Source organism: Lithobates pipiens, unplaced genomic scaffold (assembly GCF_037356315.1).
Source record: "Lithobates pipiens isolate NorthernLeopardFrog02 unplaced genomic scaffold, aLitPip1_a1.2 Scaffold_25, whole genome shotgun sequence".
Classification (NCBI taxonomy): domain Eukaryota; kingdom Metazoa; phylum Chordata; class Amphibia; order Anura; family Ranidae; genus Lithobates; species Lithobates pipiens.
The window spans coordinates 86,165,524-86,309,702 of NW_027507787.1; the positions used below are offsets into that span (position 1 = coordinate 86,165,524).

The 144,179-nt window shown below is 46.0% G+C and overlaps 1 protein-coding gene and 1 long non-coding RNA gene across 5 annotated transcripts; one reads left to right on the forward strand and one right to left on the reverse strand.

Annotated features, from left to right (window-relative positions):
• The first annotated feature begins 47,654 nt into the window (after positions 1–47,654).
• On the forward strand, positions 47,655–108,344 carry LOC143930358 (membrane-spanning 4-domains subfamily A member 8-like). 4 transcript variants are annotated; one of them, XM_077454621.1, is made up of 7 exons: positions 47,662–47,885; positions 64,596–64,870; positions 67,884–67,994; positions 70,488–70,544; positions 76,622–76,786; positions 100,412–100,540; positions 107,709–108,344. In XM_077454621.1, exons 2-7 carry the CDS (start codon positions 64,601–64,603, stop codon positions 107,832–107,834), a joined length of 858 nt encoding a protein of 285 aa, XP_077310747.1. In that variant the 5' UTR covers positions 47,662–47,885; positions 64,596–64,600; the 3' UTR covers positions 107,835–108,344. The 4 variants fall into 4 exon arrangements, with proteins under 4 accessions (XP_077310750.1, XP_077310747.1, XP_077310748.1 ...); XM_077454622.1 differs by lacking the exon at positions 47,662–47,885 and adding an exon at positions 47,888–47,912; XM_077454623.1 differs by lacking the exon at positions 47,662–47,885 and adding an exon at positions 61,593–61,718.
• Positions 77,729–78,852, reverse strand: LOC143930360 (uncharacterized). The gene is made up of 3 exons (XR_013262765.1): positions 78,720–78,852; positions 77,977–78,154; positions 77,729–77,865 (listed from the first exon to the last, which is right to left on the reverse strand). It is a non-coding gene; the product is annotated as an uncharacterized LOC143930360 (long non-coding RNA).
• Positions 108,345–144,179: the final 35,835 nt, after the last annotated feature.

Consider the following 144,179-nt stretch of genomic DNA (forward strand, 5'->3'; position numbering starts at 1 on the left):
TCGAGGCGCGACACCCCCCTCAGGCATGAATCTCCTCTCCAGTTTGGGACAAATTTGTCAATAACTTGGAAGCGTGTACCCGTGGGATCTCTATTATGTTTTTCGAGGTAGTGTCTCGGAACCGTGTGTTTATCGCACCCTTTTTTGATTTTACTAAGGTGTTCGTTGACTCTAATAGAAAAGTTGCGAATAGTGCGGCCAACATATTGTTGGTTGCAGGGACAGGTGATCAAATAGACAATGTACCTAGTGGTGCAAGTAGTAAAGTGTTTCATGGGGTACCTCCGTGAAGTGGCTGAAGATGTGAAGGAATCGCTTTTCCCCTTACCCAACGTATTGTGTAAGCAAACGTTGCATTTTCTGCAGGGAAAGTATCCCTTACTCTGTGGGAAAAATTGTATCGGTTTGGGGATATCTATTACATTGGGAGAGATGTCATTTTGTATTGATCGGGCTCCCCTATAGATAGTTCCAGCTTTCTCTGGAATAATTCCACCTAGAACTTTGTCACTACATAGTACCTTCCAGTGCCTGTTAATGATTCTCTTTATGTCATTGTGTTGTGTGGAAAAAGTTGTAAAAAAGGACCATTTGAATTTGTCATTTGTTCCTGTTTTGACTTTCTTTTGTATGAGAGAGGCCCTATCAGTGTGTAGAGCTGCTTGAATGTCAGCATCAAGGGTGCGTGGATCATAGCCCTTGTCCAGGAACCTCTTACGAATGGTATAGGATTGGGAAATGTAGTCACTAACATTCGTGCAGTTGCGCCTGAGCCTGAGAAATTGGCCACGTGGGATGGAACTGAGCCATTGACGATGATGGCAGCTATCAACAGGAATATATCCATTCCGATCTGTTGGTTTAAAAAAGGTTCTCAGGACCAGACGTTTCTGCACTACTATAACCTCTAGGTCAAGAAAGTGAATGCTAGTTGTACTGGCCTCAAAGGTCAGCTGAATACCACGATCATTACTGTTGAGGGTTGCCATGAAGGTATCCAGAGATGACCGACTGCCCCTCCACAGAAGGAGGATGTCGTCTATATACCTAGCCCACAGCACCAATTCTGGCCTGTCAAGGGCATAGACGACATCCTCCTCCCACTGGGCCATAAACAGATTGGCCAGGCTGGGTGCGTATTTAGCCCCCATGGCAACCCCTCTGGTCTGGGTATAAAAGGTACCCTGGAACCAGAAGTAGTTGTGAGACATAGCAAACTCTAGTATTTGCATAAGGAAATTCCTATGTATCACAGGAAGTGTAGGGTCCCTGGAGAGAAATAGTTCGACAGCTCCTAGGCCTAAGTCCTGTGGGATGCAAGTGTACAACGCAGAAACATCTGCTGTAACTAAAATGAGATCGTCATGGTACTGTATATTTTCAAGCAGTCGGATTGTGTCACCTGTATCCTGTAAATAAGATGGTATATTCCTTACTAGGGGCTGGAGGTAGGAATCTATATATTTCCCTATTCGCGAGGTGATGGAATCTATACCACTAACAATTGGGCGGCCTGGTGGATTCACTAAATCCTTGTGTATCTTGGGAAGTTGGTATATTGTCGGAATACGTGGAGCCAGTGGGATCATAAATTCTCTCTCTTTCTTATTTAAGATATTCAGAGAAAAACCTTCATCTATGATCTGTGTAAGTTCTTTTTTGTATTTGAGGGTAGGGTCCCCTGGTAAGGGGCTATAAGTAGTGACATCACTCAATAGTCTGTTCATTTCCTCAATATAGCGTGTTTTATCTAATACCACTAAGCCACCCCCCTTGTCTGCAGGGCGGATGATGAGATTTTTCCTTTCACATAAAGATTTGAGGCCCTGTGCTAAAGAGGGGTCTTGATGTGCCCTTTTTATGGGTAACTTATCCAAATCATTTAAAACAAGGTTTTTAAAAACATTGATAGATGGGGGTAGAATGCCTGGGTTGAACAAAGAAGGATTGCTCAATCCAGAATGTCTAACTGATGTGGAATCGGAAATCTTATTGGTTATACTTGGAGAAGACAAAAAATGTCTCTGAATATGTAACTTACGAATGAACTTCTGCACGTCAATAAATGTGTTGAATTTATTAAGTTTTCTAGGTGGGACAAATTTAAGGCCCTTATCTAAAATGCGTTTTTCACTCGCTGACAATGTTGCTGTGCTTAGATTAAAAATGCCCGCGCCTACTGTGTCCGTTTTCTTTTTGTGCTGGATGCGCCTCCCCCCTCTGGTGCCTCGTTTAGTTTTTGGTTTCCTCCACGTATGGGGGTATCCCTGTGAAAATCCTGAAGGTAAGGAGGCCCTGATGGATAATTGCGATTATAAGGAGGTCTAGATGGAGGCTCATCATTATATGTCATATAGGGAGGAGGATCACGTTGAAAATCATAATGGTCCTCATCCCTAAGGGGTAGGTAACGATTATAGGTACGAATTGGAGTACTGTGTGGATAGTCATCCCTCCTATGACTATATTTATCATCCCTCCGGGTTCTACTATGTTCACGGGAAGTATGTTGATAGCCACCATTAGTGTCTCCATGGTGTCTCTCTTGGCCGTGACTCTGATTGTTTCTGCCTCTACCCTTGTTCCGGGGTTTGGAGCCTTTACCTTGGTGGTTAGGGTATTGTGCTTGGGCAGGGGATCTGTATACATAGTCATTTGTTCTGAGGGACCCGGTGGACCTAGGCTGAGGTGGAGGGGGTTCATAAATCAACCTTCTTTCCATCTCCATAGCCTCAGGCTGTATATTATCTAATGCTGGATCGTTACCTGGTTCAAGACCAATTTTTTTCTGCCAATTAAAGACAGAGTTAGATTTGTAATCGTTAACATCACGATTGTACTTTTTTTGTTTTTTAGTACGTTGGTCTTTTTCCTCTTTCTCTAGGTGGTTTCTTAGGTTAGAGGATAACGTATTATATTCCGGTGTACCCAATGCTGGTGTGAGTTTTTCTTTGATGTCTTTAATTTCTTTGTCAATGAAGGGTAACCTAGCCTGTTTCTTATCTATCAAGAAATTCAACAGTTTGATACCCATATCATTAAAAAAGGTGAACCAGACATCGAACTCCACCTCTCCTTGTTGGGGATGTATATCCCAACGTAATCCCCGAGGGACCATTTTTTCCTTAATATATTGCCTCAAGAAGGCGATGTCCCATTGGAGATGAACCTCCGAGACCATCACATTCTTGAGTCTAATAAAAAGGCGACTGACTTCGGTGTTAGTGGAATTAGGTGTGAACACACCATCGGTATTGAGGGATCTAGAGGTTCTATATTCAAAAATATCAATTTTTAAAAAATAAAACAATGTAACAAAAGATAGTGAAAAAAGAGAAGAAGCTGCAGTGAATAATAAGTCACAAGGAAAATTACAATTAGGGGGAAAACACTGCGCTATAGTTAGATATATGTAAAGTAAAGGCCTCAACAGCCAAAACAGCAGCCAACACCAAAAACATACAAAGTTCAGCAAATAAAGTAATAAAAATAGTGTAGCGCTTCAATGGTAATAGATGTAGTCAACATAAATTATAAGGATAATCATATAACAGAGATCATATACAGTGGTGTGAAAAAGTGTTTGCCCCCTTCCTCATTTCCTGTTCCTTTGCATGTTTGTCACACTTAAGTGTTTCGGAACATCAAACCAATTTAAACAATAGTCAAGGACAACACAAGTAAACACAAAATGCAATTTGTAAATGAAGGTGTTTATTATTAAAGGTGAAAAAAAATCCAAACCATCATGGCCCTGTGTGAAAAAGTGATTGCCCCCTAAACCTAATAACTGGTTGGGCCACCCTTAGCAGCAACAACTGCAACCAAGCGTTTGCGATAACGTGCAATGAGGCTTTTACAGCGTCCTGGAGGAATTTTGGCCCACTCATCTTTGCAGAATTGTCCTAATTCAGTTACATTAGAGGGTTTTCGAGCATGAACGGCCTTTTTAAGGTCATACCACAACATCTCAATAGGATTCAGGTCAGGACTTTGGCTAGGCCACTCCAAAGTCTTCATTTTGTTTTTCTTCAGCCATTCGGTGGTGGACTTGCTGGTGTGTTTAGGATCATTGTCCTGCTGCAGAACCCAAGTTCGTTTCAGCTTGAGTACACGAACAGATGGTCGGACATTCTCCTTCAGGATCTCTTGGTAGACAGCAGAATTCATAGTTCCTTTTATCATGGCAAGTCTTCCAGGTCCTGAAGCAGCAAAACAGCCCCAGACCATCACACTACCACCACCATATTTTACTGTTGGTATAATGTTCTTTTTATGAAATGCAGTGTTCCTTCTACGCCAGATATACTTGGACACACACCTTCCAAAGAGTTCCACTTTTGTCTCATCGGTCCACAGAATGTTGTCCCAAAAGTCTTGGGGATCATCAAGATGTGTTGTGGAGAAATTGAGATGAGCTTTGATGTTCTTTTTGCTCAGCAGTGGTTTTCTCCTTGGAACTCTGCCATGCAGGCCATTTTTGCCCAGTCTTTTCCTGATGGTGGAGGCATGAACGCTGACCTTAACTGAGGCAAGTGAGGCCTGCAGTTCCTTGGACGTTGTTATGGGGTCTTTTGTGACCTCTTGGATGAGTCGTCGCTGCGCTCTTGGGGTAATTTTGGGCGGCCGGCCACTCCTGGGAAGGTTCACCACTGTTCCATGTCTTCGCCATTTGTGGATAATGGCTCTCACTGTGGTTCGCTGGATTCCCAAAGCTTTGGAAATGGCTTTATAACCCTTTCCAGACTGATAGATCTCAATTACTTTCTTTCTCAATTGTTCCTGAATTTCTTTGGGTCTCGGCATGATGTGTAGCTTTTAAGGATCTTCTGGTGGACCTTACTGTGTCAAGCAGCTCCTATTTAAGTGATGCCTTGATTGTGAACAGGTGTGGCAATAATCAGGCCTGGGTGTGGCTAGAGAAATTGAACTCAGGTGTGGACAACCACAGTTATAGTATGTTTTAACATGGGGGGCAATCACTTTTTCACACAGGGCCATGATGGTTTGGATTTTTTTTCACCTTTAATAATAAACACCTTCATTTACAAATTGCATTTTGTGTTTACTTGTGTTGTCCTTGACTATTGTTTAAATTGGTTTGATGTTCCGAAACACTTAAGTGTGACAAACATGCAAAGGAACAGGAAATGAGGAAGGGGGCAAACACTTTTTCACACCACTGTAAATGATATAGATGCCTAGAGAAAAAAAGTCCAAAATTGGGCACACATTCCACAATGTAGCTGGCACGGGGGTGACCGAACCAGAAGAGGAAGGAATCACACTAGGCGAATGTATTCATGTGAATCTGCTTGACTGTAAACATCAGGGAAAGTAGATAAATACTTCTTACCAACTCTGTTGGACTCACACAGTCGTATGACAGTTGAGTCTGAAAGGCTTGAGGTCACAATCTGGGACCAAGGAGTATAAGGAGGGAGGTCTGTTGAGCTGATGAAGGAACTCCAAACGGCTGTATGCCCGATAATATATTTCTCAGGCCGCGTACACACGCGCGGACTGTTCGCCCAACCTTGTTCGTCAAACAGTTTCGGCAAACAGTCCGCTCAAAATTTGCATGAGCGGACTTGCCCACACACGAGCGGAATGTTTCAGCGAACTGTTTGCCAAACAGTCCGCTCAACTTTTGAAATGAACGGACTCGCCCACGTAAGGCGGAGGCAAATCCGCCCATTTCGAGCGCGTGTACAGGTAGGCGGGGCCCGCGAAGGAGACGTCGCGGGCTCCGCCGCCTGGAATGGGCTTAAAGGGGAACCCCAACGCCGAAAAAAATCGGCGTGGGGGTTCCCCCAAAGTCCACAACAGACCCTTGTCCGAGCACGCTACCCGGCCGGCCAGGAAAGGGGGGCGAGCGAGAGCGCCCCCCCTCCTGAGCCGTACCAGGCCGCGTGCCCTCAACATGGGGGGGTGCCTTGGGGAAGGGGGGGCCGCGCGGCCCCCCCACCCCAAAGCACCTTGTCCCCATGTTGATGAGGACAAGGGCCTCTTCCCGACAACCCTGGCCGTTGGTTGTCGGGGTCTGCGGGCGGGGGGCTTATCGGAATCCGAGAGCCCCCTTTAAGAAGGGGGCCCCCGGATACCGGCCCCCCACCCTATGTGAATGAGTATGGGGTACAATGTACCCCTACCCATTCACCTGTGAAATAAAGTACAAAAAAAACACAACACAGGGAAAAAATATTTTATTGCACAGCTCCGGGGGTCTTCCGTCTTCGGGGGTCTTCTCGCCGGACTCCTCCGCTATCTTCGTGTAGCTCTTTTGCTAGCGGAGGAGTCCGGCTTTCTTCCTCCCCGCCGCCGGCCTCTTCTCCCGACTTCGGGGGTCTTGTCCCCCTCTTCGGTTCTTCTGCCGGGCCACCGCGCCTTCTTGTAGCTCTTTTGCAGGCGGTGGCCCGGTCTTCTGTCGCCGCTGCCTTCCTTCTTCTGTCGCCGCCTTCGGTTCTTCTGCCGGGCCACCGCGCCTTCTTGTAGCTCTTTTACAGGCGGTGGCCTGGTCTTCTGTCGCCGCTGTTGCCGCCGACTTCCGTTCTTGTTCTTCTTCTTGTTCTTCTTGTTCTTCTCCAGGAGATGTTGACACGCCGCTCTCTCCGGCCGGAATGCCAGAGCCGCGCTGTGCGGTCACTTATATAGTGACAATGGGGCGGGGTCACATGGTATATGTCACATGGGTTGGTCACATGGGTTGATGTCACATGGGGACTATGACATCGTAAGGGGGCGGGGTCACCATGTGACCAACCCATGTGACCAACCCATGTGACATATACCATGTGACCCCGCCCCATTGTCACTATATAAGTGACCGCACAGCGCGGCTCTGGCATTCCGGCCGGAGAGAGCGACGTGTCAACATCTCCTGGAGAAGAACAAGAAGAACAAGAAGAAGAACAAGAACGGAAGTCGGCGGCGACAGCGGCGACAGAAGACCGGGCCACCGCCTGTAAAAGAGCTACAAGAAGGCGCGGTGGCCCGGCAGAAGAACCGAAGGCGGCGACAGAAGAACGGAAGGCAGCGGCGACAGAAGACCGGGCCACCGCCTGCAAAAGAGCTACAAGAAGGCGCGGTGGCCCGGCAGAAGAACCGAAGAGGGGGACAAGACCCCCGAAGTCGGGAGAAGAGGCCGGCGGCGGGGAGGAAGAAAGCCGGACTCCTCCGCTAGCAAAAGAGCTACACGAAGATAGCGGAGGAGTCCGGCGAGAAGACCCCCGAAGACGGAAGACCCCCGGAGCTGTGCAATAAAATATTTTTTCCCTGTGTTGTGTTTTTTTTGTACTTTATTTCACAGGTGAATGGGTAGGGGTACATTGTACCCCATACTCATTCACATAGGGTGGGGGGCCGGTATCCGGGGGCCCCCTTCTTAAAGGGGGCTCCCGGATTCCGATAAGCCCCCCGCCCGCAGACCCCGACAACCAACGGCCAGGGTTGTCGGGAAGAGGCCCTTGTCCTCATCAACATGGGGACAAGGTGCTTTGGGGTGGGGGGGCCGCGCGGCCCCCCCTTCCCCAAGGCACCCCCCCATGTTGAGGGCACGCGGCCTGGTACGGCTCAGGAGGGGGGGCGCGCTCGCTCGCCCCCCTTTCCTGGCCGGCCGGGTAGCGTGCTCGGACAAGGGTCTGTTGTGGACTTTGGGGGAACCCCCACGCCGATTTTTTTCGACGTTGGGGTTCCCCTTTAAGCCCATTCCAGGCGGCGGTGCCCGCGACGTCTCCGTCGCGGGCCCCGCCTACCTTCACACGCGCTCGAAATGAGCAGACTCCTCCGAGCGGGAACAGTTTGCTCATTTCGAAAGTAGCCTACACACGGGCGGACTGTTCGCTCAAACACAGTTTCAGCGGACAGTTTTTCGGAATTTCCGAAAGACTTTGTCCGTCCAACTGTCCGCTGAAACTGTCCGCTGAAAGCCCACACACGAGCGGACTGTCCGCCCAAACACTGTTCAGCGGACAAGGTTGGGCGAACAGTCCGCCCGTGTGTACGCGGCCTCAGATGGAACGTCAAGGTTGTTTGTAGTCCAGCTCAGACGCGGCCCGTTGCACTGATACTCCAATCTCCCCCGAATGGGGAGGAGGATATTTGGGGGTTTAGACCAAAGAAACGGAAAAAAAGGAAAAGAAAAAAGGGCTCCACATGGTGCGGGTCAAACGGTATAAAAATGGTAATTTATTAAAGTCAAAAGGTTATTAATGACTTTGTGATCACAAAATAGAGTAAAATGAAATTAAAAGCAATATAGGGTGCCAACAGCTAGCCCAACGCGTTTTCGACACATATGTCTTCGACAGGGGCATGTTGGGGCCCACCACATTGCTAACAAATATATAAGGAGTCAGAAAAAGGTTCCGCCTACCAAGGGGCGGAGAATCCTGTCTCGGACAACCTCTTACAAATACAATGAACAATTTAATCAAATCAAGATAAGCATGTTCAAACAGAATAAACAAATACAAGTAACGTCTAATATTCCTACTCATACGAGCTGTTAAATTAGATTTAGTAACAATACAGAGTGGATATAAGCCACCATGCTCATGAATGGAATTAGTTACATTAATCCAGGCCTCCTCAAACGTATGCCCCTGTCGAAGACATATGTGTCGAAACGCGTTGGGCTAGCTGTTGGCACCCTACATTGCTTTTAATTTCATTTTACTCTATTTTGTGATCACAAAGTCATTAATAACCTTTTGACTTTAATAAATTACCATTTTTATACCGTTTGACCCGCACCATGTGGAGCCCTTTTTTCTTTTCCTTTTTTTCCGTTTCTTTGGTCTAAACCCCCAAATATCCTCCTCCCCATTCGGGGGAGATTGGAGTATCAGTGCAACGGGCCGCGTCTGAGCTGGACTACAAACAACCTTGACGTTCCATCTGAGAAATATATTATCGGGCATACAGCCGTTTGGAGTTCCTTCATCAGCTCAACAGACCTCCCTCCTTATACTCCTTGGTCCCAGATTGTGACCTCAAGCCTTTCAGACTCAACTGTCATACGACTGTGTGAGTCCAACAGAGTTGGTAAGAAGTATTTATCTACTTTCCCTGATGTTTACAGTCAAGCAGATTCACATGAATACATTCGCCTAGTGTGATTCCTTCCTCTTCTGTGACGGTTCGGTCACCCCCGTGCCAGCTACATTGTGGAATGTGTGCCCAATTTTGGACTTTTTTTCTCTAGGCATCTATATCATTTATATGATCTCTGTTATATGATTATCCTTATAATTTATGTTGACTACATCTATTACCATTGAAGCGCTACACTATTTTTATTACTTTATTTGCCACAACATTGTAAGCCCTCAAAGTCACTCTTGGTGGGAGCTGGAGCGCCCTGCTGTGAACGATTATATCAAGAATTGTAATTACATGCCATTGTTGAACAGTGGTAGAAAAATTGGGCCTTTGGTGGTTGTGGTGGTGGTGCTGGTGCCACAACACTATAAGTCCTCGCACTTAAAATATAAATACAGAAAAAAACAGCGCAGTACAACCACTTTACGAAAAGCTGCTGAACACCAAGGATCAATTACCAAATCCAAAAATACAATATATCAAACAGATGGTACAGCGCTCTAACTAAAATAAAATGAGCTGACTGCTCGGACCGGCTACTGCGCCTGTGTGTGGAAATGTGAATACTGCTATATACCGATCCAGTGTGGGTATTCCACGAACGTGTCAGTTCATTTGACTCTGAATGGGAGAAAGCTGTGTTTTCGTTTGTGAACCGGTTGGATATTGTCTGAGAGGAGTACAGCGATTGGACGAGTTGATAAGCATTCGTTGATATTTAAGTGCATACGACCCTCTGTAATTTAAAGGGTCCATATGATGAGGTGAGCAGCCAATTTTACCATTGATGGTGGTCCCCCCCTTGGCACTAAGTCACTTTATGCATGAACTGACTGTATACCACTGAAGATTTCTCACGTGGACTTTTTGACACAAAAGCTATTTTGGACTTTTAATTAATTTTAATATGTTAGTAATCATTTTATTTTAGTTAGAGCACTGTACCATCTGTTTGATATAAAGTCCTCACAGTTACTCTTGGTGGGTGCAGGAACGGGCCCTGCTGTGAAATATTATATCAAGAATTGTAATTACATGCCCCAGTGCGCCTAAAATTTGGGCCTTAGGCACTGGTGCTGGTGCCACGACACTGCAACCTCTCCCAGATACTGTAGTTGGAGTGCAGGAATGAGACCTGCTGCAAAGTATTGCATCAAAAATTTTAATTATAAGGGGGCGTGGCTTGCGCGCGCACGAGGATGGCCATGCTGCATTCTCTGCCATCCCCACCGCTGCAGGATCCACAGACAGAGCTTCTGGCACAAGCTGTTGCTGCTCTCCTCTCCCCTATGATAGCTGCCTCTGTTGAGAAAGCTGTCACCCAAGGCATGCATAAATTTCAAGCCCAACTCGGGGAACATGCATCCAGACTCAATGAGGCTGAAAATCGCATCTCTACTCTAGAGGAAGAATTATACCAAACTCAGTCCCCGGAACAAGCTCAGGGCAGAACTAACAAATATATTTTGGAAAAGCTCGATGACCTCGAGAATAGGTCCAGGAGGAGCAACCTGCGTTTTGTAGGTATCCCCGAGTCGCTTCACCAATCCGCTCTGTCAGACCTGTGTGCAAGCCGCATCCTGGAGGCTCTGGGTCTGGGGGGACCCTTCGTCGTGGAACGAGCACATCGTGTGGGGGCGCCCAACTCGGACCGCAAATCCCCGCGCCCGATAATTGCCAAATACCTGAATTATTCAGACAAAGCCTCCATTCTGCAGCAGTATCGCCAGTCCAGATCACTTCAGATTGACGGGGTCAAAATCCTGATCTTTGCTGACTATTCAGTGGATGTTTCCAAGAAACGGAAGGCCTTTCAACATATCTGCACGGAACTATTCCAACGGCAGATGAAATTTACTCTGGCATTTCCGGCAATCCTACGGATCAAAGCACCCAACGGAGAACAGCTCTCTTTTCAAGACCCAGACGATGCATTGCGTTTTCTGAAATCGCTACGCTCGGGCTCTCCACTCAGCCCGGCTCCCAAAGCGGCCCCAGTCAATAGGGCTCTTGACCAGAGGAGCCCACGGAAGGATTCCCCCAAGCGCTTCAGGGCCTCAGGTCCAGCTCCTCACGCTCTGAACCCACGTTGATGAACCCCAGGACCTTGTGACCTTTTTTGTCTTTCCTCCCTTTCAGGGACGAAGCTTTGCCTACCACCCGTTTTCTCATGGTAGAAGTGGCTTCTACTTGAATTAATCTCCTCCTGGGCCACTTGCGCTATGCATGCGCTCCTCAGGTAATATTTGACCAGGGCCGTGACTGGCCCCGTGCGCTACATTGACTGAACTTATGTCTTTTACCATGCCCCATACGCCTTCGGCTTCTGGTTGTTCTAGTATTGTTCTATTATAACTGTTTTTCCTCAATGTTTATGTTTTTTTTTCTCTCAGGTTATACCCACTTGTTCCCCCTGTGGATTCTTCTGTGCAGACCATCTCACTTCGTTCTGATCCTTGCCTGGGTTGACGGCGTGCCATGCTCCTTCTTTCTAGGGCAGCCATTTCTATGTCAGTTCGGAGGCCTGGTTCTGGGAGCTGGTCTACACAGTGACCCCCATGCGGAAAAAAGTGAAGTTCACAGTGAGTTGTTTTTACTTTCTTTGTTACTATGCATGGCACATTTGCCGCTCCCTTCCCCACCTCTTCCTCCTACTTATTCCCACAGCTGCACTTTTCCCCAATTTACTCTCCCTTGCTGCTACCTTACCAGGGGCCGCCCTGGCCCTATCTGGAGCAAAGCTCCTGTTGTTACATGTCCCGGGTCCTCCCTACCACATGGTACTATTAATCCCCACTGTTACTGCACTTAACGCTCCACCATGCTACAAGTAGTCTCGTGGAACGTTAAAGGGCTTCGTTCCCCCAACAAACATCTGAAGATACTGCGACACCTCAAGAGACTCAAAACAGACGTAGCGCTGTTACAAGAAACCCATCTCTCCTCATCGGACTTTGTTCGGATGAGGAAGCTCTGGGTGGGTGAGGTGATGGGTTCTGAGGCTGTAGGCCGGAAAGCAGGGGTTCTTATTCTTATCAATAAGAATCTTCCTTGTAAGATCCTATCTACGGACACAGATCAACAGGGCAGACTCCTCACGATTAGGGCCCTCATAGGGACCAAGGAACTTGCTATTACAAACGTCTATGCCCCCAATAGCCCCACAAAACCTTTTTTCAGCGCATTGACTAGTTGGCTTCTGCGCTTCCCTCACCTCCCGCATCTGGTGGGGGGCGACTTCAATTCTGTTGCCCACCCGGTAGATGACAAATCCTCATCATTGCGCCCCGTACTTTGTTCGACTGTTACCATTCCCACGAGCCTGGCAATGACTATGGAATCCCTTCACCTGCATGACATTTGGCGACTACACCACCCGACCGACCGAGAATTTTCCTTTTACTCTTATCCCCACAATGTCTTTTCTAGGATTGACTATTTTTTTAGCTCTAATGACTTAATCCCCTTTTCCGACAGCGGAAATTCATGACATAGCCATATCAGATCATGCTCCGATCTCAGTGACTCTAGAGACCCCTGACATACACCCTAATCCCAAAATATGGCGTTTCCCCTCCTATTTGCAACACAACGCAGACTTTCAAGCTTACATGACGAAGGAATGGGCATCATATTCACAGACGAACGCAATACATGCTGATAACCCACACTTGTTCTGGGACGCAGGTAAGGCGTTCCTTAGGGGACGCATTATCTCTTATGCCTCCTCGTTCAAGAAACACGCCTTGTCTCAATACAAAGCCTCCAGTTCCAGATTACATCAGGCCCAGCGAGCACTCTATGCCTTAAACTCCCCCGAAAGTCGTGAGGCCTGGCATACAGCCAAGCAGTCATTTGACACTTGGGCCGAAACCTTGGAAACCACTAAACAAGCTCACTTTGACGCCACTCTACACAAATTTGGCAATAAGGCTGGCAAGCTTCTTGCCAGACTATGCAAGGGAACCTACCGCCCCACGGTCATATCGTTGCTACGCGACCCCGATGGCACAGTCACGACCACTCTGAAGGGCATCAATGCGGCGATGCTCCGCTTTTATTCCACCCTCTATGCGGCGGACCCTATTGACCGACCCACTGCTCGCGACTTCCTCGACGAAGTACAATTGACCCGAGTATCTCCCTCTCAACTCGATTCGTTAAACGCCCCCATTTCCCCCTCGGAGATATCTGATACGATTCGTAAGCTAGCTTCCTCCAAAGCCCCAGGCCCGGATGGCCTATCAGGCGAGTTCTATAAATCTTTTTTTTTTTTTTTTTTATTAATCTTTATTAAATTTTCACATTTATACAGACCACATTTTAAAATAACATTATCAGGGTTCAAATACCTCTTTCTTCCCTTCCGAGATCTGAGTTTTAGAGTTCTAGGAAGGGAAGGGGGACATGAAGATACATCCATACATCACATATAATTAGCAAAAAAAAAAAAACAAAAGCACATTATCTAAACAGTACCATATCCCCCCTTCTCCTACCATCACTATTTTTGCAATTCCTACGTTTTTCCTTTTTGTTATAACCCCACCCCTCCCTCCCATCCCTTCTATCAACCCCGCCCCCCCTCCCCTCCCCTCTTATATATATATTGGTGCTTTTATCCTACAGTATAGCATAAATGTGTTATAATAATTCCCGAACCTTTAATGTACCCTACCCTACTCCTTCCCATTACCCATCCCCCCTCCCCTCTTCCCTTTCCTATCATGGTTTAAACTGGGGTATACATCACTTCTATCCACTCTCGCTAGTTCCTATTAAACTCCTTTAGGTTATTTCGTTTTGCATATACTGCCCTCTCCTTACATAGATAGTCATTTACCGCCCTTGTCCAATCCTCTACTGTAGGGGGTAGCTTTGATTGCCATCTCCTAGCTATCATCCTTCTAGCTTGAAATAAACATCTTAGGATTGCCGTTGTTATTCCCTTCCTTTCTACTTCCTCCTCTCTGTAGCCTAAAATGCACACTATGGGATTTAACTCTATTACCGTCCCAAAAACCCTACTTATTATCTTTACCACTCCTTCCCAGTATCTAAATAATTTGGGACATTTCCAAAGCATGTGCATTAAATTCCCTGACCCCCCACACCTGGGGCAAAAGTCATCTGTTCTCTTACCAAATTTAAATAATTTCTGGGGAGTATAGTATGCTCTATTAATTACCATTAAATGGGAAATCCTCTGAGGAGGAGAGACCGAGACCTTTGGGCATGCCGCTAGGATATTTTTCCACTGTGCTCGTGTTATATTACCTAGGTCCTGCTCCCATTTCCCTTTCTCAACCCTCCCTTTCCTCTCACTATTAATCTGTTCACCCAGCTGGGCATAGAATTTAGATATTAATCCTTTAGTGGGTCCTGCTTGTGCTACTGGGTATAGCAAGGGCATTTCCTCCCATGTTAATAACAGGTTTCCAAACTGGGTCCTTAAAGCATGCCTCACTTGTATATAGGCATAGAATGAATTTTGTGATATCTTAAATTCTCTTTGCAGCTGGTCGAAAGATTTAATACCCTTGCCGCCATATAGATGGCTTAGCCTCACAATGCCACATTTTTCCCAATCTGCAATTTTTCCAACCCGCCATATTTCCTGTAGCTTCTTATTGTTCCATAGAGGCGTATACTTTGTTATTTCACTATATCCCATTTTTTTTTTAACTGTACCCCATAGCTTTAACATCATTTTTACTGTAGGACATCTACACTGGAATGAGTCCGCTTCCAGGGTCTCGATCAGGGTACTATGTGGGGAGCCTGTTAATACTAATCTCCCATTTGGGGTTCCTCCGTTCTTCTCATCGATCCCCCCTAGCTGTTGTAATTGGGACGCCCAAAAATAGCACTCCGGATAAGGGACCGCGAATCCTCCTTCCTCTCCCGGTAGCTGAAGCATCCGCAATTTCAATCTAGCCTGTCCTCCCCTCCATATTAGCTCCCTAAACAGCATCTCGATTTTATCAAACCAACTTTTGTTAATCCATATTGGGGCATTGTGTAATATGTATAAAAGTTGGGGCATCCATATCATTTTTATCAGATTGCATCTGCCAGCGACCGAGAGAGGCAATCGTTTCCATATAGCAATTTTTTGTTTAAACTTAGCCAGTAATGGGACTAAGTTATAACTTATATATTGCTTAGGATCCCTTGACAAGGTTACTCCCAGATATTTCAACCTATCCACCATTGGCATTTGGGGGGTTCCCAGGGCCGTTTGCTGACCAATTGGGTCCAAAGGGAGACATTCCGATTTTTCCCAATTTATCTCCAGCCCAGTGAAGCCTCCAAACCTTTGCACCAGTTCCATTGCCCTTGGTAGTGAGTATCTCATATCCCCTAAGAACAATAGGATATCGTCTGCATAAAGTGAGATTTTTTCCTCTCCAGTTTTTCTTACAAAGCCGACAATATCCCGGTTTGCTCTAATTGCACATGCCAGGGGCTCTATGGCCAATGCAAAGAGCAGGGGTGATAATGGGCACCCCTGCCTCGTCCCTCTCCCCAACTCTATTTTCCCGGATAACTCGTTATTAATTTTTAGTCTCGCACTGGGTTTGTCATATAGCATCCTAATCCATCTTATAAAGGAAGGACCCAGGCCAAATTTCTCCAAAACTTTCCATATATATCCCCATTCTACGCTATCAAATGCTTTCCTTACATCCAATGCCACCACTGCACCCGGAGTATCGTTAACCATTGGGACCTGCAAGTTCAAAAAGGCTCTTCTAATATTTATACTCGTTGACCTGTTGGCTATAAACCCTGTTTGGTCCATATGGACCAATCTTGCTATGACTCGATTAAGCCTAGTCGCTAATACCTTGGCCAATATCTTTGTATCAGTACACAGGAGAGAGATTGGCCTATACGCTGCAACATCTAAGGCGTCCTTCCCTTCTTTGTACAACAGGGTTATAACCGCCTCCATCATTGATGGGGGCAGTTTACCCTCCCCATATGCTCCTCTTAACATCTCCAGAAGTTCAGGAATCAGTATCTCGCCAAAGTTTTTATAGACTTCAATCGGTAGTCCATCCGGCCCAGGCGATTTCTGATTTGGCATACTCGCAACTGCATCCTGAAGTTCTTTCAAAGTTATTGGGGCTTCCAGTTCCTCTCTTTCTTCTTGTTTCAAACATGGTACCTCTAATTGACCTAAAAATGCTTCCATTTGCTCATCCATCCCCACTTTTTGTGTAGTATATAGATTTTTATAATATCCTTCAAATGCTTGGGAAATACTCCCCGTTTCTGTTATAACCTTTCCCTCAGATATCCTAATCGCCGAGATTGAGGAAGGACCCGAGTTATTCTTCACCAGTTGTGCCAACATTTTTCCCACGCTTTCCCCTTCCGCGAAGGAGGCTTGGCGTTGGAACATATGCTGAATCTCTGCTTTCTTTAGGGCTAATAACCTAAGTTCTTCTTGTTTATCTAACCAGATTTTTTCTTTGCCCTGCGTGGGGTCACTAATAAAGTCTCTTTCAGCCTCTGACACTTCTCTCCCTATTTGTACCTCCTGTTCCCTAGATTTCCTGTTTATTTTTGCTATTGATTGGATCATAAGGCCCCTTAAGAAAGCTTTCAGAGTGTCCCACAGGATCCCCGATGTTACTGTACCCCGGTTATTTTTTAGAAATTCTTTTAATTCCCACTGAATTCTCTCAGGGCATTCTTCTGTCTCTTTTTTTATCAGTTCTAGCCAGAGCGGGTTCACTTTCCACAACCTCTGTACCTTACGTTCTCTCATTTTTAATACTGCTGTCACTGGGGAATGATCTGAAATCCCCCTGGGCTGATATTCAACCTTTTCCACCATTTGTAAGGCCAGGTCATTCCCCAGTATCATATCAATCCTGGATAACGTAGTATGTGTGGACGAGTAGCAACTATACTGCCGAACTCCCGGGTTCCCAGTTCTCCATAAATCCCGTAGTCCTACTTCTTCCAGGTACTGTCCCAACCTCCCCTGCCAAGCTGGTTCCGCCAGTGTTTTTTCTGGGAATCTATCAATTTTAATATCCAATACCGTGTTGAAATCCCCTACTATTATTATAGGGACACCATCTATCCCCACTAAAAATTCCTGTAGTTTAAAAAGCACTTCCATTTTAAATGGTGGGGGGATGTAGATGTTTGCCAGCATACATTCTCTATTTTCAATTAGGCACTGTAAGAAAATGTATCTGCCTTTTTCATCCAGGCTAACCCGTTTGCATACAAAATTCACCCCCGTTTTTACCAAGACACTCACCCCTCTGCTATATGTCGAATAAACAGAGTGATATTGAAATTGATATTTTCTGCTCTGCAGCCGGTATATTGTATCTCTATTTAAATGGGTCTCCTGTATGCAGAGCAACTCTACTCCACATCCCTCCAACAAGGATAGCACAGCTTTTTGTTTCAGCCGCGTCCCCAGACCCCTCACATTCCAGGAGCCTATCTTAATTTTACCATCCTGCATAGCCATAAACAAATATAGAGGAGAAAAAGAAAAAAAAAGGAAAAACCTAAGGTAGTAAAGAAAGAGAGCGAAATAACCAGTCTACTGATGACACTATTGAGAACCATTTGTCTCCCAGTACCCACCAACTCCCCTCTAACTTCTTTTATTATCTTATACCACACTCCCCATATATTACTCCCTTGTATAATAATAAATTTATTAGGCGTCACCATTAACTCGTATGTTATGTGTCTTTGAATATACATTATACTGTATGATCGTTTATTACCATTTTCCCCCTTGTGATCAATAAATTTTCCTTGTTTTTTACCACCCCTAGTTTTACCACCCCACAGTTTGTGTCCTTTTTTGTTTTGAATTATTTCCTGTACTACATTTATTAGTGCATACTTATATTTTTTTTCCCCCTTCGACCTCCCCCCTATTTTCCCTACTACACCCACCCCCTCTCCCCCCTTTCTACCTCCCTCCCGCCCCTCCCCCACCTTCCTAGGTGTTACCCTAGGGGCTATTAGTGACCTTATACCACTCTCTTCACAACCTATTTACCACCCTCACCTAGTGCACTCGCCGTGTATTACCTCCCATACAGACACAGACAGCACACACCCAAAAAAGAAAAAAAAAAAAAAAAAAAAAACACACATACTTCATCCCCCCCTCTCCTTCTATCTTCCCCTCCCACTCAGTACTAGAAACCCCAGCAACTACAGCTTTTCTTTATTTTCTTCTATCCATTTTTCCACTTCTATCGGGGAACTAAAAACCTGAGTATGCCCTAGTGCATTAATCCGTAACTTTGCAGGATAAAGCAGAGCATACGGCACCCTGAGCTTCTGTAACCTGCGTTTCACCTGGAGGAACTCTACCCTTTTTCTCTGAAGTTCTGGGGAAAAATCAGAATATAATGAAATTCTAACACCCTTATACAATACATTCCCCATTTCCCTTGCCTTCCGTAATAATACCACTTTATCTTTATAGTTCAATAACTTCATTAATAATGGCCTAGGACGGCCCCCCTCCAATGGTGCTCTAAAGGGTACCCTATGCGCCCTCTCTATTGAGAACGCTGTTGAAAAAACATCCCTCCCAAACAGTTCAACCAGAAGATGCTCCATAAATTCAGCAGGGTTTACACCCTCACTTTTTTCCGGAAGTCCCACTACTCGCACATTGTCCCTCCTGAGCCTATTTTCCATTTCGTCCATTCTTGTTCTATATCCGCCGAACTGCTCCTTCAGGCTTTCTATTTCTTTAATTAGGAATGTTGTATCGTCTTCCAATCTGCTGGTCCTTAACTCAAGTTCTGTCGTCCTTTCCACCACTTTCTGTAGGTCTTGCCTTACCAGCATTAGATCTTCCTTCACTCCCTTCATTTGATTACAGAGTTCTTTCAGTGAGATGTTACATGCGTTTACGGCCAATAACACATCCTTAATTGTTGGCTCTTTTTCAACCGGAGGAGAGTCACCCGTTGTGATCTCCATATTCTGTTCCCCTGCACCCGCTTTTTTATTAACTGGGCATTTGGACACTGCTCCGGCCTGTGTATTAATGTTAATGTTCGATTGACCCATGCTTTTCCTTTCAGATATTTCTCCATGCTGCCCCTTTGTCTGCCCTTTTTTTGGAGGGGTCTGTGATGACTGTGCAGGGTTATGAGCATATTGTTCTAATTTAGCTGCTGTGGTAGACTGTTGCGAACTTTTTTCCCCTTTTTCCTTTGCAGAGCGCAAGTGCTGCATCTTAATTTCCTTTTCTCACCCCCTTCCACAGAACAGTCCTGGATATATCGTATTTTAATATATTTTTAACTTTTTAACCCAGCCGTCCCTCGCTCAGTTGATTACTTAGTGCAATATTAACCGTATCTTATAACCAGTTCCCCAGTATTCACTTCATGTATCACCAAAACTTCCTGTTTTAATGCTTCACAGCAGACATTTATTTGCACACACTTAGTTCAGATACCGTTCAACCAATTGATTTTTAGAGCAGCCACCATCCCTCAGTTAATCAATAAATGCGATACTGATCTTATCTTATAGTTAGTCAGTCCACAAGCACTCCATTCAAATATCACAGACTTCCTGGTTCGTTGCTTACAGACGTTCGTTTTTACAGCAGGTACTTCTTTGCTTATACTGCCCGGGTTATCATTCGTTCGTCTTAGAGCACAAAATCGAACCAATGAATTCCAGGGGACAAAAGCTATAGGTCCTTCTCACCCCCGGCCGGCGCCCTCTTGTTTACTTGTTACCAGTTCTCAGGCATCGCTATGTCCACAACTTGCTCTGCCAGACCTCCACCTGCTATGCCCCTCACACCTCCGCCTTCTTCCCCCCCCCCGCAATCCTGCCGCTTACCTCCTTCCTCCTATCGCGGCTTACTGGAGAGCGGGAGGGCCTCTTGGTGTCCACAGTGTGCGGCGTCTCTTCGGCAGGGTTCAAAAGCGTTCGGCTTGGTCGGGGGTACTCGTACTTCTTTGGCCGTGCTCGCTGGGGTTCAAGACCCGGAAGTAAGCGTGGATCTCCGAGGGCTCGGCACGATCGTACAGTAATGCGCTGTCACTCCTCCTCCCGTCCAGCTTCAATGTACAGCTCCAGCCCACCGCACGCTACGTCCGACCGAGGCACTAAGCGCTCCAGGCTCTCATCAAGGGGGTCTGGGAGAGAGTCACACACGGCGTCTCACATCTCTCACTCACTCCATCTTGCACATCCGGTCACGCCCCCGAGTTCTATAAATCTTTAAACGCACTTCTAACCCCGACCCTGGCCGATGTCTACCAACATATATGGTCTGGTGGCCCCTATCTCCCGTCCGGTAACCAAGCAATTATTAAGTTGTTAGAAAAAAAGGGGAAAGACCCACAAGAGCCTGGGTCATATAGACCCATCTCGCTTCTAAATCTTGACGTCAAAATTCTTTCCAAAATAATAGCTAATAGGCTGGCTGACATCATCCCCTCCCTGATCCACTCCGCCCAGTCAGGTTTTGTCAAGGGCAGAACGGCAACTATTAATATCGGGAAGGTGATGATGGCACTAGAACATGCCAGATGTAACCCTACCAGCGATCTAGCTATTATTACTCTAGATGCCGAAAAGGCTTTTGACAATGTCAATTTTGAATGGCTTTCCATGGTACTGGGGGATATGGGCTTCACCGGACCATTTCTACACCTGATCAGCTCCATGTACACCTCCCCTGCAGCCAGACTGGTGGCCGCTGGCCTCCTCTCGGATGAGTTCCGGCTACATAAGGGAACCAGACAAGGCTGCCCCCTCTCCCCACTCCTCTTTAATCTGGCCTTGGAGCCGCTTTCCAGATACCTGACATATAAAGCTCCGCTACACGGGATCGAAATCGGGTCGCACGAATTAAGAACCTCCCTCTTTGCTGACGACGTCTTGATATTCTCCGCCAACCCTTCAACAGACATGCCCACGATTAAATCCTTATTTGACCGTTTCAGACAGTGCTCGGGACTGCGTATTAACTACTCCAAGAGCGAAATACTCCCCTTGGGATCCCTTCCACCTCCGACATGGGCAAACCACTCAATTTTCAAAGTAGCTAGAACCCATATCACATACTTGGGCATTAAGATAGGGAGGCTCCCCTCGTCTCTCTACCACCTGAACTACCCCCCCCCCTTTGCTAAACTTATACAGGAATTAGACAACTGGATGGATCTGCCTCTTTCGCTCTTGGGAAGGTGTCACCTGGTAAAAATGGTCAGCTTTGCACGCCTCCTGTATCCCCTTCAGATGATACCCTTACTCCTTAGACATAAGGATACAAAACTTTTAAACTCAGCAATCTCTAAATTCCTGTGGCGAGGCAAGAGACCCCGCATAGCCTTCTCAAAACTTCACCTTCCCAGGAGCGAAGGGGGTATTAACCTTCCCAATCTTAGAATGTATAACCTAGCATGTCTTTTGAGGGTAGGTCTGGACTGGATAACCCAAAAATCCCGCTGCTCGAATTACCCACTGGAAGCTGCAATGACTCATCCTTACTCCCTAGCTGCTCTTCTCCACTGCAAATGGAAACAATTAGATCCGTCACTGCAACACAACCTTTTACTGAGAGACACGGCTATTGCCTGGAGAGAAACACGGAAGAGCCTTAAGCTGTCTCCCTTCATCTATAGACATCTCCCGATACAGGGTAACCCGAACTTCACCCCGGGGCTGGACCGCCAACCCTATGAAACATGGCGACAAAAGGGCCTCGACACCTTCTACTCCTTATGTGACCCGGACTCTGGTCGAGCACTCCCCTTCCGCCGGCTGGCTGTCAAGTTCTACTTGCCGGATTCATCCGCCTTCCACCATGGCCAATGCCTCAGCTTCTTGCAGAAAACTTGCAGAGCGGAACATGCAAGATTCCAATCCTCTTTCATCGAAGTAGTTCTCCACAAAGACTCTTATGGCATCTCTGATATTTACAAACCTCTACTACTAAATACTACACCCTCTCTGGAATCTTCCTCGGTCTCTAACTGGGCCAAAGATTTCCCAAGTACCGATATTGTGGATAAGATCCTACACGGACTACAATCAGTCTATAATTTGGTCCCAAATGAAACTTGGAGGGAAACCCAACTAAAAATTGCACATCGAGCGCACATACCTTTTCTACCTTCCTCACCTTCGTGTCAATCCGCTGCTTCTTTGTGCCCTCTATGCCAGCATCCTAGACCCTCCCTTACTCACCGCTATTGGTCTTGCCTGGTCATCTCCTCATTCTGGGATGGAATTTTGGCTTTTATCTTCAAGATAACACTCCTGAAACTCCCCAAGGACCCGCTACTCCTCATCTTTGGGTATTGGGACCCCAAACTGCTCCCTTGGTCGGCTACCCCCACACCTCTGGGCAAGGAGTGGGCCTTGCTCTGCCTGTTACTCGCTAGGAGAACCAACCTAGCCAACTGGACAACCACGACTAAACCCTCTGTCCCACAAGTAGACAGAGAACTTATGCACCTCCTCTTTCGGGACAAACTGAATACTAGCCTTCTTCACGCCAAAGCCAAACTACGCTTTCACAACAGATGGGGCTTGTATATGGCATCTAGACTCACCCCACAGGAACGAGCCCACCTTGAGGACCACTCCTTCATCCATAAGGGACACGCGCCAACGGCGATAATCGCTGCAACCTGAAATCGTACCAAGCGGGTCTCTGTGCTCCTGACTCTCTCTCCCCCCACACGGGGACTCATCACCTTTCATGGACAGCCGGGATCTGTGCAGCACCTCTCCCCCCCCAATATGCAATAAACTGCACCTGCTACTGACCACTCCCCCCTCCCCCCCCCTTCCCGCTCCCCCCCCCCCACGGTTATTTTATTTCATATTTATTTTATTTCATATTCATTATATACTTTATTTTACCCTGTAGTTCGCTTTTATAAAACATACCAGGTTACCTCCTGACCTCCAGATCCATCCAGTTGAAGCTTCCCCTTCTCCCTTCTTTGGGGAGAATGGTAAGTCTTCCCTTAAGCTATGTACACAATGCTTAGTTACTACCAAACCCTAGGCTGAATGACTGTTTTCACTCGATCTTTCTATTTCAATGAGAAAAATTTTCGTCTTTGTATTTTGTACAATTTGTTCTATGCCTTTTTCAATAAAATTTTATTTAAAAAAAAAAAAAAAAAACAAGGCCGAAGATGGCGCCGACGGCGGTACAGCGTGACAGGCCTTGAACTTCACAGATGCCCCAGGACTCAATCCACAAGAAATATGCAATGGATTTTCTCCCTCTTTCCCCCCCTGCCTCCTCATCTGAACCCCAGACCTCACAGAGCCCAGCCAAATCAAGGATGCGGATGGATTTAAATTAACAGGCTGTGGACACAGTGAGTACAGCCCTTTATAATGACAATGCTATCTCCTCACTGCAATCCTCTATAGCACAGTTCCCAACCTCAGAGCAACCAGTACTTGATACTAATATGAAGGACATGCTTCTATCCTTGCAATCCTCTCTCATGACTAACCTGTCAGCACTGATTAACAGGTTTTCATTAGAAATGAAACACACAGATAATAGAATGCAATTCATAGAAAACAAAATGGAGGACTGCACTGAGACTGTCAATGATTTGGTAGATGCATATACAGACCAAAAGGATGACAATGTCTGGATCAAAGTGAAAATTGCGGATTTCAAAGATCGCTCCAGACGCAACAATATAAAAATGCGTGGTATACCAGAATCTGTTCCTCCCAAAGAATTGCACAATTTTGCTAACACCATGTTTTCTAGCATGCTTCTGGAGCTGACTCCAATAGAGCTCACCATCGATCGCATCCACAGGCTGCCCAAACCCCGCCATCTTGAAGCGGACATACCTAGGGATGTGCTCCTAAGAGTTCATTTTTACCAAGCCAAAGAGCAAATCCTGAGAAAGGCAAGGGAACTGTCCCCACTCCCGCCGCCATACTTGGAATTCAGCTATACGCTGACTTGTCACAATACACGCTCCAACTGAGAAGGCAGCTCAAACCATCACCAAGGCGATGAACAATCACCAAAATACATACAAGTGGCGCCATCCTGACACATTCCTGGCTACGCACAATGGCATCCCACACACCATCTCCACCCTGGAAGGGGGCATGAAACTACTCCATGCCTGGGGAATCCTACCTGACCCCCCCTCCCCCACCAACTTCACCTTGACTCATGAGGAGGCCCGAACCCCTTTACCTTTGGCCCGAAGAAGGAAAAAAACAAAAATGACCACTTTTGTTGACTAAGCCCAACTCTCTACAAAAAGCATTCCATAGTCCGATCTGGAAATGCACCCTAACATCTGCTTGCTGAACTCACCCCTGGTATTGTTCAGATGCTCATCTGAGCTCCTTTTGCTGACTTGGTTGTCCACAGCGCAACTGTGCACGCTTCATTAACCAATTGTACACCCTTATTTTTCCTCCCCCCCCCCCCCCCTTATCTTGAACTCTTTTGTTGTATATATATTCTTAATTTTTGGTCATATCATACTCAAAGTTCTCACACTATTACCAATACCAACCGACCAAACCCTACAATAGGCGAGCCTATGGACAATCAGCGCATATAACCTGCTCATATATTGTCAAATTGTTTTGTTAACTTGTTTCTCTCCTCCAGCACTCCCCAGCATCCGTCTGACCATCCTGCATTAAATGGACTCTGTCCAGCTGATCCCTTGTACGGCGAAGCTGCTCCTGCTTCTCCACGGCTACAGACTCTACATGTCGCAACCTGAGACTTGATCACCCTCGGTAATCGAACGATTGGTCTCTAGACCGACAACATCGGTGATTGTGAGTACCATCCCTGTTTTTCACTCCCTCCACACTCATCATGGGGATCACTGTCCTCTCCCTCAACGCTATGGGACTAAATGTCCCAGCGAAGTGCTCATCCTTGTGGAAGTCCACGCTGGCTCACAACTGTGATGTCTTTTGCGTCCAAGAGACTCACTTCGACAGCAATGTCTCCTCCAAAAAACAATATGGGGTAATGATCGCCATTAGAGACACTGTTCTCATCACGTTGCACTAATGGGTCACAGACCCAAACGGTCACTACATTTTTTTTAACTGTTCGATAAACAACACTGCTTACACCATAATTTCTATCTACGCCCAAATCAGGGCCAAACAACCTTTCTCAGGAAAACCCTTAAAGCAGTTCAGAAGTTCCAGAAAGGTCACCTATTGCTTTGTGGAGACTTTAACTTGGTTCCTAATACCTCAATGGACTCTACAGCAGATCTTAAAAGACATTCTACCTCCCTGGATGCATTTATACTTTCTAATGACTTGTTTGACGTGTGGAGGTGTTGTCACGCGAGCGAGAGGGACTTCATGTTTCTTTTAACCACGTCACAACACCTACTCACAAATTGATTTATTTTTAGTGGATAGCTGGTTGCTACAGAGAGTATCGGATTCAACTATTCACACCACCACCTGGTCAGACCATGCTCCTATCAGTGTCACCATCGCTGATGACTCTCCCCAACCTAACTCCTACATATGGAGAGCTAACAATTATATACTTGACACTCCTTGCTATTACACACCCATTAAACAACAATTGAAAGAGTATTTCTCACTCAATCAAGCATCAGTGTCTGACCCGCTGGTGGTGTGGAATGCCCATAAGGTGGTTATAAGAGGGGTATTCTTACAAATGGGTGCCAGAGAAAAGGAAAAGGAAAACAAAAAGACTGGATGAACTCACGGCCGACATAGCCACTACTGAATCCCTAAACAAGACTAATCCCTCCCCTTCCCTACAAACTAAAATATTCAAACTCTGCCATGAACTAAGAGCCTTACTCCTCCCAAAAAATGAAAAATCATACAAGATCCTCAAAGCCACTTCTTATACTACAGGGAACAAGACAGGGAAAGCAATGTCCCTACGGATTAAAGGTCACAGGAACAAAACAAAAATACCATATCCACTTCACCCACACACCAACGAAAAACTTCTTAAACCCAACTATATAGCAAACTCATTTAGTGCCTACTATGCTGACCTCTATAATCTTAAAGATGACAACTCTACTCCCCAACCCTCACACACAAAAATCAAAGCATTCCCAGATAGTGTGAACCTCCCATCGGTCACTCCTGACCAACTTTCACAATTGAACGACCCATTTACAATCACAAAAATTTTGACAGCAATAGACAAACTCCCCTGTCACAAATCCCCTGGCCCGGACGGCTTCACTGCAGAATACTTCAAACACACACTAGCCCCCACGCTATGCCAAGCATTCAACTTATCCGCAAAATCCACCTCATTCCCTACTGAAATGCTCACGGCAATGATAGTCACTCTCCCAAAACTAGGTAAAGAACCCACATGCCCAAAAAACTTCCACCCTATCTCCTTGTTCAACCTTGACTTAAAGATCTACACCAAGCTCATAGCTACTAGACTAGAAAATATCCTCCCCATCCTTATCTCTCAGGACCAGCCAGGCTTCACCAAAGGCCGTCAGGCCTCTGATACAACCCGCCGGATGATAAATATCATTCACCACGTAGAAAATGTCAAAATGCCCTCACTTCTCCTCTCCCTTGACGCCGAAAAGGCATTTGATAGGGTCCACTGGGGTTATATATCTGCAGTTCTAAATAAATTTAGAATCATTGGTAACATGCGCACAGCAATAATGGCCCTCTACTCCCACCCTTCTGCCCGAGTGTTTTCAGCTGATACTCTCTCCACACCATTCCAAATCTCCAATGGTACAAGACAAGGCTGCCCCCTATCACCCATTATATTCAATCTTGTTATGGAACCATTAGCAGAAAGCATAAGATCCAATAAACAGATCTACGGCATTCACCTAGCAGACCTAGAGCACAAAATCATCTTATTCGCAGATGACATGATCCTTATGATCACGTACCCTGACAAATCCCTTCTGGGGGTTCAGAGGACGCTAGCCTGGTTTGGTGATGTTTCTTACTACAAAGCCAATGTGACTAAATCATACATACTCAACTTGGGACTGGACACTCCCACTTGCCTCAAACTGTGTTTCCCTTACTTATGGGCGGAACACAGCATTTCATACCTGGGAATCCAACTAACCTCATCTACGAAATCATTGTTCTCAACGAATTACCTACTGCTTCGTTCCAGATTGCAGGCGGACCTTGTCAGGCTGGCGTCCTTTGAATTCTCATGGTTAGGACGCTTAGCGGCATTTAAAATGCTGCATCTTCCAAAATACTATATATTTTTTGCACAATCCCTATTCCCCTACCTCACAAATATCTCAACTCACTCCAATCGATACTATGAAAATTTGTCTGGAAGGACAAAAAGCCAATATGCGCCCACCATCAGCTAGTTAAACATCGGTCCTCAGGGGGACTCGGTCTTGTCAACTTCCAAGACTATTATATGGCTTCCATTCTCACACAATCGAGGGAATGTTTTTTACCTTCCCCTCCTTACACAATTTGGAGGAGAATCGAAGCATCCCTAACCCACAGCCCTAAATTTTCTTCTTGGCTATTTGTTAGCACGCTAGGGGCAAAACTCCCCTCCCAATACTCCCCAACGATATATAGCAACTTTCAAAGTCTGGACCAAATTTTTGCAGGTAACCTCAAATCACTCCTCACAAGCGACGGTTTAAATCCCCATAGATGCCTTGCAATGGCTGATGTTTTCGACCTCCTATACCAGATTGAGAGATAAAGGCCTCACATACATATCCCATCTCTTTGAGGGTAACAAATCCAAATCATTTCCATCACTACAAGAAGAATACCAAATTCCGTACCCAACACTGCCTTAAATCAATCAAAACCCATGTATGTAAACCCCCCCAAAATGCTTGGATCTACTTCAAATCCCCTGCTACCCATCAAAAAGGCATAACCATGTTCTATTATATGTTCCAATCCAAAACTACCTTCTCTACCTCCAAAGCTCTCACCAGGTGGGAAAAGGATTTAAAACAAGACTTCACATTAGTCCAATGGGAAAGGGCTGCCCAATCAATCTACAAAGCCACTTGCTGCTCCACTCTCTGGGAACTTGCATACAAACTGACATATCGTTGGTACCTAACCCCTGACAGGATGTACAAATTTCACGCAAATTCAGACAGCACCTGCTGGAGGAACTGTGGATATAAAGGCAATATGCTCCACATATTCTGGAATTGCCCCAAACTTTCCCGCTTTTGGCACTCGATATTTCAATTGATTGCCAAAGTGATGGGAATTACAATGGAAGAACAACCATCATTGACGTTGCTATCTTTAAACATAGACTGAATACCCAACTCGACAAGATATATCACAACTCATATACTATTGGCGGCTTGCCTTAGCATAACCAGGAAATGGAAAAATCCAGACCCCCCTTCTCTCCAAGAGGTGATCAATACCACAAACGAACACTTTGTCCATGAAACTACTTTGACACTTCGACGCATCAGTAAAGAGCATGCGCTCCAAAAATGGCACCGATGGTCTGCTGGTTCCACTCCAACGAATTGACTAAGTCACTTTATTCCTAACTCTGACTGATGAATGTGCTTGAAAGGTTATATTGAATCAAGCCGGGGATTGTCCTCACTCAGACACAGTCTAGCACCCTTCGGGGGTGTACGGGTGCGGGCAATTCTCTCCTCCTTCTAGCTAAGCTTAGGCTCAAAGGCTCGAGTCAGTTACAATATTTGTAAGTTGCTCTTTCATGGTAATGTCTATATTTCAGGAATTAAAATGTCTACCGTACAACAACTGTTCCATGTTCTCAAAAGCTGTATCGCTTTATTTTGCTATTGATATTCTTTTTATGTTGAATACCAGATTGTGCAAGACTCCAAAGTTGTAATTTGAAAAATTTATTTTGGAAAAAAAAAAATTGTAATTACATGCCCCTGTTAAACAGGGGCTGAAAAATTGGGCCTTAGGCACTGGTGCTGGTGCTAAGATGCTGCAACCTCTCCCAGATACTCTAGCTGAAGTATAGGAATGAGCCCTGCTGCAAAGCATTGCATCAAACATTGTAATTACATGCCCCTATTGAACAGTGGCTGAAAAATTGGTCCTTAGCCACTGGTGGCGTCACCCAGAACTAAATATTTTCTTCCAAGCTATCAGCAGGATCATTGAGGAGGAAGAGGATAGTCAGTCAACATAACAGGACAGTCACTCAGCATAGGCAGTCTTGAAGGGATGTGACATTTCAAAAAAAATGATTCGGTTACATCAGCTTCAGGTGCTTGGTAGCTGGTGGTGATCCAAGACTGATTCATCTTTATGAAGGTCAGTTGATCAACCAAGTCGGTAGACAGGCGCACCCTGTGATCAGTTACAAAGCCTCCAACAGCACTGAAGGTGCGTTCCGAAAGAACTCTGGATGCAGGACAGGCCAGTAGCTCAATTGCATACTGTGCAAGCTCTGGCCAGTGATCCATCCTCAAGACCCAGTAAGCCAGAGGATTCTCAGTGGGAAAGGTGTCCAAGTCTGACCTTGCCCCTAGGTATTCCTGCACCATGTAAATCAGACGCTGGTGATGGTTGCTGGAACCGATCATCCCTTGGGGCTGCGGTCTAAAAAATTGTCTGAACGCATTGGTCAGATGGCCACCTTCTCCACCGCTCCTTCTGTAACTGACTGAAGCCTCAGCAACACGTTGTCCAGGACCAGGAGTTTGTAACCTCCCAGTCTCTGGGAACGCGTTGCACAGACCTATCTGCAAGGCCTCCCGGAGATGTCTCATCCTCTGCTCCCTCTGCGATGGCAAGATAAGGTCCTCAACTTTACCCTTGTACCGTGGATCAAGAAGAGTGGCCAGCCAGTAATGGTCCCTCTCCTTGATCCGAAGAATACGAAGATCCTTCCTGTGTGATTGGAAGGCCAGCAGGAACACTGTCTGGATAAAGGGGGCCTTAAGAGGTAAGGAAGTACTCCTCTTCCTGTCTCTTTTCTGCCTCAAGTGCCCTGTCCATTATTCCACGCAGCGTATGCTGCAACAGGTGGACAAGAGGTACAGTGTCACTGATGCCTGCACTTTCACTGCTCACCATCCTCGTGGCCTCATCAAATGGTGACAGGACAGTGCATGCATCCCTGATCATGCCCCACTGGTGTGGTGGAAAAAAACGAGCTCCCCTGACCCTGTCCTGTTGCCGTAGTCGCACAGGTACTCATTGATGGCCGTGTGCAGCCCCTGCAGCATGGCCAAGATTGAGTTCCACCTGGTGGGCATGTCACATATAAGGCAATTCTTGGGCAGGTTCAACTCCTTTTGGAGTTCAGCCAGCGGAGCACTGGCAATAAATGATCAGCGGAAATGCACACAGACTTTCCTGGCATTCCTCAGGACATCCTGTAAGCCCAGGTACCTGCTCAAGAACCGCTGCACCACCAGGTTAAGGACATGAGCCATACAGGGCACATGGGTTAGTTGTCCCTGTCAGAGGGCGGAGAGGAGGTTGGTGCCATTGTCGCAAACCACCATTCCTGGCTTAAGTTGGCATGGCATCAACCACCTCTCGGCCTGCCCCTGCAGAGCTGACAAAATATCTGTCCCAGTGTGGCTCCTGTCCAACAAACAAACCAGCGCAAGCACGGCATGGCATCTTTTTCCCTGCGTACTTGCGTAGCCCATTGAACGCCTACGGAGCACCGCTGGTTCCGAGGACAAAGCACTGGAAGAGGCCATGGAGGAAGAAGAGGAGGGGGTGGAGGAGAGAAGTGTGTCACAACCAGTAGTAGCATTTTGGAGGCGTGATGGTGGAACAACCTCCAACACTACTGCACCTTGTCCTGCATCCTTCCCAGCTGCCAGAAGAGTGACCCAATGGGCCGAGAAAGATAGGTAACGTCCCTGTCCATGCCTGCTGGACCATGAGTCAGCGGTAATATGCACCTTACCGCTGACCGCCCTGTCCAGCGAGACATGGACATTGCCTTCCACATGCCGATAGAGAGCCAGAATCGCCTTCCGTGAGAAAAAGTGTTTGGGGACCTGCCACTGAGGATTCGCACATATTGCACAAGCTCATGGAAGGGGGCCGAGTATACCAACTGAAAAGGCAGCAGCTGAAAGTGCTAGCAATTTAGCCAAGCTAGTATTCAACCACTGGGCATGTGGATGGCTGGGAGTGAACTTCTTTTGATGGTCCAGCAGCTGGGGCAGGGAAATTTTCCTGCTACAATTAGACGTCGGTGTACTGCTAGCAGCGTGCCCGCAAGTACTTGGCTGTGACACACTTATTTCTACACCTTCATTCCTCTCAGTGTAGGTTTCAGAGAGGACTAAAGGTCTAGTGTGGTTGGAAATTCCAGATGATGAGGAGCAAGGAGAGGTCCGCTTTGTTCTTTGGTGTGGGTCTTTAAGGTATGCTTGCCAAGAGCTGCATGGCAGGTCAACATATGTTTGGTCAAGCATGTGGTGCCCAAGCGGCTGATGTTTTGGCCACGCGAGATACACTTGAGACATATGTTGCAAATAGCATTGGTGCGATCTGATGCACTCGTCTCAAAAAAAGCCCACACCAAAGAACTTTTGGAATAACGCACAGAGGCAGCGCCCTCCACAGGCGGAGCTCTGCAGTGTGATTCAGTCGGTGTGTTGCCCCTAAGCTGGCCCCCGGAAGGCATCCTGCCTCATTGGAGATGTGCCTCCTCCTCCTCTCTCCTATCAGGCACCCACGTGGAGTCAGTGACCTCATCATCCCCTCCCTCTTCATCACTGGAGCAAATCTGGCAGTATGCTGCAGCTGGTGGAACATGACTGCCAGATTGCTGTCCTTCTTGAGCATCCCCTCTCTCTGCGCTCACGCTACTGCCTTCCTCTAGCTGAGTATCATCATCAGAGCCTTCAAAACGCTGGGCATCCTCCTGGAGCATGTACCCAACACTGTGCTCAATCAGTTCGGGGGACTCCTCAGGAGGACATGGTGGGTCTAGGGAAGGAGTGACTGATGACATTGAGATGAGGGAAGAGGACGCGTTGGCAGCTGCTTTTCTAGTACCCTGAGCCTGGGTGAGAGAGAAGGAGGAGGGCTTGGTCATCCACTCTACCAAGTCTTCGGCATGATGCGGCTCAAAGCGTCCAGAAGCCGAAAATAAGGACAAGCGTTCCCATGGCCACGTGCTGATGACGATGCACCGCGTCCATGACCAGCACTGTTGCCTCTAGACACAAAGGCTGCTTGCCCTCTTTTATTGGCTTGTGACTGTCCTCCTCTCCTTTTTGGCATTCCAGACATAGTAATGGCCTGCAGGGAGATGGGAAAACCAGCAATTGGGTAGCTTTAGGTGCACACTGAGCAGATAACACAGAACACCTACTGTATTACTGCAGCTGCCTGCCTGTGTTACAGAAACAGAACAACATCAGCAATAAGGGGTAGCTTCACTGTAAATGCTACAGATGCCTGTATTACAGAACACCAGTAATAAAGGGTAGCTTCAGGTGTATATAGTGCTGGAGGCACACAACACCCAATTTAACTGCTGCAGATGCCTGTATTACAGAACACCAGTAATAAAGTGGGTGTTGTGTGCCTCCAGCACAATATAAACCTGAAGCTACCCTTTATTACTGGTGTTCTTTAATACAGGCATCTGCAGCAGTTAAATTGGGTGTTGTGTGCCTCCAGCACAATATACACCTGAAGCTACCCTTTAACTGCTGCAGATGCCTGTATTACAGAACACCAGCAATAAGGGGTATCTGCAGGTGTAAACTGTGCTGGAGGCACACAACACCCACTTTAACTGCTCCAAATGCCTGTATTACTGTCAGGGCTGGCTTAACCCTTCCTTCTCTGGGCTGGCTGCTCAGCTGTCAGCTAATTTCCAGCTCCCATCTCTCTCCACAGTTACCAGCTGTTCCTTACCTAGCTCGCCTGACCTGCCTACTTAAAGCTGTCCAGCTCACTTCATATCTGCCTTTGCCTTGGTCACATCACAAGAAACCATCTCCTGCGGTTCTGTTCAAGACTGGATTGCTGACATCTCTTCTGGCTCCTTATCCTGCTTGCTGTTGCTCTACTTGGATCCCTGACTTCTGGCCTGGCTGATTACCCGATCTGGTTATTGAACTCTGGACTGGCTGACTACTCGATCCGGTTACTGGACTCTGGCTATGCTTTGACTACGCTTTCTCTATTTACCTTTTTATTTTTATTTAATAAACAAGTGTGCTTAAATTGTACTTCTCTCTCGGTCTGATTCATGGTTTCTGACAGTAGGCGAAGGCCATGAATTCAGAAGATACAGTCAATCCACTTGTTGGTAATATTTTTTCCAGATTGGATGAGCAAGATCACCACATGGATCAGTTTGCCTTGGCGTTACAAACGCTCCTGAGTCGCACGGCTCACCTGGAATTCCCCACGGTTGCTGCTCTGGTACAATCTGAGTCGCAGGCCATCCCTGCTGCTGCACCAGTCTCTGTGCAGGCACCCGCCTCGAGTACTACCTCTATAAGAGGTATGTCTGGTTCCGCTCCACTTCCCCAGCGATTTGGGGGCGATCCAGTTCAATGCAGAGGGTTTCTCAATCAGGTTAAGATATACTTTGAGATGCTGACCCAGGCGTTTCCCATGGACAGAAGCAAAGTAGGTTTTGTGATATCTTTGCTTTCTGAGAGAGCCTTGGCCTTGGCTAACCCTCTATGGGAGACACAAAAACCTGTTGTCTTGAGTTACCCTGAGTTTGTGGCCTCCTTTAAAAGGGTATTTGTAGTCAGAGTCTTCATACGGAAATACGATTACCCAAACTGCCAAGGCCTTGGCCTGGCTGGACAGTATGCCTAAAAGAGGGCATACCCTGAATGAATGAATGAAATGTAAATGAAATGATGAAAATATGGGGGAACGGGTGGGTGGGAACCCAGAAATGAGCCGACGAAGGCTCTGATGGAGGAGGAGGGATTTTAAAGCCCTCAGACTCCTCCCACAAATTCAGGCTAGCCTGCGGCCAGCCTTCCAACTTGTAGTCAGAGTCTTCATACGGAAATACGATTACCCTAACTGCCAAGGCCTGAGGTGTGCCTTGGCCTGGCTGGACAGTATGCCTAAAAGAGGGCAAAAAGACACAAAGTAGGTGTGATGTGAAAGCTACAAAGAAGGCATGCAACAATCGTTTAGTCCGGAAAATGCGAATGCCCGGCTGACTACAGGAAAGGGGGTTACGTATGTAGCTGCTAACATGGAGGATCTCCAGCGACCCATGAACCTAAAGTAAAGAAAGGACCCCCTGCGAGACCTACCAAAATTGCCCAGGAACCAGATGAATCACCAGAAAAGGGGGTTTAGGATTCCAGCCAGGTTTGGCAAGTAACCTGGCGTGAGAACAACTGTTGGTAGTGAGAGGATGGAGAAAGCGCAGACCCACGGAATGATGCAGAGAAGGCCAACTTACTTGCCCGACGCTAAGGCACCGAAATATGACCAAACCCCTAGCTTACAACATCCCCTTCATTGGTATAGATGGGTAAGTGGTAAGAGAGAAACTGCCTAGAGCACTAACTGGGAACTGCCAAGGAAGGAGACAGGAAGTCTGAAACACCACGAAGACCTGTCCGGTAACTGGTAGCCGTGCCAAAGAGAAACATCCCTGACTCTCCTCCCTTGATGGTTAGAGAGGGTGAGCCGCAAAAATGGACAGCTTGACAGGAGTTTGTAGGTCCTGAAAACTGGTCACCTGCTGGAAACTTCATGGATTTGGCAGATGAGGCCAAATTGCTGATACGATACCCAGCGAAAGCCATAAACATGAACCTTTGAGACCATCCCTCCTTGTGAGAAGCCCACTGCAAACTCTGGATAAGAACCAATGGTCAGATTGATTATGCGAGACCACACTGCCCCCAGTTCTACAAGCCACTGTGAGAAATTCCAACCACACCTGAAGGCGCACTGAGAAGAACAGGAGCCGCAGATGAGACCTCAGTGCAAGCCTAACGGGCTATGAACCCCACCATCCTGACTAACAAATAAGAGCGCATAGAGAAACTTCATGAACTGGGTTGAAGAATCCTGCACGAAACATGCGTTGCACTGGAGGATGTAAGAGGTTTGAACAGAGTGGGGAATAACCCACTGAATACTGCCCCCCCAGCTGAGGCCAGGAAAGGGGTACCCCGGCGATGACTGAGCTAAGAGAGTTTGGTCCCCCCCCTAAAAATGGAGTGCTACCAAGCACTGAACCCCCATGCCATGGTGGAAGGATGAATGCGCACCGGCCTCCTCCACAACCCACCCCAAACCCTGAACCAAGAAACACACAACAAGCGAAAAGAGAACAGACAACCAACACACGAAACAATACCCCTACGTACCTAACAAGTATGAGGATGTAAGTGCAGAAATGACAAGACCAACAGCGAGTGAATGTGGACCTAATGCTGACACAACCCTAGTGTATGTAGTGAGTGAGCCCGAGCAACCTGCAGCGCCAAGACAGGTAATTAAAAATGAACACTCAGGGCTAAGGTACCCACAGACCGTGGTGGGTAGTAGTAAAGGTATGGTGAACGTGCACGTATGACGTATGGTATACGGGCGAGAAGATTGTGGGACGACAATCAATTAAAAACGAAACCTCAGCCCGTATGGGTCCGTAGACGTGACGGACCCTGGATGTGAGCCCTAGCTAACCGACATACAACGAACATCAAGCTATGACATGAAAGTTACAAACGAAATGCTATGACAGAACAACAGAGACAGATAGCGAACAAACCCTCCGGGCTGGTGTACCCACAGACCGTGGTGGGTAGACATACAAGAGTGAAGAAATAACCGTGCAACGTATGGCGTACAGTATACGGGCGAGAAGATTGTGGGACGACAATCAATTTCTAACGAAACCTCAGCCCGTATGGGTCCGTAGACGTGACAGACCCTTGATGTGAGCCCCAGCTAACATGCACTATGAACGACAATGCTACGAATGGAAAAGCTGTGACAGAACAACAGACACAGATATCAAACAACCCTCAGGGCTAGTGTACCCACAGACCGTGGTGGGTAGACGTACAAGTGAGATGAAATAAGCATGCAACGTATAACGTATGGTATGCGGGTGAGAAGATTGCGGAACGGCAATCAATTGAAACGAAACCTCAGCCCGTATGGTCCGTAGGCGTGACAGACCAGGAAATGAGCCCTGGCTAACAGAAAAGCTACGTAAAAAACGCCATGACAGAAAGCAGACAGGTAGCAAACAACCCTCCGGCCTAGTATACCCACAAACTGTGGTGGGTAGACGTGGAAAGAAATGAGCGTGCACCATATGACGTGTGTTATATGGGAGAGAAAATAAAGGGACGACAAACAAAATGAAACAAACCACAGCCCATACGGATCTGACAGAAACGCTGGGCAGAAAACGCTACGACAGAAACGCTGGCCAGAAATCGCTACGACAGAAAACGCTGGCCAGAATACGCTGGACAGAATCGCTACGACAGAAAATGCTGGACAGAATCGCTACAACAGAAAATGATGGACAGAATCGCTACAACAGAAAATGCTGGACAGAATCGCTACAACAAAATATGCTGGACAGAATCACTACAACAAAATATGCTGGACAGAATCGCTACAACAAAATATGCTGGACAGAATCGCTACAACAAAATATGCTGGACAGAATCGCTACAACAAAAAATGCTGGACAGAATCGCTACAACAAAATGCTGGACAGAATCGCTACAACAAAATGCTGGACAGAATCGCTACGACAAAATGCTGGACAGAATCACTACGACAAAATGCTGGACAGAATCGCTACGACAAAATGCTGGACAGAATCGCTACGACAGAAATGCAGGACGGAACGATATGCCAGAAATGCAGGGCGGAACGATGTGCCAGAAATGCAGGACGGAACCATATGACAGAAATGCAGGACGGAACCATATGACAGAAATGCAGGACGGAACGATATGACAGAAATGCAGGACGGAACCATATGACAGAAATGCAGGACGGAACGTGATGACAGAAGAACTCAGAGACAGAAACCTGGGGCCGAATGCCGGGAAAAAACCCCCGTGACTGAAATGGGTGCGCGGACGCGCGGGGGGGGGGGGCTCCCCTCCATGGAGCATGGCGAGAGTACCTGGGAGGTGAACTGCCAGCAAGTGGTAGGTGTAGGGTGACGCCAAGACTGAAAGCTGGACAGAAACGAAATGACAGACCACGCTGGACAGGAACGTTATGACAGAAAATGCTGGACAGAAACGTTATGACAGAAAATGCTGGACAGAAATGTTGGACAGCAACGCTGTGACAGAACATGCTGGATAGAAAACGCTTACGACCGAAACCTGGACAGAACGCAGGCTGCGATCGACACATAGACCAAAGAAGCAAATTTAACAGGACAGCAGTAACCCTGGCAGACCTGCCGTAGTAATATAGCTGTGGGTGGTCATGACAGTGACCGTACACCCCCAGAGCCCCGTCGCCCTCCCCCCTCCTGGTGGAGCCAGAGGAGAGGAGCAGGAGGGGACAGAACACTGACCCCCCACCAGGTGTGCGGCACGGATGTGGGGTGGATGCCGATCCCCCCCTCCAGAATCGGCCAGAGTGCATGGGGAGAGAGGAGCCGTCGGGCGGCCAATCCCCCCCCCCCACACACACACTGGGAGAAAACGGCAGGTGCTCCGCACCTGTGAGGGGAGAGGGGGAGTCGGCGGCGGGCGATCCCCTCCCCCTCACCAAGAGGAAAGCCGCAGATTCCAAAACTGACTGAAATGTAGGATAGAAAGACGGACCCCCCCCATTAAAAACGGGGAGAACCAGGCGGCGGCCCCCACATGGAGCCCGCAGTACATAGGGAGAGGAGCAGCCAATAAACCCCACCCCCCTCCTGACCTGAGTACCGAGCGAAGCGGCCCCGAGAGCCAGCATTACATGGGGAGAGGAACAGGCTGGTGGCCGAACATGCACACACACCCCCCCCCTCTCCCGGCGGAACACCGGGAGAAACAGGCGGGTGGCCCCCATTTGGAGCCTGATCTACCCTGGACATGGGAGCTGACGGCAGCTGAAAGAACCCCTTCCGGCGGAAACCAGGAGAAGCGGGCGGCCCCCTCATGGAGCCAGACCCCCCCCCCCCAGACAGAGGAGCTGACGGCAGCCAAACCCCCCCCCCTTCTCCCGGCGGAACAGCGGGAGAGGCGGGCGGGCGGCCCCCACGCGGAGCCAGACCCCCCCCAGGACAGAGGAGCTGACAGCAGCCAAACCGCGCCCCCTTGTCCCGGCGGAACAGCAGGAAAAGCGGGCGGGCGGCCCCCACGTGGAGCCAGACCCCCCCAGCACAGAGGAGCTGACGGCAGCCAAACCGCCCCCCCCCCCCTTCTCCCGGCGGAACAGCGGGAGAAGCGGGCGGGCAGCCCCCACGTGGAGCCAGGACCGGGAAGTTTGATTGGCAGCCGAATCCCCCCCCCCCCTCCTCTCCCAGCGGAACAGCGGGAGAAGCGGGCGGACGGCGTGTCCCCCTCGAGCTGGTGGGCGGCCGACCTACACCGCAGTACCCAGGGGAAGCAAGGTGCACCTGGCGTGAAGTAACCCCCCCACAAAAGCGGACGTATTACCGCGATTGGACTGACCACCACCCCGCGCTGACTCAGGCCGGCACCTGAGCGGGACGGGTGGCATCCGATATGGGCCCCCGTTGATGCCACCCGCCCGCACCTACCGGAACTGCAATCACTGGGAGAGGAAACAGTGACAACTCCAGCAGGCAACCATGCTGCTGCTCAGCTAACCCGGAAGTGACGTGTCGGTACCCCAGAAATGAGCCGACGAAGGCTCTGATGGAGGAGGAGGGATTTTAAAGCCCTCAGACTCCTCCTACAAATTCAGGCTAGCCTGCGGCCAGCCTTCCAACTTGACATTCCCACACGCTCCGCTTCTGCTGCCAAGTGCCTCATGTCCATCAAACAGGGTATGAGAACTGTTGCCGACTACGCTAATTGAATTTCCATACTCTGGCAGCAGAGGTTGCTTGGAACAATGAGGTCCTCGTGGCTGTTTTTTCTCAAGGTCTCTCGGCTTCCATCAAGGATGAGATAGCAGCCCGAGATATACCCACTGAGCTGGAGAGCTTGATCTCGTTTGCCATCATCATTGACTCCAGACTTTCTCTTAAGGAGCGCTTGCAGAAGCCTCCTGTACATTTGCCTCCGAGCTTTGTAGTCCCACCCATGCCTCCCTCACCTCCCATGCCTTCTGGTACCGAGTCGGTCAGTGAAGAGGAACCCATGCACCCGGGCTTCATGCGTCTCTCTGTGGATGAGAGAGCCTTTAGGAGGAGGGAGAGATTGTGCCTTTATTGTCGCCAGGCAGGTCACTTTTTGAAGTCTTGTCCTACCCGTCCAGGGAACGCCCGAACCTTGAGGTCCTGTCATAGACAGACCTTAGGTGGCATTGTTTTGTCCCCAGTTATCCAGAAGGATTAGCCCCTGGTTTCAGTCACCCTTTCTTGGGCTAAGTCGTCCATCGAGATACAGGCTCTAATCGACTCTCTGGGCTACAGGCCTGTTCATCGATGCTGCATTTGTTTCGTAGCACTCGATTCCGCTGCAGCTGCGTGACACTCCACTTACCATTGAGGCTCTTGACGGGAGACCTTTACAGCCTGCCCATGTGACTCATGAGACGGTTCCATTGTCCATGGCCCTAGGGGCTCTTTACCATGAGATAATCCAATTTCAAGTTATTTCCTCACTCAGGTTTCCGCTGCTTATTGGTTATCTTTGGGTACAGAGGCACAACCCCTCTTTTGATTGGCTCCATGCTGAGGTTCTCTCCTGGTCACCACAATGCAGTGAGACATGCTTCCTGAAGGTATCCAAGGTCCTGTGCACCTCTTCACTTCCCTCCCTGCCAGAGGAGTACCACGATTTTAGCGATGTCTTTGATAAAGGTCAAGCCGGTAGTTTGCCTCCACACCGGTCTTATGATTGCGCAATTGGCCTTCAACCTGGTGCCATACCTCCTCGTGGCCAGGTTTACCCTTTGTCGGTCTTGGAGGATAAGGCCATGGAGGAGTATGTTTCTGACACACTTTCTCGAGTTTTCATCCGCAAATCCCCGTCTCCTGCTGGTGCTGGTTTCTTCTTTGTGAAGAAGAAGACCAGTGAACTGAGACCTTGTATAGATTATAGGGATCTCAATCGTGTCACAATTAAGAATGCCTATCCCATTCCATTGATTACAGAGTTATTTGACCGCCTCAAGGGAGCAACGGTTTTCACAAAGCTTGACTTGAGAGGGGCATACAATCTCGTGCGCATTAAGGAAGGCGACGAGTGGAAAACTGGTTTTAATACCAGAACAGGCCATTATGAATACCTGGTAATGCCTTTTGGCCTTTGTAACTCCCCGGAAGTTTTCTAGGAATTTATTAACAATGTCCTCAGTGTCATGGTTATGCAATAGAGTTTGTCTGCTTACCTGTCTGCATGTGTTCATTTCTAGAGACCAGCCGAGCTTCACCTGACTGCTTTTATATCCTTCCTCTGGCATGGCTCCACCCTAGCTCCTATCAGACAACTCTATATTAACCTGTGCACTGCTAGCCTATCCTGCTGATCAACCTTTGTGTGTTAGCTTCCTGTTTCCTGCCGTGTGCTCTGCTACTGTTCTCCGTTACCGACTTTGGCGTGTCTTGAATATCCCCGTTTGCCTGTGACCCTGACCTTTTGGCGTGTACCCGACTATTCTTGTCTGCTTGTGGCCCCAACCTTGGCTTTGTCCCTCACCATCCCTATCCTCCTTTTGCCTACTGTGGATGTGAGCTGGGGGACCCTGGGGGTCGTGACCTGGAGCCAGTTGCAGCCAAGTCCATCCTCACCACTCGAGGCTCTGGTGAACACCTGCTGGCTCTTAGACTCCGCGCCCCGGGGAATTCTACGCTCTAACCCCAGTGGGATCTGTCCCCCGTCTGCAGCAGTCAGCCGTAGGGTCCACAACCTTGCGGTGCACCCCTAAACCCTACGATGTGCATCTGTCACCTGGGCTCTAGGTGACCTGACACTCAGAGATTTGTTGCAGTTATGTGTGGTGGTTTATCTCGATGATATCCTCATATTTTCCAAGTCCCTGGAAAGCCACCACACAGATGTCTGTCGTGTGCTTCAGAAACTAAGAGAGAACAATCTCTATTGTAAACTGGAGAAGTGCGAGTTCCATCGTGAACAGGTTACATTCCTGGGCTATGTAATTTCCACTGCTGGTTTTTCAATGGACCCAGAGAAACTTTCGGCAGTCCTACAGTGGCCTCGACTTGTGGGTTTATGTCCTCTGCAGCGTTCCGGGGTTTTGCCAACTACTATCGGAAGTTTATTCGTAAGTTCTCGTCTCTGGTCAAGCCCCTGACTGATATGACCAGAAACAGCGGTAACTCACAGAGTTGGTCTCCAGAGTCCATTAAGTCCTTTGAGACTCTCAAGGCTGCCTTTGTTTCTGCTCCTGTGTTGGCACATTCTGATCCTACGTTGCCTTTTATCCTAGAAGTTGATGCTTCTGAGACTGGAGTTGGCGCCCTTCTGTCTCAACGTCCTAACTCTAAAAGTGCTATGCATCCGTGTGGCTACTTTTCCAAGAAATGTTCACCTCATCAGAGCCTACAAAACACTGGGCATCCTCCTGGAGCATGTACCCAATACTGTGCTCAAAGAGTTCAGGGGACTGCTCAGGAGGACGTGGTGGGTCTAGGGAAGGAGTCACTGATGATGACATTGAGTCGAGGGAAGAGGATGCGTTGGCAACTGCTTTGCTAGTACCCTGAGCCTGGGTGAGAGAGGATGAGGAGGATGAAGAGGGCTTGGTTATCCTCTCTACCAAGTCTTCGGTATGATGCAGCTCAACACGTCCAGCTGACGAAAATAAGGACAAGCATCTCCCGTGGCCACGTGCGGATGACGATGCACCGCATCCACGACCAGCACTGTTGTCTCTAGACACAGAGCCTGCTTGCCCTCTTTTATCGGCTCTTGCCTGTCTGCCTCTCCTTGTTGGCCTTCCAGACATGGTAATGGCCTGAAGGGAGATGGGAAAAACAGCAATTGGGTAGTGTATATTGTGCTGGAGGCACACAACACCCACTAACTCCTGCAGATGCCTTTGTTATAGAACACCAGCAATAAAGGGTAGATACAGGTGTATATCGTGCTGTGCTGGAGGCACACAACACCCACTAACTCCTGCAGATGCCTTTACCCTTTAATTCCTGTTGTTCTATAATAAAGGCATCTGCAGGAGTTAGTGGGTGTTGTGTGCCTCCAGCACAGCACAGTATACACCGGTATCTACCCTTTAATTCCTGTTGTTCTATAATAGATACCGGTGTATACTGTGCTGTGCTGGAGGCACACAACACCCACTAACTCCTGCAGATGCCTTTATTATAGAACACCAGCAATAAAGGGTAAATACAGGTGTATATTGTGCTGTGCTAGAGGCACACAACACCCACTAACTCCTGCAGATGCCTTTATTATAGAACAACAGGAAGTAAAGGGTAGATACCGGTGTATACTGTGCTGTGCTGGAGGCACACAGCACCAACTAACTCCTGCAGATGGCAGATGGCTCAATTAGAGAAGAGCAATACAGGTAGATACAGGTGTATACTGCGTTCAGGGCACACAGACAACACCCAGAAACTCCTGCAGATGGCTGATAGCTCAATTAGAGAAGAGCAATATAGCTATATGATAGGTACAGACTCCATGCTGACCGCCTGCCCCTTCCTACCAGGTTGGGGACAGGGTCTGGCTGTCCTCTCGCAACCTCTGGCTTCGTGTTCCCTCACTGAAGTTTGCACCTCGGTTTATTGGGCCTTTCCGTATCCTTCGCAGGATTAACCCAGTGGCTTACGCGTTGGACCTTCCTCCTAGTATGCACATCTCCAATGTGTTTCATGTCTCCTTATTGAAACCGTTGGTCTGCAACTGATTTATCACCTCGGTGCCACGTCCTCCCCCAGGTTGAGAACCATGAGGAGTATGAGGTACAATCCATTGTTGACTCCCGTAGGTTACGTGGGTGCATACAGTACCTAGTGCATTGGAAGGGGTATGGTCCGGAGGAACGCTCCTGGGTTTCATCCTCGGACATACATGCCACTGTCCTCCTCCACGAGTTCCATAGACATTTTCCTCTCAAGCCCGGTGGCCCTCCAAGAGAGAGGGGTCATTGAGGAGGGGGTACTGTCAGGGCTGGCTTAGCCGTTCCTTCTCTGGGCTGGCTGTTCAGCTGTCAGCTAATTGCCAGCTCCCATCTCTCTCCACAGTTACCAGCTGTTCCTTATCCAGCTCATCTGACCTGCCTACTTAAGGCTGTCCAGCTCACTTCATATCTGCCTTCGCCTTGGTCACATCACAAGAAACCATCTCCTGCGGTTCTGTTCAAGACTGGATTGCTGACATCCCTTCTGGCTCCTTATCCTGCTTGCTGTTGGTCTACTTGGATCCCTGACTTCTGGCCTGGCTGATTACCCGATATGGTTATTGAACTCTGGACTAGCTGACTACTCGATCCGGTTACTGGACTCTGGCTATGCTTTGACTATGCTTTCTCTATTTACCTTTTTATTTTTATTTAATAAACAAATGTGATTTATTTGTACTTCTGTCTCGGTCTGATTCATGGTTTCTGACAATTACAGAACACCAGTAATAAAGGCTATCTTCAGGTGTATATTGTGCTGGAGGCACACAACACCCAATTTAACTGCTGCGGATGCCTGTATTACAGAACACCAGTAATAAAGGGTAGCTTCAGGTATATATTGTGCTGGAGGCACACAACACCCACTTTAACTGCTGCAGATGCCTATATTACAGAACACCAGCAATAAGGGGTATCTTCAGGTGTATACTGTGCTGGAGGCACACAACACCCAATTTAACTGCTGCAGATGCTTGTATTACAGAACAGCAGTAATAAAGGGTAGCTTCAGGTGTATATTGTGCTGGAGGCACACGACACCCAATTTAACTGCTGCAGATGCCTGTATTACAGAACACCAGTAATAAAGGGTAGCTTCAGGTGTATATTGTGCTGGGGGCACACAGCATCCACTTTAACTGCTGCAGATGCCTGTATTAAAAAACACCAGCAATAAGGGTTATCTTCAGGTGTATACTGTGCTGGAGGCACACAGCACCCACTTTATTGCTGGTGTTCTGTAATACAGGCATCTGCAGCAGTTAAAGGGTAGCTTCAGGTGTATACTGTGCTGGAGGCACACAACACCTACTTTAACAGCGCTAGGTTCACAAGAAAAGAACACACTGTCCCTGCCTATCCTGCTCTCTCCCTGAACACCGCAACACACTACACAAGGCCGCTCCGCCGGCGGCCTTATATAGTGTGGGGCATGTACTAAACCCCCTGAGCTATAATTGCCCACAGGCATCCTGCCTGTGGCCAATTATGGCTCTCCTCACTGCCGGCGCTGTGATTGGCCAAGCATGCAGGGTCACAGTGCATGCTTGGCCAATCATGAGCCAGCAATGCACTGAGATGGAGTAGCCACATGAATATGGTGCGAACTAGGGCTGCAACTAACGATTATTTTCATAATCGATTAGTTTGCCGATTATTGTTTCGATTAATCGGTTAATAACCTTAAAAAAAAAAAAAAAAAAAAGTGTGTCAAATTGATGTTCATTTTCAACCACAGTGACAGGAAAATTTGGAAATCATAGAAAACTTCTTAGTCAAAAGGAATTCTCAGACGGTGTTTGTGGTTTTCGTTCAGAAATTACATTCATTTTAAAAACAGAATGTAAAAAACAAGTGAAAATTTCAAACAAAATTCTTTCATTCAGCGAATGTACAAAGATTTTTCGTCTGAATATTCTCATCTGAAAATTTACCTATGTGGCCAGCATAAGGCTCGGTACACACCTATGCAGTTTGCTTTTGATCTGTTTCTGCCGTGCTTTTTGCAGTACGTTTTGATTTTTGCGCATGTGATTTTACTGCAATTCGCGTTTTTGCATTTTTTTTGGGCAGATTAAAAAACACAAATAGCTGCAAAAACTCATTACATGCTTTTTCTGCAGCTTCTCGATTGAAGTATGTTGAACCAATAAAGCACCATTTTGCGTTGAAAGTCCCTGACCCTTTCAGATGTGAACGTGTCTCATAGGAAACCATGTAAATGAACTGTAGTGCATTTCTGCAAAAAGCACCAATAAACAAATAGATGTGAACCAGGTCTAAGACCTTTAGTAACATAACGGGGTTAAAAAACCCCGAAAATGAGCCCTTTATAGTAGAAAAAAGCAGATAATCACTACTGTAAGGGGTTTATTTTTTTACTGTAGAACAGTGAAAGTAATATTTTTACAGTAGCGATTATTTGCTCTTTTTGTACTATAAAGAGCTCATTTTAGTTTTTTTTTAACCCCATTATTTTACTGGCCGATTAATCGATTATGAAAATAGTAATCAATTAATTTCATAATTGATTAGTTGTCGATTAATCGATTAGTTGTTTCAGCCCTAGTGCAAACGTTCCACAAAGTTCTGATTTCGCCGAACGACCGATGTTCGAGTCGAACACCGAGCTCATCCCTAATCATTGCTAATGCACATGAGTGTTTTCTGCAGGTTCTCAGTATTTAATATTATGTATTATTTATGCAATTGAGCACATTATCACTCTTTATTTGGCATCATAACATGATATTGGTGATTGTACTGTTCATATTTTTTCACATATTTGTTTGCAGTTTTTTTTTTTGTGCTGGAACTCTGCTTTAGTATTTTATTTTTAGACTCTATAACAAAATTCATAAATGGTGAACACCTTTCCCTTTTCTCATATTATTGGGAATATAATTTGCACTAGCACTGCACCCATATTTTATTCTCAAACATTCCGGCAGCACATGTCTGCCAGAGCATACAACCAGTCAAAATTTCCGACAACAAGCTCACGTCAAACATTTGTTGTGGGAAATTCTGATTTTGTGTATGCTACATTAGAGTCTGACATTCCAGTAAAAAGTAAAGGAAAATGCTAATTTTTGGCGTGGAACCAGCCAAACTGGATTTTCATGTTTCTGAACCTTAGTCCTCACTTCTGTGTTCTATAGTTACATAGTCACAGGTCAAATTTTTCTTCTATCTATATATGTTGAATTAAGTATTTAATTCTTGGAGATAGCAGCATACATATACACATATATTATTTCACTTATGAACAATATTATATAAAATATGGTATTATATCATTGAGGTTGGGGAGTGCAGAATAACTAAACTATATACTGTAATTATGAGCAGGGGTTCCCTGAGGCCAGAAAGTTATTTTAAGGGTTTTTCCGTGTTAAAAAAGACTGTTGTGTGATTGTTGTGCTGTACCATCAGCTCAGTTCTTAATTGTTGTTAACCACTTTAGCTCCAGAAGATTTACCCCCCTTCCTGACTAGGCCAGTTTTTTGCCAAACAGCACTGCATTACTTTAACTGACAATTGGGCGCCGTGCGACACTGTACCCAAATAACAATTGTGGACTTTTTTTGTTTATAGCACAAAAAAAAAAAAAAACTCAGAGGTGATCAAATACCACCAAAAGAAAGCTTTATTTGTAGATAAATGACACTGAAAAAAACAAACAAACAAACAATATTTTTTTTACTTTCTGCTATAAAACACATTCAATAAGAAAATGTAAAAAAAAAAAAAATCTAATTTCTTCATCAATTTAGGCCAATATGTATTCTGCTACATATTTTTGGTAAAAAAAAAAAATCTGAATAAGCATATATTGATTGGTATGCGCAATTGTTATAGCGTCTACAAACTACGGGATAGGTTTATGGAATTTGTATTTATTTATTTTTTGCTAGTAATGACGGCGATCAGCGACCTATAGCAGAACCACGATATTGAGGCGGACAAATTTACTCTTTTTTGGGGACCAGTGACGGTGTCCACTGATACAGTGATCAGACTGGGAAGGGGTTAACATTAGGGGCAATCAAAGGGTTAACTGTGTGCCTAGCTGGTGTTTTACTGTAGTGTGGGAGGTGCCTTCCCTACTTTTACAGTAGGGAAGGCATAGATCTGTGTACCTGCTTTGCAGGAACACAGGATCCATGCCTTACTTACTGACAGAACGACTATCTGCCTTGCATGTGCAGGTGCCGGCGGACATCGGGAAATGTTGATCAGCTCCTGCTGTGTAGATTTACAGCTCGAGCCAGCTGCCAGTGGTGCGCACTCACGCCAGATACCCAGAAGTGCAGGTTCACGTATATATATCTCTATGGATATGTATCTCTATAGATATATACAGGTATATATATATATATATACACACACGTGATCATGCGCAGCACGGGCTGTGCTGTAGCCAGTAAAACTGCTATAGGGTGGTTGGCAAGTGGTTAATTTGTATCAGACTGCATTATGTGGATGAGCTCTCATGTTCTCTGTATTGCAGCAGTTGGCTGACACAGAACACGATGGCCAATCTCATTGCATGCAGATTAGAACAAGTGTGTGGAAGTTGTCGTAGGCATTGACAGATCCCATTGTCTGTGTGTGAATCTATCTCACAGAATAGCTTGGGACATTTCAGAGTAATGGGGAAATACTTTAAGCTACCAAACAACCATCAGTGGAATGAGGAAATTAGCCTGTCTACCACATAGCCATCAGAGTACATGAGACTGGATGCAACATTTACATTTGCCTGCTGAGTCCAGCCAGCTAGATTTTGGGTGAGTCTCCTCTTTTGGTGGCTGGTGGTAAGATATTATTGCCTTGTTTAGTTAACTTGTAACTGATAGTGAGAGAAGTGTATGTGGTCTGCAAATCCTGTGTACCAGTCTACTTGAGAGCCGAGTTCACTGATCAGAGGTGTCAGGCATAAGGTTTCCCACAAGCCTGTAATTTCTGGATGGTGGCAGATGAAATATTAGCATGTGCTTGTTGATGTTTATAGCTACTACCATTGTCCGCATTGGAGGAAGCTTGGGGTCCTTGTGATAATTGTTCATGCTGGTTGATTTTCAAAAACGATTAACGGACAGCGATACCTTATTGACCATGAGCCTCCCTTGTTCATGTATTTCCCTAGCAACCCTCTGATCCATGACATACTTTAATAGACATACAATGCCAATACGGATGGATGAGAATTTAAAATGTTAACCTACGTTCATACCACTCTAGCACCTCATATGAAGTCTGTGTAAGGTGTTTCAGTGAGCAGACCTGTGTCTGAAGCTCTACTCCAATGTTAATAGAATGGCTAGGCTGCTACTAAATTTGATGGATGGGACTTTGACTATCCCCTTTATCAGCAAAAATGTCTACCCACTATTGAAGATCCATGAGCACATAACATCTAGCCCTTCAAACAACAGTAGTTCTCACAGCTGGACATTTAAAAGACAATTTGTGCTGTGGGGAATTTCTTGAGATACTGGTATCTGTTCCTTTCACTAGTGTCACCTCGTGCAAGCTGATTCTTTATGATTTTAAATACATTGGTCAACATCAGTAACAGAGGTGTATTTATTGATTTATTCCTTAAGTAGCGGATGCTTGTCTCGTGAAACACGTTGAAGAAGTTATAGGTAATTAACACTGCTTATACTTATCATAATTAAAGATTACACCCTGGATTATATTTCTCCTTGATGGCTGCACCATGTAATGCACCATCTAATATTTGCATTATGTATAGGTGTACCTATACAGTATATGCCCTGTATGCAGGTCATTTTGATGTTTGTATGGCTATTTTCAGAGTTAACTACTTTTTAAAAAAATTGGGTGTAGTACCGTGAAAAAAATCCTAATTCGTTTTCTCTTGTTATGGTTTTCTGTTTTTCAACATTGCATTTAAAGGTACATGTTACCAGTGAATCTCGTTGGAGGGCTAGATATCAAAAGTCTATTCTTTCCAAATCCTTTATTGTGCTGATTATTAGAATGAGAAAGATATTCACATGAGTTCATTAGAGAAGGTTGTTCTAATAGGAGGAACATTTAATTCATAAGAACCATTCAGAATGTGCACTTTCTGTCTTTTAGAGTCTATAGCATGGCATTGTTTGGGAACTTGTTGAAGCTGTCGGTTTTCCACCTTGTGCATGCTGTCGGGTCCCTTTTGTGAACTTTTTAGAAAGCAGTTGTCTTTATACCATATACCAGTACCTACCTGGTAATCAGAACTGAACATAAACTGTGACCCTTCATATAGGAAATAGGTTTGTGTGAACTGGCCAACCTGCAGTTTGCCAAGACTAGTTCCACAAAACCTTGAAACTCATCCTTTTGAAGGAGTGCTTGGTATGTCCCTGACATAGACTGTGGTTTATTGACTGCAAGTCACCTGCTCCTTACCAGTGATCTTTGATCACCAGTACGGGAAGGACTCAATAGAGATTCCACTTATTAGTCTTACCCCAGAATTGCCTGTGCTGATATGTCAGTGCTCTAATTTGAAAGCTTTGTATTCCTTTAATAGGGTAGAACCTGGTATGGACGTGTAGTCCTTTGTTACATAGCACCCCCTGGCATGGCTAGAGTGCTAAGTGATATGATTTTTGTCAGGTTAGGTAAATTATCAGGCTTGGTTGGCAGCCAAGTGGCAGTGCTTTTCTGGGTCAGGGTTTGATTGACTCAGGTAGGCTGGATGACTCATCAGCAGCTTCTCTGGTGACTCTCCCTGCTAGCTGGAAACTTAGAAAAGATTCCAAAAGCAGTTGGGAGGGGTCTAGGAGGGGCTAGCTGTGGTGTTCTGAGGGCCCTGACCCATTCCCAAAAGAAGGGTTGGCAGGGGCAGCTCGCTCAAATACTTGGGGTCAGCCCAGCTGGGGCAGTGTGAGTTTGACTGGAAGATTGAGTGTTAGGCTGTCTGGGTCTTTGAGAGTAGCTCCCCAGTCTGGGGGTGGGGGTGAACTCAGGCCTCGGCTCACGTGCAGAAGGGACCCCTTCTCATGACACATGGATGGATCCTGACCAGAAGGCATGGGAACAAGGAGAGGACAGCAGGAGAACACTGCTGGGCAAATCTCCAGGAAGGAAGACAGCCAAGAGGGCTGGTGAGTGTTGCAGTCAGAAGACTAAGAGGCATGCCTGAAGGGACTGGGTGGAGTCAGTCTGAAAGGACTGTGAAGAAGTGGCCAGGCAGAGGCGGCTCTAGACTTTTTGAGGCCTTAGTCAAAACTTAGACATGAGGCCCCACTCATGTCCATAATGCGAAAAATAATTCAAGCAATAAAAAATAACTATGTCCCCCCACAGCGCTTCTGGCTTCCCTCCTCTTCTCTCCTGCTGACTGCTGTGGGAGATCTTCAGGAAAAGGGGCAGGTAAATATGCAATTTACCAGACCCTTCTATTTCTAAATGAACACAATGGGTGTTATTTACGAAAGGCAAATCCATTTTGCACTACAAGTGCATGGCAAATGCACTTGGAAGTAAAGTCGCTGTAAATCCGAGGGGAACATGCAAGGAAAATAAAAAACAGCATTTAAGCTTGAACATGATTGGATGATAAAATCAGCAGAGCTTCCCCTCATTTCAGATCTACCCCTCAGATTTACAGCGACTGCACTTCCAAGTGCACTTGTAATGCAAAGTGGATTTGCCTTTCGTAAATAACCCCCAATGAGTGTGTGACTGCGTTTACTCTGCTTCAGTTTATGAATGGAGAGGAGCCTCTATCCTCTGTTCATTCATCTGCAGTGCAGCTGAGGCGGCAGAGAAAGGGGTTTGGGAATGTCTTTCCTTAGTCCCTTTCTCTGTCTAAAAATTTAGACTTCAGGGGTCTGTTTGGACTCCTGATATCTCACCAAAGAAGCCAAATAACTCTCACTAAAAAAAGTAATTTTCTGAAAAAAAAAGAAAAGTAAAATAAGAAATAAAACCATTGTAAAAAAAAAAAGAAAAGAAAAGCCATGCGAAATATGAAGCATAATTGAGCCATGGTCACTATATGCCAGAGGTCACCATTTCCCTAGGGCCCCACTGCATTACTTTGCCCATGATGCTATTATGATGACACTGTACAATGGTGTTTAGGAGAGGGAAGTGGAAGGTATGGCAGTGGATAGTATGTACATTAGAGGGGTGTGGAATGTATGGTGGGGGAGGGGTAGTATGACATGAGAGGGGTGTGGAGTGTATGTGTTGAGTAGCATGTACATGAGAGGGGTGCAGAGTGTATATGAGAGGTAGTACCCTGTTTCCTCGAAAATAAGACAGTGTCTTATATTAATTTTTGCTCCCAAAGATGTGCTAGGTCTTATTTTCAGGGGATGTCTTATTTTTCCATGAAGAAAACACGTTACACATTTATTGTTGAACAAAAAAAAGGTAATTTATTACCTGTATACAGTACGGTAGTACCAGTAGTTGTCATCACAAACCAGCATAACCAGACCATTATTTCCATGTACAACAATCTATGGTACATTTACTGATACCGTATTTACCGGTATGAACACAAAGTAAGATTTATTCAATGACAGTCATGTCATCATCTTCTGGAACATCATCATAACAATCCAAACCCTGAATTTCCTGGTGAATGTCTTGTGACTCCATTTCTTTCAGAATCAGTGGACCATATCTCTCATGTTTAGAAATAGCACTGTCCTTAAATGAATACTTCTTGTCAAGGTAGCCTGCTCGTAGTGCATTTGCAATGCAACTGTCAGTGATTTTCTTCCATGAATTCTTCACCCAAGTCACAACCTCTTGCAGTTTAGATTTCACAAAGTTGCCACGCTGATTTCTCTCCATTCTATTTTCTTTTTTTTTTTTTTTTTTCCATAAAGTATTTATTGAATTTCAAAGAAACAAAAAGTGTAACAAGCAATACTTAATGTACTACACAAATGAAGTACAAGTCCATATTACAGACAATAACAAAGTAAGTATTCGTATAGGTGAACAGGTGTGAAGCGCTTAGTTTCAACGTGGAACTCGGAGATGAGACCTTCCCCACATCCCCTGTTCAAATTTCACACAGTGCTACAACCCCTACGTCTCAATTCCTTTTCATTTCCTCTTTAAGGGTGCAATCCCAATGAGCATCAGGGGGTAGCTAAGCATAGGCAAATTAATCGGTTCGAGGATGTTCAGTCGTCTATTGCAATAGGGCTATCGGGCCATATCCCGGAGTATGAAAGAGGGGAATGATGGGTGGGTGAGAAAACTTCGTCCAGAAGCGAGGCGTAGGGGACTGGGAAGGGGTTCACTCCGTCAATCAGAGGTTGGTAACCGTCCTTGTGTGTGGAAGTCTGTGTCAATGTCAAGGACCGAACCCCTATGCGGGGGGTGGAGAACTCAAAAAGAAATAAGGAAGAACAAGGGTAGGGGAACAGCAAAAGAGTGGATGGAGGGTAGAAGGTGGGTATATGGGTTAGGAAGGGGGTTTTCTCTCCGGGCTCCCCCAATTGTCCATGCGCAGAATGGAGGTTGGGATCCATAAAGCAACCTAGCAGCCCATCCGAAATAGGAACCTGAGGCCGAGCGGACAGTGTGAGTTGGGGCTGGGGGTTCTTCTAAATCCGACAGGTGATTACCCAGTACGTACAGGACAAGACATGTTGGCCCCAAAGATCAAGGGGTTACTGCTTTGAAAGGTCATCCATCTATCCCAAATCTGTGCGAATTTATGAGGGGCATCCTTAGCAATATAAATGAGTTCCTCCATCTCAGCTATCTTTGCTACCTTTTGTAACCATTCAGTGGTGGAAGGGACAGTGGAAGATCCCCAATGGATAGGGATGCAAAGTTTGGCGGCGTTGAGTAGATGTAAGCCTAGTGAGTGCGTATATGAGCGGTTTGGGATTGAAGTATGGTGTAGGAGCATGCGGGCCGCTGTGAATTCGATAGGGAGATCAGTAATAGAGCTAGCTATGTCATGCACCCGGGTCCAGAATTCCTGGATCCGGGGACACGACCACCATATGTGTAGTAGGGATCCATCAGCACCAAGGCACCTCCAACATTTGTTAGGGATTGCTGGATTAAATTTGGTTATCAGAGCCGGCGTTCGATACCACCGTGAAATAAGTTTAAAATTGTTCTCTTGGGTGTGTACGTTCAGGGAGCCTTTATGTGTGATGACAAAGATCTTTTCCCATTCCTCTTCCGAGATCTCCATTTGCAGATCCCTTTCCCACGCTATACATGCTTTCCAATTTTTAGGTGATTTGGACTGGGAGAGGAATGAGTGGGTCATCGAAATAAGGTGACGTTGAGGAGAGGCCTGGGAGCAGAGGGTTTCAAAAGGTGTCAGCCGCCTAGATAACTCAGCTTCTCTATGTACCTGTTTAAGAAAATGGCGTATTTGAAAGTAGGACCATTTAGGTATGGGGGGTAGATCCCCTTCTGTCGGGAGTGCAGAGTAGTCCAAGATTTCCCCATTGTTATAGAACTGGTGCGCAAACATTTCTTTATGTGGCCAGCTGTTTTGGAGAAAGGTCCCGGACATGCCCGGAGGGAACGCGGGATTCAGCCGAATAGGCATGAGGGGCCCAGGGTTGGAAGAGACATTGAATTTTTTGCAAGCTTCTCTAAAGTTTGTCAGGGTGGCGTAAACTAGGGGGTGTTCTTTTAGGGCCTTAGGGACAGAGGGAGGGGGAATCCAGGGTGTGTGGTTGATGGGTAGGTTCGAGAAAGCGTTTTCTATAGTGACCCAATCTTTATCTGACCCATGGGCTGACCAGTCAAAAATTCTGACCATTTGGCAAGCAAGGGAATATAGTTTGAGATCCGTAAGACCTATGCCCCCTACGGTTTTAGGGCTCGTGAGTTGGCTATAGCTGATTCTAGGACGCTTATGTTTCCATAAAAACTTCGTGAACGCACGCTTAAGGTGCACAAAAAAGGATGCAGGGAGTTGGATGGGAATTGTCTGAAGAAGATACAGGACTCTAGGGAGCACATTCATCTTGAGAATAGCTGCCCTGCCAAACCAAGAGAAGTGGGGTTTGTCCCATCTCCGTAGGTCTTCGGTGATAGAGCGTGACAGCGGGAGGAAGTTTTTGGAGTATAAAGTGGATAAATGCTTGGGGAGTTGGATTCCTAAGTATGTTATAGCCTCTTGTTTCCAGGAGAAGGGGAATGCGGTTTGACATTGGGAAACTAATTCGTTAGGTAAAGTAATGTTTAGCGCATCAGACTTTGAAAAATTGATTTTCAAGTTGGGGAGCTTGCCAAAGGTTTCAAAGTCTTTAAGCACATTCGGGATAGACGTTAACGGCTCACTGAGAAACAGAAGGATGTCGTCCGCGAATGCTGCTAACTTATGAGTGCGCCCCGCCACCTGGATTCCCCTAATGTCGTCGTTGGATTGTAAGCGTCGGAGGAGGGGCTCAAGCGTCAAGATAAACAGAATAGGGGACAGAGGGCATCCCTGTCTCGTTCCATTGCGGATGGGGAAGGCACTTGACAGGTGGCCATTAACTCTGATACTCGCAGTGGGGGTAGTATAAAGGGACATAATAAAGGTCATCAATCTATTGGGTAGGCCCAAGTGTTGGAGTACAGCAGCTAGGTAGTCCCAGGCCAACCTGTCAAATGCCTTCTCCGCATCCAGGGACAGAAAAAATCCCTTTTCATTGCGGGATGTGAGCCAATGATGTAGGTTAATGGCCTTGGTAGTGTTGTCCCTGGCTTCCCTGCCAGGGACAAAGCCCACCTGATATTTGCCAATAAGAGAGGGGAGGAGTGGTAGCAAGCGATTGGCCAGTATTTTGGCAAAGAGCTTGATGTCTGAATTAAGAAGGGAAATGGGTCTATAACTGCTGACTGAGGAAGCGTCCTTTCCTGGTTTGGGGATGACCGTGATGTGGGCTTCTAAAAGTCGGTGGAATGGAATTTCTGAATTGCTAAGGGAGTTAAAGGCCCGCAGAAAGGGCGTAGTGAGGATCTCTGTAAAAGCCTTGTAGTACGGGGCAGAAAGACTGTCCGGTCCTGGGCTTTTGCCTGGCTTTAGTTGCTTGATGGCCTGCCTGAGCTCCAAATCTGAAATCGGATTATCCAGTTCAGAGGCCAAGTCATCGGAAATTTTTCCGGGACTATATTTTTCCAGGAAATCAGTAAGGAGCGTATCCCTATGTCTTTGGGTCGAATGAGTAGAAGATGGGCTGTGTAAGTTGTAAAGGTTTTTGTAATATGTTTCGAATTGAGATGCTATATCTGCCGAGGATGTGTGTGCAGTGCCCCCTGGGTCCTTTATGGTGTGGACAGTAGTGGAGATGCGCTTGGTGCGGATGGCCTGGGCCAGGAGTCTACCATTTTTATTTCCCTGTTCATAGAACAGTTTCTGACTAAGAATAAATTTACGGTGGGTTTTACGATTCAGCGCTTCCTGTAAGAGCTTTCTCGTCTCAGTCAGGTCTTGAAGCGTGGTCTGCGCTAAAGAGCGTTTGTGGGCTCGTTCCAGTTGTTGAATTTTATGGACTAAATCGGAGATACGGGCTTGGTTTGCTTTTTTCCGTAATGCGGCTAATTCTATAAACTTCCCTCTAATGGTACATTTGTGCGCTTCCCAGACCGTAATAGGGGAGATCCCGGGGACCATATTTTCCTGGAAATAGTGATTTAGGCTGGATGAAATAGCATTGATGTCTGTCTCGGATGAAAGGAGGGATGCGTCTAGGCGCCAAATTTTTGTGGTATTATGTTGGATCAGGAAGGTAAGGAGCATTGAGATCGGGTGATGGTCTGCCACGAGAAGTGGTTCTATCCTAGCCGATTGGAGCAGAGGCAAATCTCTTTGGGAGAGGAACAGATAATCTAACCTAGAATATCTGTTGTGTGGTGTGGAAAAAAAAGTGTAATCCTTCGTGGAGGGATGTAAAGTGCGCCAAGCATCGTGTAATGCAAGAGCTTGCAATAAGGTTCTGACCTGCCGCAAAGAGCTGTAAGGAAGGGAGGACGTCCCCGACGAGGAGTCCAGGAGGGGTTGCAGCACAACATTAAAGTCGCCGCCCATTACTGTCAAACCCGCCTGAAAGTTCGTGAGAAGGTCCGCGATCTTTCGGAAAAAGCTCACCTGAGCCGTGTTAGGGCTGTATATGGTTGCTAGAGTAACTGGTTTGTTATATATGGTACCCTTCAAGAAGACGTATCTTCCATCTGGGTCAATAATAGATTCTTCTAGCTGCCATGGGACGTGTCTAGCAATGAGAATTGAGACCCCCTTGGTTTTTGCAGAAGGGTTTGTAGAATGGTAAGCTGTAGGATATTTTCGGCTTATAAAATTAGGGATCTGTCCCGTGCGGAAGTGTGTTTCCTGTAGGAATGCCACATCTACTTTCTGTTTGGAGATAAAGTTTAAGACTTGGCTACGTTTTTCGGGGATATTCAAGCCTTTCACATTCTGCGACCAGATTTTGAGAGTGGAGGGGCCCGGGGTAGGTGTTGAGTTGGGCATAATTGTGTGGGGAGAAGTAGGCAAGATTGCGTGCAGTAGTGCGTTCAGGCTTTGCGCTTGGCAATGCGGGCTCCCCAAATCGAAATCGAGTGGGGGGCTGTGCAAGCAAGGAAGTGTGGGTCTAGCGCCAGGAAGGAGATCCTCCCCTCGTAGGAGGATGTGCGGTTTAGGGGAGGCCGGAGAGAAACACCCGGGGACGAGGGGGCAAAGGGTGGGTAAGAGAGGGAATGGGGAGGAGGGACAAGGGGAGAAATAGAGAAAGGGAATATATACTAGAAAAGGGAGGAAAAGGGAACAAGGAAGAGAAAAGAAAAAGCCGGAGGGTGGCGTAGCACAGCTACCTTACCCTAACCTAATGCGGTGAGTCCGGAATGGGTCAACAGTCGGAGAGTCCGTCCGTTGTGGGAGTGCGTGGAAGGGTGTCCGGGTCTTAGTCCTTACGGGGTCAGTCCAGCGGGAGTCCTTGGGAGATGACTGCAAGTATAGTATGAGCCTGCTATCGTGAAAAAACGGGGGAAAGATGGTGAATTATAACAGCACAACTGTATATCCTGAGATAAACATATTAGTAAAACGGCAGCATAAAGAAAACCGAACAAAGGAAGTTCAATAATAGTACCAAGCCACGGAACAGTGCTACATATGAAAAAATGGAACCAAGAGGAATATGTAACACGTATGAGGCCAACATATGCCCAACCATCCCCCTTGTTTCTAATAACAGAATGGTCCGTCTCATGCACATCTTGACATATGCCTATCGATCCCCCCCGCCTCCCCTCCCCCCATCCCCCCCACAGAATCAGCTAAGCAGTTCAAAGAGATCCCATTGCCTATAGCAGTCACAAAACAGTGTCATATGAAAACAAATCACAGGCCGAACCATGGGAGAGGGCCTCTTCGAGGCGGCCGGATGTAGCAACCTGATCTGTGGAAGGATCCTGCTATGAGAGTGAGAGAGAAAGGGATCCCAAAACACAAAAAAAGAAAAACAATAAGACAAAAAAAAAAAAAAAGGGGGGGGGAGATGAGGGGGGAGAGGGGGGCTGCATCAGAGTGGGGGACCGCTCCCTCCCCCCAGCAGTATCAATGATAGAACCAACCAATCAGCCTGAGAACTTTTCTCTATAACCGCTGTCCGATCATGGCTGTTGATCAGGCTTAGGGATTACAAAAAAGGTAGCTGACGGCAAGAGGGACCCGTGAGTCCTAGGGAGGGGGGAGAGAGGGGCACCCCGCTAATCAAGGCAAAAATAGGGACAAAAAAAAAAAGAAAAAAAATAGAAAAATAGAAAAAATAAAAAAAATAAAGGAAAAAACAAAACAGGAACAAAAAACAAAAAAACGGGGGGTGTACGGTGTCCGTCAAAATGCATCAGGACCTAGTCAAAAACCTGAGTAAAGTAGACAAAGGTGCAGGAACTTGCAAACTGGAGAGGTGAAAAGTAGCGGTGAGTTACTGGTCGTCAGGTCGAGCTCGTCTGTGGGCTGGTGAGGCAGTGGGGCTATCGTAGGCCCTGTCGCCGCGTGCTCTTTGCTGATGCGGGCTTGGCGAAGATGATCTGCGCCGTCTGATATGAAAATCATCTCTTTCAGGGATGGTGTCCATTGAATCAGATCTGCGAAGATGGTCGGTACGGAAGGCTTTGTACCAGTCAGGTAAAGCAACCGGGGGTAATTGAAGCGCATCGCAGAATCTCCCCAGTTCTTCAGGTACTCTCAAGATGGCGGTGCGCCCCGCCACAGTCGCTGAGAGACCAAAAGGGAATCTCCACTTGTAGGGAATGCCTTTACGGCGCAAGACCTCCAGGAGGGGACGTAGGTCTCTCCTGTTTTGTAGAGTTACTGGCGATAGATCTTGGAAAATCTTTACTTCTGTGCCCTGGAACAGCAGCTGCCGTCTGTCTCTGGCTCTCCTCAGAATGTCCTCTTTAGTTTTAAAGTTCACTAGGCAGCAGACAACATCTCGAGGGGGGTCTGTGTCCCTGCCCCTGGGTTTCAAGGCTCTATGCAAACGTTCAAATTCCAGGGGGTTGTCTGGGGGTCTGCCTAGGACATCATTAAAGATCTGTGTAGTGGCCTGGGTCAAGTGAGCGGGGTCAACATTCTCGGGGATGCCTCTTACCCTCAAGTTGTGACGGCGTCCCCTGTTGTCGAGGTCTTCCATATATCTGTTAACATCCCTCAGCTGCGCGTTGTATGATGAAGAGGTATGCTGCAGCTGCCTGATGGCCGAGTCATGGCGGGCCATTCCCTCCTCCACCTCAGTGACCCTGGTATGCATAGCCTGTATGTCCCTGCGGAGCTCTCCTATAGCCGCAGAGAGGGAGTTCTTGATATCTGCGGCTACATCTCGGAGGTCTGCTACAGTGAGGGTTTGTCTGCAGTGTGGGCTCAGCGTGCCATCTGGTCGTGGGGGGGTGTCCACCGGCGGTGTGCTCCTGGGTGAGGATGCGGCCTCCGGGTAGGCCGGAGGTGAAGCCTCGGCCTCGCGTGATCGGGGACGGAACAACTCCGGGATACCTCGTCCCGTCGGGGCTTCGGAGCTCCTCGGGGAGCGCGAGCGAGACTGCGAGCGCTGTCCCCGTGATTTCCCCATCGGAATGCTGTGATGGCTCCGCTAAATAAGGCGCAAGAGGACTCCCGTGGACGGAGCTATGCTAACATGCGGCCATCTCGTCCCGGCTCCAAGCCACGGAAACCTCTATTTTCAATGTAGTCATTAATTTCCATGTCCTTGAATGGCTTGTTTATTGCAATGTCAAGAGTCTGGAGATAGGCCGTCTTTCCTGCGGGAATCATTATTTGATCTATTCTTCTTTTGTGAAGAAATTTCTTCATATCTTTAGCGTGGTGAGTGCTTGCTGCATCCCAGAGTAGCAGACCTCTTTGGCTCCCTCGCATAACAAGCGACAGCATTAAATCGACCCACTTCCTTATAACTGCTTGTGTGGCCCAGGTCTTTTCAGTTTCAAGAATAAAAATGCCCAAAACACGTTCAATCTTTCCTTCTTGCCCTTAGAAATGATTAAAGGTGGTATTTTAGTGCCATCCAGACGAATTGCCAAAATACAGGTAACACGTGCACTTTCGTAAGCAGTGGAGGGAATGTAGACTGAGGAGACACCCCGCTGTTCAATTGTTGTTTGAGATGATTGGCCCATAAACACTGCAGTTTCATCCATAGCAATCATGTTGGAAAGATTGCATTTAGAGAAGTCAGCATCATCAATAAAGGACTTGAATGCAAGTGCTCGCTTAATAACTTGAGCATCTTCCAGCCTAAACAGTGTTGTGGATCTTCTTAAAGACAGTTCACTTCGCTGAAGGAAATTATCCAGCCAGTGTTGTGATGCTATGAAGTCTTCGGGGGCTATGTCAAACTGTGGTGCTATTGCAGGGGCAAATTCTTGAATCTGAGCCCTATTCACAACCAAAGCCTTTGCTCTCCTGTCAACAACCCATTCACAGATCAGGTCTTCCAGCTCGGAAAATAATGGTTGCCGACCTGATCCACACTTGCGCTTTTTAGCATTTCCCTTGTCCACTTGTTCAATGAGGTTACCATACTCTGCTTGCCATTTTCGGACCAATCGGATATTCAACATCTTCTCTTTGCAGAAAGTATTAAGATTTTGGCCCCGAGAGTCTTCCACAATTCCTTTCTTGTACTCCATGGAGTAGCTCTTTCTTTTTGCGCTCATGTCTATGGGTAAAAATATACCAGCACTGTTTACCAGTTACCAGATTACCATTTTAGTACCCCTTCTAATCCACCTGTGCCATTTTGATTCCCCCCTTCTGATCCTCCTGTGCCATTTTGATCCCCCCCTTCTAATCCACCTATGCGATCTTGATCCCCCCCTTCTAATCCTCCTGTGCCATTTTGATCCCCCTCTTCTAATCCACCTGTGCCATCTTGATCCCCCACTTCTAATCCACCTGTGCCATCTTGATCCCCCTTCTTCTAATCCACCTGTGCCATCTTGATCCCCCCCTTCTAATCCACCTGTGCCATTTGACCCCCCATTTGACTCACTGTCTTGTGAAGCAGACTCCGTCAGGTGGCAGAAGGCATCAGCATGTCATGGCCGCGGCGCGGGCTCTCTGATGATGGTGACGTCACTCACCACCGCTACGGTCCAGAGGAGTCAGACTCCTTATGGTACCATAGCTTCAGGTGGCTTTATTATCGGGGATGCCTTATTATCGGTGGAGCACTTATTATCGGGGGGTGCCTTATTATCGGGGGTGCCTTATTATCGGGGGATGCCTTATATTTCTGCGAGATGGAAACCTGGTGGGAGGTCTTACTTTCGGAGGATGTCTTACTTTCGGGGAAACACGGTATGTACATGAGAGGCGTGCAGAGTGTATGTGGGGGGTAGTATGTACATAAGAGGGGAGCACATGGTAGAAAAGTGATATATGTGTAAATGAGCCCTGATTTATTGCTACATCACTGCAGAGGCCACTTTGCAGTGCCATGCATAGAGCAACTGAAGTTAGCAGCACAGCACTAGAACTAGCCTGTTGCAGACACTGCTCTCACTGCCCCCTCCCCCATCTTAAGTCACTGCACAAAGCTGCCAGCTCACCTCCCTCCACATGGCAGAACGAACTCCTCTCCTGCATGTGCGTGCATAGCATCCCTCCTGGGTTCAGCAGCGGCTGGCAGCTCTGCCCCCACCTCTATAATCTGTCTGCAGGCAGTGCTGCCTGGGAGGACACAGGGGGAGGGAGTGCTGGAGAGAGCCGAGAGTGGCAGATGGAAGAAGCTTCAGGTTAGCATGGCGATGATCATATAGCAGCGCTGTGACTGCACACTAGGAGAGACCCTCACTCATCCATCCGGCTCACTCAGTGGGGACACAGCATGTGATGTTCTCTTTGAGTTCCCTGCAGTGCAACCTGGGAGTTGTAGTCTCTGCAGAGCACAGACACCACCAGAGGGCCAGTCTGTCTGTGTGTCTGTGCTGTGGAGAACTACAACTCCGGCCATGCACTGGGGCCGCCGAGTCAACTTTGGGGGAAGGCTAGGAAGATGACGTGGCAGCAGTGGAGCTTGCTATGGGATGCAGCTGTCACGTATCTGGTGTGACCAGAGCTGTGTGGACAGCAACAGAGGAACAAAAACGCAGATAAGGTGAAAATATATAATTTATTAAGATAAGTGAATAAATACAACCGCCTCCAATATACTATAATGTGCAACCAAACAACCACCAACAGAAACCCACAAATAGTAACAGACAAATATATACAAGTAAAGGGAAAAACCGGAATCATAAACAGGGCCAGGCCAGGGTTGACAACGGGGGGTCAGCAGCTGGGGATGGAAGACAAACAGGACAAGGAGAGGATGGATGGGTCACCGGAGGGACGGATCAGGTACAAGGCTAAGGGTCCAGGGTTCAGGAAACGAACAGGTTCACAGGTTCAGGGCGTAAGGAAGATACCAAGGCAAGGCATCAATGTGTCTGCCGGGTACTTATACACACCTTCTGCAATTACTCAGGTGACGCCTAATTGCAGGAGATGACATCGGCCCCACACTGCCAGAAACCGCGTGCTGGTGGATGCCAGTACTGCGGCCCAAGGATCATATAATACTATTAACAGGGGAAGGCTCCCCAGGCAGTTCCAGACTGCCAGGAGACACCTGCTGGTGGACCACAGTACTGCACGCCAAATGTCAGATAGTATCATCAGCGGGTGGAACCTTTCCTGACAGCAGCAGACTCACCAAGATGATGTAATGTTGTTGTGGACCGCGGTGGCTCAGCTCAGACAGGCAGCGTCAGTCTGTGTGCAGCGCCCGCCCACTCACCCCGCCGTCTTGCTTTGGCACATTGACTGTGAACGGGGAATATTTCCTTCCACTCCCGAGTCCCACACTGTCCTGTAAATTAGGCGACCGCGAGGCCCTTGCGAGGGCGAGGTCTAAGGCGACTGCCTAATTTAAGAGCTGTCTCTGTGGCCAGAAAAAGGGGTAGCTGCAGCCATGCAGGCTGGAAGTGCCTGAAAAGGTGGCACTGGGAGCAGTAGCCACAGGAATAGGACAGATAGCGCCAAAAACCTCTATGATTTCTGCACTATTAAAGGGACCCGCAGTCCCTGCCTGTAAAGGGCATTTACAAGGATCTAACTGAGTTTGTGTCGGATCAAACTATGAGTGCTAGCTGGTCCTGGGAGTTGTAGTTCTATAAGCAAATCTGTGCTGGAGGTAGAAGAAGAAATGTGTATATCCCAGATGTATATAGTTGAGTCTCTGAAGAGTTTCTCACGATCAAGGGGGCATCCCATAACATGCCTTCCCCTTAAGTTTAATCCCCTTAAATAAAAAAAATAAAAAACAAACAAAGCTAAAGGACTGCTACTTGTCTCAGGAGTGATTGGAAAATGTATGTGCCTGGCTGGGCAGGGTGGGAGATAACCAACATTCACCAGTGGCCCCTGCAGCGGTAGCGCTACAGTTATAAGGACAGTAACAGCTCAGAGTCAGGGATTCCATGTTTCCATTAAATCCAGCTCATACAGGTGAGTGGGAACCTGTGCTTCAGTGAAAAGCAAACTTCCTATAAGGGTTGATTGAGGTGGTTTATGTTGTACCCTGCACAGCACTTGGTTGTAGACCCTTACATATATCCAGTTTGACTGGCCTCAGGTGGTACACAGAGATGAAACAGGTCCTCCTACATAAGTTATACTGTTCTGTTATACTGCAAATAAACGGGTACAACAGTATTTGCAGTATAACAGAAACTGTTACAAGACTGTGAAATTGGAGACAGCGTGTCTACATATGTAGATGTGGTGTCCTGCTGGGTGCCTTTCCCTGCATGGCTGTCTACCTATAGAAGTCTTGGAGTCTGCTAATTAACATTGCAACCACTAAAGGGTGTCCTGGCCCTAAACACTCAGTTCTGTTCAAGGGAAAATAAATCTCTTTGCATTGAATAAGTGTTTGGAGCCCATGCATATCTTGCATTACACCCACCATCAGGCCCATCTTTAAGGCAGGGCAAAAGGGCAAGCTGCCCTGGGCCCTATCATTCTTGTGGGGCCCAAAGTAGCAGCCCCATACTTGCCAACTATCCCAGTTTAAATTCTAATAACTAATGCTGCCCAGCTCTGCTCTATTGTTGTGTACAGATGACTCACCTGCAGACCCTGTGTTTACATGTAAATACCAGCATGGATATGTAAATAGTGTCAGACCAGAAGCATTCATATGTAAATAGAGGCAATATTCATATGTATATCATGCCCCCTGAGGTCATATCCACCATCACCTATATGGAATGCTGCCACTGTGGAGATAAAGGGGCATGCTGGAAATTGATCATACCCACCCCTCCCCCAGCACTGCAACTGATCCCAGGAGTCCTAGGATCCCTAGGAGTTTTCTGTCTATTAATGGGTCCCCTCACCTCCTTAGTCCATGGTGTGCAGGCAGTGAGGAGATGGTGTGCTGTAACCTCTAGCAACCAATCAGTAAGCAATAATGATGTGCAGTAACCTCTAGCAAAAAATCAGTGAGCAGTATTGATGTACAGTAATCTCTACAACCAATCAACAAGCATAAATCATGTGCCGTAACCTCTAGCAACTAACCAGTGAGCGGTAACGATGCACCTTTGGCAACCAATTGCAACCTGATCTGATTCAGTAAACATATTTTGAGTCTAGCTGATATTTATTGTATGCCTCAAAAGCAGGTAGATAGCGAAACTGCATGGGGGGGGGGGGCAGGAAATTTTTTGCCCAGGGTCCAATCAATATTAAAGATGGCCCTGCCCACCATGCCTTGTAACCCACTCTACACAGAAGAATGTGAGCTGTCCCTAACTGGAGATACTCATTAGACCAAAGGGGACCCGGGACGTTGCTACATTTATATTAGGATCCTTCTCCTAATACATTGGTACAGCAAAATATTGTCGCACTGTTTTGTTGATTTATTTGGGAAGGCTTGCAAAGCCCCGGTTTTAACTTTTTAAACATCTTTCTTCTATTTTAGATTTCATGATGTCATATCCTGGGAGCAATATCTATGAGAATCCAATGAGCACCGCTCCACCTGAATTCTCATCCGCAGTCCCACCGTCACATATGCCTTATTATAAGAATGCCAGTCCACAACCCCCCGCGTACTACAACCCTCCTACAACCCAGACCTGGAGTGTCCCCACTGTGACAACACAATCACAGGTGTCCACCATCATACCCCAAAATTTGGACCCATCTCTACCATTTTTCCAAACATTTCTGAAGGGTAAACCAAAGGCTCTGGGAGTAAGTATTAAAGGTGACCATACAGCAGACAGTTTAATCATACAGGGAGCCCAGAAAATTATGGGAACCACATCTAAACGTGTACCTTGTCTTTTTGCAATAGACAATGTGATGTATAGAGGGAGAGTATAAATGGAGATACAGGTAGATCTTTGTAGATACAGGACCCTGTCTTGAGACATAAGTATACTTGTATCTCAATAATAAATGTAATAACCATGCCGCCTGCTCAATTCTCCTGAGTGGACTGACAGCGCCCCCCAACAGGCGCCTCGCTGTCAATCTGCAGCTGCCCATAACCAATGCACAGATGGGGAAAGTACTTCCCATCTGTATGTGAAGTCAGCCCACTTACTATGAGGAAGTAGGAGAGGGAGTGGCTGTGCAGTCACATGACCATGGAATAAAACATAAAAAATAGGTAAATAAAAAATGTCTGTTAAAAAAATAATAGTGGGCACACTTACTATAAAATCCTATTTCTTTTTAGTGTAATTTCTTGTGTAGCAATGGTTGATTTACTAAAACTGGAGTGTGTAATATCTGGTGCAGCTCTGTATAGAATCCAATCAGCTTTCAGGCTTTTTTTTTGTCAAAGCTTAATTGAACAAGCTGAAGTTAGAAGCTGATTGGCTACTATGCACAGCTGCACCAGATTTGCACTCTCTGCTTTTAGCAAATCAACCCCACCGTGTCCACAAATACTTTAAGGGCTGGTTCACACTATTGGGATGGCAGGCATCACATGTAATGTAAACAGTAGTGGCGCTGCAAATTACATGCGATGTCTGAGCAGTGCGACGTCAGCCATACAGATAGTATGGCTAATATCGCACCGGATTCGGTGCATACAAGCACAGGACCCTTTCTTCTGTTCGGGCTAGAATCGGATCGCATGTGTGTTTACACATATGTGATCCGATTCATGTCTGAACTGTTAGTTCGCAGTGCGATATGTGAGCTGAAATAGGGGTGTCGTTAAAATATAATGACACTCCCCAGCAGTTTGCATATGGCAGTGTGAACTGCCGTGCGTGTCGGGTGCGATGCGGGAACCCGCAGTTGATTCGCAGGGTTCTCACATTGCAATAGTGTGAACCGGCACTTAAGTGATACTAAAGTCTTGTTTTTTTTTCTTCTTTAAAAATAACAAACATGTTATACTTACCTCCTCTGTGCAGTTGTTTTGCACAGAGCAGCCTGGATCCTCCTCTTCTCGGGTCTCTCGTTGGCACTCCTGGCCCCTGCCTCCTGTCATGTGCCCCCACAGCAAGCAACTTGCTATGAGGGCACCCAAGCTGAGCCGCTGCTCTGTGTTCATCCAGACCCATCCCCTCTCTCTCCTCATTGGCTAACTGACTTTGACAGCAGTGGGAGCCAATAGCACTGCTGCTGTGTCTCAGCCAATCAAGAGGGAGAGTCCTGGACTGCCAAGGCTCTTGTGCACATTGCTAGATCAAGGGGCTCAAGTAAGTATTGGGGGGCTGCTGCTGCACACAGAAAGTTTTTAATCTTAAAGCATAGAATGCATTAATAAAAAAACCTTCTGCTTTTAGAAACACTTGGTTAACGTATAAGTTTGACAGTTGCTGGAGCTGTTAACACACAGAAGTGGGGCACACTGTTTGAACTTAATTTAAAAAAGAAAAAGGGTTTTACCTACTTGTTGTCCATGTATTTTCCATGTAATCCATAATTCAGCACTGTTAGCCCACAGAAATATACAAGGTGTGACAATTTAATTCTCAGAATGCACATGGCGTAGCACTATGGTGGTCACACAGCCATTCTCACTCAAGTTCTGACATCTTCTAACTTGCACTCGCTTTGGTTGCAGACCAGTTGACTCAGACTTATGGAGTAACAGAAGAAATAAAAGTGTGCTGAAAAAGAGCAACAGAAACCTGAAGCAGAGGATTAACATCAAATTTTGTGTGAAAATTGGCAAAAGTGCGAGTGAAAGTTTAGCTTGGTTGAAAAAAGTTTATGGTGAACATTCCATGAAGTAAGCAAATGTATTGGAATGCAATAGAAGGTGTAACCCCTTGCCAACTGCCCACAGTATTTTTACTGCAGGAAGGCCGGATCACATACATGTATGTCATCCAGCCTGCTCTGGGTTAGGGGAGCGCAGTGCACTGGACACAGCAGACTGTGGATCCTGGTACTCAGGGCCCCTTGATCATGTGAACGCTATGTGATCACAGTGTCAACAAAGCTGTTATGAATGAGTTCATTCATAACAGCTGTGTTTCCTATGCTGTGATTGATTATTACCATGAGATAGTTGTGGGCCAAACAATGAAGCGCTACCTAAATAAAACAAAATAATGGTAACTTTAAAAACTATGCATAAAAATAAAAAGGAGTGGAACAGTGGCACCCTGTGGCTAAAGTAATGATAGGCCTTGCCAACTGTGAAAATATTGGAATCTTTCTGTGAAAAAAACTCTTCAAGGTCATAAGGATCCTCCACTAGTCAACTTATGCACTCACCTCTCTTTAAGACCCCTAATTGGGTCTATTCACGCCTTCAACCTCAGGAGTACAATCTGTATGAGTGGTAACTGTTGAGGTGCTCCTTGGTCTTTCATATATCTCCAACCAAGATAATCCCAGTTTGGTACCTGGTATTCAGCTTTAACTTGGACATCCATAGGGGTTTGGTCGCAATGGTTTCCTGGGAAATGGAGAAGCTGAGCGTGTTCTGGCAGATGTGCTTGAGATTGATTTAAGAACAGAGTTAAAAGGCATAGGCTGATGATGGGCTAGATATAAATCTGTACAGTGATCCTAACAAATTTTGCACATCGGGTTCAAATTGCTGTTTGACTTTTGGTAAAAAATTAGGACAGTTCTTTGAGAAACTTGAACTTGCCTTGAAAAAATCCTCATCTGGGTTGAATCATTAACTAGGCAAATCTTTTCATTTATCTCTAGTGGACCATTAGTTATCAATGGCACTTAGCAGAGTATTGTCAAACTAATTAAGCCTTGTTGTTTTCCACTTCAGATTCTGGTCATTGTGGTAGCCATCTTGGAGATCGGTCTCGGCATTGCATTGGCCTTCCTTGTTGTTGGTGCCACGCTTCTAAGTGGCATTCCTTTTTGGGGCCCAGTGTTTGTAAGTACCTTCACAATTTGAGGTTTAATAACTGGGTGCAAAAAAAGCATCAGCCTGCAGTTTCACCTATTAACCAATCGTAGATTAACTTTCACCAATGTAGCTGAGAATGTTTGAATCAACGTGAGATGTCGTTGAGCACTGCCATTCGATCACTTGGACAGAAAATGAGATTTCAATCTTCCTAAATAAGAACAAAGACAAAAAGAATAGCATGAAAACGTTCAAACCCTTGCCTATGCTATCCAAAAAGAAACTTGTCTGGAGTTCCACTTAAGATGTGCATATTTAGATGGCAAATTTTCACTTCTGACTAAGTGTTTCAACAAAGGAAACAGCAGAGGGCACCAACTGAGTGCAGTATATAGGTCACAGAAGGAATAATCGAAAATGGCGCATATAGGGATACAGCTGTGCTAAAAAAAAATAATCCTACATATGAATGGGCAGTGGGGGTGTAGGATTAAACTAGAAAGTCCATAGGTGCAAAAATATCCATAGCAGTTCCTTAATGAGACTTAAAGTGGTTGTAAACCCTTACAACCAACTTTGACCTACAGGTAAGCCTAGATTAAGGCTTACCTGTAGGTCCAAGAAATATCTCCTAAACCTACACGGTTTAGGAGATATTTGGCGAAAGACAGGCACCGCTGTCTATGGCGCATGCGCCGTAGACAGTGGCGCGCAGGCGCACTGAGCGCGCCGCGGTCAACGGCGATATGCCGCAAGTGGCGGCTCCTGTGCGCATGTGCGGGAGTGACGTCATCGTGGCTTCGCCGAATGACAGCGGCAGAGCGGCGAGACCCACCGAGAAGATGGATGCGCCGTACTACAGGAGACAGCGGTGACTTCGCTGGCTCCTGTGTCAGGTAAGTGACACATAATGGACTACTATGCCATCAGGGTTTGCTTCCTCTTGAAGTGATCTCTGCAATACATAAAGGTAACAGCAGAGAGCAACAACTAAATACAGTATATAGAAAAATACTTTATTAAAAATAACAAAATGGCAACTCACAAGATACATAAGGATAAGAGCATGTAATCCACCCCGTGTGTTTAGCTGTTGCGCATTTGTGCAAAATGTCGCCGTATTTTTTTTAAGAGATTGGTGCACGTTGGCACCAATGTCAAAGTCAGAGGAAGGTAGAATTTCCTAAAAAACTATTTTAGGGACTTAGGTGCTAAATTGAGAAAATGGACCTCCAAGGTAGTATTCTCAGAATAGGGAAGTATACAAGTGGCTGAGGAGCTGGTGTAGAAAAGGGAACTGGGCCAACTTCTCAGTCGTTTACCAGCTCTTTAGCAGGGATGGACTGTACCTGAATGGGGAAGGTGCAGATCAGCTGGGAGTGAAGATGGCTGACAAGTTAGAGGGGCTTTTAAACTAGGTAACGGGGGGGGGGGGGGTTCAGAGGTATAGATAGTCAGTACCCTCTGGAATTTTTTCCACGCTATTGGGGGCATTAGTGGTAGGTTGACTAAAGCACCTAAACTCGAGGTAAATACAGTAACAAGTCCTATTTGCAACCTCAGAACACCCAACAAGGAGATAGTATGCGACTGGTCTAAACTATGTGGCATGTTCACCAATGCAAGGAGTCTGGCAGACAAGATGGGAGAACTAGAGTTACTGTTGTAAGAGGAAGATTTAGATATCAGGAAAGGTTGCCAACATTGAACTTATTCTCTCTGGAGAAGAGACGCACCTGCAATATGCTGTCCAGTTCTGGGCACCAGTCCTCAGGAAGGACGTGCTGGAACCGGAGAGAGTTCAGAGAAGGGCAACAAAGCTAATAAAAAGGACTGGGGACTTTAGTTATGGGGAAGGATTATGAGTACTGAATGTATTCTCTCTGGAGAAGAGACGTTTGAGAAGGGGATATGAATTCAATGTACAAATACGGTACTGGTGACCCTACAATAGGGATCAAACTTTCCCACGAAAGGGAATTTAAAAAGACACGTGGCCATTCACTAAAATTAGAAGAGAAGAGGTTTAACCTTAAACTGCGTAGAGGGTTCTTTACTGTAAGAGTGGTAAGGATGTGGAATTCTCTTCCAAAGGCGGTGGTCTCAGCAGGGGGGGGCATCAATAATTTCAAGAAATAATTAGATAGGCACCTGAATGACCACAACATACAGGGATGTACAATGTAATACTGACATAAAAGCTGACACACAGATTGGACTTGATGGACTTGTGTCTTTTTACAACCTCACTGTCACCTACTATGTAACTAGGTAAGATTAATTCCTGCACCATCTAGTGGCCAAAATTCAGCATAGCTTTCTCGTAGAGGTATTTCAGAAAACTAGACTGCATTTTGGCCACTAAATGGCGCTGACAATACAGGAATTGCTCAGAAAAAACTGTGAAATCTTGTTCAGTTTGCACAAATCCTTCTGAAATGTGTGCAAGTAATGTTTTAGAATAATGTGCAGCTGTGATCTTATTGATTATTTAAGTTTTTTGCATTTTTTTTATTGCAGTACATCATTGCCGGATCTCTGACAGTTGCAGCTCAGACTAAACCCAACATCTGCTTGGTGGGTTTTTGTTTTCATTTTCTACGTAGTAAAGTAACATTGCTATAAGATGTGTATAAATGTTTTTCAAAGATTAAAAAAATGATTATTTAGCTGGGCTAGACTGATTGAATAGTAGTACATACAGCAATTGCAAAAGCAAAAAAAGCAGCTCCTGACTGTTCATGTAACTCTACCCCTGAAGGAACTGCTTAAGATTAGACAGGCTCTTTACCCAACAGTGCAGAGGCAGCCAGGCACACAGCAACAACAGTCCATTCACTCTGGCTCATTTAATCAGTTTTATGCCCCATACACACAATCGGACTTTCCGACAACAAAACCTTGGATTGTTGTTCGTAGGTTGTTGGTTCCAACTTCTCTTGCATACACACGGTCATACAAATGTTGGCCAACAATTACGAATGTGGGAATGTGATTACGTGGAAGACGTACAACGAGACGATAAAAAAGGCAGTTCAATAGTCATGTGATATCTCCATTATAAACGCTAGTTTTACAAGACCGAGCGCTTCCCGCTCATACTTGATTCCGAGCATGCACAAACTTTTGTGCAATGGACTTGTGTACACACGATCGGAAAGTCTGACAACAAAGTTTGTAGTCAGAAAATTTGGAAACTGCTAGCCAACATTTGTTGGCGTAAAGTCCGCCAACAAATGTTCGATGGAGCATACACACGGTCAGACTTTCAGCTAACAAGCTCACATCCAACATTTCCTGTCGGAAAGTCCGATCGTGTGTACACTGCATTAGAGTATTGCTAGCAGGGGACACTTCTTGCTTATCAGCTGTAGCACTATACTGTATAGGCAGACTGGAATAGTCCAGGGTTCACAGCTGGGGACCATGAAGTAGTGTAGACACAGGTAATGGCACACTGAAACAGTCCACAGTTCACGGCTGGGGCCATGAAGTAGCATGATCACAGGCATACTTCCTAACTTTTTGAGATGGGAACGAGGGACACCTATTAGCAAAAGTATGTAGGTATAGGGCACCAGGGCCGGATTGGGAATAAAAACCAGCCCTGGAAAAAGTTTCATACCAGCTTCACAGCATAACGTCATTATTTTATTGTTCATGAAAGGGAAAACCATACATTTTAAAGCACATTTGGTGAAGAGTGTATTATATATAGATATGAAATCACATAGGGATATATATATATATATATATATATATATATATATGCAAATTCCAGTTAAAAGTGGTAAGTGGACAATCATCAAGGGGGACCCCAGGAACTCAGAACGTGGGGGGGACCACCTTCCACAGAAATAATACACTAAGGTAAAGGGGGTGGGTGCTAGGGGTGCAACAAATCAAAAAACTCACGGATCGGATCGTTCCTCGGATCAGAGTCACAGATCGGATCATTTTTCGCATCAGCAAATAATAATTGAATTTGCAAAAAACTGTGAAAATGCCACCACCATATAGTCCCCACTGCAATATACATCTCCCCCACTGTAATATACATCTCCCCTACTGTAATATCCACGTCATCTTCCCCAATGTAATATTGGCTGAGCTTGGATGGGCAGGGCTGGACTTACCATTGGGCTTGACTGGACTCAAGCCCATGGGCCCCAACCAATAGGGGGCCTTGCGGGCCCTGCCGAGATACATAGACGAGTGTACTCGGCTCAGTTCCACTCACAGTCACGCCCTATGATGGACATAACACAGGGACTGGGCATGACTGTTAGCCAAGCTGAGTACAGTCAGCTACTCTCGGCTCTGCTCGGGACTGCAAGAGGACCCGAGAGCCACGAGAGGGCCTGAGAGCCGCCGAGAGCCGCTGAGATACACAGGACTCTGTATCTTGGTGGTGCCATTTTTAAACTTCAAGACTGCAATGACAAGGCTGCAAATGACATTGGACAAGGCTGCAGATGGATGGGCAAGGCTGCAGATGAATACTGATAAGGCTGCATTGATGGGCATTTAAATGTAAGTTTTTTCCTTAAACTTCCCTCCTAAAAGTTTATTTTCTTAAAATTCCAACTTAAACTTGGGGTGCGTGTTATACACCGATAAATGTGGTAATGTATACAAGGTAGGGCCCGAAAGTGGATCAAGCCCAGGGGCCCACACCACCCTAAGTCCTGCCCTGTGGATTGGTATGGCTGGGTATTGGCAGGGTAAGTATTAGCAGGGTATTGCAGAGTATTGGCAGGATAAGTATTGTCATGGTATTGCTGGGTTTTGCAGATTATTGCTAGGGCATTGCTGGGTATTGCAGAGTATTGGCAGGGTAAGTATTGCAGAGTATTGTCAGGGTAAGTATTGGCGAGTATTGTCAGGGTAAGTATTGGCAAGTATTGGCAGGGTAAGTATTGCAGAGTATTGGCAGGGTATTGCTCAGATGGCTGTGGCTGCTGTCCGATTTCTCCCCTTCACTGTACAGATCAGTACAGAGAGGGGAGACAGGAACCGGCATCATCATGACGCCGGTTTGTTTACAGGTGATCGCTCCGTGATGGGTGAAGAGCACAGGGGGGGATAGAGAGCACTGGGGGGGGGGGGCTGGAGAGCGATGGGTGGAGCTTGAGAGCACCAGTGGGCCAGAAAGAACAAGGGTGGGGAGAATGGAGGGCTGGAGAGCACTGGGGTGGGGGCTTGAGAGTGATGGGGAGAGCTGGTGAGCACTGGGGGGTGAGAAAGAACGGGGGGGAGCACTGGGGGGGAAACAACAGGGGGGAGAGCACTGGGCAGAGTGGAGAGCAAGGGGGATAACAAGGGCAGAGAGCACTGGGGGGAGTGGAGAGCACTGGGGGGGAGAACAAGGGGGGTAACAAGGGCGGAGAGCACTGGAGGGAGTGGAGAGCACTGGAGGGAGGAAGAACAAGGGGGTAACAAGGGCAGAGAGCACTGGGGGGAGTGGAGATCACTGGGGGGAGAACAGGGGGGAGAGCACTGGGGGGAGTGAAGAGCACTGGGGGAGAAGAACTGGGGGGAGTGGAGAGCACAAGGGGGAGAACAGGGGGGAGAGCACTGGTGGGGATGGGGGGAAGAGCAATGGGGGGAGTGGAGAGCACTGGGGGGAGTGGAGAGTACTGGGGGGATGAACAGGGGTGAGAGCAGAGCACTGGGGGGAGAGCACTGGGGGGGGAAGAACAGGGGGAGCATGGGGGGGTGGAGAGCATTGGGGGGAAGAACAGGGGGGAGAGCACTAGGGGGAGTGAAGAGCACTGGGGGGGAGAATGGGGGAGAAGAGCACTGGGGGGAGTGGAGAGCACTGGGAGGGGAGAACAGGGTGGAGAGCAGAGCACTGGGGGGGGGGGAGAACGGGGGAGAGCACTGTGGAGAGTGGGGAGCACTGGGGGAGTGGGGAGCACTGGGGGGGAGAGCACTGGGGGGAGTGAAGAGCACCTGGGGGGAGGAGAGCACTGGGGTGGGAAGAACTGGGGGAGAACACTGGGGGGAAGAACAGGGGGGGGAGCAGGGCACTGGGGGGGACGGGAGAGAGCACTGGCGGGAGTGGGAAGCACTGGGGGGAGAACGGGGGGAGCACTGGGGGGAGGAGAGCATGGGGGGGAAGAATAGGGGGAGAGCACTGGGGGGGACAGGGGGGTAGAGCACTGGGGGAAGTTAAGAGCATTGGGGGGGAGAGCACTGGGGGGGGTGAAGAGCACTGGGATGGTGGCTAGAGAAGGATGGGGAGAACTGGAGAGCAGGTTGGGGGGCAGAAAGAACAGGTATGGAGATAACTGTGTGGGAGGGGCTGGAGAGTGTGGTGGGGGAGAAGAGCACTGGGGGGGAGAACGGGGGAGAAGATCACTGGGGGGAGTGGAGAGCACTGGGGGGGGGGGACAGGTGGGGAGAGCAGAGCACTGGGGGGGGGGAAGAATGGGGGTGAGCACTGTGGAGAGTGGGGAGCACTGGGGGAGTGGAGAGCACTGGGGGGGAGAATGGGGGGAGAGCACTGGGGGGAGTGAAGAGCACCTGGGGGGAGGAGAGCACTGGGGTGGGAAGAACAGGGGGGAGAGCAGAGCACTGGGGGGGGGGGCGGGGGGGCACTGGGGGGAGGAGAGCACGGGGGAAGAATAGGGGGAGAGCACGGGGGTGCAGGGGGGGTGAGCACTGGGGGGGGGTGAAGAGCACTGGGGGGAGTGGATAGCGCTGGGATGGTGGCTAGAGAAGGATGGGGAGAACTGGAGAGCAGGTCGGGGGGCAGAAAGAACAGGTATAGAAAGAACTGTGTGGGGGGGGGGGGCTGGAGAGTGTGGTGGGGGAGAAGAGCACTGGGGGGCAGGGAACACAAGGTGAACTGGGGGGGCAGTAAAAGAAGTTGGAGGATCAGCAGGGGGGCTGCATACAGAGGAAATTATCTTTCTATATTCCTCCATGCAGCTGCTGAATGCTTGATTCTCCTCCTCTCCCTCCTGCAAGCATTCAGCGGCTGCATGGAGGAGTACAGAAAGCTCATCTCCTCTATATGCAGCCCCCCTGCTGATCCTCCTATCCAGGCACACAGGACAGGCTGTACAGGCTTATCAGCAGCCCTGCCTGGTACGGTTCAGGAGCTCTCTCGTCACCCCCTCTTTTCCTGCGGCCTGCCAGGTTGCGTCATAAGGGTTTGATATGGATTTTGGAGGGGGGGGCCCCTCCGCCATTTTTTTTTTATTTGGTAATTTGCTGTGCATGGCGAGGTATCCCAGGTAACTTGCGGTTCCTATGTGGGGTGTGCTACACTAGGATTGTGAACTATGAGTTTTTGTTTGATACGGTTATTCATACTCTGGGATTCGGAATATTGGAAAATGCAAATCTTAAGAGTATATCCAAGACTAAGGCTCGGTTCACACAGGGGCGACTTGTCCAGGCGACTTCGCCGCCTGACAAGTCGCCCCCGTTCTGTACTACGGAACCGTTCTAATAGGAGCGACTCGAGTCGCTCCGACTTAGAAAAAAGGTTCCTGTACTACTTCGGGCGACTTGCATTGACTTCTATACAGAAGTCGTTTTGCAAGTCGCCGCTGAGGTCGCGGCAGGTCGCGGCAGGTCGCGGCGCTGCAAGTCATGCCGTGTCCTGTGTGAACCGAGCCTTAGCTGACCATATACGGTTCAAATTTCAACTATTCTTGCTGAAATTCAAGCCGGGACCACCTTATCATTCTCCATTTATGCAGTTTGGGTTGGATGGAGAAGACTGATTCCTGCTGGGATTCAAGTCATGGGTAGCCTTGTCGGCACTAATTGGCTCAGGTGACTGTTCAGCTATTCGGACAGCCACAGGTGTTGCAATTGTCAGAATATAGCAGCCAGCAAGGGCAATCCCTCCATGTATGCAGTTTGGGGTCGATGGAGAAATCTATCCATGTTTGGCTAGCTTAAATCCATCAGGTTCTACTGATAAATAAAATATCACTTTGGGGAGCAATGATGTTTTGCAACTGATTTAAAGTGATATTAAATCCAAAAGCAAACATCTATGTAATGCAGCCATTACATCTAAGAAGTGGTAAGCTGCAATATGTTATCTTTTTTAATCTTTATTTCTTTAATTTTCCCATGGTGATCTAGCCTGTAAGTCTGTTTTTTTTTTTCAACAGAACAAACACCCAGATGTAGCAGTTAAAGGAGTAGTGCAAGCTGTTGCTGAACTATATGTCCCATGAGGCATTGCAAGATTACCAGTTACACGCATGACTCCCAGAGGCATAATAGGACTTGTAGTTCTGAAATGGCTGGAGGGCCACAATGAGTGATCAGCTTTTATTTATTTATATAAAATCTTTATCCTAAAAGGAACAAAACTGGCAATGCTGCTGTCCAAAGGTGGCCCCTGTTCTCCTTCACCCAGGAGTGGGGGCACTCTAATACAGGGGGTGTGTTACTGGGTAGATCACCTGGTGAAAACAGACTAACAAAAAAGTATAAAAAAAAAAAAGTATTAAAAAAAAAAAAAGAAAGAAATGCAGCCACCACACCTAATGAATGATAAGCTGCAATATACTGTATTAAATTTTTGGTTTTAATACCGCTTTAACAAATGTTATATATAAGGTTGTTTATGGTATTTTTGTATCATTGGTTTATTTTTTATTCTTCCTGTTTTCACTTTACAGATCAAAGGCTCTCTGTCCCTGAACATCTTTAGCTCCATTTTCAGCATGATAGCTGTGATCTTAAATATTATCGATTTGGCAACCCTGCGGTGCTACATTTACACTTACAATTATTATAGTTACTATAGTTACTATGAAGCTCTGCAGCTATGCCGACAGTCACTTGTAAGTGTTATTCTGGTCATTATATTTTATTTATATAAAGTTTTAATAAATGTTTAATTTCTTTAATACATTAATTACTAAAAATATGTATACTGATTCAAATAATATTATATGCTATACTACCAAAATGGGCAAGGTTGGATATAATACAAATAATATAAAATCTTAATGTTAAAGCACTTAACAGCCTATTTAAATGACAAGTACTTTGGAAGGAAGTTTATTCTATGCGCCCAGGAGACAAACGCAGACCGCGTAAGAAGCATAGACTAATGATAGCACTCCGAAACTTGATTTCTTTTCAGTTACATGTAGATCCTGATCCTCAGGGTCAATCTATCATTCTCTCATCCTCTTTCAATAAACCCCCTAGTCATAGTCAACGTTTATGCATCCAACCCACACCATAAAAGATTTTGTGACGGGACCACTTGGCACCCCGATTAGGTGCTTTCTTCCACCAAACAGTGCCTTCTGCCCTCCAAACCTTTCCAAGCAGACCTAGAGCTAATACCAGCCCTTTTGTTACCCCAAACATTGTACACAGACAAGATGTGAGGTAAACTCCAAAGGAATCACTGTTTATTGAAACTCGGATACATACTTTATACCCTACAGGAAGATATTCCCCTCCTGATCATATTACCCTAACAATACAAACTGTAAATAGGAACACAATCAACATAGTGCTTATAGTATATTTTGGCTGTTTGGCTAAGTTAAGTAAACAACTAGCCAAAGAAAATGGGAAGGCGCATGTGAAGAGTTCGGGGGCCGCACACCCCTATGAATATATGGAAAAAGGAAAGAAAATTCTCCCAGGGGGTTTTTTAGCGACACAATGTTTTAGTCAAAGGAGATGGAGACATAATAAAATTAAATCATTTAATTTATTTATACAGTGGATCAAAATTCACATAGATTCATTTCTTAAAATTATGACTAAGACATGTGCCATCAATATTAGTAAAAATCAGCAATACAATACATTGTATACAATTGTACAATTGACATTCAAGTGAGTACCCAGACGCGTTTTGACCAAAAGTATCGTGGTCTTCTTCAGGGGGATTTGTACTCTGGTGAGATATATCAGAAAAATATTAGGATCATAGGATATATCAAAAAAAATATTAGGATTCTGACACTTTAACAAAATGTCTGTTATACATAAATTAGATTATATTTACCGCTCAAAAAATACAATTTGGAGCGTGACACTTTAACCAGAGCTTGTGGATAAAATATACAACATGGTCCCAAGATCCTCATTGACGTCCCCCACTCCTCCGAGTAGGAACCAACCCAATAGAGAGCTTGCAGGGAGTCACACATACGAACTTCAAAGGGGGAGGGGATGGACAACATCTGTGATATAATTCAATAAGTAGTTTAATAAAATTGATAAAAATAATAATATATTTTGGCAACATTTTAATAGCATTGGGTGGACTTATCCCAACCCACATGTTTAAGTTTATGTTAGTTTTAATTGCAACATATGTCAAAGCAGAATGCGTTTGTTTTATTATATTGTTATAACCATATCTAAATATCTTGTTGTTATGTGTATTAATGTACCAAAACCCGTTACGGTATGGTAGATATAGTAAGTAATAAGTATGGGGTCACTCACCTATTGATAAATGAGTGATGAACAATGAGTGTGACTATGTGGGAAATCAAATGTATGATAGGTGAGCTGTGAATGTGTGTGTGGAATGTGTAACTGGTGTCAAGATTGAGAGTGTGAGTGTGTTGTATAGTTCCTTTTGTATAGTAAGTATGGTATTGTATAGTAAGTAATTAAATGTTTGCAATAATGACAGAAAATACTAATGTGGATAATAATAGCAGAGTCGTAAAGTAGACATGCAAAAGTTGGTCAGTTGTGGGGGAGAGGATTTTTAGATGTGCTAAGTATAGTATTTACATTGACTCCAATCCTACTGTATATGTATGTGTGGAAGGAGCTCTCCTGGAATCACATCAAGAACCAGAAGAAATGTAACGATTAAGTAAATTCTAAGTCCATAGATATCAGATGTTGTCTCCTTCTCCCCCACGTGCGTACGTGCGTACAGCGTCACAGGAAAGCAGTGATCAAGGTACGCCGCTGCCGCGGTAATGCTCCCTCTGGTGGCCATAGGTGGAATGGCTGCACATTAAGAGAGCATTAAAGTTACATGTTTTATTATGATTAGCTATAAGCATTATAGGGCTGTACCTATATTATTTAATTTATTTACTGTGCCATGATGGGGTGGTGTATACTCTCCTTTCATCCCTCTATGAAGTATTTGCTCTATAACCTGCATGGATGGCTGGCGGTGTACCTCTTGGACCTGTTCACTGGCTCATGGTCACTTTTAAGGCATAGTGTGTGCACCTGTGGACTATATAGACCAGGGGTCTCAAACTGGCGGCCCTCCAGTTGTTGTGAAACTACAAGTCCCACCATGCCTCTGCCTGTGGGAGTCATGCTTGTAACTGTCAGCCTTGCAATGCCACATGGGAATTGTAGTTTCGTAACAGCTGGAGGGCCATCAGTTTGAGACCGCTGATATAGACAGATGTGGGCTGGTTTATATAGACTCGCCTTACATGCACCTGACATTTACATGTATGGGTGATGCTGTGGCATTATCAAGCCTCAGCATGTTGTCTTTTTTTTATTTTTTACCAAAAAATATGTAGAAGAATACATATCCTCTGAAACCGAGGTAAAGATTTGTTTTTTTGGAAAAAAAAGTGGGATATTTATTATAGCAAAAAGTAAAAGATATATATTTTTTTTTCAAAATTGCCGCTCTTGAGATTCGCGATTTGACCAATCTGGTACCCAGGATCCTGTGACGTCAGCAGTTGCCAGGGAGATCCAACTAATTTGTAGCTCGGGATTTAACCAATCGGATGCTCGGGACCCTTTGACATCAGGTGTTGCTAGGGGGGTCCGATTGGCCAGAGAGCTGCGTCTACCTTCTAGCTGTCTTGAAGCTCCTGCTCCGCTGTTTATATCCCATCATGTTCTGTTCTATATTATTTGCAGCGATTGACTGGTTTACAGTCTCTCATTTTAATTTATAGATATTATATACAGGTTTTAGTCCTTTTTAAATATATTACTATCCTCTGACCAATCAGACGCTGTATGCCTTGTGTTATCATCAGTTGCTGGGTGACCCTGATTGGTTGCATAGGTGAGCCAAGAATATTTAGGATGGAAGATACGTCGGGTGGCCTCCACGACAGCTCAGCGGTGACGCTCCGCAGCCCCCCAGTGATATAACTGGTGTAGTGTCATATTTTGCTGCCTATCACAGAATGCTACGGAAGTGACGTTGCCACCAGAAATTTAGCACTGTGCATGCACGATGCGTTCCAAGCACTTGCGCCATGCGTTCCAAATGATTTGAGACAATGCAGACCAGTGAAACCGTCAGATAATGTCAGAGAAGTGAGGGGAAGTAATCCCCTCCTTGAGCCACAGTTACCTGTTCTCTCCCCGCCGCTCTCTGCTCTGTATAAAGTTAATGTCACGATTACCTCCCCTCACTCCCGTGACATTATCTGACGGTTTCACTGAACTACATTGTCGAAAATACTCTGGAACGCATGGTGCAAGCATTTGGAACGCATCGCGCATGAGCAGTGCAACATTTCTGGCGGCAACATCACTTCAGTAGCATTCTGTGATAGGCAGCAAAATATGACACTACACCGGCAGTATTACCAACTTCCTGCAGGAAAAAGTGTGATCTACTCTGGACAGCTGAGTATAGCAAGAGCGCCCTCTGCTTGTTTACATTGATCCTTGTGTTGTTTTAACTTGATGTATGCAGTTTTTACAAAGGGATCCATGTGTGCGGGGGGGTTGTCTTTAATAAATGGTATTACGCTATGTGCAGATTCAGTTTGTCTTTTATGACAACATTTGGGAACCCCTGCACTTCGGGGAGATTTTTTGGTGTTGATGAGAAAATATGATGTGGTTCTACTGTGTTTATTAAATGCTGATTTACCCAGAGGAGTCTGGTGAGTGTGCCCCCCAGGGGGAGTGTGCAACACGCGGTGGACTGTATTTTGGTGACAGGTGCACTTTCTAGCTATATCCTGAAATCTACGCTTAGAACCATATCTCCGTTTGAACTGTCCCTATTTTTTCCACTCATCAATTTTGAACTGCAGAGTGTAGGGAAGACTACACATTTCTGATATTGGACTAAATACCAGCTTTGTAGCGCTGTTTTAGTATTACTGTTTTCAGTGAGCCGACTGTGAATATTTTTACTAACATTTGGACATATAAAAATACACATTTCTTCTTCAGTTTAGGCCAATATTTATTCTTCCACAAATTATTGGTAAATTAAAATGCAGTAAGGGTATATTGATTGGTTTGCACACAAGTTTTAGCATCTGCAAAATAGGGGATAGATTTATGGCATTATTATTATTATTATTTTTTTTTTTTTTACTAGTAATAGCGGCGATCTGCAGTTTTTATTGGGACTACGACATTGCGATGGAAAGATCGGACACTTTTCAAACTATTTTGGGACCATTGACATTTATACAGCGATCCGATCCATAAATTACCAGTGACATTTATACAGTAATCAATGGCTAAGAAAGGGGTTAACACCCAGAACTTCAGAGCTCCAGAACTTAGTAAATGAGCAGAAGCTCTGCTGGCTTCTATTAAACAATCACGTGCAAGCAAAAATGCTGTTTTTTTTTCTTTGCATGTGCTTGGGGTATTCTTTGCAAAGTGAAGCTTTACCTCATTTACTAAGCTCTGGAGCAGCTACACTTGCAAAGTGCACCGTCTATTTGCCTTTAGTAAAACAACCCCTGTATCCCAAAACTTCTGGCATATATTTGCAAAGCTGAGTCACTGCTGGCATTCAATCTGTTGGGGACTTGCTCCAGTTTGCAGTCATCAACATTTTTAGGAATTAAGATCTAGATACTCTATTGACAGCACAGACAAATATCTCCAACTCCAAACTATTCTGGAACGACAGTGCACTGTGCTGGGGTTTGATAAAGGATTACGAAGACTACACCTCTCTCTGGAAAGGCATTTCCTTTTTCTATTGTCTACTCCTCAAACCGGCTTCCCAAAATAAATGACCATTGATGACCTATTGGAAAGACCTCCTCCATTTCTCAATTCCTACCACCCAATGGTACTCAACATTTGCAAAACTGTGACAATTTTCTAAATGCCTCTCACAATGGGAATTGCTCCAAAAAATAATTCATAGGTTATATTACAATACCTCCTGACTGGCCTCCCTTTTCCCAAATCAATTGCCAAACTGTCGGCGCAACTGTGGTCAATGTGGCACCCTTGTACTACACCTGGTGGACTTGCCTGGCTCTCATTACATTCTGGAGTGATGCTAAGAAGTTCAATGGTTCTGTCACCCACATCCCTTTTATTATTTTCTCCTGCACTTGGAGTGGGAAAAACAGACATACCTAAACCCTTGCAAGCATTTACCACACACTTCCTCATAGCAGCCTTACTGGCTATATCAAGAAATCTAAAAACCCACTACACCTCCAGGACATTATCCAAATTCTTAATGATCACTTCCTAATGCAGCACTCATTTGCCAGAGTCCAACTTCAACTCCAAAGATTTATGAGACATTGGGCCTAACAATAGCAGAATTACTTCCCTCCAGACACTACCTGCCTGGAGTTTGAATGTTCTCCCTGTACCTGTGAGGGTTTCCTCCCACACTCCAAAGACATGCAGGTAGATTAATTGGCTTCTGTCCAAAAAATAATAATTGGCCTTAGTATATGAATGGGGACCTTTGATTGTGGACTTCTTGAGGGTAGGGACTGATGTGAGTGTGCAATGTACAGGGATAGGGACAATTGTAGACACTCAGGTTGAACTGGATGGACTGGTGTCTTTATTCAACCTTACTAACTATGTAACTATGTAAGTGAAATACTCCAAAGCACTGGTCTCTGGAAGGTTTGGATAAAGGGGGAATCTCAAACCTCACTACCCTGCCTCACATTCCATATGTGCAATGTTAGGAACTTCCTTCCACCATCCCCAGCATGACTTTCTACATGTATCTTCTGTCCTACCATTATGCCCTGTACTTTGTTTACCTTGTTCCATTTGTTACCTGTCAAATTGTATGCGAGAGGTCTCTTTAATTTATTTTGTTTTTTTAAGCAACTTTTTTTTGTCGTTGGGACATTGCAACATACCACCACCGGCCTTTGCAACCATCCTGCATGGGATATTGCTGATTTAACTTTGTTTTTCTATATGTTGACATACACTCACTGGCCCCTTTATTAGGTGCACCTTGCTAGTACTGAATTTGACCCCCTTTGCCTTCAGAACTGCCTTAATTCTTCGTGGCACAGATTCAACAAGGTGTTGGAAACATTCCTTAGAGATTTTGGTATATTATTGACATGATAGCATCACGCAGTTGCTCTAGATTTGTTGGTTGCACATCCATGATACGAATCTCCCATTCAATCACATCCTAAAGGTGCTCTATTGTATTGCAGTACAGTGACTTCATTGTCATGTTCTAGAAACCAGTGGTGAGATGATTTGAGCTTTGTGACATGGTGCATTATCCTGCTGGAAGTAGCCAATGCCATCAGAAGATGAGTACGCTGTAATCATAAAGGGGTTAGCAACAATACTTAGGTAGGCCCTAGCTTTTAATTGATGCTCACTTGGTATGAAGGGGCCCAAAGTGTGCCAATAAATCTTCCCCACACTATAACACCACCAGTCTGAACCGTTGATACAAGGCAGGATGGATCCATGCTTTCATGTTTACGCCAAATTCTGACCCTACCATCTGAATGTTGCAGCTGAAATCAAGACTCATTAGACCAGGCAACAATACTCCAATCTTCTATTGTCCAATTTTGGTGAGCCTGTGCAAATTGTAGCCTCAGTTTCGTGTTATTAGCTGACAGGAGTGGCACCTGGTGTGGTCTTCTGCTGCTGTAGCCCATCTGCTTGAAAGTTCGATTTGTTGTGCATTCAGAGATGGTATTCTGCATACCTTGGTTGTAATGAGTGGCTATTTGCATTACTGTTGATTTTCTATCATCTCAAACCAGTCTGCCCATTCGCCTCTGAACTGACATCAACAAGGCATTTCCATCAACACAACTGCCGCTCACTGGATATTTTCTATTTTTTGAACCATTTTCTTTAAACCCTAGAGATGGCTGTGTGTGAAAATCCCAGTAGTCACTTAAAAGTCACTTAAATCTCCTTTTTTCCCCATTCTCATGCTCAGTTTGAACTACAGCAAGTCTTTTTCACCACGTCTATATGTCTAAATGCATTGCGTTGCTGCAATGTCATTAGCTGATTAGCAATTTGTGTTACCAAGCAATTGAACAGGTGTACCTAATAAAGTTCCTGGTGAGTGTATATTTTTAAATTTTTTAGGTCCTTTGAATGTTATTGCTGTTTTGGTGGGGAGGGTCATAGGGTGGTGGCTGTAAGTGGGGGTGTACTGGTGTAGTGGTGTGGATGGGGAGGGGGTGGTGAGGTGGTTTGTTTTGCAAAAGGCAGTGGAACCAGATATTGGAGGAGGGAAAGAGAAGAGGCAAGTAGACCAGACTCTAGAGGAAAGGGAAAGATGGTGTAATGAGACTGGAATGTGAATTATTTATTGTTCCTAAATAAAGGGAACAAAAAACAGCTTTCTTCAGCAAAGCAAATACAAACAGTCCCTATACTGGTATATTGCAAACACGATTATGGCTCATTGCTGGTATACCAATCCCACTACTGAGCCACGGTTCCTGTCTGCTTAAATCCCGAATGGAACTTTACGTGAATCAACAGCGGGTCAGAGGGTCAAACGCTGTGGGACAGAGATGACAGTAGCTCAAGTTGATTTAAATCAAGCCTTTTTACTAGTGATTTAAATCCTGATTTAAAATCGGTTTAATTTACATCAAATACACCCTGCACCCTTCTAATTGGAAGATTGTGTAACACAGGCATTACCCAAGGTATCCAACAGGTGGCATCCTTCTGATGGTACTTAATGGACATGTATGGAGGGTGGATAGGGAGCTGCTCCTAGTGAATGGTCTCCTCAGTAGAAGTAAAAATAGGTTAGGTCAATCTCCCCTTGGTTTATGTTTTTTGCCACCATAAGTGTAGTATTATTTATTAAATAAAAGGATAAATGATAAAAATGCACAAAAAAACTTCCAGCAGTTGGCACTGTATCATTGGGTCCAATGGATAGCCAGTTCTGGATGGTCATAGATGGATAGATATGCTAAGAAACACTATAGTCTCTCTTTTACAAAATATGTATTAAGGTTTTCAAAAATAACATACACCAAAAGATCTCAATACAAAAGGTAAAAGAGTAGCAAGAAAACAAAATAATATAATACAATTCATAGTTTCATAGTTAGTAAGGTTGAATAAAGACACCAGTCCATCCAGTTCAACCTGAGTGAGTGTCTACCCCTATGCCTGTACATTGCACACTCACATTGGTCCCTACCCTCAAGGAGACCACAAGCCAAGGTCCCTATTCATATACTAGGGCCAATTTTGGACAGAAGCCAATTAACCTACCTGCATGTCTTTGGAGTGTGGGAGGAAACCGAAGTACCCGGAGGAAACCCACGCAGGCACAGGGAGAACATGCAAACTCCAGGCAGGTAGTGTCATGGTTGGGGATTGAATTCAATTCAATATGGGACAAACAGTCAATAATGGCGAAAGCAGTGCAACAGAAAACAGATACTGGTACAATAATGTCCGAAAAGACCACAAAACCAGGCTTCAAATATACAGCTATGCAAGAGTATTTGAACTTACGGGGTCTCCATCTCATGATTGATCGGGGCCATAGAAACCTTAAGGAGGAGGCCGTATTTGCCCTTTGAACGAACTGGCCCATAAGATCCCAAAACAATAAAAAAAAAAATGCAGCAGATGAGTAGAAAGAAGAAGAGAGAGAAGGAAGGGGAGGGGGAAGAAGAGAAAAGAGGGAAGGGGGATAGTCCCATGGCTCCCACACTTTCAAAACTTGGGTATGCGTGCACCCAATGGCAGGTAAGCTTCTTGTGCACCATGGGTTCATGCTTAACCTCAGCTATGTTGAGGAACTGTTGCCACCAGGAAAATGGCATTCAGGAGAAAACAAAGCCCATCTATCCTCGCTGGTGTTTGGCCAGAGTTATTATAGGTTTATGTTAATAAGCTTCCCAAAGGTTATGCACCAGGGACACAGCCAGGACAGTTCTAATCAAGAGATACATGGGAGGGCAAGTCTAGCAAATGTGAAGTAAGGTACCCCGCTCCCTACAGCCCCAAAAACACATTGGGGACATATTAGGAGCACACCGGGACACACAATCAGGGGTCATATGCCAACAACACTACAATTTGTCTCTCATAGTCTGAAAAACCAAGAGGAAGTGTTTCTTGGCATACTTATTCATCTATGACCATCTAGGATTGATTATTCTTTGGGACCCATGAAATAATGCCAACCCCTGGAACTTTTTGGCATATTGCCTGTTGCTTTACTTACCACATGTTAGTCATTTTTTACCATTTTATCTTTTTATTTCATGAATAATACTACACTTGGATCAGCCCACTCTCCCTTTTGGTTTGTTTTTGTGGAAAATATACTGTAAGGTACAGAAGTTTGTTGGCGTTTCACGGGTGCGTGAAGTTTATTGGGTATCTATTTACTGAGAACAACCTCATATTTTATATTTCATCAAACATTGGGTAATTTATTGTGTTTTTGTTCCCTAATATTAACTTTCCTAAACAGTTGCACAAATATTGGGTGACACAAAATTGAAACTTCTACTATTTTACTCTCTAGGGTGTCTGCTTTTAGAAACTAGACAAGGAAGAAGCCCCCAGATTGATGGGATTATGTGGGCCCAAAGTGTACAAAGAAAGTAGCAAGCAGTATTTAAAACATTATTGTTGCAAAAAATGTAAAAGAAGAAGCAATGGATGGCTGGTGTAATGGCTAAAACACCAACAAGGCAAGAAACACAGATACAGAAAATTCCTTGTATGTTGTTGGTCTCATAGTAGATGAGACGCGACTGTTAAATATGCGTTCTAGAATAATGATTCCTTCTTCAGGAGCTTAGTAGCAGTAAGCAAAGCATCTGTTCTATAAACAAAAGAATATATAAAGACAGGAAATTGAAAATACATATAGTAGCAGAGACCTTATATATATATCTCCAGGAGAATTAATTAATTTGGAGGAAACTGTTTTATCAGTTTCCTCTGTGGTTGGTAAAATCCAGTTGGGGACCTGGAGCCTGGAGATATATAGCGATTTATAGCGATCTGGGTGGGATGGAATCTCCAATCCTAGGACCGGGTTTGGGGAACAGACAGGAGTCTGGCTTGTTGCTTGTACAGGTGGGTCCTGGGCTTATAGCCAGTGTTGGTCATCTTACTTTAAAAAAGTAATTCGTTAAGTTACAAATTACTTCTCCCAAAAAGTAATTGCATTAGTAACTCAGTTACTACATTGGAAAAGTAATTAGTTACGCAGCAAAGTAACTGACTTTTTAAAAATATTCTATAAAGCAATTACGTTCTATAACATCTGCTACTGTGCAAGGGGCGTCTATCGTGTAACTAAGGGGCAGGTCTAGTATTACTGTAACCAAGGGGCAGATCTGTTATAGCATGTACGGAAGGGGCGGGTCTATTATTATTATATCGTGTAAGGGGCGGATTGCTACAGAAGAGGGTGAATGTTAAATTAATGGGCAGAGCTCGATATATAACAATAATAATAAATGCGCCCCTTGGTTACAGTAATACTAGACCTGCCCCTTAGTTACACGATAGACACCCCTTGCAGAGTAGCACGAGCATCGGGAGCATGCGGCATCGCCTCGTACAATTACATGCGCGGTGTAGAGTTCACTCAGAGCTGTTTAGGTTCAGCAATTTTCGTAAGCGTAAGCTCCGTAGTCCTTCGTACTGCGCTGTGCCTGTGCAGTACAGGGGGGTCGTTAACTGGCGAGGGAACTTTTCGGCAGGACACCGGAATTATACTACTGCCATCTACAGGGCTGGCCCAAGACATTGTTTTGGGGGGGGGGCAGCATTTCATTCTTGGGCCCAGGCAGCACAAACAATCACACCCACCAAAAGGCCCCCACATTCATTATTTTATATATCATGACAACTAAAATTTAATTTATCAGAAAATCCTATTAAAAATGCCATAAACCTATTCCCTATTTTGTAGACACTATTGCACAAACCAATCAATATACGCTTATTGTGATTTTTTTTTTTTTTTACCAAGAATATGAAGCAGAATACATATTGGCCTAAACCGATGAAGACAGTTTTTTGGGGGATATTTATTATAGCAAAAGGTAAAAAATACTGCTTTGTTTTTTTCAAAATTTTCATTTTTATTCTTGTTTATAGTGCAAAAAATAAAAACCACAGAGTGGGGCAGTGGATGGTGTCAGTAGGGGCAGTGGACAGTGTCAGTGGGCCAGTGGATGGCGTCAGTAAAGCAGTGGACGTGGATAGTGTCAGTGGCCCAGTGGATGGTGTCAGTAAAGCAGCGGATGGTGATGGTGTCAGTGGCCCAATGGATAGTGTCAGTAAAGCAGCCGACAGTGATGGTCTCAGGGGGCTAGTGGATGGTGTCAGTAAAGCAGCTGACAGTGATGGTGTTAGTGGGCTAGTGGGTGGTGTCAGTAGGGAAGAGGACAGTGTCAATGTGTTTTTTTTTTACCATTTTTCTTATTAGTCCTGTTGGGGGGGGGGCTTTGGTTTTAGGTCACTGAATGAACACAGGGGTCCCCCTACTGCCTGTACACTACAAGACCCAGCATGTCCAGGACTCACCCCTCCCCCATGCTGGCTCCTGTCTCAACCCCAAATATAGAATGTTCCCAGTACAGCGGGGACAGGAGAAGTCTCCCTTAGTGTGTAGAAGACCAACCAGCCCTGTGTCCCACACTGCAGAATGTTCTAACATTCCTGATTCCGCCTTCCCCTGCTCCACTCTTACCAAGTCCAACTTCTTTGGCTCCAGCTAGAGAGCATGTTTATCCCCCAGCAGGCCCCACCATGACTGAGGACACCCCCCCCCCCCCGCGCTGGAGCAGGGGCCGGGTTGCTATGGCGAATCCTTGTCTGTATTCCTTCACACTGCCCACTTGTCACTGCCGCCTGCCACCCCTCTGTAAATGCCGGCCCATTTGGTCCCATGGTAGGGCCGGCCCTGGCCCTCTAGTGGCGGTAGATGTAATTGCAGTAACGCCGCCCAAGTAATGGGAACAGCGTTACCATGAGGGGAAGATTAATCAGTTGCGGTAAGTAACTCCATTTATTTTAACTGAGTTACTTACATCACTGCTTATAGCACAGTCAGGACTAGGGTTCTGGGCTTCACCCTCCCAAGGAGTCCAGGTGTGCAAGGGAGAAGTGTGCCTGTTGGCACAGGACAGTCTGACAGAGCAGACAGAGGGCCCAAGTCGGTGGGCTGAAGCAGCCAGGAAACTGTGAGAGAGAGTGTCATCAGAGGTACAGAGTGGGTACCAAACAGAGACATAGTTGCAGGGTCCAGAGGACCAAGGTCAAAGCCTGAATAGCAGTGCTGACCAGAGAGCCAGGTGGCTTAGTATTTTCCATGTATTTCATTATTGCTTTAAAGTTAAAACCCCTGCATGGGAATCCTGGACGGACTGTTTTTTTTTATTTTACTTTAATAAACATGTGCCAAAAAAGCCCTTAAACTGCATATCTGGCATAGATTTAGCTCACTGGTGAGCTCTACATTGAAGCTAAATAACCACCAATATTACAATATGTATAATACTATACACTTACATGTCCTTATAAGTCTAAAGGCATCTATACAACAGCCAAACAGATTAAAAACCAACAAGAGCATCACAGCAGCAGGAAGACAGCTAATCCCAAATGCACAGAGGGAAGCATAAATTAAGGACCAAATGTGGTCCTATAGTGGCCATGCATGATGTGACACCAAGGAGTCTGGTAAAGAAAACGGGGAGTGAAAAAATGAGGGGAATCAACAATGTCTGAGCATAAAAACTCATGCTTAACAAACTAATAAATACACATATTGTAACTATATAAGAGCACAATACTTATGTATTGTAAAAGGCAAAGGTTATATAGATGGGCATGGAGTGCAGATAAAATCAATATGATACATGCAACTATTGCATACAATGAGGCTGCATATCCTGTCACGTGTTCAATATTAAGAAATGGCAGAAAAGTCTGTTAAGGCATAACTTATGTGCATCCGTGGTGGCAATTTTTAAAGTATAGCCAAGAGATATATAAGTTGTGCTCAAATATGTCTCTATTACTTACAAAAACAGGGTACAAACAGACTAGGGCAAAAGAGGGGGGGTTACCACGGCATTAGGCAGTTCTAATGCAGGGTGGAGGGCCCAAAACAGCCTCCTCTGTTTGTGTCTGGGATGGATGAGAGCATGATCAGCTTTCTCATACAGCCCGTCCGGCAGAGAATTGCTGCCGGGCGGCTTCCCTGCCACTTCCTGTGCGGCCAACATGCATTCCAGCATGTCACATGTCGAGCGTTCACCGTCACGCATTCTCCAGCTGAACAAAAAGTACCACCCAATGTGGCCAGAGAAGGCCGGTGAGTGGCCCCTGCGCATAGGCTTGGCTTCCCAAAAAAAAAAAAAAGGTGGGCGAAATAACAGGAAAAGACACGCATTATTATGCGATATTGCAATCAGCACCCACATGTTAGAAACATCATATCAAAATATTGGTACCTTTTGAGCATGGACCCATCCATTAGTCCCTTTATACCAGATCCACCTATCACATACAGATATGTACATAGTGAATATAAAGGGTAACACTAGAAGGGATCCATGCAAAGCTCTAGGTATTTTTCGCTGTGGTGGTTGCAGCTACTGCAAATTAAGGGTGAGTCGAACACCCCCCGGTTTCAGTTCGCACCAGAACCTGCGAACAGACCTAAACTTCGTATGAACTTTAGAACCCTATTAAAGTATATGGGACTCGAACGTTCAAAATCGAAAGTGCTCATTTTAAAGGCTAATATGCAAGTTACTGTCCTAAAAAAGTGTTTGGGGACCTGGGTCCTGCCCCAGGGAACATGGATCACTGCAAAAAAAAGTTTTAAAAACTGATGTTTTTTCAGGAGCAGTGATTTTAATAAGGATTAAAGTAAAACAATAAAAGTGTAATATTCCTTTAAATTTCATACCTGGAGGGTGTCTATAGTATGCCTGTGAAGGGGCGCATGTTTCCCGTGCTTAGAACTGTCCCTGCACAAAGTGTCATTTCTGCAGAAAAAAAAAGTCCTTTAAAATCACTCGCGGCTATAATGAATTGTCGGCTCCTGTAATACAGAGAACACTCATTGAAAGTCAGTGATGAAAAAAAAAATAATAATATCGTGAGGTTCCCCCAAATTCAATTACCAGGCCCTTCAGGTCTGGTATGGATATTAAGGGGAACCCCGCATCAAATTAAAAAAACAAATTGACATGGGTTTCCCCCTAAATATCCATACCAGACCCTTCAGGTCTGGTATGGATATTAAGGGGAACCCCGCGTCAAATTTAAAAAAATAAAATCAAATCCATATCAGACCCTTTATCCGAGCACGCAACCTGGCAGGCTGCGGGAAAAGAGGGGAGGATGAGAGAGTGCCCCCCCCTCCTGAACCGTACCAGGCCACATGCCCTCAACATTGGGAGGATGCTTTGGTGGTCTGTGACCCCTCAAAGCACCATGTCCCCATGTTGATGGGGACAAGGGCCTCATCCCCACAACCCTGGCAGGTGGTTGTGGGGGTCTGCGGGTGGGGGGCTTATCAGAATCTGGAAGCCCCCTTTAACAAGGGGACCCCCAGATCCCGGCCTTCCCCCCTGTTTGAAATGGTAAGGGGGTAAAAAAGTACCCCTACCATTTCACAAAGAAAGTGTAAAAAAAATGTTAAATAAGACAAACACACTTTTGAAAAATTCCTTTATTAAAAAAACAAAAAAACAAAAAAAAAAAGATTCCAGCTGTGCTAATCCACTCTTGCTATCCAGTGATGGATGATCATCTCTCCGGGGTCCAGCGATGGCTGATCTGATCCAGCGACGGGTGATTTCTCAATCCAGCGCAGTCCATCCATGCATCCTCTGTCTCCACTGTCGGAGACACTGTGGGGATCTCGGCAGCTGGCGTTTCTTATATGAGGAGGGTGGGGCCACCTGTCACCTAACCCCGCCCCCTCTGACGCTAGTGAGGGAAGCCGGGCTTCCCCAATGATGTATGATTGATCCCGCCCCCCTATGATGTAACACAGGTTTCCGTTAGATCATAGGGGGGCGGAGTCACCTATACATCATTGGGGAAGCCCGGCTTCCCTCACTAGCATCGGGGGGGTCAGGTGACGGGTGGTCCCGCCCTCCTCATATAAGAAACTTCAGCCGCCGGGATCCCCGCAGTGTCTCCCAAGTGGAGACAGAGGATGCATGGATGGGCTGCGCTGGGCTGGGATCTGGGGGTCCCCTTGTTAAAGGGGGCTTCCAGATTCTGATAAGCCCCCCGCCCGCAGACCCCCACAACCACCGGCCAGGGTTGTGGGGATGTGGCCCTTGTCCCCATCAAGATGGGGACATGGTGCTTTGAGGGGTCACGGACCCCCAAAGCATCCTCCCAATGTTGAGGGCATGTGGCCTGTTATGGTTCAGGAGGGGGGGCGCTCTCTCGCCCCCGCTCTTTTCCTGCAGCCTGCCAGGTTGCGTGCTCGGATAAAGGGTCTGGTATGGATTTTTAGGGGGACCCCCACGTCAATTTTTTAAAAAAAAATTGACACGGGGTACCCCTTAATATCCATACCAGACCTGAAGGGCCTGGTAAATGAATTTGGGGGAACCTCACGCTTTTTTTTTTATCAATGACTTTTAATGAGTGGACACCCCCCAGGTCCGAAATTTAAAGGAATATTACACTTCTATTGTTTCACTTTAATCATTATTAAAATCACTGCTCCCGAAAAAACGTCAGTTTTTAAAACTTTTTTTTGCATTGATCCATGTCCCCTGGGGCAAGACCCAGGTTCTCAAACACTTTTTAGGACAGTAACTTGCATATTAGCCTTTAAAATTAGCACTTTCAATTTCTCCCATAGACTTGTACAGGGTGTTCCGCGGCTTTTCGAATTTCCCGCGAACACCCCAAATTGTTCACTGTTCGCTGAACAGGCAAACAGGCAATGTTCGAGTCGAACATGAGTTCGACTCGAACTCGAAGCTCATCCCTACTGCCAATATATGAGAGTATACAAATGAATTAAATTATACAATGGGAACACTTTTTATCACCGACGCCAACTGTAAAATGAAAGGTGTGGTTTATTTCCATGTGAGTGCGGTTGCTTTTATGTAGGCAAAACTGTCCAAAAATGTTGTAAAAGAGCCTACAGTCATATCTTGAATATGAGGACGTGTAACCCAGACCTGCCTTGGGGTCGCCATGTAACAAATGCTCACAACGTTCATTTCCCAAAAATTCATATCCTCATTTTGGACAGGGTGCCCCCCCGCCCCCCCACGTGGCAGAGATTGGAATAAGAGCTTGCTCCAGGTTGGATTGAAATGGATCTTCGACCTGTCAGCAACCTCACCTCATGGTTTGAATGAGGTTACCAACAACTTCAAAACATTTTTAATATGTAAGTGAAGACATAAACGAATGAGTACACAATGATCACTACCAATAATCTTGTCCCACATCATCTTTTAATCAGCATTATTTCTCTGTCCCCTTTCTTTTTTAAATATTGTGTTTTTCTTCCAACGGTGTTATAGTATTAGCACTTCTATGCAGATGTTCTGTAACTGAACCTGATTGTATTTTTGTTTATTTTGTGTCATTTTTGTACTTTCATTGACCTTATTATGTTTTGGTAGATTGATGACCCAGGACATCCATCCACAGCAGGTGTTTTTTCCTTCATTTTTTTCTCTTTTTCATCCTAGTCCCAATTTCACACACTTTTTTTGGACGCCAAACCCGGCGTGCGCAGGCCACTGACCAGCCTTCTCTTACCGTTGGGTGGTACTTTTTGTCTATCTGGAGATAAGTAGCCAGGATTGGCACCTGGCACTTGGGGACACAGTAAGAAGATTTCTCAGTGGTCACATCTCCCTACGTGTCACACGTTGATTGTTCACCGGCACGTCACCCTGTCCTTGCTGAGCAGGGCCACAGCACACACCCTGTGTCCAGAGGACCATGCTGGAACACACACCTGCAACACAGGAAGTGCTGGGGCAGTCCGCCAGGGGTGGTTTCCCACCAAATGGGCTTTATGAGAGAGCCATCATGTTCCCATCCATCCCAGACACAAGCAGAGGAGACCGTTTTGGGAACCTCCACCCTGCATTGGAAACTAGGGTTGCGCCAATACTAAGCATTTGCACAAGTATTGGTATGCACCGATACCTGAAACCGACAACTCAAGGCTCAATTCTTTCATCTGTCAGTGGGATTCCACACTGACAACTGAAATGTAAAGAAAAGAATTCCGGCAATTATCATTTGTTAAGGAGCGGGGCCGCCCTGTCCTTAACAACCAATCACATTTCAGCTGTCAGCGGGATCCCCCTGCTGACAGATGAAATTTAAACAAAAGAATGTTGGCTAGTTTCTGTAGGCTGTAGTTGCATGCAATATATAATAAAAAATGCTGTGCTGCAGAAAGGGGGTGGGAGCAGGCCGTGGTTTTGTGTAGGCTTCTGGGGCAGGGATTGGAGCCTGTCTACAGATCCGCCCACTGTCTCCACACAGATCCGATCCTAGTGCCGTGATCTCAGTGTACAGTCACCATGGTGGCTAGGGGAAACAGAGAATAAGGGATCATTATTCTATAATGCATCAGAGTCTTGTGTATGTAGAGGTCATGTCTCATCCACTATGAGACCAACAACATATGTGGAATTTTCTGTATCTGTGTTTCTTTCCTTGTTTGTAGTTGTAGCCATTTCAGCCATTTGTTGCTTCCAAGGCAGGGGGAGGGGGAAGCGGAAAAGATCCTCCCGGATACACTGACACTTAAAGTACTCATTTTTAGATTCATAAGGAGTCCCCAGAGTGAAGAACAAAAGGATTAACATGTAACAGGAGATACAATGTGTACATATCTGCATATTAACAAAAGCAAAAGGTCATATATATTCAAAACACATTTAGACATAATAAAAAGAATAATATAGATATAAAGGACAGTCTATACATCCTGAACAAAAATATAAATATGTATAAAATGAGTATATATAAATACAGTATAGTCTGCACAGATGTATAGGAGTGCTTAGATAATGAATATAACAATTAAAGTGGGCCAAACAATGGTGGTTATGTTGCCTTTAGCCTGTGGATCCAGCATGCCTCAAGCTAGAAGAGGGACTTATTCCAGTCCCCTCCCCTGGAATTGGGGTGAATACGGTCCAAAATGAGGAATTTAATTTTAGGGAATATACCATTATGTACAATTCTTGTATGTCGACCAAGCGGGAGATCTGGATCGCATATCTGCATGCTCCTGACATGGCTGTAGGCTCTTCTCCAAAAATCCAGATTGGTCTTACCGATGTAAAACCATGTACAATCACATAACAGCATATAGACCACTCCAAACTTTTACAGTTAGCAAAATGCTTTCCTGAAAAATCTGACCATTCGGTAAGATTGGATTTTTTGCAGTGAACATGAACTTACAATAGTGGGATGAGCCACACATGTAAAAGACCACTGTAAATACAAGGGAACCTACATTTTCCCCTTTGAATTCACTCTTGACAACTTGGTCCCTCACGGACGTTGCTCTTCTAAAAGAGAACAATGGTTTTTCTGTCACAAATGGCCCCAAAGAGGAATCCAACGCTAGTATGTGCCAATATCTCTCTGCAATGTTTCTCACTTGCTGTTGGTGGTTTATGAATCTGGTAATTATTCTAAGGAGATTAGCCTCATCTTTGTGTTTTTTTGTGTATACGTTTTTCTCTTGATTGCAAGCATGCCTGCTGATAGGATCTCTTGAGAGAGGCATGAGAGTAATCTCTTAAGAGTAGTTGATCGCGTAACTGGTCCGCCTCCATCTTAAAGATGGCATCGTCGGCACAGTTTTGCCTTACCCTGAGGAATTGGCTATATGGTATTGAGTCTAGGAGTGGTTTGGGACGAAAACTCATAGCATGCAAGATTGCATTTCCAGATGCGGGTTTCCTATAGAGCTTACTGAAAAGGGACCCCCCCCCCTCCCCCCTATAGATCTCCACATCAAGAAACGCAATACTATGTTGATTGTGAGACATTGGGAAACCAAGGTTGAAATCGTTTTTGTTCATCCTTGAGAGACCAGGTAATCCTTCTTTGACCACTCAAATATGTCAGCTGTTCATGACATTGGATATAACATTGCATTTGGCACCAGTGTCAATTTTCAATTTGACATGTTTGTTGCATGCTGTTGAGAAGGTGGTGAATATTTATCCTTTATTTGAAATAAGGTCCACACTTTCACAATAGTTACATAGTTAAATAGCTAGTAAGGTTGAATAAAGACATCAGTCCAACCTGAATGAATGTCTACAGTTGTCCTTATTCCTGTACATTGCACACTCACATCGGTCCCTACCCTCATGGAGCCCACAATCCAAGGTCCCCATTCATACACAGGGCCAATTTTGGACAGAAGCCAATTAACCTACCTGCATGTCTTTGGATTGTGGGAGGAAACTGGAGTACCCGGAGGAAACCCACGCAGGCACAGGGAGAACATGCAAACTCCAGGCAGGTAGTGTCGTGGTTGGGATTCGAACCATCAACCCTTTTTACTGCTAGGGAAGAGTGCAAACCACTACACAATAAATAATAAAGGAAAGCACTTGAATCCACTCAAAAATCTAATTCAATTTAGAGGATAATTCCATCAATATGATGGGCTTCCTTCCCAGGAGCACAAACGTATTATAGAGGGAAACAATGAGGGAGGATGTGAGACCACAGCGGACTCACGAATGCTCACATCAGGACAAGAAAGCTCAAGAATATAATAAAAAAATGGTAAACTTTATTAGAAAATTTACGCAAACATCTTAACCACTTACAGACCGGACCATTTTGCTGGTCAAAGACCAGACCACTTTTTGTGATTCGGCACTGCGTCGCTTTAACTGACAATTGCGCGGTCGTGCGACGTGGCTCCCAAACATAATTTACGTACTTTTTTTCCCACAAATAGAGCTTTCTTTTGGTGGTATTTGATCACTTCTGTGGTTTTTATTTTTTGCGCCAATTTTGATAAAAACGCATTATTTTTTACTTTTTGTTATAATAAATATCCCCCAAAAATATATAAAAAAACTTTTTTTTCCCTCAGTTTAGGCCGATACGTATTCTTCTACATATTTTTGGTAAAAAAATCGCAATAAGCGATTATTGATTGCTTTGCGCAAAAGTTATAGCATTTACAAAATAGGGATAGTTTTATGGCATTTTTATTAATAATTTTTTATTATTTTTTTTTTTACTAGTAATGGCAGAGATCAGCGATTTTTATTGTGACTGCGACATTGTGGCAGACACATCGGACATTTTTGACACATTTTTGGGACCATTGTCATTTATACAGTAATCACTGCTATATAAATGCAGTGATTCCTGTGTAAATGACACTGGCAGTGAAAGGGTTAACCAGTGGGTGGCAGTGTAGGGGTTAAGTGTTCCTAGGGGTGTGTTACTAACTGTGGGGGGGTTGGGCTTTAATTTAGTGAACACTGATCTCTGCTCCAATCACATGGAGCAGAGATCAGCGTCACTAGTTGCTAGGCAGAATGGAGAAATGCTGTTTACAACGGCATTTCTTCATTCGGCCGCTCCGTGAGACGATCGTGGGTATGCCCGCGGCAATCAAGTCCGCAGGTCCCGCGACCGGACTCACGGGGTCCCGACCAGCTGATGGCAGGGCGGCAAATTTAAAGGGACGTACAGGTACACCCATTTGCCTGCCCGTGCCATTCTGCCGACGTACATCGGCGTGCGCTGGTCGGCAAGTGGTTAAACAGTAAAAAGAGACTCCACAGGTGAATTGCCCATCAAAACCTGTGGGGTCCTTTCTATGACAATACCAAATATACACAGGTGAAATAAATGGCTGTAGAAAAATGTGTAAAAAGGATCAAAACAGAAAAACAAAAAAACAAGGCATGTGGTATAAAAACAATGCTAAACACTGCTATTAAAGATGTGGGGTCATCCCCTCCTATGTTCTCTCCTGTCTTCCCTATGTACCCAGCTGAAGCTGATAGTAGATGAATGTGGGCCAGGCAAAAAATGCACACAGTTCTATCCAAAAATGTCCTTTTTGTAAGCCATATCAGGCTCAATGAACGTGCAGTTAGGAATAAGTTCCACAGATTATGGCATATAATATATAAAGTCAGGGATCCAAATGATCAGATATATGTCCATAGCTGTAACAAAATTACCTGAAAGTGCAAGTATCATCAGTCATCTGGTGGTGCAATCATATAGGATAACAGAGACCCAGTGTGTGCCACTAGTCTCACTCTCTTCTTGGTCAAATATACAGCACTCACTGGTATCCAAAAATGTCCTTTATGTAAGCTGTATCAGGCTCAATGGACGTGCAATCAGGAATAAGTTCCACAGATTGTGGCACATAATGCATAAAGTCAGGGATCCAAATGATCAAGTATCGTCCATAATCTGGTGGTGCAATCCTATAGGATAACAGAGACCCAGTGTGTGCTGCTAGTGTCACACTCTTCTTGGTCGAATATACAACGCTCACTGGTATGACTTCAATGGAGGTCCTGGTGGAACGATACCGCTATCAGCTCAGATACCATCCAGAGACAAACGAGCAGATTCCGAGTGGAGCGGAGCAGTTGCCGGTCACACAAATGTTATGCAGCATAGGTCTCATGGATCACACATCCTAAGTCTGAACAGAAAGTCTCTATGCAAATGCCCAAAACGGTCGTAAAGATGGGGGGTCATGCGGGGGGCGCACAGGAGGAGGTGACAGCAGCGTTAAACCACGCTAGGTCCTTTTTACTGTTTAAGATGTTTGCATGAATTTTCTAATAAAGTTTACAATTTTTTCATTTATTATATTCTTGAGCTTTCTTGTCCTGATGTGAGCATTTGTGAGCCCGCTATGGTCTCACATCCTCCCTCATTGTTTGCCTCTGCTAACCACTACACCACTGTGCTACCCAACTACACCACTGTGCCGCCCAACTACACCACCAATTGAAAACAAATTTTGGTGATCATCACTTTCCACTCCATTAATTCTGCGCACATTTTGTTGTTTGGTGTCACTAGATGGTGTCTTCCACAAACCTCTATTTTGAGGCTTGGACCTACAACATTTTGCAAAATGATTCCAATCATTGCATGAATTACACCTTTTGTTAAGTCGGACACTTGTTGAGCTCAGTAGCGTGTTCACTATCACAGTTGCTGCATTGGCTTTTGTTCTGTTGCACCACAAACACTTCTGCTTCTCTTTTTAATCCCTTATTGGTCCTTTCAGAATGTTCAAACAACATACATATTCTGATGGCTGATTCCGGAGTTGAATCTTTCTCCCTTAACAACTGAGCACAAACAGCATCATAGTAGATACCCCATACAATTTTTTTTGCGAGCAGTCTCAGTGTGACTGAATAGGATTGCATTCTTTCATCAGGTTTCTGAGCCATCATGTTATAATAGACAGATATGCATTTAACATTATATTTTGGTAAGCATATTTCATCAAATGTCTTGATTAAGGCATCAGAATCCTCTTTGTCCTCATTGTCTTGAAAATGAAATGACTCCTATTTATCTAGTGCATCTGAACCAGCAAAATTGAGAAGAGTGTAAGCTTGTATCTTTTTTGACTTGTCTGAGAGTCCTGCTTTGCTGTACATTTCCCATTCTCTTTTAAATTTCAGACAGTTATTAGCGATGTCATTATCAAAGATTAGGGGTTGTATAACACGTAGATCCTGAGCCATGATGTTTCAGCTGTCTCAACTCTGTCACAATGCAGATTTTGTGGAAGCAATGATGAGTTGTCAGATAAATCTTATGAAGAACTTCTTTATTTCCAGCCAGCAGTGAGCGGCGTGTAAACCTTTTTTTTTTAAGTTTCACTTCAGAACTTTACACCCCCAGGTCCTCACACATCTATGTAAATCTGCTATTCTACACAACCATATCTTCTATTCCCTATTAAATTATTTTAGAAATTACGTAATGTTTTGGGGGGTTTATGTATAAAGTAACCTTCAGGCCTAAAATGATTTATTTGGAAGGTAAACAAAAAAAAAATGCAAAAACAGCTCAGGCAGCGAAAGGGTTAAACTGAACCGCAACCCAAATAATGGAGAAACGGCACATCCTCGGCATTCTGTAAAATATATAAATAAACTAGAAAATAAAAATTTCCTAAAAGAATAAACCACTTATTTATTAACAGTTTTTTTTTTGTTTTTTTGTTTTTACAGGATGCTGGTTATGCTGTTCTTTCTCTACTTCTTGTGATAAATGTTCTGCTCTTCTGTGTCACTGTTTCCACCTCTGTTTTTGATTGCCGGTCTCTCTACAAAGTACAGCCAGGTCACTCAATCACCCAGGTAAGAGACATATGAGATTACTGTAAAAAAAAGTGTCAAGTCAAGGCACCAGAAAGGTCTAACATCCACCTTTGGAAAACCTATTTGCTTTGAGATCCTTGTCCCAGCTCTCCTCTGTGGCCTTAACTAGTATTGTGTTTAGCCATCACCCTGCTCTAGGTACTTATGAATGATAACCAACACCGGGGCCAGGCGAATGTTTCACTAGTCAGTGACAATTTGGGGGACAACAGGAGCAGACAAGGGAAACGGCATCCAGGTTGGTGCATAGAAAGGCAGCGGCAAGCACCAACAGGCTCAATCCATAGGGCAATGGAGGGAAAGGTGCAGATGATATGGAGAAGTGCCAGAGTTCAGTCAGGGACTACATGTTTCAGGGATTTACCCCTTTGTCAGGTTACATGATCTGAGACATCAGGGGATGGATATATAAATACTAGCATTAGGCGGTGTGACAGTCTACTTATGAATGATAACACCACAGGCCCCACCTCTTTAATCAGATAATTTTTTTTTTCAAATATATAGAAATATTCATATTGGAGAGGTTAGGTTGTAAACCTAAAAGTGTACCTGTATGTATTGGACATCTTCCAATGGGGATACCACAGAAAACAACATTTAAGAGGTGACAGTATTGCCTCCTGAATGCCTATCTGCAACTACACAGCTGTGAAAAGCAACCCACCACAGACCACCCTTAGGGTGTAAAGAAACCCTTATGTAGCGTACACACGATTGGAAATTCCACCAGCAAAAGTCACATGAGAGCTTTTGGTAGGGAAATGCGACCGTGTTTATGTTTCCATCAGACTTTTGCTGGCGGAATTCCCGCCAGCAAAAGATTGAGAGCAGGTTCTCTATTTTTCAGTTGGAAAAAGTTCCTATCTGAAAATGCGTTCGTCTGTAGCAATTACAATGCGTAAAATTCCTACGCATGCTTGGAAACAATTCAACACATGCTTGGCAGCATTGAACTTCATTTTCTTGGCTCATCGTAGTGTTGTAAGTCACTGCGTTCTTGATGGTCGAATGTTCAGAGAACTTTTGTCTGACCGTGTGTATGCAAGCCAAGCTTGAGCTGAATTCCGTCGGAAAAACCATCCAAAATTTTTTCCAACGGAAATTCCACTCATGTGTACGGGGCATAAGAGTGGATCTCATCTCACTTAGATTTTCTTCTTCTTCCTATTGCATCTCAAGGAAAGGAAGTAAAGTGGAAACTCACTAGCAGGACACAGTATAAGCAAAAAAAAAAAAACGACCTCCTTGTTAGAGAGATCCACTTTCTTTATTTGTTCCAATCACCAATGTCACCAATAATGGTACTGAGGGTAAATCCAAAAATTTGAGTTGCCACCAGAACAGGAATAGAGAGGAAATCTTCAAATGGTGACACTTGTTCCCACAACAGCTGTCTAAGCCCTTATACAAACGGTCAGAGATTCCGACGGAATGTGTCCGATCGGACCATTTTGTCGGATATTCCGACTGTGTGTGGTCTACATCATACTGTTTCCGTTGGAGTATCCGACGGACCAAGTTTTCCAACTTGTTGGTAAAATTTTCCAACAAAATGCTGCGATCGGACATACTCCGATCATGTGTAGAGAATTCCGATCGGACAAAGTGCCACGCATGTTCAGATCAAATTCCTAAACCAAAGCTATTGGCTACTAGTGTGAACGTAGTCCCGTTGTAACGAAATAATGTCATCACGACGGATTTTCCGACAACTTTGTCCGACCGTGTGTATGCAACAGTTTCGGACAAAATCCGTCGGACAAAATCTGACGGACAAGATCAGACGGATTTGGTTGTCGGAATCTCCGACCGTGTGTACAAGGGCTTAGGCTTCGTGTACACTGGCCTACATTTGCCATGACCTTGAAAAAATGCGGCAAAATCTTGGTATGTTTTTGCCGTGTTTTTGCATTTTCTCATCTCATTTTTTGGTCAAAACTTTTCTATCCTGAACGCAATTCTTCAGGAGACAGAGGTTAAAGCTCACCCAAATGTGGCGGATCCTAAACTGCTAAAAGCCTATGTGTACATTGATATGTAGGTTTTTATGAAGTTGAGTTTAGAAGCTTTGGCAAAAAAAAGCCAAATGCTCCTAAACTCAAGTTTAGGATCTGCCAGTGTAGGCTAGGGTACATAAAGCCTAAAGCCCCATACACACGGTCGGACTTTGTACAAACTTTTCCGTGGACTTTTGTACAAAGGGCGTGATCCACAAGTTTGTATTGCATACACACGGTCGGACTTTTTGACAACAAACACGAACGTAATGACGTCACAACGTACTGACGCTGCTTCAAAAGAGGACGTTCAATGACTCCAGCGCCACCTTTGGTGAACTTCTGTATTGTAGTCTGATCTTTTGCATTGGTTCTGAGCATGCGTGTTTGTACCTTGTACAAAAGTCCGATGCTTTTGCATACACACGGTCGGACTTTGCTCCATCGGACTTTTGTTGCCAGAAAGTTTGTCCGTTCGCACAGCCAACAAAAGTCCGATGAAAACAGAAAAAGTTTGTCCGATGGAGCGTACACACAGTCGGATGTTGCTCCAAAACAGCTCATTTGCATGTTTGTTGTCAAAAAGTCCGACCGTGTGTGCTCTGCCTTTAGAAGAGATTTTCTTCACATTGGAATGGTATTCTCTCACATCCTACTCAGTCTACAGGAAGTGAAAGGAAATCTCCTGAGACACAGGTGTTGAAAAAAAAAGAAAGTTAGTGGTTTTAACCCTTACTCTACTTTATCCAAAATGATTTTTGGCTTTAAATATACTTTAAACATACACACCACTAAACAAGAAAGGGGAAATAGTTTTGTGCTGTTGACTTGAACTTTGTCTCTTCTAATGTTTTAAGAAGAAGTTTGCCAATCATCACCCAAAACTGTCATATCAGATTTCAGTAAAATAAAGCCTAATGGCAGTAAAATGTTTAATTCTGTTTAGTATAGGGGGCGTTAAAACCTTTTGCAAGATATTTATTGCCACTTGTGTCTCTAAGATGGGAAATCTCTCCAATGAGGGCACTGTAGGCAGGTGCAGTCTGCTATCTCCAGTTGGAGCTCTTCTGTATCAGCACTGTTGTTGGAGAGGAACCTCTGTTTTCCTGGGTCACTGGGGAAGCTATCTTATTGGACACTGTTACCCTCAATGACCCTAGCAGTCATTCTGGGTCAGGCAGAGACTTTATAAGGCCCTGGCTCCCAGGCTTGGTGCATTTTTTGTGAGTTGGTAAAGTAGGGATAGGTACTCTGCCTGTTAGAGAGAGGAAGGGAAAAGTTCCTGATGAGGTACTCCTCCTGTTTGGGCACAAAATGGCCAGGCCACATTCTGCCCTCTGAACAGAAACTTTCAATCTGATGGATAACTGCTCTCATGCGTCACATTACTGTAAAACAATACTCTCCTGCGCTATGGTGCTTTTGCTATGTGCAGATAGTATAGTCCACCCATTAGTTGATGGAAAAGTCTCTGATCTTGCAGCCCTCCTCATAACAATGGGTATCCATGAAACTATAAAAAAAAGAATAAAAGGAGGGCACACCGACCTAGTGCATTACCACTCAAACGTTTTATTAAAATTGTATAAAAACAATGGTACTACTCACAAACTGATCGTAAAGACAAGCTTATCTTATCGGTCAAGCAGCATCTCATGGCAACTGCAGACAGGACATGATGTCAGAAAGATTGGATGGTACCCCAAATGACTTTAACGTTGACGCGTTTTAGGGGGTTAACCCCTTTCATCAGAGCCTAGACGGTCAGTGACTGATCTTTCCTGAGGGCCCTATTATATACATAAAGGTATATAATCGTTTGGGGTACCTTCTGATCTTTCTGACATGTCCTGTCTGCTGTTGCCATGAGATGCTGTTTGACCGATAAGATAAGCCTGTCTTTACGCTCAGTTTGTGAGTAGTACCATTGATTTTATACAATTTTAATAAAACTTTGAAGCGGTAATGCACTAGGCCAGTGCACCCTCCTTTTCTTCTTTTTTCACATTACTGTAAACCGTGAGTGCACCCAGTTGGGCAGCCTTCCCAGGGGTTTTTTGAACTGCTGCTTTACTATTTTAATACAAGTTCTTCACTGCACCTATGTGACATTATTATTGCCAAACCAGGCTGCACTCCACCTACAGCACAGACAGAACAAAAACATATTTTTAGCAGGATAAGGTCCATGAATTACTGATCTTATGACAGCTCCCTTAAATTTCTATGAGTATTACAGGCACAGGAAATGAGATGTAAATTAGATCCTAGTAGAACCTACCTCTGCCCCACTCCAAAGTAAATGTTATATATTAGGCTTTAAAGTCTTTATGAATCCTACTGACCACATTTATTTTAATTCAAAGGGTTAATAATATGTGAAGTTTCAGATGTTCCTCAAAAGAAAGTACATATGTGTCCATTTAAAAATCAAGAAAATTGACTACATCAGCAAATAACTTTATTTACATGACTATTCCTCATTCCCTACCCCATGATAAAACATTCAGATTCATTGATTAAATTTGCACTGTAAATGGACCAGTGTATACAAATTTGCAAGTTAAACTGGCCCCACATTTATAGGTGCTCTTAGTTCAGCATAATTAGTGATTTATACAAAAGTGACTCCAAACTTATGATGTATATATGTAATAGCATAGCTGCCAACATTGTAAAAAAAAAATCGGGATACTTTTTTGGCAGTAGGCGGAGTTGTATTATAATTAGGGGGCGGGCATGGGGGTTATAGGTGTGGCATAGAAAAAGGTGAAAATGAGGCACGCGAAGTCCACAGACTGGCCCCCACATCCACAGACTGGCCCCCACATCCACAGACTGGCCTCCACAGACTGGCCCCCACATCCACAGACTGGCCCCCACATCCACAGACTGGCCGCAACATACTCACTCACGGACTGGCCCCCAACAGGACATATGATCTCCTGTCCTCCAACGACAGCCATCGTTACCGCGCTGACTTTGAACTGTGACGACGCCCACTGCTCTTCACACACACACACTGGCGGCGGGGGTGGGCGGCGCCACAGGTTCTCTATTGAAGGCCAGCTTCTGGTCTTCTTAAAAATGGCGGCCGGTGGAGACATTGTCTCCGACGGCCGCGGACCTCTAGCGGCCGGCGTAAAAAAAACGGGAAAATTTGAACGTCCTGGGAAATTCGGGACAGTTGGCAACTATGTAATAGATTGTAAGGGAAAGGTCTCACAAGCTTAGATATGTAATAACTGGATAGGGATGAGCTTCGAGTTTGAGTCGAACTCATGTTCGACTCGAACATTGCTTGTTCGCCTGTTCAGCGAACAGTGAACAATTTGGGCTGTTCGCGGCAAATTCGAAAAGCCGGAACACCCTGTACAAGTCTATGGGAGAAATGCAAAGTGATAATTTTAAAGGCTAATATGCAAGTTACTGTCCTAAAAAGTGTTTGGGGACCTGGGTCCTGCCCCAGGGGATATGGATCAATGCAAAAAATTTTTTTTAAAAACTAATGTTTTTTCAGGAGCAGTGATTTTAATAATGATTAAAGTGAAACAATAAAAGTGTAATATTCCTTTAAATTTCGTAGCTGGGGGGTATCTATAGTATGCCTGTGAAGGGGCACATGTTTCCCATGCTTAGAACTGTCCCAGGACAAAGTGTAATTTCGCAAGGAAAAAAAAGTCTTTTAAAATCACTTTCAATTGTCGGCTCCCATAATACAGAGAACACTCAATGAGTGTTCTCTGTATTACGGAGCTGACAATTCATTCATTGATAAAAAAAAAAAAAAGAAAGCGTGGCGTTCCCCTAAATTCAATTACCAGGCCCTTCAGGTCTGGTATGGATATTAAGGGGAACCCCACGTCAAATTAAAAAAAATTGACATGGGGTCCCCCTAAATATTCATACCAGACCCTTTAACTGAGCACGCAACATGGCAGGCCGAAGGAAAAGAGGGGGGGACAAGAGAGCGCCCCCCCTCCTGAACTGTACCAGGCCACATGCCCTCAATGCTTTGGGGGTCTGTGAGCCCTCAAACCACCATGTCCCCATGTTGATGGGGACAAGGGCCTCATCCCCACAACCCTGGCCGGTTGTGGGGGTCTGCGGGGGGGGCTTATAAGAATCTGGAAGCCCCCTTTAACAAGGGGACCCCCAGATACCAGCCCCCCGTTTGAAATGGTAAGGGGGTACAAAAGTACCCCTACCATTTCACAAAGAAAGTGTAAAAAATGGTTAAATAAGACAAACACACTTTTGAAAAATTCCTTTATTAAAAATAAAAGAAATAAAAAAAAGATTCCAGCGGTGCTAATCCATTCTTGCTATCCAGTGATGGATGATCATTTTTCCGGGGTCCAGCGATGGCTGATCTGATCCAGCGACGGGTGATTTTCAGTCCAGCGCTGTCCATGTATGCATCCGTCTTCTGTCTCCACTGCGGAGACACTGCGGGGATCCCAGCGCTGACGTTCTTATATTAGGAGGGCGGGGCCACTCGTCACCTGATCCCGCCCCCTCTGACACTGGTGAGGGAAGCTATGGGGTTCCCCAGTGACGTATGGGTGACCCAGCCCCCCTCTGATGTAACGTAGTTCGAGTCCCATAGACTTTAATAGGGTTCTAAAGTTCACACGAAGTTTAGGTCTGTTCGCAGGTTCTGGTGCGAACCGAACAGGGGGGTGTTCGGCTCATCCTTATAACTGGATCAGAAGATTGGAGCACAACAGCAATATGTTGAAATCCAAAAAATAGATTTTATTCCAAGCATGTAGTAAACTTAATAGCCAACACATTTTGGGGCCACACTTTGCTCCCTTCATCAGGGACAAAAAGAGAGGACTTAGGTTATACATAAAATCTGGAAAATTGTATATTAAAGAATTTCTGTCCTCTTCAGGAGCTGATATCTGTTGCAGCCCATGATCCAACTTCTACATTTACATCCCAAGTTTTCTAGGGAGTTCTTTGGTGTACAAAATCAGCACACATCTCTCAGAGATGCCCCATTAATACACTATCAGCATGATTCACATTTATAAGAAATTTGTCTTTATACCCTCTAGCCTTAAACCTTAGTCATAATATTTTGTCTTTCTCCTCCAAAAATAATGTATTTTATTTTCTTGTTTTCTTCCCTTCCGAAGATGTTTGTGATAAAGAATGATGCCGTCCTTATGAATCCTGGTGCCATTCCCGTTCCTGTACCTACCACTTATGCTCAACCACCACCTGCGCCAGCCACCACCAACATATCCATTAATTGTAGTTAAACCTTGATGAATCCATTAATAAAGAACACCTGTCACTTGCCTATTTTAATGGGATGAACCAGCTTTCTATTGGATTGTTTTCTAATTATTACGAATTAGTAACTTAGCAATATTAATACATTTTTCGGTTGATTTTCTAAAAGTGATTACTATTGCCAAAAAAGGTTGAACTGGGACTCACCTTGAGAAAGGGAATTGTCTTTTTCACTTCTACCAGTTTTCTGCTATTAATGCTTTGTTTTGTTTTTTAAAGGGTTTTTATTTGCCAAGTGTACATACATAGTAGGAAAAATTAAAATAGGTTACAATCGTAAGTCTACATAACATCACATAATTTTCTTCATGAAGTCCTAGACTTCCATCCTAGATCCATATTTCTAAACTCAATATAGCAAATAGTACAAATAACACTTTTTCTGTTTTGTTTTTGTTACCATGCTATGTATAACTTTTAACATAGTCATGTAAAGGAGTAATAAAAAAAAATCCAGAGGTAAATTCCTCTGTAAACTCTTGTGATGTGTGCTGTTATTCATCCATTATCTATAAAGCATATTCTCATATTACAATGCATTCAGATCTCAGAGCATACATATTTCAAAGGAAGCATCTTAAAGTACCAGTTTGTACAGTATGTCCAGAATTAGGCCATTTACCCCAAACTCTATTGATTTTTTTAAGCAACCTCTGGCTTCATAAGTCCTTTTATATAATGTTACATTGGCATTAGAGATGGTCTTGCGGTTCGCCCAGTGGTCGGTTTTGCGGCAAATTTTGCTCGTTCACAATTCGCCAAACCGGCGGACTTCTGGCGCTGTTCGTGGTGGCCATATTTGTTTACATTGTGAAGAACTTTGACCCATGACACATCCATCATGGGGTACAGGACAGCCAATTGAGACATTTCAGCACATGGACATACCCCCTACCTTTAAAAATAGACCTGATCTGGCGGCCATTTTACATTGTATTTTGTCAGTGTAGGGAAAGGACGCTGTGTGGAGCAGGGACAGTCAGTCTAATCACTAGCTAGCTAATTAGCTATTACTATTAGGTACACAAAAGTCCTTTTAAGGACTGGTATAGGCGTACAGTATATAGGGTTGTAATACACCTATAATATACTTTCTTTCAAGTATATTATGGTGCACTGCTGAGTGTTTGCTGACCGATTCTGCAGCTGTCTTTTTATCAGCGTAGGGAGGGACAGTTTGGTGTTTGGAGCAGGGACAGTCTGCAAATCACTAGCTACTAGGTCCACAAAGGTCCTTTTAAGGACTGGTATAGGTGTACAGTACATAGGGTTGTACACGTATAATATACTTTCTTTCAAATATAGACAGCCCAAGGAGGAGGTTGGTCACCGGTGTTGCTGCCTACTCTGAGATCTCTAATTATAGCGGTGGGGAAGGTGACGTCGATGATGACATGTCTAGTGATGTCACGTGGGTTCCCACAAGAGAGGAAGAGGAGGGGAGTTCAGAGGGAGATATGGACCAGCAGATAGGGAGGAGAAGCAGGCGGAACTTAGATTGCACAGGGGGGACAAAGCAGACTGCTAATGTATCAGGAGCAAGGCATCATCCATGTACGGGCACATCTGGCGCTCCCAGGATGCCGGCACATGGCGCCGCAGTGTGGGCTTTTTTTAACGTGCCTGCTGCTGACAATAGTGTTGCCATCTGCAGCCTTTGCAGTCAACGCATAACTCACGGTAAGCCTGTTATGGATTGTTTAATACTTTGATTAAATGACTATTTTCTATTATGTCAAGATATATGCTGAATCTCCTTACTCAAAATGCCTCACCTAGAGACCCCCCCTCCCATCGGAGAGAGTCCAGGAGTCCACAAGCCATCAGCAGAAAACCTGGATGAAACTGGCCAGGACCCCTTAGATAAGGGTCCTCCAATCTCTGCTTGACAGCACAGAATACACCTAAGATGATGCTTTGCAAACAATGAGTCATCTTCTACTATAAAGGGGCTATATGCCCAGAACAATAAAGGAAGTTTTTCACTGAACAGTGTGTGTCAGCGTACTCCTTCTAAACATGCATGCATGGACACTTGAATTAGACCAGGTGCAGATAACTCGGCCAGAGATTTGTCTGGGATCCAAAACAGCTTGGCAGCTCAACGTGAGGCTCTCGGGTTGCGAACCGGAGGAACAGCCGACCAAGAGGCCACTGAGGAGGAATCACCACAGGAGGGACAGAGACTGATCAACTCTGAAAATACAGTAAGATATCACATTCATATCTTGCTAGTATATCCCATTCCCGTGTGGGTCCGTCTCTGTGTCCGCGTCGGCTGCCGAAGGTCGCCAAAAGACAGGTAATACTTGCCCGAGGTCCATTATATGAACCTGTATTCCGATTATCTGCAGCTTGTAAGAACATTGTGTTGTTGTATTGTACGAGTCTGTGTTGTTGTATTGTACGAGTCTGTGTTGTTGTGTTGTATGAGTCTGTGATTGTGTTGTATGGGTCGGTGATAAATGATGTATGATGTTGAAAGAGATTGACACACAGCTGGGTCCCAGCTGACCTGGACATACTCCTTTGGTACCGGTGTTAGTGATGTGTAGCACTTCACCCAGAAGGGGGGCGTCAGGGACAGTGGACAAACTCCTTTGGTACCGGTGTTAGTGCGGTGTAGCACTTCACCCAGAAGGGGGGCGTCAGGGACAGTGGACATACTCCTTTGGTACCGGTGTTAGTGTGGTGTAGCACTTCACCCAGAAGGATGTGTCAGGGACAGTGGACATACTCCTTTGGTACCGGTGTTAGTGCGGTGTAGCACTTCACCCAGAAGGGGGTGTCAGGGACAGTGGACATACTCCTTTGGTACCGGTGTTAGTGCGGTGTAGCACTTCACCCAGAAGGGGGTGTCAAGGACAGTGGATAAACTCCTTTGGAAAGGTGTTAATGCGGTGTAGCATTTCACCCAGAAGGGGACACAGGTGATGTGGAAGGAAAATATTCTGTGTGGTCATTATAATTCAAACATACATGTCTATTACAACTCGTGCAAAAGTCATGTCATAACTGTGTTTGTGGATTGATGTTCAGCATTTTTGAAGGAGGTTGGAAGGTCAATTGGGTCTATAGAAAGTGAATGTAGAAAGAGTGGACAGGAACCGATAAGGTGTCCTGAACAAGTGGGAGATTTAGAAGAAACAGAGGGAAGTGAAAATTTGAGGATCTCATTGTTGAATATTAACTGCTGTACTTATCTGTCTGTTAAATGTCTTGTTGAGGGAAGTGAGTGGTCACGCACTACCCGACCCCTATTCTGTGGCCGTCTTGGACGGGCAGAACCGTGACTGAGTCTACGTTTTGGGAAGACGCATCAGGGGCGATCCAGGTGGCAGTCGAGCATTGTAGACAAAACCTCTCTCTGTCTTACTATCCGTTTTGTCCTCGTTAACTTGAGATTGGGATATAGTCTGAACCGGTACCAGGTGACGAATAGAGGAATTGCCAGACCCTTTCAGAATCCAAGGCAACCTCGTGACCCGTCTAAAATCCTGAGCAGACACATAAATATCCCAGTCATCAAGACAGAAAATAATGGGGCAGAAATTGGTTAAGCCAGGGAAAGGGAAACTCGAGAGAGAGAGAGGGAGGAATTATGTTAAGAAAGCAAAAAAATTTGCGAAGATTTGTAGCATCACCATTCCACCAGGGAGTAGATTGCAGCCGGAGGAATGGTGAAAATACTGTAGGAAAAATGAGAGGTGTTACCTGACAATGGTTTACTGAAAACTGCAGAAGCCTAGTATAATGTGTGCAATATTGGAATTTATTTGAAAGTATGCAACATGATGAAGCTTTAGTTATGAGCCTGTCAACATTTTTATAATGCATATCACTGATGGGTCTAGCAAAATAGAATATCAGGCAATGCATACTGTACGTTAGAAGTATCGCTGAGATAAAAGAAATATAAGCCTGAAGACTCATTTTTGAGTATGGCAGAGCATTCTGCAGCTATGCTCCTCACCCCTATCCTTACGCTTCACTGCAAGAAGTGAGGTGACCCCTCCCTTCAGATCCCTGTGTGAGAGACTGTGTGTAGGCATGTTAACGGTTGAAAGGCTGTGAGATTACTGGTATAACGTGATGTTTGTATGTGTGGGATATACAGGACCGGGTTGATTTAGTTATTCTAGCAGGCTAGAATATTAAAGGAATTTTGCAAGTTGAGAAAACAGTAGTTAGACAATGAAACAGTACAAAAGAGAATATATGTTTAGAATGGATGTTATGAAGAAATATGCAAATGTAAATGAAAGAAAAGGCTGAGAATGTTTTGATTACTTTAAATGTAGCAAAGACCACTCACAGGAAACAATTAATAGAAGAGATGGAGAGTTTTCTGATGAAAGTTGCCGAGTAATAGGCAGTGGAAAAAACCCTACTTAGCAGTAATAAGAAATCTAGTCAGTTTATGTGAAATTAAAGCTGGAGGCGCTTACTGGCCCATCCTGGAGAAAAGTCTCCATGATGCAAGGATTGTCGATGACAATACCTTTAATTCTGGTGTGGAATTCTGTGAGTAGCTGTGCGAGTGGGCGGGGGGCAGACTGGCTAATCAAGCTACAAGTATCCGAAATGTTACTCAAGACAAAACGGAGTCATTAGGAAAGTTTTACACTGGACTGTCACAAGTTTTTTTTTCAGATTTGGTATTCATCCCCCATAATATGGCACACAGCCAGATACTGTCTTCAGCCTTTGTGGCAAGCCTCAAGGAGTCAATCTGAAAAGGCCTCACCATGGCCCAACCGGAGTACTGTGTGCAGCAGCAGCAACAATATCAAAACCCTGGACATCCCACCTCGGAACACCAGGATCTCCTATGCTAGGAATTGGGCAAGCCTGTGTCACTAACCCATGTCAGGGCAATCTCTTCAAAGAACTCAGAAGGCCCATTAGCGAGGGTTACCCTACCCATTGAGGGACATCCAACCACTTTCCTAAGTGGCACAGGTGCAGCCAGAAGCGTGATTAGAGAAGAGGATTTACCTGACCACTCATACCTTTCCGATATTGACATATCTTGTGTGGACATAGATGGAACTCCCAGAACTAACCCATTGACCCGCCCCCTACACGTTGGAAAGTACCCAGACCTTCTGGCTCGATTCTTTGTCTCTTCCACCTGTCCACTCAATCTCTTGGGAGCAGATGTACTGTCCAAATTTCACACTTCTATTGTCTTCTTTGAAGATGGATCTATTACTGTCTCTTCTCCACTGGACATTAAGGACACTTCTGCTATGGTCCACAGGAGCTGAGGATGTAGGACATTTAAAGGTGCCACCAGTCATGGTGCAGTTGAAACTTGGAGCTCCCCTGCCCTGGAAACCCTCTAAAGTTATCCCAATCTGCAAATCTATTTCACAGCATGTCAAATCCCTCATGTCAAATGGCGCCCTGATACCCTGTACATCTCCATACAGCACACTTCTGTTCCCTGTGAAGAAGAGAACCCCCAAGGCAGAACCAGACATGTACAGAATGGTCCAGGACCTCCGAGCAGATAATGAAGCTATGGTCCGGAAGCCTCCTTACTGATGCAACCCATTTATGATGCCCTGAAGTCTGAGCCCTTCCAAATGTCCTCAGAGGCAATATCCAACTTCGAGGCCCTCAAACAAGCCATTTCATTATCTTCAGTTTTAGGGCTTCCAGACTACGAAAAAATGTTCAAGCTCTTTGTATCCGAACATCTGGGACATCGCTCCCATACTCAACCAGATCCAGCCGAAAAATCTGTCCACTGCCAGACATTTGAGACTCCAATGTTCCCTCCTTCTACCGGACAACATTACTCTATTAAGTTGTCAAAACACTGAACCCTTCAACCCTTTTTCCACTTCCCGAGGGGGGAATAGAGGAGGAGCCACCCCATGACTGTTTTCAATTAATGCGTCTGGAAACCACACATATTCCCAATGTGAGTGAAATACCCCTGCATAAATTCAGGTCTAACACGGTTCTACAAGCTGAAGCCTTACCACCGGGGATGTCTGCACAGGAGACAGAGCTGCAAGAAAAAGAGCCAACATTCATACAGACTCAAGATATGCTTTTAGCGTTGCCCATGACTTTGGTGTTATCTGGAAGGCCAGAGGATTCCTGACAGCTGCAGGAGCACTTGTGAAACACAGTCCAGCTATCAATGACCTGATGGACGCCTTACTTCTCCCAACCCAAGTGGCTAATTTGAAAGTAAAAGCACACGGCAAACTGAACTCGAAGGAAGCCAGAGGCAATCATCTAGCCGATTCAACTGCCAAACAGGCAACCAGCGGTCCACGAGAAGTTGAAATAGAGTGGTAGAAGACCACCCCGTGCTTGCCCTACAGACTGTCCCAGTGGACAGAGTTTATCTGAAAGAACTACAAGAAGCAGCAAGTCCTGATGAGAAGGAAAGCTAGAAGCAGAGGGGAACAACCCTCAAGGATGGACTATTCGAGTGCAACAAGAAGCCTTGCTTACCCAGGAATATGTACTCGGGTGTGGTACAATGGGCACATGGAGCTTCCCATCTGTCAAAGACTCTTATGAATGTAGCTTCAGGAATCACTCCACTGACTAGCAACTTCTGTAAGTCGTGCACCATTTGTGCCATATGTAACCCGGGATGCACAGAGAAGATGCAGCAGAAACACCTGGCAAAGCCCTTGTACCCTTTCCAGCGGATACAAATTGACCACATCCAAATGCCAAAGATTGGATGATTTGAGTACACAGCCTACCACCCTCAAAGTAGCGGTAAGGTAGAAAGAATGAATGACACATTAAAGACTTGAATATTAAAATGGCCCAAGAGACTGGTATGCATTGGCTGGACAGCCTGCCCATTGCCCTGTTCAGCATCAGATACACACCAAGGGGAGAACACTCCCCTACCCCCTTATGAGATTTTGTTTGATTTAGCCCCTAGACTTGGTTGTTATTTTCCACAGTTATAACTGCAGTCTGATGTGTTGACTAATTATGTAACCGCATTATCACGAGAATTAACCCGAATATGTGCCCAGGTGTTTTCTTCCATTCCAGATCCTGAATTAGATACAGGAACACACCAACTACTGCCTGGAGATTGGGTGCTGGTAAAGACATTTGTGGGAAAAAGGTCTCTTGAACCCAGATATGATGGTCCCTTCCGGGTGCTGCTGACCACAAGCAAATCTGTAAAGTTGGCTGGGAAAAACACTTGAATCCACCCCTTCCACTGTAAGAAAGTCCCAAGTCCGGAGGACAAGACATTGACTGCACCATGATGTCTACATTGTATATCCTTTTTCTGTTAAATCTGGTGAGGGCCCAACAGGTGGCTATCACTAAGAGGGGTGCTCCTGAGGGAAGTTTTCACCCACATGTGTATATAGATGCCATAGGGGTCCCAAATGAATATAAAGCCCGAGACCAAGTTAAGGCAGGTTTTGAGTCTTCGATTCCCATAATCACTGTCAACAAAAATGTAGACTGGATAAATGACATATATTACAACCAGCAGTGGTTTGTAAATTACACTAGAGATGCCCTGCAGGGGATTGCTGACCAATTAGCATCCACATCTTACATGACATTTCAGAATAGGATGGCCTTGGACATGATTTTAGTGGAGAAGGGGGGTTGTTTGTAAAATAATAGAAGGTACAGGGAGATGCTATACATACATACCTGACAACACCGGTCCGAATGGTAAGGTCACCCTGGCCATAAAATGTTGGAAAGCCCATCAGTAGAGCTGAAGAAGAATTTGGGTATAGATCAGCCAAGAGATCAGTGGTTTGGGTGGTTGGCAGAAGACCTTGGCTCGGATAGGTACTGTAATACTAGTTATTCTGGTATTTCTAGCTACTATAGTATGTTATTTTATTCCATGTGTAAAGAAATTCCTAGGCAAAAAGTTGACCAAGCGATCCCAGTGATGATGCAGCAGGATGCAGCAGGATGAGGACTATAAGAAGCCCTATGCCCCATTACAGTCCCTCCCCATATCTACAAATTATAAGATCATTCAGCCATAGGGATAGCATCTGACTTCCACATGTGCAAAGACTGTGGCAAGGGGGGTGATGGGCTAGCCATCAACCGTCTAACGTACAGCAAGAAAAAAGTTCCAAGGCACATGAGGACAGATGAGTTAGACCACCTACTGGGGACAGAATAGGAAATAGACATTTCAAGGGGGGACTGTTATGGATTGTTTAATACTTTGATTAAATGACTATTTTCTATTATGTCAAGATATATGCTGAATCTCCTTACTCAAAATGCCTCACCTAGAGACCCCCCCTCCCATCGGAGAGAGTCCAGGAGTCCACAAGCCATCAGCAGAAAACCTGGATGAAACTGGCCAGGACCCCTTAGATAAGGGTCCTCCAATCTCTGCTTGACAGCACAGAATACACCTAAGATGATGCTTTGCAAACAATGAGTCATCTTCTACTATAAAGGGGCTATATGCCCAGAACAATAAAGGAGGTTTTTCACTGAACAGTGTGTGTCAGCGTACTCCTTCTAAACATGCATGCATGGACACTTGAATTAGACCAGGTGCAGATAACTCGGCCAGAGATTTGTCTGGGATCCAAAACAAGCCCAACACTCACCTAGGGACGACCGCCTTAAGAAGGCACATGAGCTACCATCACCGAGCCCAGTGGGAGCAACGGAACCCACAAATCCACACTCCAGGCTCTCACCGTCCAGCCTCGTCTTCTACTTCTCCTTCTCCTCACAATTGTCCTCCACTCCACCTTCCATCATGCCGTCCTCACGTTTTTCTGCAAAAAGGCAGGCTTCCGTGGGCCAAATATTCGAGTGTAAAAAAATGATGACGCCGGATAACCCTCTTGCCCAATGGTTGATGGCTGGCTTGTCAGAACTGATAGCCTGCCAACTACTGCCATATAAACTGGTGGACTCAAAGGCCTTTCAAAAATTTGTGGCCATTGGAACACCACAATGGAAGGTCCCAGGAAGGAAGTATTTCTCACAGAAGGGCATCCCAGAGCTATATGGCCATGTTCAGCGGCAAGTGAATGTATCTCTGGCAGACAGTGTCGGTGCCAAGATACATCTGACCACAGACACGTGGTCTAGAAAACACGGGCAGGGAAGGTATATAACTTTTACTGCCCACTGGGTGAACCTTCTGACGGCCGTCAAGCATGTAACCCGTGGCACCCATGTAGATTTGGTTTTACCACCACGAATTGCATGCAGGTCTGCCTCTTCTTCTCCTCCTCCTACTCCATCCTTCTCCCTCTCCTCCTCGGCTGACTCCTCCTTTTCCGCTGCTAGCGTCTCTTCTGCTGCACCGCCCAAGATCCCCAGAACCTATTCGACATGCCAGGTGAGATGTTGCCATGCTGTGCTGTGTCTGTTGTGCCTGGAAGCCAAGAGCCACACTGGCCCTGCACTCCTATCAGATTTGCGTTCACAGGCAGATCAGTGGCTAACACCGCTCAATTTGACAGTTGGTAAAGTTGTGTGTGACAACGGTGCCAATCTGTTAGCGCATTGAAACAGGGCAAACTTACATACCATGCATGACACACGTCTTAAACTTGGTCGTGCAGCGATTCGTTGTCAAATACCCTGGGATCCAGGACATCTTGCGGCAGGCAAAGAAAATATCGGCCCATTTCAGAAGATCTTACACGGCCATGGCTCGCCTTGCTGACATTCAGCAGTGACACAATCTGCCGGTCAGACGTCTTTTTTACAATTGCCCGACGCGATGGAACTCAACCTTCTATATGCTTGATAGGCTGCTCCAGCAGAAATGTGGAGTTAACGACTACCTGTACGAATTCTGCGGCAGAACAGGTTCTGGGGAGCTTGGTTTTTTTCACAGCGCCAGTAGCTGCTCATGCGTGAAGCATGCAGACTTCTGCGGCTATTTGATGAGGTTACCAAACTGGTTAGTCGCAGCCATGGTGCCATCAGTGACATTGTACCTTATGCCTTCTTAATGGTGCTTGCATTGCATTGTATCATTAATGAAGCCGTGGAGGAGCAGGAAGATGAGGAAGTCGCAATGCTGGATGAATTCCGGGGGGGGGGGGGGATACTCTATCTGAGACAAGTCAACAACAGGAGTCTGAAGAGAAGTCAGAGGAGGATGGTGCCGGGGCGGATGAGGAGGAGCAAGAAGAGCATGCTTTAAACCTTTCTGGGATCCCTGTTGTTGTCCGTGGATGGGGAGAGGAGAACGAGGAGGGCGACATTATCCTGGATGATGAGCAGGAGCCAGGCCATCAAACCACTTCCAGTTTAGTGCCAATGGGGGCCTTCATGCTCCAGTGTTTTAACAGGGACCCCCGTATAAAAAGCATAAAGGTCAAGGACCAGTACTGGGTGGCAACGTACTTAGACCCCCAGTAAAAACACAAAATGGTGGAAATGTTACCACCATCACAGAGGGCTGTCAGAATGGAGCACTTACAGACCTTGCTTCGAGAAATGCTGCATTCTGCTTTTGCGTGCGCTGGCAGAGGAGGAATTCCCACTCCCAGAGAAAGAGTTGCTGGTACCAATCCAACAGCGCCTGCAAGAAGAGGGTGGTTTGAAGATGTGTTGGTGACTTCTGATATGAGGTAATTCTTTCAGCCAACCCATCGACAGGTGTCATCCGGATCCAGCATCAGGGAATGCCTAAACCGACAGGTGTCCGACTACATCGGGTTAACGGCCGATGTGGACGCTCTGAGAAGTGATGAACCCCTGGACTACTGGGTGGGCAGTCTTGACTTCTGGCCAGTGATTGCCCAATTTGCAATGGAACTGTTGGCTTGCCTCTCGTCCAGTGTCCTGTCCGAAAGAATGTTCAACGCAGCAGGGGGGATTGTGACATATAAGTGCACCCGCCTAGCTCACGACAGTGTTGACTACCTCACATTTATAAAAATGAATGAGGCATGGATCTCAGAGGAATTCAACTCATGTGACCAGCAGACCATGTATATTCATAACTCTATAAACAATTTATTTAATAGAGCTCACTTCCTTGTACAAAAAAAACACACCGTACTATATACCCGTATCCTCCTGTTTGAAGAGGTTGAGTGGTGTCATATGTTTGGGTCCCGCAGTGAGTTGCTGGTATCAGTGCTGGTGTCAGTGCTCTCTATCACGGTGCTGGTGTCAGTGCTCTCTATCACAGTGCTGGTGTCAGTGCTCTCTATCACGGTGTTGGTGTCAGAGAGCACTGACACCAGCATCGAGATAGAGAGCACTGACACCAGCACCGAGATAGAGAGCACTGACACCAGCATCGAGATAGAGAGCACTATCTCGGTGCTGGTGTCAGTGCTCTCTATCTCGGTGCTGGTGTCAGTTCTCTCTATCACGGTGCTGGTGTCAGTGCTCTCTATCACGGTGCTGGTGTCAGTTCTCTCTATCACGGTGCTGGTGTCAGTGCTCTCTATCACGGTGCTGGTGTCAGTGATCTCTATCACAGTGCTGGTGTCAGTGATCTCTATCTATCTCGGTGTTGGTGATAGTGCTCTCTATCACGGTGCTGGTGTCAGTGCTCTATATCTTGGTGCTGGTGTCAGTGCTCTCTATCTCGGTGCTGGTGTCAGTGCTCTCTATCTCGGTGCTGGTGTCAGTGCTCTCTATCACGGTGCTGGTGTCAGTGCTCTCTCTATCTCGGTGCTGGTGTCAGAGATCTCTGACACCACACCAGCACCATGATAGAGAACACTGACACCAGCACCAAGATAGAGAGAGCACTGACACCAGCACCATGATAGTGAGCACTGACACCAGCTCTGTGATAGAGAGAGAGCACTGACACCAGCACCATGATAGAGAGCACTGACACCAGCACCATGATAGTGAGCACTGACACCAGCACTGTGGTAGAGAGAGAGAGCACTGACACCAGCACCATGATAGAGAGCACTGACACCAGCACAGTGATAGAGAGCACTGACACCAGCACTGTGATCGAGAGCACTGACACCAGCACCGAGATAGAGAGCACTGACACCAGCACCGAGATAAAGAGCACTGACACCAGCACTGAGATAGAGAGAGAACACTGGCACCAGCACCGTGATAGAGAGCACTGACACCAGCACCGAGATAGAGAGCACTGACACCAGCACCGAGATAGAGAGCACTGACACCAGCACCGAGATAGAGAGCACTGACACCACACCACCCCCGAGATAGAGAGCACTGACACCACAACAGCACTGAGATAGAGAGAGAGCACTGACACCACACCAGCACCGTGATAGAGAGCACTGACACCAGCACCGAGATAGAGAGAGAGCACTGGCACCAGCACCGTGATAGAGAGCACTGACACCAGCACTGAGATAGAGAGCACCGACACAGCACTGTGATAGAGAGCACTGACACCAGCACCGAGATAGAGAATACTGACACCAGCACTGTGATAGAGAGAGAGCACTGACACCAGCACCGTGATAGAGAGAGAGCACTGACACCAGCACCGTGATAGAGAGCACTGCCACCAGCACAGAGATAGAGAGCACTGACATCACACCAGCACCGTGATAGAGAGCACTGACACCAGCACCAAGATAGAGAGAGCACTGACACCAGCACCAAGATATAGAGCACTGACACCAACACCGTGATAGAGCACTAACACCAGCACCGAGATAGATAGAGAGCACTGACACCAGCACCGTGATAGAGATCACTGACACCAGCACCGTGATAGAGAGCACTGACACCAGCACCATGATAGAGAGAAAGCACTGACACCAGCACCGTGATAGAGAGAACTGACACCAGCACCGAGATAGAGATCTCTGACACCACACCAGTGAAGGACGCACTTCCGACAGGACGTTTCGCGAACGAGGACCTCAATGGGAGGCGAACTTCGCAAACCTACAGGTCAAATTTGCAGCCACAAAATATTTAATAGCTGTGAAAACATAGTCCCTCCACATGGCCAATGACATAACACATGTATGAGGTGGATCGACAACTACAAGCATTCTTTTTTTATATGGGAAATTGTTGTGACAATTCAGGACTGTGGAGCGCATGAAGGCAATGGAGGAGAGGGAAGGTCAGGGACCAGGGTAGGCAAAGAAGAGGGTGCAGGAGATGATCACCAGCAGCATGACATACAGCAATGACACCTGCACCGTGATAGAGTCATCTGACACCAGCACCGCGATAGAGAGCACTGACATCAGCAGCATGACATAAAGCACTAACACCAACACTGTGAAATACAGCACTGACAGCAGCACCGTGATAGCGAGCACTGACATCAGCAGCATGACATACAGCAATGACACCTGCACCGTGATAGAGTCATCTGACAACAGCCCCGTGATAGAGAGCACTGACATCAGCAGCGTGACCTAAAGCACTAACACCAGCACCGTAATATACAGCACTGACAGCAGCACTGTGATAGAGAGTACTGACATCAGCACCGTGATATACATCACTGACACCTGCACCGTAAGCAGCCCCAGGAGGAAGTCAGCATTGCACAGGGATGGTGGGAGCCCCTCATAATGAGCATAGCACAGGGATGGTGGGAGCCCCTCATAATGAGCATAGCACAGGGATGGTGGGAGCCCCTCATAATGAGCATAGCACAGGGATGGTGTGAGCCCCTCATAAAAAGCAGCCCCAGGAGGATGTCAGCATAGCACAGGGATAGTGGGAGCCCCTCATAATAACCAGCCCCAGGAGGAAGTCAACATAGCACAGGGATGGTGGGAGCCCCTCATAATATGCACAGCAGAGGTATAGCCCCAGGAGGATGTCAGCACAGCACAGGGATGGTGGCAGCACCTCATAATAAGCTGCCCCAGTAGAAATATGACACCGCTCAACCTCTTCAAAGAGGAGGGTACGGGCATATAGTACGGTGTGCTTTTTTTGGACAAGGAAGTGAGCCAAATGAAGAAAGAAGGTCTCTGTGCTCGATTAAAAAAATTGTTTATAGAAATATACATGGTCTACTGGTCACATGTGTTGAATTCCTTCAAGATCCATGCCTCATTCATTTTTAGAAATGTGAGGTAGTTAACACTGTCGTGAGCTAGACGAGTACGCTTATCGGTCACGATCCCCCCTGCTGCGCTGAACGTCCTTTCAGACAGGACACTGGATGAGGGGCAAGCCAACAGTTCGATTGCAAATTGGGAAAGCTCTGGCCAGAGGTCAAGCTTGCCCACCCAGTAGTCCAGGGGTTCATCACTCCTCAGAGCGTCCACATCGGCCATTAACCCGATGTAGTCGGACACCTGACGGTCTAGGCGTTCCCTGATGCTGGATCCGGATGACACCTGTCGATGGGTCGGCTGAAAGAATGACCTCATATCCGAAGTCACCAACACATCTTCAAACCGGCCTCTTCTTGCAGGCGCTGTTGGATTGGTACCCGCAACTCCTTCTCTGGGAGTGGGAATTGCTCCTCTGCCAGCGCACGCAAAAGCAGAATGCAGCATTTCTCAAAGCAAGGCCTGGAAGTGCTCCATTCTGCCAGCCCTCTGACGGCGGTAACATTTCCGCCATTTTGTGTTTGTACCGGGGGTCTAAGTACGTTGCCACCCAGTACTGGTCCTCGACCCTTATGCTTTTTATACGGGGGTCCCTATTAAAACATTGGAGCATGAAGGCCCCCATTTGCACTAAAGTGGAAGCGGTGTGGTGGCCTGGCTCCTGCTCATCATCCAGGATAATGTCGTCCTCTTCATTCTCCTCTCCCCATCCACGCACAACAACAGGGGTCCCAGAAAGGTTTAAAGCATGCTCTTCTTGCTCCTCCTCATCCGCCCCGACACCATCCTCCTCTGACTCCTCTTCAGACTCCTGTTGTTGACTTGTCTCAGATAGAGCAGCCCCCCCTGGGAATTCATCCAGCATTGTGACTTCCTCATCTTCCCGCTCCTGCTCCTCCACAGCTTGATCAATGACACGCCGCAATGCACGCTCCATAAAGAAGGCATAAGGTACCATGTCACTGATGGTGCCATGGCTGCGACTGACCAGTTTGGTGATCTCCTCAAATGGGCACAGAAGTCGCGCATGAGCAGCCACTGGCGCGGTGAAAAAAAACCCAGCTCCCCAGAACCTGTTCTCCCGCAGACTTCATACAGGTAGACGTTAACTGCACGTTTCTGCTGGAGCAGCCTATCAAGCATATAGAAGGTTGAGTACCATCGCGTCGGGCAATCGCAAATAAGACGTCTGACCGGCAGATTGTGTCGCCGCTGAATGTCAGCAAGGCGAGCCATGGCCGTGTAAGATCTTCTGAAATAGGCCAAGATTTTCCTTGCCTGCCGCAAGATGTCCTGGACCCCAGGGTATTTGACAAGGTATCACTGCACAACCAAGTTTAAGACATGTGCCATGCATGGCACGTGCGTGATTTTGCCCCGTTTCAATGTGCTAAGCAGATTGGCACCGTTGTCACACACCACTTTACCAACTGTCAAATTGAGCGGTGTTAGCCACTGATCTGCCTGTGAATGCAAAGCTGAAAGGAGTACAGGGCCAGTGTGGCTCTTGGCTTCCAGGCACAACAGACGCAGCACGGCATGGCAACGTCTCACCTGGCATGTCGAATAGGTTCTGGGGAGCTTGGGCGGCGCAGCGGAAGAGACGCTAGCAGTGGAAAAGGAGGAGTCAGCCGAGGAGGAGAGGGAGGAGGATGGAGTAGGAGGAGGAGGAGAAGAAGAGTCAGGCCTGCATGCAAAACCAAATCTACACGGGTGCCACGGGTTACATGCTTGACGGCCGTCAGAAGGTTCACCCAGTGGGCAGTAAAAGTGATATACCTTCCCTGCCCATGTTTGCTAGACCACGTGTCTGTGGTCAGATGTACCTTTACACCGACACTGTGTGCCAGAGATACATTCACTTGCCGCTAAACATGGCCATATAGCTCTGGGATGCCCTTTTGTGAGAAATACTTCCTTCCTGGGACCTTCCATTGTGGTGTTCCAATGGCCACAAATTTGCGAAAGGCCTCCGAGTCCACCAGTTTATATGGCAGTAGTTGGCGGGCTATGAGTTCTGACAAGCCAGCCGTCAACCATTGGGCAAGAGGGTTATCCGGCGTCATCATTTTTTTACGCTCGAACATTAGGCCCACGGAAGCCTGCCTTTTTGCAGAAAAACGTGAGCTTGGCATGATGGAAGGTGGAGTGGAGGACAATTGTGAGGAGAGAGGAGAAGGAGAAGTAGAAGACGAGGCTGGACGGTGAGAGCCTGGAGTGTGGCTTTGTGTGTTCCGTTGCTCCCACTGGGCTCGGTGATGGCTGCTCATGTGCCTTCTTAAGACGGTCGTCCCTAGGTGAGTGTTGGGCTTACCGCGACTAATGCGTTGACTGCAAAGATTGCAGATGGCAACGCTATTGTCAGCAGCGGACACGTTAAAAAAAGCCCACACTGCGGCGCCATGTGCCGGTGTCCTGGGAGCGCCAGATGTGACCGTACATGGTCGATGACTCGCTCCTGATACATTTGCAGTCTGGTTTGTCCCTCCTGTGGAATGTAAGTTCTTCCTGCTTCTCCTCTCTATCTGCTGGTCCATATCTCCCTCTGAACTCCCCTCCTCTTCCTCTCTTGTGGGCACCCACGTGACATCACTAGACACGCCATCATCAACGTCACCTTCCCCACCGCTATAAGTAGAGATCTCGGAGTAGGCAGCAACACCGGGGACCAACTTCCTCCTTGGGCTGATCTGGGTACTGTCGTCAGACTGCTGAGTAGCAGTTGTTGCTACCTCCTCTTCCCGATCCAATACCAAGAGTGTCTGTGCATCAGAAATGTCTTGATATGGATCGGAAAATAATTCCTGTGACTCAAGCGGAAGGTATATGGTGGTGGTGATGTTGGTCGTAGTGTCTTTGGGGGTGCACATAGCAGAGAGTGAAGAAGAGGGAGCAGATCGAGAATATGAGGAGGTTGCAGAAGAGTAAGGCTGAGTGAGCCACTCAACCAAGTCTGGTGCATCCTTTAAAGTAATTGAACGCACCTTCTGCAACTTCCCACTCTGGCTCAAGCCCGTTGCTCCTGCCCTACCCCTACCACCCCTGCAGAAGGGCCTGCCTCTTCCTCTGCCCGTCATTTTTTAAATGACCCTGTGACAAAACTCTCAGTCCCTATAACGATGAAGGACTGCTGCAGTATAGGGCAGCGGTCAGCAGTAGTGCACCTCAACCCTATGTATTGTGGACCTATACCAGTCCTTATAGAATAGCAGACTGTACCTCACTCAACCCTATGTACTGTAGTATCCTATACCTTACCAGTCCTTATAAGGACCTTTGTGGAACAAGTAGGATGTGTGTGACTGATTAGCAGACTGTACGTCAGTCCCTATACCGATGAAGGACTGCTGCAGTATAGGGCAGCAGTCAGCAGTAGTGCACCTCAACCCTATGTATTGTGGACCTATACCAGTCCTTATAGAATGGCAGACTGTACCTCACTCAACCCTATGTACTGTAGCACCCTAGACAGACCAAGTTACCAGTCCTTATAAGGACCTTTGTGGAACAAGTAGGTTGTGAATGATTAGCAGACTGTACGTCAGTCCCTATACTGATGAAGGACTGCTGCAGTATAGGGCAGCGGTCAGCAGTAGTGCACCTCAATCCTATGTATTGTGGACCTATACCAGTCCTTATAGAATGGCAGACTGTACCTCACTCAACCCTATGTACTGTAGCACCCTAGACAGACCAAGTTACCAGTCCTTATAAGGACCTTTGTGGAACAAGTAGGCTGTGAATGATGCTGGTGCTGGTGTCAGTGCTCTCTATCTCGGTGCTGGTGTCAGTGCTCTCTATCACAGTGCTGTGTCGTTTCTCTCTATCTCGGTGCTGGTGTCAGTGCTCTCTATCTCGGTGCTGGTGTCAGTGCTCTCTATCACGGTGCTGGTGTCAGAGAGCACTGACACCAGCACCGTGATCGAGAGCACTGACACCAGCACCGTGATCGAGAGCACTTTCACGGTGCTGGTGTCAGTGCTCGCTATCACGGTGCTGGTGTCAGTGCTTTCTATCACGGTGCTGGTGTCAGTTCTCTCTCTCTATCACGGTGCTGGTGTCAGTGCTCTCTATCACGGTGCTGGTGTCTATCACGGTGCTGGTGTCAGTGCTCACTATCATGGTGCTGGTGTCAGTTCTCTTGATCACGGTGCTGGTGTCAGTGCTCTCGATCACGGTGCTGGTGTCAGTGCTCTCTATCACGGTGCTGGTTTCAGTGCTTTCGATCATGGTGCTGGTGTCAGTGCTCTCGATCACGGTGCTGGTGTCAGTGCTCTCTATCACAGTGCTAGTGTCAGTGCTCTCTATCTCGATGCTGGTCTCAGTGCTCACTATCACGGTGCTGGTGTCAGTGCTCTCTATCACGGTGCTTTTGTCAGTGCTCTCTATAACGGTGCTGGTGTCAGTGCTCTCTATCACGGTGCTGGTGTGGTGTCAGCGCTCTCTAGCATGGTGCTGGTGCCAGTGCTCTCTCTCTATCTTGGTGATGGTGTCAGTGCTCTCTATCATGGTGCTGGTGTGGTGTCAGTGCTCTCTATCACGGTGCTGGTGTCAGTGCTCTCTCTCTATCACGGTGCTGGTGTCAGTGCTCTCTATCTCGGTGCTGGTGTCGGTGCTCTCTATCACAGTGCTGTGTCGGTGCTCTCTATCTCGGTGCTGGTGTCAGTGCTCTCTATCTCGGTGATGGTGTCAGTGCTCTCTCTCTATCACGGTGCTGGTGTCAGTGCTCTCTCTCTATTACGGTGCTGGTGTCAGTGATCACTATCACGGTGCTGGGGTCAGTGCTCTCTATCACGGTGCTGGTGTCAGTGATCTCTCTCTCTCTGTGCTGGTGTCAGTGCTCTCTATCATGGTGCTGGTGTGGTGTCAGAGCTCTCTATCTCAGTGCTGGTGTCAGTTCTCTCTATCACGGTGCTGGTGTCAGTGCTTTCTCTCAATCTTGGTGCTGGTGTCAGTGCTCTCTCTTTATCTTGGTACTTGTGTGGTGTCAGTGTTCTCTATAACTGTGCTGGTGTGGTGTCAGTGCTCTGTATCTCGGTGCTGGTGTCAGTGCTCTCTATCACGGTGCTGGTGTCAGTGCTCTCTCTCTATCTCGGTGCTGGTGTCAGAGAGAGAGCACTGACACCAGCACCAAGATAGAGAGAGAGTACTGACACCAGTACCGAGATAGAGAGAGAGAGCACTATCTCGGTGCTGTTGTGGTCTCAGTGCTCTCTATCTCGGTGCTGTTGTGGTCTTGGTGCTCTCTATCTCGGGGCTGTTGTGGTCTCAGTGCTCTCTATCACGGTGCTGGTGTCAGTGCTCTCTATCACGGCGCTGGTGTCAGTACTCAGTCTCTATCACAGTGCTGGTTTCAGACAGTGAGGGAGATAGCAGCGGAGAAGCCAATCAGCAGGCAGTGCCAGCACCATGGCTGAGGATCAGCACTAGACTGGCACCTCCGGACCACCGCAGTGAAGCCCTGCATAGATGGGGGTAAGGGCTGGACAGAGGGAGGGGCTCAAGCACAGGTTGGCACACTGGGACACTAGTGCCACAGTCAGGGCAGCGCAGTCCTGTGCCAATCATCTCCTGCACCCCCTTCATAGCCTTGCCTGACCTTGCCTCTCCTCCATGGCCTTCATGCGCTCCTGAATTGTCAAAATTTCACAGATAAAAAAAGAATGCTTGTCGTTGTCGATCCCAGATTCACTTAATACTTTTGTTATGTCAGTGTCCATGTTGTGGGACTATGTGTGCACAGCTAGTAAGTATTTTGTGTCTGAAAATATGACCTGGAGGTTTTTAAGTTTCGTCTGCCATTAAAGTCAATGGGGTCCGCCAAGAACCTTGAGGTTCGCAAACTTTTGGCTGCGCTCACGGTTCACGTTCGCGAAACGTCCCGTCGGAAGTTCGTCCATCACTAATTGGAATTAACCAGGCCCTTCCAGGAGGTTAATGTTAGATGGTCTCTCTTAATCCAATTGATGAAAATCAGCTTACAGACATAGAATAATAATCGCAGCAAAGTCCTCATGTTGTTACTCATAACTTCATCCTCAAAAATTCCTAGAAGTCGCAATAATGGGCTACGAATATTCGGGACGTCAATTGTATCAGCGATAAATTGGGTCACCTGTGACCAGAGAGGAAGTATCCTGTTACGTTCCCACACCATATGGAGAAATGACCCCTCTGCTGCCAAACATTTATGACATGTGGGAGAGTCTCTTCTGCCCCTTTTATACAGTCTAAAGGGTGTGTAGTACATTTGGTGCAAATACTTGAGTTCTATCATTTTTTTCCCTGGCCGAGATAACTGTGGGCTTATATGAGGTCAACACTGTCTCCCACTGTTCCCCCATTAGCTCAGGTATAATAGTGGTCCATCCTTCCCTAATTGTATTCACTTTTGGGTTTTATTTGCCTATCAATAGACTATAATAGCTAGATAATAATTTAGTCTGGTCAGGGGTGCCAAGGAGTTTTTTTCCGGGTTCATATTTTCTAAGGATATTGATTCAGTCCCAAACTGAGTTTGTGCCACATATTTTAGTCTGGTATATTGGAATGCCTCAGTTCCCTCCTCAGTTGTGCAAATGTTTTGATGTTACCCGCATCATATAATTGGTGGAGGTACATGAGTCCAAATTTAGACCATTTACAGCCATCAATACCAAGTTGTACCGGCGCTCAACCTCCCCCTTGCTGTGCTTGAGGGTCCACTGCAATCCCAGTTTTGCAGTTTAATTGCAAAAAATATAGCGTCCTTATTGTATGATATTTTAATTTGATTGCTCCAACTGTGCCGTCTTAATCACTGATCATCTTCTAATCAAAAGTCCCCTTGTGTCAACTAAAATAACCAAAACTGTGCCACCGTCACCAAGCAGAATGGCCACTCACCAGATGTCCCCAATCAGTAAGCCTTCGGTTCATTCAACCGATAACCAATCCACAACACATTCCTCCTGTTAGCAATTCCTCAATGTCCATATATTCATACAAAATTAAATGGAACCAATATAGTGTAAAACCGTTTTAACTTTAATGGAAAAATCAATAAAAAACGTATTGCACTCACATTTCAATGTGTCTATTGGCTGACACCAAGCCTTTCCAGCAATGGGTAAACCGTTCTAAAATCGGGCAAGCCACTGATGTTCCGCGGGTGGTGTTAGTCTCCCTCCACTGGGCCGACCTGTTCCTTGCTTGTATTCAAGGACCGTATGTCTCCCACAACTCCTACGCGTTTCGCATTTGAGCGTCGTCAGGAAGCTGCCTGTCATATTGGTTCCATTTAATTTTGTATGAATATATGGACGTTGAAGAATTGCTAACGGGAGGAATGCATTGTGGATTGGTTATCCGTTGAATGAACCGAAGACTTACTGATTGGGGACATCTGGTGAGTGGCCATTCTGCTTGGTGACGGTGGCACGGTTTTGGTTATTTTAGTTGACACAAGTGGTCTTTTGATTAGAAGATGATCGGTGATTAAGACGGCACAGTTGGAGCAATCGAATTAAAATATCGCACAATAAGGACGCTATATTTTTTGCAATTATAAATTAATGTCTTGTGTATATATTTTGGATAATATGGGGGCACAGTGATTATTTAGTGAATATAAGTATTATTAAGCATACTCTATTGAGAAGGGGGTAGTACAAATAGTGAGTGGGAGGCGCAATCCCCTAAAGATATACATTTACAGCCATCCTCCAGATGGAAAAATTCTTTCAGACGTGGGTTGAACCATAATGGAGTATTGAGGGATAAGTGAAGGGGGCCATCTGTTATATGTTTAGACAGATCCCTAAGATACGTTTAGCAGATTTAACCACTTCCCACCCGGCCAATGTACATATACGGCCGGGTGGGAGCCGCCTCCTTCTGACTGGACTATCCTGAACGTCCATCAGAAGGAGAGGGATCGCGTGCGCGCATGCCCGCGCAGTGGCGCGATCCCGTTGCGCTCGTGACACCCGGACACGGCGCATCTCAGATTGGCAGGAGGGCTCTGTGATTGGCCCTCCTGATCAAATGACGGCCGTGTCCAATCACGGCTGTCATGTGAGGTAAACAAACAGCCGGTTGCTAGGCAATCGGCTCTCCTCTCCTCACACGGAAGTCATCGCTGAGGAGAGGAGAGCAGATCGCTGCAGCCGGCTGGTGATCAGTGAGTATGAGCTATTTTTACAGCTTTTTACTCACTGATCACTAGTCTAGTATAAACCTACACTGTAAACACACATGTCACCACACATGTCCCCAAATAAAAAAACACATGTCCCCCACATATGTCCCACTAAAATCACATGTTCCAATGATTATCTGCACACATATGTACGTGATCACCTGCACACATATGTACATGATCATTTGCGTACATATGTCCGTGATCACACAAACCAATTATTATACACTTAACAGAATTTTTTTTACCAAAAACATGTAGCAGAATACATTTTGGCTTAAATTTATGCCAAAATTAGATTTTATTGGATTTATTTTAAAATAGAAAAAAGAAAATATATTAAAAAACGGAGTCGTGAATAAATACCACCAAAATAAAGCTCTATTTGTGTGAACAAAATGATAAAAATTTCATTTGGGTACAGTGTAGCATGACCGTGCAATTGTCATTGAAAGTGTGAGAGCAGAGGCGTAACTAGCATCTTCAGGGCCCGGGTGCAAGAAACCATGAAGGGCCCCCACCAGGGACGTTGCTGGGTCTACAAAAGATCTCGGGGCTAGAGCCCATAGCAGCAAAGAAAAGAAAGTCATACACTTGGGCGGGCATACACATGTATATTAGAGATATATATATATATATATATATATATATATATATATATATATATGTCATTACGTATCTGAGTACGGGTCCCCCACTTACATCAGGGACCCCAGAGAACTTTCCTACTTACATTAGGGTCCCCAGAGAGCCCCCCCCTTACATTAGGGTCCCCAGAGAGCCTCCCCTTACATCAGGGTCCCCAGAGATCTCCCCTTACATCAGGATCCCCAGAGATCTCCCCTTACATCAGGATCCCCAGAGATCTCCCCCTTAAATCAGGATCCCCAGAGAGCCTCCCCCTACATCAGGGTCCCCAGAGAGCCCCCCCTTACATCAGGGTCCCCAGAGAGCCTCCCCTTCCATAAGAGGCCCCTAGAGAGCCCCCTTACATCAAGGGTCCCCAGAGAGCCTCCCCCTACATTAGGGTCTCCAGAGAGCCTCCCCCTACATCGAGGTCCCCAGAGAGCCTCCCCCTACATTAGGGTTCCCAAAGAGCCTCCCCTTCCATCAGAGTCTCCAGAGAGCCTCCCCTTCCATAAGGGGTCCCCAGAGAGCCTCCCCTTCCGTAAGGGTCCTCAGAGAGCCCCCTTACATCAAGGTCCCCAGAGAGCCTCCTCCCACATTAGGGTCCCCAGAGAGCCCCCTCCTTACATAAGGTTCTCCAGAGCGTCTCCCCTTACATCAGGGTCCCCAGAGTGCCTCCCCTTACATCAGAGTCCCCAGAGAGCCCCCTCCTTACATCAGAGTCCCCAGAGAGCCCCCTCCTTACATCAGAGTCCCCAGAGAGCCCCCTCCTTACATCAGAGTCCCCAGAGAGCCCCCTCCTTACATCAGGGTCCCCAGAGAGCCCCCTCCTTACACCAGGGTCCCCAGAGAGCCCCTCCTTACATCAGGGTCCTCAGAGAGCCCCCCCCCTTACATCAAGATCCCCAGAGAGCCCCTTCCTTATATCAGAGTCCCCAGAGAGCCCCCTCCTTACATCAGAGTCCCCAGAGAGCCCCCCTTCACATCAGGGTCCCCAGAGAGCCCCCTCCTTACATCAGAGTCCCCAGAGAGCCCCCTCCTTACATCAGAGTCCCCAGAGAGCCCCCCCTTTACATCAGGGTCCCCAGAGAGCCCCCTCCTTACATCAGGGTCCCCAGAGAGCCCCCTCCTTACATCAGAGTCCCCAGAGAGCCCCCCTTTACATCAGGGTCCCCAGAGAGCCCCCTCCTTACATCAGAGTCCCCAGAGAGCCCCCCTTTACATCAAGGTCCCCAGAGAGCCCCCTCCTTACATCAGGGTCCCCAGAGAGCCCCCTCCTTACATCAGAGTCCCTAGAGAGCCCCCTCCTTACATCAGAGTCCCCAGAGAGCCTCCCCCTTTACATCAGGGTCCCCAGAGAGCCCCCTCCTTACATCAGAGTCCCCAGAGAGCCTCCCCTTTACATCAGGGTCCCCAGAGAGCCCCCTCCTTACATCAGGGTCCCCAGAGAACCCCCTCCTTACATCAGAGTCCCCAGAGAGCCCCTCTTTACATCAGGGTCCCCAGAGAGCCCCCTCCTTACAGAGTCGGCCAGAGAGCCCGCTCCTTACATCAGGGTCCCCAGAGAGCCCCCTCCTTACATCAGAGTCCCCAGAGAGCCCCCTCCTTACATCAGGGTCCCCAGAGAGCCCCCTCCTTACATCAGGGTCCCCAGAGAGCCCCCTCCTTACATCAGGGTCCCCAGAGAGCCCCTCCTTACATCAGGGTCCTCAGAGAGCCCCCCCTTGCATCAAGATCCCCAGAGAGCCCCCTCCTTACATAAGGGTCCCCAGAGAGCCCCATCCTTACATTAGTATCCCCAGAGAGCAACCCCTCTTACATTAGTCTCCCCAGAGGGCCCCTTTCATACATTAGTGTCCCCAGAGGGCCCCCCTTTACATCAGAGTACCCAGACAGCTGACCCCCCCCTTACAGAGGTTTCCCTGTACCTGGCTGGTGGAGGTGGGAGGCGGAGTTCGGCAACTCTATGGTGTCCACAGGCAGGGGGATCTCCCTGGAGATTGTAGTTCTTCTCCCGAGTGTATACAGTGGAGAAGAGAGGGGCCTCTGACCAGGGCATGTATCAGAAACAGTGTACAAGCAGAGCGACTCACTGAAAGTGAAACTGATACCTGCCAGGGTCAGAGGCCCCTCCCCTTTCCTCTTCACTGTATACACTGACAATCGGGAGGAGAGAACTACAAGCCCCAGGCAGATCCCGCCGCTCACAGGCACCATAGAGCTGCCGATCGCCACTTTCCACCTCCCCCAGTGCTTTCTAAAGTGCCAGCCAGAGGTGCAGGGGAGATGCCAGGTCTTGGGCCCCCCCACAGCGGCAGAACGGCAGGGCCCAGTCGCAAGTGCGACTGCAGCGACCCCTATAGTTCCGCCGCTGTGTGAGAGTGATGAACGCTGAAAATTGGGCTGGGAAAGAAGGGGGCGAAAGTGCCCTGTATTGTAGTGGTTAAGCATCACCCTACCTCCCTCTGTAGGGACCTCCCCACCTGGAACAAAATGTTCAACAGGGTTTCAAAGGAAGTAACAACCGCCACTTCCACCACCACAGCTGCATTGTTTAATTGTGGAAACATTCGGTAATGTATATACACCAGCTGTGATGCAAGATAGTAGAGGCGAAAGTCAAGTAACGCCAGTCTTTCCCTTCCCACCGGTAATTGCAATATCTCTAAGGAGACTCCGCTCACCTTGGAACCCTACAGAAAGGAGCTCAGCAATGAACTAATATAGCAATTTTTTTTTCGGAATATAGTTCAGGGCATTGGTGAGTACATATAGGAACTTAGGCAAGAAAATAATTTTGAATAAGTTAGCTCTACCTAACAGTGTGCGTGGTAAATCTTTCCATTTTTTCACCCTGCCACTAAAAGTTCTAATTATGTGCCACTGATAGCTGGACGTTTATCCCCAGATACTTGACAGCAAGGATGTAAGCGTTAAAATTATTTATAGACCGGAGTCTGACATCCCTTCTAGTCCTATCACCGAACAGGCCTGGAGAAATACTCTTAAGAAACGTAACACAGATAGCCAGTGCTGTAGTTTGCTCAGAGTAAATCTAATAAGCTTTATTTTGTCGCTTACTTATATAGTAGAAAACTGGTCATATAACCTTATATAATATTATTAGCTACATCCTATGTGCATCATAGGACCTTCCACAGTTATACAAACAATTCTGTTCAGACATACAAGTCATATCAACCTTTGCCTATTTACAGTACAACGGTATCTATTTCTCAGAAATCACATAACAAACAGGGAAGTTAGTGTCTGAGAAATAGCTTCAAGGGAACCTGCGTAGGCGAATTCCCAAGACAGACAAGTTATGTTTGACTATATGCATACTGACAAGATGGATACTAAACCTAAAATGGAGTCACAGTGGCTCTAGGGAATATACATATTCCTTCAATCTCCTCTTAAAACATTAATCTATATGTTTTCTCTAATTTTACCTAATGTTTACAAAAGGAAAGACGTAAATACCCTACATGTTTAATTTGGGGGGTTAAGCCCCCTACTTGTCTTATAGTGTTTCATATACATGCTGTATGGCAATAGATCACTTTACGTGGTTGATGTACCCTCTCCATTAGACACATACGGCATTTATAACACAGTATAGTATCAGATATAGTATCAGGATGAGAATCATAATCATCGCTATAATTAGTACAATATCCTTGAGCCATGAGAAGATTCCACCAAAACCAAAACCCTCTCCTCCAAAGGTGCTCCAGGATTTTGCAATGCTCCTAGATATTGCAATATTCCAATCTTGTTGTAATTTGTCTACCTCCTTTCTGTGTTGTGCAACGATATCATAATAATCAAGTATTTCAACAGATGTGTTATGTACCCAGGTGCAACATTCATAATTCTCAGTCATCTCACATAATCCTGTAAGGGCTGAACTCATGCTCTCAATGGCTAGATCATGCAGTTCTAATTGTTTTCTAATTGCTCTGGTTTCTAGGTTTAATTTAGAAATATCATCAGAGTACTTTTCCATGACTTCATCCATTGCCTACTGGGCACTTAAACACCCCTCCTGCCCAGACCAATTTTCAGCTTTCGGTGTTCTCACACTTTGAATGACAATTACTCAGTCATGCAACACTGTACCCAAATGATTTTTTTTCTTTTTTTTCCCCACAAATAGAGCTTTCTTTTGGTGGTATTTGATCACCTCTGGGTTTTTTTTTTTTGCGCTATAAATGAAAAAAAATTTTGAAAAAAAACGCATTTTTCTTTGTTTCTGTGATACAAATTATAAATTTTTCTTCATAAATTTTGGCCACAATTTATACTGCTACATATCTTTGATAAAAATAACTCAAATTAGTGGATATTATTTGGTCTTTGTGAAAGTTAGAGTCTACAAGCTATGGTGCGAATCATACAAAATTGATCACATCTGATGTACTGGTGGCCTATCTCATTTCTTGTGACCCGAACAAGCCAGGAAAGTACAAATACCCCCCAAATCACCCGTTTTTGGAAAGTAGACATTTCAAGGTATTTAGTAAGAGGCATGGTGAGGTTTTTGATGTTGTCATTTTTTCCCACAATTCTTTGCAAAATTAAGATTTTTTTATTTTTTTCCACAAAATTGTCATTGTAACTATTTTTCTCACATGGCATGTGTATACCACCCCTCCTGAGTATTACGATACCACATGTGTGGAACTTTTTCACAGCCTGGCCACTTAGAGAGCCCCAACATGCAGGGAGCACCGTCACATGTTCTAGGAGCATAAATTACACATCTAACTTGTTGACTACCTATTACACTTTTTAAGGCCCTGGAGCTGATGGCAAATGGCACTGATATGTGGCACTGATGACAGATGGCACTAAAATGTGGCACTAATATGTGGCACTGATGACACGTGACACTGATATGGCACTGATGACAGATGGCACTATGTAGCACTGATGACACGTGGCACTGATGACAGATGGCACTTATACGTGGCACTGATGACAGATGGCACTAATACGTGGCACCGGTGATATGTGACACTGGTGACAGATGGCACTGATACATGGCATTGATGACACGTGACACTGATAACAGATGGCACGTGACATCACAGGTGGCACTGATGACAAATGGCACTGATACGTGGCACTGATGACAGATGGCACTAATATGTGGCACTGATGACACGTAATACTGATATGGCACTGATGACAGATGGCACAATGTAGCACTGATGACACGTGGCACTGATGACAGATGGCACTTATACGTGGCACTGATGACAGCTGGCACTGGGGACAAATGGCACTGGGAACAAATGGCACTGACAACAGATGGCACTGGGGACAGATGGCACTGACAGGTGGCACTGGAATCAGGTGGCACTGGGGACAGGTGGCACTAACAGGTGGCACTGTGGGCAGATGGCTGGAGGCAGATGGCAGTGTGGGCAGATGGCAGTGGGGGCAGATGGCAGTTTATTTTACTTTTTTTTTACTTACTCTGCAGCCGTTCATCTCTCAGCGCCGCTCTCCGTCCTCACACAGACAGCGTGTGAGGAGGGAGAGATGATCTCATATGTTTACATATGAGATCATCACTCATTGGACACCGCGCTGTAAACGGCTGCTGCGATTGGCCGTTTACAGCGATCTGTGATTGGCTGTGTCCGAGGGACACGGCCAGCACAGAACTTCCCCGATGCACGCTCTCAGAAAAAGGTTAAAATTGACAACAATTTTCCTACTGTGGAGGTGGAACTGGAGTTAAGAAAGTTTATTATAGTGGTGTTTAGGGCAGGGTCTGAAGTGTGAAAGACAGGGCTTTTAACTAAGGTCATTAAAAAAAGTATTCTAGCTTGTTGACAAACTTCCGCTTCTCTGGTATAATTTCCTAACCTAAAACACCAGTCTGGAGAGTGAATTCTACCAATGATTTGAAAAGTAAGAGTATCATTTGAAAGCATTGTCATGATATTTGTAAGGTCGACAGGAGGTCTGCTGTCAAGAAGGGGGGGGTGAAGTTTAGAGGTACTGCCATAAGGGTAATCCTGGCAGTGTTAGGATGGAGTTTACTACATGCCCAACATTTTTCATACCCCAACTTTTTAGCATAGGCATATTTCAATTTTAGCAAAAGCATTTTATCAGTAAAACTATCTCCAATCTCTCTCTTGGTTCTAGTTTGTGTCATTGTAATATTCTCCTGAGTATATGATACTTTTAATTGCACCCAAATCTTCAGGGTGGTAGATACAGTTAGTGATGATCCAGGTGGGTAGGAACACTGTCAGAGAGATCAGGATCAGTAGGCAGAATGCCTTGCCAGAAGTCTGTGGAGAAATAAGGAAGTCATCTTCTCTGGCCGGACCTTCTTTCCCAGGAACTCCTCCTTTGTCTGCTTGGACTTCTGCTTAAGGGCCTCCTGTATCCAAGATGTCCTTCCTGCTCTTGGGGCTTTGGCCAACCTTTTTCACTCTATTGGCATGGATCCAGGACTGGCAATTTTCCACTAGGATGGCTGTTCTGGTCACTGCAACCACTGTGGTAGGAGGTCCAAAGGGATACCCTTGCTTCTTACTTCTGTTCAGCTGTTGGACCACCAGGGTGTCTCCCACCTTGAAGGGGTGAGTAGCTTCCTGTGAAGAAAAAGGAGAGGTGCGAGTAATAGTTCTCTCAACTGTATCCAATGTTTCAACCAATTTCCTTACATATTCTTCCTGTATTAAGTCTAAATCTCCCTTTTCTATTATTAAGAGTGTTCTAGCCCAAGGTGTAGAAAAAGGCCTACCCATTAAGACTTCAAATGGAGAATAACTGGTAGTCTTGTTGGGAGTCATTCTGATCCCAGTCAGAATTACAGGCAACATCTTTTATCCCATTTGTGGAAAGTACCTCCTGTAGCTTTCCTGAGTTTATCCTTAATGGTCCTATTCATTCTCTCTACTATTCCTGAGCTCTGTGGGTGATAAGGGATGTGAAACTTCCATTGTATTTTTAATGCTTTAACTAATTCTTTGCAAAGTTTTGATGTGAAAGCTGGGCCATTGTCTGAGTTTATCTGTAGTGGGCATCCCCATCTAGGAATCACTTCCTCTGTGAGTATGCGGACCACTGTTTGTGTGTCTTCTCTTGCGGTTCTGAAGGCTTATGCCCATTGCGAGAATACGTCTACGATGACCAAAAGATATTCCTGTTTGGTGCCTTTCTTGGGCATGTGGGCAAAATCAATCTGTAGATGTGTGAAAGGGGTGGTAGGATATGGAAGATGTTCATGTTTTGCCTTGTGGGGGGTATTTGGATTGTTCCTAATACATGTGATGCATCTTGATACATAATCTTTAACCCTCCAGAAAAGTTCTGTAAAATAAAAATCTTTCTCCAGTAGTTCACAAGTGGCCTTCCATCCTCTATGACCTATTCCATGATACTGAACAATAAAAAAGTGATGCACTAGCTACTGGTATACATGGCTTCCCCTCTTTGCAGAGAAGTCCAGTTTTTGGAGCTTTCTGCACACCTATTTTGTCCCAATCCCTCTCAAAAAATGGCAATTTTGGTGCTAGCATGGGCATTTGGATCTGTGCATTTTGTGAAATAGCAGCTTTTTAGCAGCTATATCAGCCAGAGCATTTTACCTGGCTATCTGTTTATTGGCCTGTGTGTGCTCTGCAGTGTTCTGGAAGATAAATCAGAACTGGGTGATGTGTCTTGGTGAATGAGGTTTATGCAATCATGTTGTGGCACAATCTTATCCTGTTCCCCTTTTAACCCTAAAAGAGCATTTAAGATTGGTGCTGGTCCTGCAGTGGGAGAAGCATATTTGATGTGCAATTTTGGATCAGACAGCAAGATCACCTCATAGCCGCTCAACCTTTGAGCATACATGTGCTGTGTATGTACATTTTTCAACATGATTGATACATTGTGGGTGGTGTGAAGTGTGGTGTCGTGCCCCAGAGTGAAAGAAGTGGCCATCTCAAACATCATCGCACAGGATGCTAAAGCTCTGAGACACGCAGGCATGCCTTGAACCTGCCCTGGAACCATCTTTGAAAAAAAACAATAGGGCGGAGTTTGCCACCATGTTCTTCGGCGAAGACACCTGCCATGGTCTTACAATTTTTCCCTTGCATATAAATGAAACATCTTTCCATAGTCAGGGAGGCCAAGTGTTGGAGCTACAACCATAGCATTTTTCAAATATGAGAACACATTTAACATATCTGGTGACCATGATACAATATCTGACATTTCAGAACCAGTGGCTTGTCTCAGAATGTTGTCATAGTAGGAACAATCAGGGATCCATTGGCGGCAGTAACCAATGACCACCAAGAAGGTTAGCATGTCCTTTTTGGTCTGTGGGCGGGCTAGACCCACGAGCACAGCAGCTCTTTTGTGACTGATTTTCCTTTCCCCCTTTGAGAGTACAAAACCAAGGTAATCAACACTTTCCTGACACAATTGTAATTTTTTTCCTTGGCACCTTGTGTCCACATTCATAGAGATATTGCAGAAGGCTTACTGAGTCACAGACACTGGCCTTCTTTACAGGACTGCATATGAGGATGTCATCCACATATTTCAGCAGGGATGAACCAAATTCAGGTATCCACCCCTTGAGGGTGGTTTGCAAAATGATGGAAAACACTACTGGTGAATCCACAAAGCCCTGAAGCATTCTACACCAGGTTAAGGTCTGGTTTAAAAATTTGAAATGCAAAGATTGGCTGTGTCTCCTTGCATTCAATAAATCAATCACAGTAAAATACTCTGCATCGGGTGGTATATCGGTAAATATTGATGACACATCAGGCACTATTGGGGCAATCTGTACCACTAGGCTTTCAATTGCTGTAGGACCAATGCCACAAACAATTCCCCAGTATCTCCTATGGTTAGTGAGATATTAGCACTTGAACCCTGTTGGCTGAAAGCCAAATGTCCAAATTTTGCACATGACTTACCCTTAGCAAGAGATGTCAGTAGCAAAAAGAATTATCCAAATAGGATGTTTTGATCAAAAGTTAACCTCACCAATACACTATAAACCCAAAGCGAGGCTTGGAACGCACGTGCGGCCACCATTTTGACCGGAAACAGGAAGTAGATTGCGGTGACATGTAATTTTTACATTTTGGCCCAGCAGTAGGGTGAGGCCAGGTTAAAGAAGATCCTGAACAAGACGCAGAAAGCTCACTGGGCATGGGCTGGAATGGCATAACTGATGCAGAGGCCGACTGAATAGTATCTTCAGGTGTAGCGTCCAAGGGATATTAGGGACAGGCAAAGGTAAATGGTTATGCAAACTGAAGTGAATGATCGACTCAGGTTCATAGGTGGGCCCCTAATCCAGAGTGCCACATGACCTAGAGAGTACATCAGTCTGCCTATTGCAGGACACATCTCAGAGATCGCTATATACAGTGGGAAGAGCGGAAGATACTGGGATGGTGGCAACAGGAAGTTTCTCTTTTGGGGTAACCTTGAGTAGGCAGGAAGAGGAACAGGAGGAACCCCAAGCCAGGATCTGTCCAGCGGTCCAGTCAACATGTGGAGAATGGAGCCATAACCAAGGAAGACCTAATATGATAGTAGATGAAGCCTTAGGTAAGACAAGGGAGGATATCCACTCCTGGTGGAGTGTCCCTACTGACATCTTAACAGGAAGGGTCTGGAAGCAGAAAGGGCCCCCTGGGAGAACAGTGCCATCAATCGCCAAGACCACCAATGGCATTATAAGGGGCAAAAGGGTAATTCTCATGGAGGATGCAGTTTCCCAATCCATGAAATTGGCAGCAGCTCCAGAATCCAGATGTGCCGAGACTGAACTGAAGCGCCGACACGAAGGAACACAGAAAGGAGCAGACGAGAAGGTGAAGGTGATATTTCAGGGTCTAATACTCCACCTTTCAGATGTATTAGCCCTGAGCGTTTTTCCGGACGAAGAGATCAAGTGTCACAGAAATGACCTTTGGCTCCACAATAGAGGCACAGGCCCAGAGTTCTGCGTGTAGCGTGTTCTTCGGGAGATAACTTGGTCCAGCCTAGCTCCATAGATTCCTCAGCAGGCAGGGGGTGCTCCCTGGATCGAAGAGAAGGGACTGGGAGCTCAGGCTGCCTAAAGAACGGGGAGTGCTGCCGTCTTTTTTCCAGGGACCTCTCCTGAAAGCGAATATTGATCTGGTTACACAAGGTGATGACACTGTCCAGATCAGCAGGAAGGGATCTTCCTGCAAATTCATCCTTCCCTCTTTCAGAGAGGCCAGGTAAAAAGGTTGCAATTAGGGCCTCATTATTCCAGCTCAGTTCAGCTGTGAGGATACGGAACTGAAGAGCATACTGTCCCACAGAACGGACTCTTGACGGAGATGTAAAAGAGCGCTAGCCCCTGAGGAGACACGACCCGGCTCCTCGAAGATATTCCGAAAAAGTTTCAAGAAATCAGACAGGCTAGAAACCAGATCATTCAGTTCCTACAGAGGGGCAGCCCAAGGTAGCGCCTCGCCGGACAGGAGGGATATAATATATGCTACTTTCACATGATTAGGGAAGGACGTTTTGGGGCTGAAGTTCAAAATGAATTGTGCACTGGCTAAGGAACCCCCTACAAGCCTTGAAGTCCCCAGAGAAACGGGTCGGAGCTGGTAGTTATATTGAATGTGTGGCTGCAACTGGTGTGATAGGTGCAGCAGCAGATAGCGATTGAGGTTGTTGAACCGGTGGTCCTAATTAGGCCTGAACCTGTTCAAAACGGCATGCCAAATCCTAAAGGAATTGCATCGCCTGGGTCTGATGTGATTCCTGGGACTCAAGTCTGCGAACTAAGCCCTGCAACAGATCATCTGCGGGCAGCGGCACATCAGCTGGGTCCATGGCTGATCAAACTGTCAGGTCACCTGAGACCAGGTGACAGATGCACTCCATAGGAGTCGGAAGTGCACCGCTAGGTAGTGGACTTTAGTACTGACTGCTGCGGATTGTACCCAGAGAGATTCAGGGAGCAGGTCTACTGGATGACTAACACAGATCCCAGTGCGAACTAGGGCATAGATTCCCCAGGGCGTGGATTCTAAGAGCCAGCAGGTGTTCACCAGTGGTGAGGATGGACTTTGCTGCAGTCTGGCTCCAGGTCGCGGCCCCAGGGTCTCACAGCTCACGCTCACAGTAGACTACAGGAGAAGGAAGCAGCAAGGAACAACAAGGATAGTAAAGGGATAAAGCAGAGGTCAGGGCAACTAGCAGACAGGAACAACAGAGTACACGCCAAAGGTTCAGGGTAGGGATGAGCTTGTGTTCGAGTCGAACGTATGTTCGCCTCGAACATCGGCTGTTCACACGTTTGGCGAATACCGAATGTTATGGGCCGTTCGCTCCAAATTCATGTGGCGCTCACAGCCCACAATGCTCTGCGCCATCGCAGTGCATTGCTGGCTCATGATTGGCCAAGCATGCACTGTGACCCTGCATGCTTGGCCAATCACAGTTCTGACAGTGGGAGGCCTGTGGCCAATTATAGCTCAGGGGGTTTAGTACACAGTGGCAGCCTTGTGTAGTGTGTTCTGGCGTGCAGGGAGAGAAGGATAGGCAGGGACAGTTTGTTTTTTTCTCAGGAATCTGCAGGAGTTAGTGGGTGTTGTGTGCCTCCAGTGCAGTATACACCTGTATCTACCCTTTATTGCTGTTGTTCTCTAATACAGCCATCTGCAGGAGTTAGTGGGTGTTGTGTGCCTCCAGCACAGTATACACCTGTATCTACCCTTTATTGCTGTTGTTCTCTAATACAGCCATCTGCAGAAGTTAGTGGGTGTTGTGTGCCTCCAGCACAGCACAATATACACCTGTATCTACCCTTTATTGCTAGTGTTCTCTAATAGTGATGGACGAACTTCCGACGGGATGTTTCGTGAACGCAAACCGCGAACGCGGCCAAAAGTTTGCGAACTGCAAAGCGCGCGACAGACCCCATTGACTTTAATGGCAGGCAAACCTTAAAAACCTATGATACTGAAAAAGAACACAATGCCACGAAGGGCTTGGAGAGTGCTGCTCACCCCACACGAATGAAAAAATGGAACAAGTTCCCCCACAATCGGGGTTTTTAGGCAGCAAAAAACAACTAAACAACACAATATTATTCGCAATATTATTCAGAAATACTGGCCCATTCTAAAGGATGATCCGAAAATCGGATGCATTGTCCCTGCACGCCCTTCCATCTCTTTTAAAAGGGCCTCTTCGTTATATGACAAGTTGGTGCAGAGCGAATATAAAAGTGAAACTAAAAGATCTAAACACTGTTCGGTTGTTGGCTCTTTTCCCTGCAATCAGTGCTCGTGCTGTAAATACATCAGACGTGATAAGATGTTTCGCTTACCAAATGGTGCTACTTTTCGACCCATCCATTTTGCAAATTGCCAAACACGGGGTGTGGTATACCTCATGGAGTGTGAATGTGGGGCATACTATGTTGGTAAAACCAAACAAGAATTCCATCGTCGAATGTCCAAACATGTTTACAGCATGGAAATTGGCAATTATTATTTGCCAATAGGACGACATGCTGTAACAGTACACAACTATAGAATGCCCAAGATCACATTCACCGCCCTAGATCGAATACACATACCAGCTCGGGGGGGGGATTGGAATAAGACCCTACTCCAACACGAACAGAGGTGGATACATAAATTGGATGCCACCTCTTTTCCAGGACTCAACGAGTCGGTCTCCTTTGCTCCTTTTTTAAAGGGGTTTACCTCTGGAAGGACACAGTAGAGACCACCTGTTGACCCCTTTCTCATTCGGCCTCTTCTTCCCTATCACCTCTCAAGTAATTTCTTAGCGATACTTCCCAGCTATGTCTCTTTAAATTGTCATAAACATCTCAGCCATTGTTATTACATTCGGGTCCTAAATAATGTACCCAATATGGCTAATTCTTAACAGTTTGTACCTTTTATATGGTTAATTTTCTAGAAATATTACTTATTTTGCTGTTATATACTCTTTGTGGTTGCATATTTACTGTGGCCGTGCTCAAAGTAAAGGCATGCATCTGCATGTCAGTAAATGCATGTTATATATGTGAAATAATATGAAATTATGTAACATGACCGGTGAAACAAATGTGTGCTAATGTGGTGTTATGCTTTGATTTACCGTCTATGTCCTCCCCCCCCCCCCCCATGTCCTCTCCCCCCCCTTTTTTTTTATATCATTTTTATTATGATTTTTTTTCCCTTCCCATTCCTCTCACTCCCACACTCCCTGTCCTATCCAAACCCCGGAGGCTTAGTGGGGGTCTGGACTGATGCGGTGTATCTCAGCATTGGCACTACATGGTCTTTTGCCCCCCCGGGTGAATGCCATTCCCCACTATCATGGTCCATCCGCTAGTTGCTTTTGGGGGGGGTTGGTCCTATGTCGTGACTCCCCGGCAAGGGTAGGAGAGGCTCTGGTTATTTACACGAGCCCCTCCGCATGTCTCCCTTTGTTTTATTGGGCGG

What these genes read in the sequence shown, in the direction of transcription:
- LOC143930358 (XM_077454621.1), top strand. Translation starts at nt 64,601, where the DNA reads ATGATGTCATATCCTGGGAGCAATATCTATGAGAATCCAATGAGCACC. An exon ending in CTAAACCCAACATCTGCTTG is followed by an intron (nt 70,545 to 76,621) that starts GTGGGTTTTTGT and finishes TTCACTTTACAG; the next exon opens with ATCAAAGGCTCTCTGTCCCT. An exon ending in CAGGTCACTCAATCACCCAG is followed by an intron (nt 100,541 to 107,708) that starts GTAAGAGACATA and finishes TCCCTTCCGAAG; the next exon opens with ATGTTTGTGATAAAGAATGA.